Genomic DNA, 134,146 nt, shown 5'->3' with positions numbered 1-134,146 from the left:
AAAAAAAAAAAAAAAAAAAAAAGTGAAAACAAACTACGTCTGAAAAGTGATTGTACTCAAGCGGTGCAGTGGCCTAGCCTTGACAGTAGTAGCTCTCATGAAGGCTGTGGAGGAGAGTTATCAGAGTAATGTTTTCTTTTCCTCCCAATTCATATGCTGAAGGCCTATCCCCCAGTGTGATGGTATTTGGAGGTGAGGCCTTTGGGAGGTAATTAAGGTTAGATGAAGTAAAGAGTGTGGGACCCTCATGATGGGAATAAGAAGACACACCTGAGTGCCTGCCCCCGCCCCCATGCACGCATGCGCTGCACGCACGCACAGAGGGCACGTGAGCAGACAGCTGCAGCCTATATGCCAAAAGAAGAAGCCTTAGAGTGAAGCCTGCCTTACCAGCGCCTCGCTCCTTGACTTCCCAGCCTCTAGAATGGTGAGAAACACGTTTCTGTTTTTCCTTGTCTATAAGCAATGGTATTTTTGTGATGGTAGTCCAAGCTAAGACAGGGAGCAGCCAGGAGGAGGGTTGGTTTTCCTAAACTAGGTAACATTTTAAGATATCTCCTCTCTGAAGCTTTACCTAACTCGTTCTCCCTCTGGCCTCCGGAGGCTTACTGTTCATTCCTCTCTGCTATATCTCTTATCACGATAGATGGCCGTTGTTTAAGAGTTTGCCTTACCCAGCAGACCGAGGTCTTTGGAGGCAGCCACCTGTCTTCTTTATCATTGGACTGCCTGAGGGACGCGTAATATTGCACACCTAATAGGTGCTTAATAAGGCTTCGTCGAATGAATCAATAAGCCATTATAGACAGCTCATCCTCACTGGTCTGGGGGAAACAGAGCATCACCTCTGTCAAGGAAACTATTTAAAGTCCCAGGTCATGTGGCACAGGGCCTCTCTTAAGATGACAGTAAACTATGAATTAAAGTGACCAGCACATTTTCTCCATTGTGGTGAAGTTATCCATATTTTTTGGTTTGTGAGGGCTTGGACTATAAATCATTGAGCTCTGAAATGAGAGCTCCATAAATTAATTGATTCCAGTAGGTTAGTCATAGAACGTATGGTGTATTTCCCAGTCAAAACCATAATTCTAATGCACAGTCTTGGTGATGAATGGACCTATCCTGTAACTTTGCTCTTAATGTGATAAATGGTGGTGGTTGGAGGTTGACTGTCCTAGTCTTGTCTGACAGACCAAACCTTTACACATGTCAAGCCAGGTACAGCTTTAGAAATTTTTATTTAAGAGAAAGTTAAACCTGAGGTCATGCTTCAGACAGCTGTGACTGAGTGCTACACAGAGCAGGGAATTTCTGAATTTCCTTCTGGAAAGTAAATGCAGGTAAGCATGTTGGTGGTTACTGGTTTATCCCCTGCCCCTCCCTTTTACTTTCTCCCAAAAGCATCTCAGCAGGTTTCTGTTGAGCTGATTTACGACATCAGTACCAAGCTGGAGGTAGAAAAACTGCTATCTTTTGAGAAGATTATCTGAAGCTTGGGTGGTTAACAATCGATTATATATCTATTTAGAATTCTTGCTATTTTTTCTAATTTCACTGAGATATAATTGACATACAGCAGTGTATAAGTTTACAGCATAATAATTTGACTTATATATATTGTGAAATAATTACCACAGTAAGTTAACATCCATCATCTCATATAGATACGAAAAGAAAAAGAAAAATACGGTTTTTGTGATGACAGTGCTTAGGGTTTACTCTGTTAACAGCATTCAGATATACCACACAGTGTTAGCCATAGCCATCATGTTGTACATTACATCCCTCATCCTTACTTACCTTATAACTGGAAACTTGTACCTTTGACCGCCTTTAATCCCCACCACCCCCTTTCTTGTAACCACAAATATGATCTCTTGTTCTATGAGTTTTGCTTTTTCTTTCATTTTTGTTTATTGTTTGTTTAGATTCCATATATACATGAGCTTATACAGGGTTTATCTCTCTCTGACTTATTTCACTTAGCATGATGCCCTCAAAGTCCATAATGTTATGACAGGTGGCAGGATTTCCTTCTTTTTTTATGGCTGAATAATATTCCAGTGTGTGTGTATGTGTGTACTGTGACAGTGGGGTTGCAGATATCTCTTTGACACAGTGTTTTTGTTTCCTCTGGATGTATTCCCAGAAGTACGACTGCTAGACCATATGGTAGTTCTATTTTGAATTTTTTGAGGAACTTCCATACTGCTCTCTGTAGTGGCTGCACCAGTTTTCATTCCCACCAACAATGCACCAGGCTTCCCTTTTCTCCTCATCCTCCCCAGCTTTTGTTATTTCTTACCTTTTTGATAATGGCCATTTTTTCCCCTATAAATTTATTTATTTATTTCATTTTTGGCTGTGTTGGGTCTTTGTTGCTGCATGCGGGCTTTCTCTAGTTGCAGTGAGCAGGGGCTACTGCTCATTGTGGTGTGTGGGCTTCTCATTCCGGTTGCTTCTCTTGTTGTGGAGCATGGGCTGTAGGCGCACAGGCTTCAGTAGTTGTGGCACGTGGGCTCAGTAGTTGTGGCTCGCGGGCTCTAGAGCGCAGGCTCAGTAGTTGTGGCGCACCGCAGCATGTGGGATCTTCCCAGACCAGGGCTCGAACCCATGTCCCCTGAATTGGTAGGCAGATTCTTAACCACTGTACCACCAGGGAAGCTCAGTAATGGCCATTCTTTTTTCCCCCCAGTTTCATCAAGATGTAACAGACATACCTCACTGTATAAGTTTAAAGTGTACAGCATAATGGCCTGACTTACATATAATGTGAAATGATTACTGCAATAAGTTTAGTTAGTATCCATCATCACATATAGATAAAATAAAAAGGAAATGAAAAAAAATTTTTTTCCCAGGTGATGAGAACTCTTGGGATTTATGCTCTTAACTTTCATACATATCTTACAGCAGTGTCAACTATAGTCATCATGTTGTACGTTAATCATCTTATTCATCTATTACTGGAAGTTTTGACCACCTTCCTCCAATTCTGCCTCCCCCTACCCTTCACCTCTGGTAACCACAAATCTGATCTTTTTCTGTGAGTTTGTTTTTTTCTTTTTTTACTATTAGATTCCACATACAAGTGAGATCATACAGGATTTGTCTCTCTCTGTCTGACTTGCTTCACTTAGTATAATGCCCTCCAGGTCCATCCCTGTTGTCACAAATGCCAGGATTTCCTTTTTCTTTTTTTTTTTTTAGTGGATGAAAATATTCCATTGTGTGTGTGTGTGTGCAACTTCTTTATCCATTCATCCGTCAATGCCATCAATGGACACAGGTGGTTTCTCTGTCTTGGCTATTGTGAATAATGCTGCTATGACGTGTGGGTGCAGATATCTTTTTGAGTTCGTGTTTTCATTTAGTTTGGATATATTCCCAGAACTGGAATTGCTGGATCATATGGTAGTTCTAGTTTTAATTTTTTGAGGATCCTACATCCTGTTTTCCATAGTGGCTGCACCAGTTTATAATCCCACCAACAGTGCACGTTCTTGACAGCATTTGTTCTCACTTTTCTTTGTGAGGATGGCTGTTCTAATAGGTACGAAGTGATATCTCATTTGTGTTTTTTAAATTTCCTATGGAAGTATAGTTGATTTACAATGCTGTGTTAGTTTCAGGTATACAGCAAAGTGATTCAATTATACATACATATATATCCATTTTTTTCAGATTCCTTTCCCTTAAGTTATTAAAAAATATTGAGTAGAGTTCCCTGTGCTATATGGTAGGTCCTTGTTGGTTATCTATTTTATATATAGTAGTGTGTATGTGTTAATCCCAAACTCCTAATTTAGCCCCCACCCCTTTCCTCTTTGGTAGCAATAAGTTTTTTTTCTATGTCTATGGGTCTATTTCTGTTTTGTAGATAAGTTCATTTGTATAATTTTTTTAGATTCCACATATAAGCAATGTCATATGATATTTTTCTTTCCTGTCTGGCTTACTTCACTTGGTATGGTAATCAGTAGGTCCATCCATGTTGCTACAAATGGCATTATTTCATTCTTTTTAATGGCTGAAAATATTTCATAGTGTATATGTACCAAATCTTCTTTATCCATTCCTCTGTTGATGGACATCTAGGTTGCTTCCATGTTTTGGCTATTGTAAATAGTGCTGCAATGAACATTGGGGTGCATGTATCCTTTCAAACCCTTGTTTTCTCCAGATATATGCCCAGGAGTGGGATTGTTGGATCATATGGTAGCTCTATTTTTACTTTTTAAGGAACCTCCATACTGTTCTTCACAGTGGTTGTACCAACTTACATTCCCACCAACAGTGCAGGAGGGTTCCCTTTTCTCCACAGCCTCTGCAGCATTTATTGTTTGTAGACTTTTTGATGATGGCCGTCCTGACTGGTGTGAGGTGATACCTCATTGTAGATTTGACTTGCATTTCTCTAATAATTAGTGATGTTGAACATATTTTCATATGTTTTTTGGCCATCTGTATGTCTTCCTTGCAGAAATGTCTATATAGATCTTTTGCCCATATTTTGTTTGGGGTGTTTGTCTCTGACATTGAGCTGCATGAGCTGTTTGTATATTTTGGAGATTAATCCCTTGTTGGTCACTTCAAAACTATGGACTTTCAAAACTATATTGAATAAAAGTGGTGAGAGTGGACATCCTTGTCTTGTTCCTGAACTTAGAGGAAATGCTTTCAGCTTTTCACCGTTGAGTATGATGTTAGCTGTAGGTTTGTCATATGTGGTGTTGAGTTATGTTCCCTCTAGGCCCACTTTCTGGAGAGTTCTTATCATAAATGGGTGTTGAATTTTGTCAAAGCTTTTTCTGCATCTACTGAGGTGATCATATGGTTTTTATTCTTCCATTTGTTAATGTGGTGCATCACACTGATAGATTTGCAGATACTGAAAAATCTTTGCATCCCTTGCTAATATTTTGTTGAGGATTTTTGCATCTATGTTCATCAATGATATTGGCCTGTAATTTTCTTTTTTTGTGGTATCTTTGTCTGGTTTTGGTACCAGGGTGATGGTGGCCTCATAGAATGAGTGGGAGTGTTCCTTTCTCTGCAATGTTTTGGAATAGTTTCAGAAGGATAGGCGTTAACTCTTCTCTAAATGTTTGATAGAATTTGCTTAGGGAGCCATCTGGTCCTGGATTTTGTTTGTTGGGAGTTTTTAAATCACAGTTTCAATTTCAGTACTTGTGATTGGTCTGTTCATATTTTCTATTTCTTCCTGGTTCAGTCTTGGGAGATTGTACCTATCTAAGAATTTGTCCATTTCTTCTAGGTTGTCCATTTTATTGGCATATAGTTGCTTGAAGTAGTCTCTTATGATCCTCTGTATTTCTACAGTGTCAGTTGTAACTTCTTTTTCATTTCTAATTTTATTGATTTGGCTCCTCTCCCTTTTTTTTCTTGATGTGTCTGACCAAAGCTTTATCAATTTTGCTTATCTTTTCAAAGAAACAGCTGTTAGTTTTATTGATCTTTTTATTGTTTTCATCTCTATTTCATTTATTTCTGCTCTGATCTTTATGCTTTCTTTCCTTCTGCTCACTTTGGGTTTTGTTTGTTCTTTCTCTGATTGCTTTAGGTGTAATGTTAGGTTGTTTATTTGAGATTTTTCTTGTTTCCTGAGGTAAGATTGTATTGCTATAAACTTCCCTCTTAGAACTGCTTGTATTAATTTTCTGTCTGCATGGTCTGTTTATTGATGAAAGTAGGGTGTTAAAGTCCCCCACTATTATTGTGTTACTGTTAATTTCTCCTTTTATGGCTGTTGGTATTTACCTTATGTATTGAGGTGCTCCTATGTTGGGTGCATATATATTTACAACTGTCATATCTTCTTATTGGATTGATCCCTTGATCATTATGTAGTGTCCTTCTTTGTCGCATCTAACAGTCTCTATTTTAAAGTCTATTATGTCTGATATAAATATTGCTACTCCAGCTTTCTTTTGATTTCCATTTGCACGGAATGCCTTTTTCCATCCCCTCACTTTCAGTCTGTATGTGTTTCTGGATCTGAAGTGGGTCTCTTGTAGACAGCATACATATGGGTCTTGTTTTTGTATCCATTCAGCCCGTCTATGTCTTTTGGTTGGAGCATTTAGTCCAGTTATATTTAATGTAATTATCGATATGTATGTTCTGATTGCCATTTTGCTAATTGTTTCGGGTTTGTTTTTGTACGTCTTTTTTCTCCCCTTCCTCTTTTGTTCTCTTGTGACTTGACAACTAAATTTAATGTTGGTGTTTGAATTCCTTTTTCTTTTTTGTGTGTGTATATACTGTGGATTTTCTGTTTGCAGTTACCATGAGGTTTTGATATAGCAGTCTGTATATATACAAGATTGTTTTAAGTGGCTGGTTTTTAAATTTCAAATGCATTTCCAATATCCCGAATTTGTACTGTCTTCTCATAATTTCTCATTTTCATATCATATTTGTGTGTGGATGATTTCCTGTGTTTATTGTATGTTTGCCTTTACTGGTGAACTTTTCCATTTGTAATTTTCTTGTTTCTAGTTCTGGCCTTTTCTTTCCCTAGAGAAGTTCCTTTAGCATTTCTTGCAAAGCTGGTCTGGTGGTGCTGAATTCTCTTAGCTTTTGCTTGTCTGTAAAGCTTTTGATTTCCTTGTCAAATCTGAATGAGAGACTTGCTGGGTAGAGTACTGTTGGTTGTCGCTTCTTCCCTTTCATCACTTTAAATATATTGTGCCACTGCCTTCTGGCTTGCAGAGTTTCTGCTGGGAAATCAGGTGATAACCTTATGGGAGCTCCCTTGTATGTTTTTGTTGCTTTTTCCTTGTTGCTTTTTTAAAAATAATTAATTAATTAATTTTTATGGTTGCATTGGGTCTTCATTGCTGCATGCAGGCTTTCTCTAGTTGTGGTGAGTGGGGGCTAGCTGCTCTTCGTCGTGGTGCATGGGCTTCTCATTGCAGTGGCTTCTCTTGTTGTGGAGCATGGGCTCTAGGCGTGAGGGCTTCAGTAGTTGTGGCACATGGGCTCTAGAGCACAGGCTCAGTAGTTGTGGCATACGGGCTTAGTTGCTCTGTGGCATGTGGGATCTTCCCGGACCAGGGCTCAAATCTGTGTCCCCTGCCTTGGCAGGTGGATTCTTAACCACTGCACCACCAGGGAAGTCCCTTCCTTGTTGCTTTTAATATCTTCTCTTTGTCTTTAATTTTTGTCAGTTTAACTACCAGGTGTCTAGGTGTGTTCCTCCTTGGGTTTGTCCTTCCTGGGACTCTTTGTGCTTCCTGGAATTGGGTGACTGTTTTCTTTCCCATGTTAGGAAATTTTTCAGTTATTGTCTCTTCAAATATTTTCTCAGGTCCTTTCTCTTTCTCTTCTCCTTCTGGGACCCCTATAATGTGAATGTTGGTGTATTTAATGTTGTCTCAGGGGTCTCTTAGACTGTCCTCATTTCTTTGGCATTCTGTTTTCTTTATTCTGTTCCTCAGCAGTGATTTCTAACATTCTGTCTTCCAACTCGCTTATCTATTCTTCTGCCTCAGTTGGTCTGTTATTGATTCCTTCTAGTTTGTTTTTCACTTCAGTTTTTTATTGTTCATCTCTGTTCGTTTGTTCTTTAGATCTTCTAGCTCTTTGTTAAATATTTCTTGTTTCTTCTTGGTCTGTGCCTCCATTCTTTTTCTGAGCTCTTGGATCATCTTTATTCTCATTACTCTGAAATCTTTTTTGGGCAGATTGCCTATCTCCACTCCATTTAGTTGTTCTTCTGTGGTTTTATCTTATTCCTTCATCCGAGGCATGTTCCTTTGCCATCTCATTTTGTCTAACTTTCTGTGATTGTGGTTTTCATTCCGCAAGTAGCTGGGTTGTAGTTCTTGCTTCTTCTGTCTACCCCCTGATGGATGAGGCTGGTCTAAGGACTTGTGCAGGCTTCCTGGTGGGAGGGACTGGTTTCTGCCCACTGGTGGGTGGAGCTGGGTCTTGTCCCTCTGGTGGGCAGAGCCATGCTCTGGGGTCTCCTTCTCCTGATGGCAGACCCCTATGCTGGGGAGCCTGATGTGGGGCTCAGAACTTTCACTCCTGTGGGAGAACCTCTGTGATATAATTATTTTCCAGTTTGTGGGTTGCCTACCTGGCGGGTACGGGATTTGATTTTATTGCAATTGCGTCCCTCCTACCATCTCGTTGTGGCTTCCTCTTTGTCTTTGGATGTAGGATATCTTTTTAGTAGGTTCCAGTGTTTTTTGGTCAATGTTTGTTCAGCAGTTAGTTGTGATTTTGGTGTTTTCATGCAAGGAAGTGAGCTCACATCTTTGTACTCTGCCATGTTGTCTCCCAATCCTGTTTTTATGATGTTAATTAGCATTCTTCTATCCACTCAAAGAACTCCCTTTATCATTTCTTGGAAGTCAGGTCTGGTGGTAATGAACTCCCTTAACTTTTGTCTGTTTGGGAAAGTCTTTATTCCTCCTTTGTTTCTGAAGGATGGCTCCACCAGGTGTAGACTTCTTGGTTGACAGTTATTTTCTTTCAGTGTTTTGGATATGTTATCCCATTTTCTCCTGGCCTGAAAAGTTTCTGTTGATAACACTGTTGATAGTCTTATGGGGATTCCCTTTTATGTAATTTCTCTCTTTTCTCTTGCTGCTCATAAAATTCTTTGTCTTTTGATAATTTAATTATAATGTGTCTCTGTGCAGTCCTGTGCAGGTTCAGTGTATTTGGGGTCCTTTGGGCCTTTTGGATCTGGATATCTATTTCTGTTTGGGGAACTTTTCAGTCATTATTGCTTTAGTTTTACTTTGTCCCTTTCTCTTTCTCTTCTCCTTCTGGAATTCCCACAATATGAATATTGTTTCTTTTTATTGTGTCCCATAAGTCCTGTAGGCTTTCTTCTCTGTCATTCTTTTTTTTTTTTTTTTTTTTTTTTTTGTCTTTTTGCTCCTCTGACTGGTTAATTTCAAACATCTTATCTTCTAGGTCACTGATTTTTTCTTCCGTGGGGTTGAGTTTATTTTTGAAGCTCTCTGTTGAATTCTTAGTTCAGTTATTTTATTTTCCAGCTCTAGGATATCTTTTTTTTTTTTTTTTATGGTCTCTGTTTCTTTATTGAACTTCATGTTTTGGTCACGTAGATGTCCTAATTTCATTTAGTTGTTTGGCTTTGTGTTCTTGTATTTCACTAAACTTCTTCAAGAGGATTATTCTGAAATTTTTGACAGTTCATAGATTTCCATTTCTTTAGGGTTAGCTATTAGCCCTTTATTAGTTTCCTTTGGTGGTATGATATTTACCTGATGTTTTTGTGATCCTTGATTCCTTAAATTGGTATCTGTGCATTTGAGTATGTGGTCTCCTCTTCCAGACTTTGCATGTTTACTTTGGCAGAGACAGTTCTTCACCAGTTAGTTCAGTTTGGGTTTCTGGACATGTCTCCTAGTAATGTCCTTGGGCAGGTTGAGCCTGCTATTAGGGTTTATTTTGGGGTGAGGCAGCTGTTCAAGCTGAGGTCAGGGGTGGGGGTGTATGCCACTAGCTGAGAACAGCTGGAAAGGACTGCTGGCTTGGTTCCTTGCCCATGTGAGGCTATAGGATGGGCTCCACAGTTGCCTTGATTCTCTGGTCAGGCTTACTAGATGGCAGGGACTGGGTAATATACTCAAGAGTAGGTGGGGCTATGAATTAGCTTCTCTGCCCTGTTAGGACAGCAGGATGGGACCCAGAGCCTGCACAACTCATTGTTTGGGGACCTGAATCAGGCAACAGTGTGCACTGAATATTCTGGTCAGGTGAGGCCACCAGTTTTGCTCTGCAGACAGGGAAAGCATGGGCTATGCTCTGTTGAAGTTCCAATGTAAGCAGGACTGTTGGATGGGCTGTGCAGCTTCCTGTGTGCTCTGGTTAGGTTCCCTGGTCAGGCAGGCTGAAGGCTGTATTCAGCAATGAGCGGGGCTATGAATTCATTTCCCTGCCTGGGCACGGTGAGAAAAGTAGCTCCAAAACCACTAAGGCTCTTTGTTTGTGATCCTGACTCAAGTAGACCCATGCCCCAAGTTCCCTGGCTGAACAGGGCCACTTGCTTTACTCTGGGGGTGATCAGCTCTGTCCACCTGCCTCTCAGCTGAGGTGTTGCTGGGTTACACAGCTTCCAGATGTTCTCACCAGCCCTTCCTGTCAGATGGGGATGGGAGCCATGTTCTGCAGCTGGTAGGGCTGTGACTCAGCTTTTCTGCCTGGGAGTGGTCAGACCAAGCTCCAGGGCCCCCAAAACTCCTCCACTGGGGACTTGAATCAGATAGACCTGTACCCTGCCAAGTACCCTAGTCAGACTGGGCCATCGACTTGGTTCTACAGATGAGCAAAACTGCTGGTTGGGACTACTACTGAAGCACAGGGGGGTGCTTTCGCCTCACTCCCTTGTTCTAGGATTCTCTTAGTTGTGTCTTGTCCATGAATTGTTGTTAACTGTTTCTCTTGTGCGGGGGAGTGAGTGTTAGCTCATTTTGCATTTCCCTGATAATTAGTGATGTTGAGCATCTTTTTCATGTACCTGTTGGCCTTTTCAGTAGCTTTAAAAAGAAAGCCTATTCAGGTCCTTTGCTCATTTTGGATTATTTGTGTGTTTTTTGCTATTGAGTTTCATTAGTGTTTTATATATTTTAGATATCAACTCCTTATCAAATATGTGGTTTACAAATATTTTTTTCCCATTCTGTTCATTGTATTTTCATTTTGTAGATTGTTTCTTTTGCTGTGCAGAAGCTGTTTAGTTTGATTCAGTCCCTCCTGTTTATTTTTGATTTTGTTGCTTGTGCTTCATGTGTCATATCCAAAAAATCATAGCCAAGACCTATATAAGGAGTTTTTCCCTATGTTTTCTTCTAGGAGTTTCATGGTTTCAGTTCTTACATTTAAGTCTTTACAGGATTCTTATTTTTAGATATATTTTTTTAAGGGACAAGTTCAGAAAAAAATTTTTGAGTTGACACAGTATCAAGAAGTATCACGTCTTTTTTTAATTAATTAATTTATTTTTGGCTGCGTTGGGTCTTTGTTCCTGCACACGGGCTTTCTCTAGTTGCAGCGAGCGGGGACTACTCTTTGTTGCGGTGTGTAGACTTCTAGTTGCGGTGGTTTCTCTTGTTGCGGAGCACGGGCTCTAGGCATGTGGGCTTCAGTAGTTGTGGCACACGGGCTCAGTAGCTGTGGCTTGTAGGCTCTAGAGCGTAGGCTCAGTAGTTGTGGCGCACAGGCTTAGTTTCTCCGTGGCATGTGGGATCTTCCTGGACCAGGGCTGAAACCCGTGTCCCCTGCATTGGCAGGAAGGTTCTTAACCACTGCACCACCAGGGAAGTCCCTAAAGTCTTAACGTACCATACTTACCTCACTCCCACCATGTCCCAGAAGATTTGGAAGGCCAAGTTCTCTGACTCCGTGCCTCGTGCTTTAGATAGGTGGACAAAGTGTCATTTCCAACGTACTCCTCATCACATTATCGAGAACTTGGCTTACCATTTTGATTCGCCTGGAGTGTACCTTTAAGACATCAGCAAGATAAGGGGACTCTAATTTGGCTAATGCTTCTTGACCATTGTCACTGATAAAGGGCCAGTACTACAACTTCAGTGGTCTGTAGTCACAAGTCACGTTGTGGGTTATCATTTTGGTCAAATTAGAAGTGGAGAACTGGGGGATTGAGTTGTTTCATTCAGTACACCAGACCACAGTATATGTTCTAGGAGTCCTGAAGACTTTCTGGACTCATAACCTTACTTCACAGGTATGGAGTTGGAGGTCTAGATAGGTAAACGGAGTTGGTCAAATTCCCATTGCTGGTTAAAGAAAGAGCTAAGACCCAGCTAGGCCTTCCTAAGCTGTAAATGGGTCTATTATCTTTCCTGTGTAGAATCTATACTGTGAGCACAAATTATACCATAAAGTAAAATATATATCACTCATTAATAGTAGTGGCTTTTGGGGGCTTCCCTGGTGGCGTAGTGGTTGAGAGTCCGCCTGCCGATGCAGGGGACACGGGTCCGTGCCCCGGTCCGGGAGGATCCCACATGCCGTGGAGCGGCTGGGCCAGTGGGCCCGTGGGCCATAGCCGCTGAGCCTGCGCGTCCGGAGCCTGTGCTCCGCAACGGGAGAGGCCACAGCAGTGAGAGGCCTGCGTACCGCAAAAAAAAAAAAAGAAAAAAAATTAGTAGTGGCTTTTAATTAAAATACTAGAAGTACTATTTCAACAATCTGGTGATACTAGTGATTCTCAAATCTTAGCATACATTTAAAATCGCCCAGGGAACTTGCTGCTACAGATGGCCTCACTCTGAGTTAGTAGACGGGGCCCTCGAGCAGGCCTTTAGAGCAGCTTTCCAAGTGGTCCTGATGGTAATGCTGCTAGCCTGGAGGCCACACTCGGGAACCTAGGTGGTCTAAAGCAAGCCCATGCCATTTCCTGCTATTTGTTATGTGCCACTTGTATACTGTCCACCAATTGAGAGCCACATGGTTAGATCCCCCAGCAGGAAGAGCAACTAGTGAACTTTTCTCTGACCTTCCTAGTGCCTTTTTCAGCGCTTGCTTAGGGGTGGAGAGCTCTGGCCTGAGTCAGACGGCCTAGGTGCTCTATTCTGTGTTCTAATGGCTGCATGATCTTGGATAAGTCGCTTAGCCTCAGTGCTTCAGTTTCCCCATTTGTAGAACAGAGATATTGTCTTCTAACTCATAACTGTGGAAGGATTAAATCAGATAACACATACAAAGAGTTTAAATGAACAATAATCACTTGGTCTATCCAATCAGAGACCAGTCAGGAAAAAAGAAATGACTCTAGCTCTTAAAGAAAGACCTGAATAAAGAGGATTGGTTACTCAGGTGATGGAAGGACTCAGAAACCAAACTGGGGGTGGTGAGAGAAACCAGAGGTTTAGCAACAACAGAAAGCTGCAACTACCCCTTGGCTTAGAATAAAAATGGGAGGAGGCACTGTTGCCAGAGGAACAGAGAGGGAGAGAGGAGCATAGTAGGGCAGCTCAGATTCCAAAGAGTCTTTCTGGCAGGAACTGGAGCCACAGGGGAGATTCACTACCTAGAGGCCAGAGGGCAAGAGACCCTGAGTATATAGTTCTCTGGGATACAGAACAGAGCAGGGGAAAAGCAGGAAATGAATCTCAAGAGTTACTCCTCTACACAGTATATTAGTCATTGTTGCCATGACTGTAATTACTTATGTGCCCCTCTCATCGCCATCACTAGACCATGCCTCCATGTCTAGGACCCTCACCGTGCTTAGGTGTTGAGTGCCATGTACATGCAAAGTGGCCTCATTATAAATTCATTCAGCAATCAAAACAAGTGGGGAAAGTTATTTTAGATTAAGAATGGTTTGCATATATTGACTAGATACTAGAGTGTGAAACCAGCATCTGTAGTGAATCTTTGTTCCCTGTCTAGAACCCCATGTCACACCTCTGCCTGCTGCACAGTGCCTCACAGTGTCCCTGCACTGGGCCTGTTTCAAAGACGCAGCCTGTAGAACAGAGAGACAAATCCAGATACCTTCACTAACCATAGTTTGTAGAGAACCATTCTGAAGGTTTGGGGGTGGATGGTGAAGGGGAGGGATTGAGGGACAGTAGAGATCACATTTTTTGGACCAAGAACATGCCTTGCAATGACATCACCTAGAGCTACTTCTTTTCATCATTAAGGATATAGTGAACTGATGTAAATGACACTGAGCCATCATTCATGTGTTCTTCTCACTTGACAAAAATGAGGTAATGTAATGACAGTGAAAGGGGGTGGGTGGGAGACTACAGGGGAAGCAACATTATTAACCGAAAGAGCAAGAGAACATATGTCTTTGGTGATCACTGAAATTTCAAACCATAACCTAAGTTTCAAAACAAACTTTATTCTGTTTGAAGACCTAATACAATGCATTAAAGCAACTTAAAACAACAAGACACAGCTCCATTGAATCTATAGCTTGAACAAATGTCAAGGAGGCACAGTCCCCCCGCCCCCCGCCCCAGGTGCCTTGTAAAGGCAAAATTACAACTGACCATGACATCCTCCCTCTTGTCAAAAGACCAACTTTATTTTAACAATGTCATAGAAACAGATTTGTAAGAACATCGAAGAGATCGTAGCTTTAAAAAATACACACATATAAATGAGATTTTTTTGTTTGTTTCGCCTTTTTTTTTTTTTTTTTTCTGTTTTTAAATAGCAGCATCCTGGGCAGCTAATGCTATCTCACGGTGACAAGTTCCAAGTGAAGTCGGTTAGTGTTTCCAATGAACCCAATTTTGTTCATAATACTAGTAATTTATACTAGTAACTTATATAACTAGATTTCTAAAAAATAAGAATTTGGCATTTCAGAACTTTGTCCCATGTGAGGCATTATGCTATAAACTGCCCCTTTCTTAAATGACCCTGAACTCCAATTTCAGGGTCTGCTCTCCAACTGACTTGGGATACCATGCATAGCAAAAGCACAGTTGTTAGAACCAGCAGAATTTTTCTCCCAAAAAGGAACATCAGTAGGACTTCCCAAACACGTTACTAGCTCATAACCAGCTATATGACAAAGCAATTGGTTCCCCACAGTGACAGCTCACATAAACACATTCTGACTTGACACACTGAAAACGAGGATTTCCGAGTTCAGCGAGTCACGTAGACCAGCTACCCAAGAGGAGTAACTTTTAAACAACAGAAACAAGCCAAAGAATTATGAACTTCTTCTCACTTCACTTGCAAACACTTTTCACCTTTATAAGACAAAACAAAGCAACTTCAAAGGAAAAAAAAAAACCCCATACACACATACAAGAATTGTACTAGACATTGGCTTGTTATGTACTTGAACTCAACGACTGTGGATCTGTTTTGGCTGAAAGGTGTACTGGAAACACAGTCCATGCACATATACATATATACATATATCGAGGGCCGTGAAGTCGTCCGGTGTTGCAGACGCAGGCTTTTTGCCTTTTCAACATGGTTATGATTTTTCCCTCATGTATTATATCAGATCCCAATGCTCCCAATTCTAAAGCCCCATCACAGCCTCTCTTCAGCTTAGCTTCTGGCTCGTATCTTCAGGATGCTGCGCTGGGTGGGGAAAATCAATGCGTGGATGTAAGCATGTGTCAGGAGGGCCTCTGCTGTCTCCACCCCTAATCATAAGCCGCTCAGTGTGGTTAGGAGATGAATGATTGGACTCAGAGCCCTGCTGGTCAAACATCTACAAGGACAGATGTGATGGCATGCCACACGCTGCCAGAAGGGTACCGGGCACAGGCGTAGCATCATAGGTAAGTTGTGACTCACGGTGACAGGAAACAATGAATCCTGCCTTTGCTGGTCAAAGAAAAACCTATTGCATTTCTGCTCGTGAGAGGCAGAAATAAGGCAAGTGCCTAAATACCATGCCATCTTGTGAAGTGGTGAAGCAAAAACGTGGACAGAATGGTAGCTTTTTAACGCAGTATTCCATCTCAGATCTTATATTTTAGAAATTAAAGTTCCTTAATAGCATACACGGATGTGCTACTAAAAAAAACCCACCAAACCTAGTTGATAAGCTACTATTAACTAATGGTTGGGCTTCTGTATGACATGGAAGGATAGTTGTAAAGGAGACACTCAGAGAATAAAACCAGGGGAATCGTCAATTGTCTGGAGATGCGAGGGAGATGGTCAGGTCAGTACAGTCAAGTTTGAGGGCTGACAGTCTGGCTGTAAGACTGACTATTGCTATCGATATGAGTAGCTTCATGTAAAAAGGAAAAAAAAATACATTCTACAGTTGATTGAGTCAGCCACTAGACTGATTCTTTCAAAAGAAAGAATTTTAAAAGGAACAACATTAAAGAACAAAACAAAACCCCCTTACCCCCAGTAGTTGAAGGAAAGAGAAATAAAGCTGTGGTGACTCTAAATAGGAAAGGAAAACTGAAGTTAAGATTCCATTTTCATCTCCCCATTATTCCTCCCAGCACAGGTACAGTTCCCACTGAACCCAAAGGCTTTTGCATATGTAAATTGGGGAGAGAGATCTCTTGCTGTTGCCTTCAGTTGGAAAGAATACTCTAACAAGTCCTTCCTTTTCCCCACAGTGAAGTGTAACACATACAATTATTTGGGTGAATGAGGACTGTTACTATGATTCCTACAATGGCCATGACTTGAACAAGCTCCCCACAATCGGGGCAGGAACGATTATGACCATGTCTATTTGCTTTCTGATCTAAGTTGAGTGGAAAGCTAGGAAAAGAGCAGATATCCAGATAAAAATATCTTTTCAGATCATGCTTTTTCTACAGTGGATGTTGGCTGGTTGTTAACGGGTAGTCTAATGTTAAAGAGAGACAGGTTTTCTAAATGCAGCAATGATACTTTAAAATCAGTGTTTCCAACAAGGGTGAACACTGCTCCAGGACCCTGCCTGCCTTCCTTCCTTCCTAAGACCTAGCATTCCCATAGGTTTGTATTTGTCATGAGGGTATAGTAAGTAGCAGATCAAAGTGGGAAAAGACTTCACTTTGCAGTGATCCACTTCTCTGTAATCACAAGAAAGAGAAAGTGCATGCCATCCTGCCACCCTCCCCCCCCACCTGTACATCCCTTTGCTACATTCCCCTCCCTAGATTCAAGAAGTTCACAATTCTTTATGAAACAAACATTGCCAGGTACCGTATCTTAAGTCTTGAAACAACATTGTTGAACTCAGCCATACTTTGTCATATTCATATATCTATCTTTCTCTTTTTTTATTGAATAAAGCAGCTTTGAAGCTTATCAGGCACTGCCCAACAAAACATTTAGTCCAAAAAAATCTGTTATGAACTTTTTAACCTTGGGCTAACAGCCAAGTACTCTGTACAAGAAAAACTGTAAAATATTTCATAGTTTTAAATCTGAAGCCATTTTTTTTTTTTTAAAACTGGCATCCTGTACATTTCTTCTTTTTAAAAAAAAGGTAACAAGTAACAAAATGAATATTAACAAAAAAAAATCAGGGACAGTGTTTTCAAGCAACAAAAATTGGGGCAGGGGAAGCTTATTCTGAAGGTACGTTTAAAACAGGTAACAATGATGAAAATTAAGAATTGCATAGCACTGTGAATTTAGCCTTCAGCACAACAAAACAGAAGCTATTTGGTATTGATACAAATCCGTCTATTTGATAGTTAGTCATTCAATATTATGTACATATTTTATATACTAAGTGTCATTTTGAAGTCCTATTTTCCAAGCTCCATTTTTCTGTTGGTGGGTTTTCTTGGTTTGTAGAGTTCTAATGAAACACTTTCTGGCACTTTGCTCCAACAGAATTTCCTCTGAACGTACGTGAGCGGACGTTCCCCAAAGTGTCCCCTGTGAGCGGAAGTGCCTTTCTGCTACATATCGGTTCATTTCGTTAGAAAATGAAATAATCCACAGTGCGATGTGTCTGGGGCCACCGTGCACGGCAACACCCAGGCTGGACTGAGCGACCCCAGGCCAGGGCTCGTCAGCCCGTCCCCGCTCCGGTCTCCAAGGTCCCAACTCTTGAGCTGGTAAAGCTTCTGAAAGCACGAACAAGCACCATGGTTAAAGGCCTCTTTGTCCCTGCACGCAGAGATTTTTGCATTTCTTCTCTTGGTGTCGTGTGTGGTTGTGACTTTAAATTAATCCAAAAAACAAAACCAAAAAGAAAGGAAGAGGAAAGGAAGGAAGGCTAATTAAGCACTCCAGACGAGGAACGGTGGTCGTCGCCCAGTGCGAGCCTGCCGTGTATGTGTCTTCCCCTACTGCCGTGTGATCGAAAGCTCGAGTCACATCTGAAGACAGGCGGCTGGCTGTCCGCAGCTCAGTTCCCAGGTCGGGCTGCAGGGGAGCCCTGTGCTTGCTGGAGGCCTCGGGGAGCTGAAGGTGAGAAGCAGGCAGGAGGGCGGCCCTTCATCGCCGCTGCTGCGCGTACACCGGGTAGGCTAGCGTGACGTTGAGGGAGTCGTTGTGCTGCACGAGGGACGTGTGTTGGTAGTGGAGCACCAGTTCCTTCAGGGAGCTGTACAGGTTGTAGGGCTCGGCGAAGCCGTAGCCCGTGGCCGTCTTGTTGATGACGCAGTGCTTGACCTCACCGTCCACCCTGCACATGGAGAGAGAGCACAAGGGCCTGGGTGAGCTGGGCCAGGATGAGGCGTTTTGGGTAAAAGTAAAGTATCGTGAAAATCCCGATGCAGGCCAGCCTCCACCTGGGGACCAGTCCTGGGGGAGCCCTAGACTCGTGGAGTTGTCCCTTGTCACTTACTTACTGGCTGAGTAACTTCGGGAGGTAACCCAGCTTCACTGAGCCACTGGATTGTCATCTTTAGCATGGATTAAAAGGGAGACAGTAGTAATCTATCTGTAAGAGGGGAGCTTTGAGAAATGAGGCGGTGTACGGGAGGGGCTTGCTGGATGCCTAGAACGTGGTGAGCAGGCAACGGGTGGTGACTTTAGCCGTTACTATGAGCGCTGCCGCCCAACCAGAGTGGTACCATTACAATCATTAACAGGATTCCTCCTTTCAGGCAGGCCTGGAATCGTCCACATACCTCTCCATCTATTCTCCTACTCCCTTGTCCTCACTCAAAGTTCTCACTTCTTTCCTGTAGCAATATTTCTCTGCTTTTTAAGTGGAGGGAGGTGATGGGCTATAAAATACTCGGAGACCCTTTCTCTCCTAGAGGACATTCACGTCAGTGATCCAACCTCACTCTTCAAAGTACCCCCAAACTAGTACATAAACAAAGAAAAATAGGCCATAGGACGGAAATGTCTTCTCTTGGGTGTACTTAGGGACAGTGACCAGGGTCCTTTCTCTTACTGTTTTAACCTGTCCCTGATGGGGACTTTACCTGTGGGTGGTGCTTCCATGTGGATCACCTCAGATTCTAACTAACTATACGGAAGCCCCCCAAAAAGCAGCAAGTGTGGCTATTTCCATTTGAAAGACGAAAAAGGAAAACAGGACTTCTCCCAAGCCCTAGTCTCCCACCTAAACAGCAGGTTTCTTTCTACTCGACAGCTATTCCCGCCTAGACCTGAAAATAGTAGGTCTTAGTTCCTCTTCTCCACCGTTGTACTACTGGAACACTCTTAAAGGCTAGAACCTTTCCAAATCCTTGCCCGCACGGTTGGCTGGCTGAATGAATGAAACACCTCCTTGAGATGTCTGACGAGACAAATAATTGGCTGGGGGTACATACACTACGGAGCACGCGTAGCAGCCCTGTTTACTGCTTTCCCGGACAAGAAAAGTGCCATCTCGTTTCCCTCGCAACAGGTTTTCAGCTTTGTTTCGGTTGCTGCTGCCAACATTCCACGTCTTCTCGTCGTGGTGGGGCAAATCCTCGTCATCTTCCACCAGCGAATACTGGCTACAAAGGTAGAAGAGAAGGTTTCTAAATGAGGTACATGGCAGCCAGCAGCCCGGCCCTCTGAGAAAGGGCCCTCTCCTCGCGTCGATCTAGTTCCTGCCCCTCCTTCAAGCAAGTCAGGCCAGCGATTGCGGGTCTGACTCAACCAGCTTCTCTGGCCTGAGTTTCCTCATTGAGTTTAGCCTTCAACCCCCACCCCCGAACAAAGAGTTTTAGTAGCACTAAGTGATACTCTTCCTGTTTTCAAGTCAGTCAGTAGCTACCTGCGGCAGACAGCAAGGTATTAAACAATCTAAACAATCCCGTTTGTCCAGTTTAGATCAGGAAATTGACTGACTAGGAGGAACACCAGTTTTCAAATAATTGAAACAAAACGTATACTTAAGCTTTGAAAATATGCTAAACAGGGTTGTCTCCCCCCAACACCACCCCCACCCCCACCCACATTGGCCCCAAAATATGTTCGGATTTTCTAGACGGTTCCAGGACATCATCACGGACACAATGTCACTTCAAAGCCCCATGGGGGAAAAGGAAATCAATCTGCATTCTCCTTTGCTAAACTTTCCTTTTTTAAAATTCTGGGTAATGAGACTGATAATATTTTCTCCTACGAGACGTTCCATTCCTCACTTGCTCTGCAAACGAAGCAAGTTGTGCATTTTCCTTAAATGAAAAAAACACCCTTGCTACCTCCCATCTGTGCTAACTACTTACTCTTCGGTGTTTTCATTGCCCAGCCACTCGTTCAGCTTCTTCTGCCGAACACCTTTCTGAGTCAACCACCTGGAAAAGAGGTTTAAAAGGAAAATGCATTAAGAACCTATCCTTGATTTTTTGCAATGACCAATCATGCACGTGCAGGGTTCCACTTCCAGTACATACATCAGGTATTGGTCTCTTGTCTTTCTCAGTTGAATGAGGTCTGGTTTAATGCTGTTCATCCGTTTGTCAATCTCACGATACTCGGCAGCCTGCTTCTTCAAGTCCTCCTCCAATCTCCTTCTGCTGTCGACAATTTCACTGATGCGAGACTTTAACTTTTCATAGTTATGCATAATCCTGTAGGCAAGAGCAATGCATCCATAATTACCTGGAGCATGATGAAAGTTCCCCCAAGGTTGCAGTATTGATTCCCAGCAGTTTTCCTCAGGTAAAGAATGCTTTCTCTCCCTGTCGTTTCACAGAAAGCGAGGTCACCTTTAAACAGTTTAAGAGAATCGTGGTGCTCTAGCACATGGGCAGTGGAAACCCTCCTGGGTCACCAACCTTTGGATTTCTTTCTCATTGCCTTCGCGTTTAAACTTTTCTATGTATTCTTTGCTGTACCGCTCCTGGGTTTGGCACTGTTCTTCAAATATTTTTATGGTTTCATTAAATGCTTCAATAGCTGTTCTTTTCATTTGGATTTCCTGCAACCCAATTTTAATAAGACAAGGTCATTCCTTTCACAGAAAAGACAATTTCTTACGGCAAGACACTACCAGGACATTTGACCGGCGCTACTGTCTGGCACGCAAGTATTTTGTTAGCAAGGTGGGACGCAAATTCCTAAAAGCCCTTAAAATAGTATCACAGAAGCACACATTTCCTTTGGAGAATTTTCCCAGTCTCTGGAAGATGACTGTTTGACAGTTTTCTACAGTTTTCATCGTCTTTAAAAACCATTCCACTTTATCAGCAGCTTATGCCATCCTTTTGCTCCCTCTGGCGGTCCCAGATACGTGACGGTCTAGAGGAGATTAAAGCCTCTAGGAAAACAAGGCAGTAAATGTAGCCTCAACCCTTTCATAGTAAGGACATCTCACGGTTAAATCCCCATTTCAGAGGTTAGACAAGTCTGTGGCACTTCCAGTATTATTAGCTTTCACTCTAAAAAGAATTCTTCAATCTGCAGTTATGCCAATCCAGCTTAATTTATTCTGATACTTACAGGCTCGATTTAAAAGGTTTATAGTAAGTAATTATTAGAATAATCAACGATTCACAAATAAATGATCTCCCCACTTTCTTACTGGCAAAAACTCAACCTTTTAAATTCTTTTTCTGAAGCTGAATATAACATGCATTAGCTTCTAGTAACTAAGAGCTCTACAATTTTAATGTGATTTTCACAGAAAACTCACCTGGGAAGTACGGGTATAATCTTCATATAATCTATCATATTCCCGACTTTTTTCTTGAAATTGAGTGTTATATTCATGTAATTTTTTCCCTACAGCTTCAATATTATCTTCTTTGACAACTTGATCCTGGAAGGATTAGAAGAAAATGGACAAAATAGAAATTCAGTTGATAAGGTACTTATCTGACATGGGAAAAATCCTCAAACAATGGTCCTTTATTTTGTGAAAGTATTTTATTGAGCCACTACACACTCGTGATCACAAAATTACAGTTTGAACGTTTTTCGAGCTTGATTACATGCAATTCACCTGCTTCAAAATACTTTCTAAACATTAAAAGTATCTTTTTAAAATATTAACGTGAGCATGTGATTACCTGTTGGTATTTGGATACTGGATAAAGTAATTTCACATCCAGTTTGGGATTATACTGAGCTAGAGATTCATTCCGGTAGTGGTTTATTAGTTCAACCACAGAGTTGAAGGTTAATGGGTCAGAGAAGCCATATTTCCCATCTCGGTGAAATATTTTGATTAATTTGTTATTTCCTCCTTTCCTGCAAATGCAATATATAAATAACGGCATTAGAATTCTCTTAAAAAAAAAAAAAAAAAAAGCGTGTTCTCCCATCACCTTTAACACGCCAATTTTAGAATTTTAGCCACATGCCCTAACTCACCTTAGTGTAAGAGTATAATCACCATGCATTTTAGTAGATGCATCTCGTACCAAAAAGGTCCCATCAGCTGTATCTCGAAGTTTTTCATTCACTTCTTCCCTGAAGTGAAAAGAACATGAGACAATGCTCACCTAGTGGATTTGGTGATTCTCGTGTTACATTTTCTTAACTGTATTTTCAGAGCTTAAGAATTAACACACAAGTCATTCTGACAAATCAGCACAGAAAGTCGTGATCCCCAAAAGGTTTCCTCCCAACTCTTCATTCCCCTCAAAAAAAAAAAAAAAAAAAAAAAAAAGGTTTAGACTAGAAATGCCACTTTAAGCTGATAACATTAATTCTTAGAGTTTTGGTCTAATAAAGAGAGTGACTTTACGCTCTGCCTTGAGGCAGTGCCACTTCACCCTGCTGCCCCCCTGACAGCTCTGTCAGTAATGAAACTTCTCGGGTATTTAATTTCCTGTGGCATCCAGCACCCACAATTCCCCAGAGCTCAGTGACTTCTGTGGTCGTCTTTGGAAGGGAACCAACTGTGCTTCATGCTTATGTTGGATGATAGCCTAAAAATGGAACTTAGCAAGCTGGTGCGTTTTGCTTTTCTTTCTCTTCATCTAAAACTCCCTAGCTCTGGTGAGAAACTCAAAGAAAGAGTCTCCGTAGCCTTACCTCGAAATATCTCCCCAGTACCATTCAGCATCTTGTAAGGACATATTGTTATTCATACCGTTGTTCGCTACAGTAGTGGGTTTTGGTGGTTTAGGAGGCAGTGCTGTAGATGAAGGAGAAAGAAAAAGTTTTTGCAGTCCCAACTACAAATAAACGTTTAAAAGGCGACCCAAGTTCCTTTAAGTAACATTTTCAACTGTGAAACACAGCAATAATGCACGAGTCCATGAACCTTTTCTTAAAAAAAAAAAAAAAAAAAAATCAGAAATCTTTTTGACTATAGACCATAATGGAAAAAAAGAGAAGAGCTTAGAGACCAACAGATAAAATGGGCTGGCCATGTGAATGAATTTCAAAGTAAACCCAGAGTCAGTCACGACATTTTCTACTTTCAGGTTTGAGTTGAATTAAAGTTTCATATCTGGTCAAATCTATCTAAAGTAAGAGACCACAAAGAGAATAGCAGAAGGAATCACATGGCTTGGTTTTAATTTCCTCCTCTTATTTAATTATAAAAGACAAATTTGGTTTCTGTCCTCCACAAATGCTGCTGTGGTCATAAAAAAGCTCATCTACAGGAATATGTTTTAAGAGGCGGAATTGGGTTTCTCTAATCTCAGTATTTCAGGCACTGTTCTGCCAAAAGCCACTTTAAGAAACTCCTCTGTGACCTCAATCTCTTTAGTATTCATGATAATATTCTATTGGATAACTGTGCTCTATATTATGCCAAGAGTGATTAAAAACCATATCCCTCTTCCTCAATGTCAAATCAGTATTCATGTACCAACTGGTGACAAATAAAGAAAGACTGCAGTGTTTGTTTCTGAATTTCTTAATTGGGAGGAAGGCGAAAATAATTGAGAAGGCAAAAATAAGTCTAGGATAAATTCTAGCTAAATTCTAAGTCATAAGTTTTAAAGCACTGTTATTAGTTTAAGCAAAAAATTTCAGGAGTCCAGCAGGTATATTTTATAAAGACCGAGACTCAGTAATGGGAAGCCAACTTCTCTCATTGCAGTATCTTAACAGAAGAGAGAGCAGACAAAGTCTCAACATTTGATTCAGAATAGTTTCAGGGCACGTAGAACTGAGTTGCAATCACTGCTACATTTGATAGCAGCACTGGTACATGCTTTCTAAAGTACCGAGTGTTATCACTGCAAAGTGCCACACTGTCAACAGAGAAAGCAGCACCAAGGGTGCATCCTTTTAATTAAAGGAACGACATACAACAATATAACCCAAACAGCAAATGAGCTCGAGTAACAAAAGACACCAGTGAAAAACTGGAATCCAATTTATATCCATTCAACTAAGAATAAGCATTTACCCCACACAGCCTGACTTGCTTCCACAGGCAGTCAAACCATTTGTTTCATTTTCAAGCTATGAGCAAACTCATTAAATTAGAACAAATGAATAAAAACAGACATCCAAAGAGGAGCTGTTAACCGTAGTTGTCAAAAAGATTAAATGCCACAACATCAACCAGCTTTCTACAAGAATACTGCAGTATTACCTGGTGGATCCATTTCTATATAAAACATCAAGTCTGTGCCACAATTTATATCTGGCTTAGCATATTCTAAATCCAGGTCTTCCATATTCCAAACAGTGTTGTACATTTGTGCGAGAGTTTCCTTGGCTGAGCTCAGTTATAAGAAAAGAGTCCGGCTTTCTTTGTAATGGTGTCTTGGAATTCATTTCAAAACCTATAAGGGGCTGCACTGTAACCTATGACATCACACACCCCAGCCAATCAAGTCAGAAAAATGTCACCAGACCACTCCTGCTTCATCATTTCTCTTCTCTACCAGCCTTAACACAGCCCCAAATCTCACGAAGATCCTACATTTAACAGCACTGCAATGTATACACGCTCTTCGTTTCAAAAAGGTGTTTAACCTGACTGTTCTTCTCTAGCCGTGAGTTTTCTAATTCCTTTTTTATTGCTCCGTGCAGCATGGTACGCTCCGCTCTTGGCAGGTTGACAAAAGCTGATACGCTGCGGCACGTAGCTCCCCCCCCCCCACCCCCAGTGCATCTGGGTTTATAGATAGCCCGGTCATTTCTTGGTTTAAAAATCTTACAAAGGCATCCAAATAGTATACTCAAGATATATTTTAAAGTCCTAAAATGCCTCCGATATATATTAAAAGCAGGAAGGATCAAGAACTCTGGATATTTAATTTCAGTCCTCCATAATTCACTGCAAACTCAACTTATACACTGTCACAAACGTGCTACATTACGGGCAGCACAATGAAGAAAAGGTAGAGGCAAAAATCTCTATTAAACACTGCAGTTAAAACTATAGAATATGGAATGAAAATCCAAAAAAAAGAGAGGCCATATATCAGAATGTAGAGTACAGGCAGAGCTATCTTTGCTAAGTATTTCTCACTGATGAGCCCGTCCTCAGATTTACTGGGCTAAGTACTGCTTGAGGGGGGGGGGGGGGGGGGGGGGTTAATCATTTTGGGGGGGGGGGGGGTGTGTGTGTGTGTGTGTGTGTGTGCGCGCGCGCGGGGGGGGCGGCTTTTGTCCCCTCCATCTCAAATGCCTCACTTTGGGAAGAAATGTTATTATTCCTTCTTAGCAGTATTTAATGTGAAGAAACCAATTCCCCTATAAATCTAAATTAATGTTAGTTCTCCTACAGTGAGAGGGGAGGAAGGGAGAAAAGGTTCCCCCCACCCATATAAATGTAGTTAATTTAAAAAACTAGAGTGGGCTGTGTGATCTACGTACATGTGCATGTCACATATTTCTGTGACAATTTAAAGAACACAGAAGCCCTGGAAATTTATTCTTAGACGTTCTGTCAAATTTGGAATCATAAAACATATAGAAATAGAGCAAAGGCAAGACAGCCTCTGAGCACTGTTCACGTGTCTCTCCTCCAGTTTAATTCAGTTTCCCACTAAGGAGGCAGGCAGATTCAACCTATACCCTCCCACCGTCTCCCACTCACAGGCTCTCTTTGCCTAAAAGTTGAAGTAACCCTAAATGCAAAGAAAAATGGTAGTGGTGGGGATATGTCCTCAGAAAAAAAAAAAATCTTAATAAAAATGTTGACCCAAGTCCTCCCAGCAGCTGTGGAGGACAGCGCGACAGCCCGGAGGGGACCTGTCCCCCATGCCTTTGGGAGCACTTGGTGCAAACCGGTCCTGCTGCTGGAACCCATGTGGTAGACCCCGGGAGGAGGGCAGGGAGACAGGTGACTTTCCACGTCTCTCCCAGGCCTGGCCAGGCCCCAACTTCCAGACCAGCACTTGGTAATTTCCTCCTTCCCCATTTCCAACCGAAGCCCCATCTCTCCCTCACATTGTGCCCCTCGAGGAAATGGGGGAGTGTCTCCCCTAATCTCTCATCTGCCCTCCCCAGGCAGCGCTTACTATCTCTCCCGCTCTCTCTCTCTCTCTCTCTCTCTCTCTCTCTCACACACACAGACACACACACACACGAAGACAAACTGCAGAAATGAACCTTTCAGAGAAGTCCCCCAAAACAGTGAAACAGCCAAGGGGCAGAGCTGTGCCCAAACGAAAGGCAACTTACTTTGCAGGTTATGCATTTCAACGGTTTCCCTTAGAAATGCCTGTATCCGACAACGGGAAAAAAAAAAAAAATCCGAAAAGAGATTCCTCCAGCCTGTGCGGCGCAGGACCCCGAGGCTCGCACGCGCCGCCGGCAGCAGCGCAGCTCAGCGCCCGCCGCCCGTGCAGAAGCCGAAGCCGGCTGCGCACCGGGGCCGAGGCTGCGCCGGGGAGGGAAGGAGCCCGGGCGCTCGCACGTCCCTCTCAGATAACGATCGCGGCTTCATGATTAACTTGGGCAGGTTCAAATATTTGCTGAGCTAGGGATTTCGGGTGGGGGAGGGGAGCCCAAGTCCAAGTCGAAGTTGTCATCATCGTTAACAAGTGGCCAGTGCCAGCCCAGGTCCTCCTCCTCCTCCTCCTCCTCGCCGAGGAAGTGAGAAGGCCATTGTCAGGGGACCTAAAATAGGCTCTCGAACCGGCTGCGGCGGCGCGCGGCTCGCAGGCTCGCGGGGCTCAAGTGGCCACAGTGCAGCGAGGCACTAGGCGCTGCCAAACACAGGAAGTGGCTGAGCTAGTTCAGCAAAAAATAGAATCAAAGCCTTGCTTGTAAAGGCCTGAACCTCTCAGAGCTGCCCAGAACACCGTGCCTTGCTCCCGTCCACCTCCTCCCACATACCAGCACAGACAGCCCCGCAGGTGTCACAGGAGAGCCCGGCGGAGCCGCCCTGCAGGGAACAGGTTTCCAAACGTTTCCCAGGAGGAGGCTCCTCGGGAAGAGTATTGCGCCTCGGCATGGGTACACTAAGCTCCGTTGTATTAAAAATACACTCCAAGATAAAAACTCCACTCGGCAGCTGTTTGTATGAAGTCAATTTCAACTCCTGTTAAAAGGGCCATAAAAGGTCTGCCTGCGTGAGGTTGGTGCAGATGCTACATGGAGCAAAGGACGGGAGGGCAAGGAGAATGGCACACCTTTCTAGAGGATTTTTTTTTTTTCCCCTTTATTCGAAAAAGTTGCAAGGAACCAAACTTAGGACTGTTGGCTACTATTTAAAGAACTAAAATTTGGCCAAAGAAAATTTCCACTCACATCAGCATAGACGGCTTTACTGTTATCCCAAGAACCTTAACCCAATGTAAAATCACAAAATCACTAGCTTTAAAACCAGAAAAAAAATTTAGAGATCACTTCAATTCCCTCATGCTACACACACACACACACACACACACACACACACACACACACACACACGTGTATGCTTCTCACCCAGAATGACGTGGTTTGCAATAACATTATAGCACTAGGACCAGAACCCAGACTTCCGATGTTTGGTCCTCAACTCCTTTTTCTCCACTCACTTGCCCTGCTCTTTACTTCCCTCTGCCAGAGAAAGTAAAAATTAACAAGTGAAACTGAAGTTAATTTCTCTTAAGCCCCATGCAAAAAATTTCACACCTACAACAAAACTTTTGTTTTCTATTTTTAGTTTAATTTTAAAAAAAAGCTGCTTTCTAATTATCTTTGAAGAAACACGGGTTCTGTCTATAATACCCTCAGACTCCGTATGACAAGGTGACCCAAAGGTCACATGAAGTGACAAAGGAAGATCTAGGTGCTGACACAAGAGTCCACACAGGCAGGAACCAGCTTCAGAATTACTTGCAATATCTGGGAAGTGCTGCTACACTCACAATGAAAGTGATTTTACAAGCTCTCCTTTGGTGCAATTGAGGTCATACGAAACACCTACTTTTCCAATTGGGAAAAAATTAGTCTATAAGTGAATAGACACAGCTCCTGCCAGCTGATCACAGACACAGGGTTAGTTCACAGAATACCCTTGCCTCCTGAGCTGCATAATCTTGCCCTACTTTAAAAAATAGTCTTTCTAAAGCTGGGAACCTTGGAAACATCAGTCACTTAAGCATACCTGTCTAGATTCACAGGATATGTCATGTCAAAACCTTCTAAGATTAAAGTGTTCTCTAGTCTGACAGTCTATTTCCCGTTTCAGAAGAAAATTATCTACTGGGAAGTGGCACACTCTCTACTTAGAGAAAGTCTTAAAATAGATTTGAAAACTTTGCTTCAAATTTCTCACAATATGTACAATCATTTACCCTAGAAGTTCTATTATATTACTCAAAGTGTGAGCTGAGTCTTTTCCCAATTTTAGTCAATTTAGTGATCTGCAAGAAAACATGCTCTTCATTAGCTTAAAAAGGGAGCCCTCTGCTGGTAGAACAGAATCAGTAACTTCTGCTCCAGAGAAAACAGTCAACTTTCTGTGTATTTCATTCATCTCCCACTATGTCCAGAAGTTCACACAAAATATAATTGCCCAACTGTCACTTAAATCTATATGATTCACTAAGAAATCACTAATAAATCAAATGCACAGATGTCATAACCTTGGAAATATTTTTCACACGCCTGCTAATAAGCTCTTGTAAGAAAACTTGTATTTTAACTTCTGAAACTCAAAGCCTAGTCTACCACACTGGAAAACTTACATAATTGAAAAACTATCTTTACCTTCTAGATTCCTCAAAACACTAAGTCTTACTACTTTCCTCTCTCTCAAAGTTTTGCAAAACTCATTTCAGAAGCAAAATGAGGCCATGTGTCACTTCTCAGCAGGTGTGATCTAGTCAGGAAAATGTCCCTTAATCATTAAAATAGTGCGAAAGTTACAGACTGAACACTGTATCTCATACGTGCCAATCACCATCAAGTGGCAAATGCTCCATGAGCAGCTTTCATCCTGCACAGCTTCTTAAATGGCTTTTTGTCAAGGGCCACGATTTATGAACAAAAGCCCATTTGAAAAAAAACCCATTTGAGAAAAAAATAAATGAGCCAAAATCTTCTTTTAGGGGTTAAATTAATGCCTCCTTTCATAATTTTAACTTAAGACAACTTAGGCCAGAAGGGCCCTTCAGGATGATGTCAATTCTTTAGTCCACATCCAGGGCTCTGAATGACCCTGCACTAAGAAAAATGTCCATTTGAATTTATAAATAAACTCAGGTTTACAGATGCGTAAAAGTGATACATTCTACAAAGTATCTGAAAAGGTGCGCCCATTGCTTAGTAGAAAAAAAGACCCCTTCTCCACAATTGCCCTCTCAGATGTCCCTTGAGAGAAAGAGAAGGCTGCACCGTGAAAACAAAAGTAAAACTGAACTATACCCTCCAATACATCTCCTGTTCAGAGCACGAATAAAACTTCCTATTTTTTGACAAAACCTAGCACACGCCTTGCCTGCTTACTCCTGCCCCTCTAAACACGTGCAGCTTTTTCAAACTTTCACTTCTCACCTTTGAAACAACCTTCTAATGTCAGACCACATTTTAAACCCAATAAAAAATAAATCAGAGAAAAGTAAAACTCTTTGAAAGTCATTTCCTTCTACCTTAGTGCTTGCTTTAGTCTTGGTTGCAAACCAAGCCCAGAGCATTTAAAACAAGATTCATGAATCGGGCTCTTCAGGATGAATGTTTTGCAAATGCACCAGCGGTTAAAAATTAACTCTGACAGGTGTAGAAGGGCAGGGGGGAGAAAGAGTCATTTGTTTTCCCTCTGGGCTTGAGGGTGCAATATTAAACTTCAATTATGCTACATTAATATTTCTGAATATATCCATGAAATCTGAAATACGTAAATACACTTATAATGGGTTTCATTCAAAGGCACTCAGTGTTAAATGGTCCGTTTTTACCTTAGTTGCCCTATAGAAATCTACTTTAGCGACCTAAGGATCAGTAGGGTGAACGTAACACGAAGTGATTCAAGAAAACCCGCTGTTCAGCTTTAACCCTTTTTAAGACTTTTGGTAACAGAGAACAGCAAACTGTCAACCAAGTTCGGAGAACTTACTCTGTGCTTAGCCTTTCAAACCTTAGTTTCCCTCCCTACAGGGGGAGAAGCCTTCCTTCACAGGTATGCTGGATGCATTAAATGAGCTGGTGTGTTAGAGTTCTTTGAGATTTCATTTGGATGATTATTATGCTGTGTCCAGTTCTACGCTAAGAAGAGCTGAAAAGGAGAAGCCTTTGTCCTTGAGAAATGTAGCTAAGCTGATGAAACTACCAGAACAACTGGTACAGTTTACGTATAAGAGGACAAGGGGCTTAAGGACATAAATGTAGTGAATGGGTCAAAACCCTGCACATCAAGCAGGGGAGGAGCTCCCTGGGTGCAGATGAAGAGGATGGCACTGTTCGGGGCCACTGGGGACGGCTGTGCACTGCGTGCACTGCGTAAAGGCACCTGGGCAAGGTGCGGTGGCGGGGGGGGGGGGGGGGGGCGGGCGGCGGCGCTGGGGCTGGTGCTGAGATCCAGGCGCCTCCACTCCCTGAGTCGCACATGGAGCAAAGGGCGTCAGACAAAGGCATCCTCCTCCCTCCAAGCAATGCGCCCACGGGGCAGCAACTGCCCACTGAGTGTCCTTTTCAGATCTGCGTTTAAGTCCCCTCCAGGCATCCTGAGGCCAGGCTCCGCTGGTCGGGAACATGGGAATGTGGGACCAGTGGGGAGAGCGGCCTGGTAGGATTCAGACGGCACTAACCAGGAAGGCGGCTTGAGGACAAGGAGCCCTGAACGAGGCCAGCTCCCGCAGGGCCTTAAACGCCAGAGCTGACACAACGACACCAAGGACATACTACAGGGTCGTAAGCTTCAGTACTCCTCACCTCATTTAGTGCTCATAACCATCCCAGGAGAGAGGCGTTATTCCCATTTCACAGACTGGAACACCATCTGGAAAGGCTGAATGACCTGGTGATGAGCTCGGTAAGTAAGCAACAAGAGCTGGGATTCAAACCCAGACGTGACTTGCACTGTTCCTTCCACTGCATGACACACGACGGAGTGACTTTGAGCCTGATCCCCAAAGCTACCAACAGTTGCACTGGGGCTCTTAACTATATGTGACCCATAGGTACAAATATCACCTATTCTTGGTCTATCGCTTGCTGGAAACTTCGGAGGACTTTTTGACTGGACACTACGGGCAGTCCCGTTGCCCACAAAGGTTCCAAAAGCCCAGGTAGCAGACAGAGCAGCAGCCTGGTGTCTGGGCCGGGTGCCCCCACGCCCGGCAGACCCATTCCGGCTCACACTGGTTGGGGTGGCACCAGGTGAAACCGTCAAGCTCTGTGGTCTTCAGTTTCTTCACGTGCAAACGGAGAGCTGGACAATGCATTCAGCTCTCAAGTGATGCTTTTTATGACGCTGTCACCTAAAATATTTACTGCTTTTTCAAATCCGGTAAAAATATCAAGCTGTTATTTTTGTCCTTTCCAATTTATTTTGAAGAAATCTTTGAAACTCCTTGAACTGAGATGCTGTTTCTCCTTCCCCTTTTCAAATTGTACCTATTCTTCGAAGCCCACTTCAAGTCCTTTTTTTTCCTATGAGCTTTTCCTGTCTACTAAAAAAGTCACCAACCACATCTCTCAAATTCTTTTTATACTTACAGTACACACCCTCCTGCCCAGAATTTAATGAGACGCTGTGTGCTAACGGGTCTTATTGCAACTGACACCCTGCCTCACACATCATTAGCCCTGCCTATCATCTCAAGTTCTAACTGATAACAACTAGAAAAGGTGTCTATTTGCCCCATAATAGTCTTGCTTGTCCTCCACCCCCCAAATATCATTCAAGCACTCATTTCTATTCATGACAAAGTTACTGCAAATGGATGACTTACGAGTGTTCCCTGGAGATGCGCCGGTGCTTCCCAGCCCACTGGGACGAGCACATGCAGGGGTAATGATGAAAGACTCCATGAAAACATCCCATTCCTACCAGGCCAAAGAAGTCATTTCTCTAACCCAGGGTGCCCTGCCATTCATCTGCACTGGAGCCATTCCTGAATACAAAGGTGTTAATGAGGACGTTGTCCTGGGGTGGGTAGTCTGTTTTCACCAGTGAGAGACGCTGAAGCAACCTTTTAATTCCCAAAGTCCCATACGATTTGCAGAATAGTTGACAGAGATCACACAAAGGGGGAAACGCCTCCAACTGGGACTTAAAAATTACTTGGACGCAATTTTTTGGAAGAGGCTGCATGTGTTCTGGGATAGTCTAGCAACGTTCAAGGCTTTATGGATCGTTCTTCAACAGAGCTGATGGAACTAATCCATCTGCCTTTGAAACTGATACACCAATTTCTTAGTAGAAGGATGTAGGTAGGGTCTATGACATAGCAAGCAGTCTTAAGTGTGCATTATCAAAACAGATGCAGATGAAGTTTTTCTTGGGTGGAATTAGGCTGAAACTGAGAAAGACGTTTAACCAGTTTACACCAGAAGCAGAAGCATTAAACTCCACCACTGATTCTACTACACCCCGTGTAGCAGAAATTCTCGAAAACTCCATGCGATAAATTCGCTTGTGGGTATGTGTCAAGCCCTGTCTGGCTTTTAGCTTCCATGTCTCCCCCCTCTCCAGAGAGCTGGCCACTGAGAAGACTGGGCACCTCCCCCGCCTTCCCTGCAAGCAGGGCCCAGCTCTCCCTCTCTCTGAGGTGGACCTCCACACGGGTCAGGAGGAAGTGAAAGATCGTAGCTCGATCCTTTGGCCGGGGGTCCTGTTCTGTTCTTGCTGGTCCTCTTTCTTCCCACCCATGTGATCAGTCTAGGAGTGGGTAGTCAATAAACGGCTCCAGCGCCACGTTCACACCTGCCCCTGTCCCCTCCCCACAGGGTACTTCTAATCTATCACTGCATCGTTTCCTACTGAGCCCAAAGGCAGCCTTTGAACACCAACACAGAGCTCCCAAATCCGTTATCGAGTGACCCAAGCAGTCACACGATATGACACCTTTTGGTCACCCTCTGGAACTCCAGTCCTGGGCCGTACCTGTTGACAGATTTCTCTGATGCGGTTTACAATCCAGGGTATCCCTGTTACATATCCTGCTTGCTGGGATTTGGAACACTTGGAATGGACCAGGCTTGCCTTACGTAGTATTTATGCTGCCACTCTTACCTGTGGATCCCGTATTTTGGATCTGTCGACAGAAGCCCTTCCCAATATCTGTATCATGAGTGGTTACCCATCCCACCCTTTATCCCATCCCTACAGGCGGGTTTTAAGTCTAGGCCCTCACCTCTCTGTCTGCCCCTTCCAGATGCAAACAACTAAGCCTAGCTATGGAACACCTTAATAAAAAGCACAACATAGTCCGCCACTGCGTGACTGATATCTGGGTCCCCACGTTTGCTCATACAGAGATAAGTTTGGTAATTTGCATGAGTTACTCATAATAAATAATAAATTCATGATGTTTTAATTAAATTCAAGACATAAATTCAGACTACAAGCAACACCTTCTACTGGTCCTGAAACTCCACTTCACTTCTAGGGCCCTCATCACTTTCTAAATGACCAGCTCACTTTTAACCATATACAGCAAAGTAGGGTTGTTTAGACTTTCCACAGTAGAGGAAAAATATATCAGTTTAAATGAAATCCACCGCTAACTCGGTCTACATTTCCCGCTTTGTTAAACGGCTAACTGAATGCCAGCCTGCTTTCACAGAAGTGTCTGGCTTGCTCGAACTTGTTGCAGTAGACCCCTAGTTTCATACTACTTGCATTATTATAAATGTTTATTTTGACAAGACATTTCTCAGCCTACCTGCTTCCAAAAAACACATTCCAAAATACTTTAAATTATATAGTAATTATAAATCCCCTACTTTGTAAGTACGAGAAAGAAAAACAAAAATGTCAGCAACGAAAATCAACGCCATAATTTATGCAGCAACCAGAAGCATCAAGTTAAGGGGGTTGGGGAGCTCTCCCAGCAACCCTCACCTGAAACCAAGACCATGTAAAAGCCACAAATATCAAAAGCTGGATAATACTGACCCATACGCGCTGCTGCCCAGCTATTTTTCCCTTAAGTCATGAGGTAACACGTTATTATGGATCTCAATTCCACGAGAAACTTATGGCACTTCAGAGGAGACTAAAAACCACCATTTTTCAGGCTCTAAAAAACGAACAGTGAGGGAATTTTAAATGTTCCGAAGGCATTACCTGGTGCAGGCTGGCGTTCATTCCATTCGGTGGAGATTAAAATTTCTGTAACTTTTATGAGGTGTTCAGTATTCTCAGAACTACAAAAAAAAAAAAAAAAAAGAGAGATCCATTAGACACCTTTTTCCCTAAACAACAAACTTATTTTCATTTCTGCATATTCAAATGAATGTGTGTGATGGAACCATGTACAAGCATTTGTAAACTGGTATCTTCAGAAGGAGCTTAATGACCCATAAACTTAGGACCACCCTCATCACCCCAAAATCCAGGTTGCTCTTCTATCACTTACCTGGCTGCTGGGAATCTGAAAAGCAGGGGGCTGAAGAGTTCAGAGAGTACTCTTGCATTCAAAAGATTTTTGCTGGACGTTTGAGAGAGCTTGAAGAAATGTTTTAGCAAATACTGCAGCGTGAGCCAGTACTGATGAGGTATGCTGGGCGACCTAATGAGCTTCTTCAACAGCTGGATGTATTCTTCAGAGCTTTGCACTTCTACAGGTTAAAAAAAGAAAGAAAGAAAGAAAGCAAAAGGAATAAGAGACTGTTTCTAGCTGTTAGTGAATAAACACCTAGAAAATTTCTGTTCTAGCTACCGAGGGATCATTTAAAACCAAGGCATCAGAAACAGCAGACAATACATTTGCTCTTCTCATTAGAAAAGGCATTATGAGAAAGTCAAAATCTCAAGTCAAATGGAAACGCAAGAAACTCTTGGTGTACAAAACCACAAGAAGTTCTCGGTGTACTGCCGTCCATGGAGCGGCTTCGAGTGTGATTGGCTAATTCGGAGGAGCATCAGATAAGTATCACAGGTTTTAACTTTGAAGGTTACGAACCACAGTTTCCTGTCCCCAAAGCACTTTAACTGAGCATTAGCTCCTAAAACGGAGAGTCCTCTTCCCTCAACTCATTTTCTAATGGCCACTGGAGGAAGGTGATGGGAACATCCCCAGTCACTGGGTCCTAGTCCGGTTCCCTGAATCCAGTGATGGCACTTGGCACGCTGAGGCATTCGCTGACGTAGTGAACCTTAAAATACTGATAAAAGGTTAACAATTAGCCATTTCAACATGTGGGCGGCCTTCCTAAGCAAACTAGAATCTGGCTCTTCTATCGGATGCCCTGGTAAGGAAGGGAATTTGTGCTGATGGGGGTGGGGGCAGACCCCTCCTAACATTTTCTAAGAAATCTCTCTTTATCTGCAGCCCTTGAGTTGACAAGTACATCCACATCTCAATACACGTTCAGGGAGGTTCTCAGAAGACACAACACACCTGGGGCTAAAGAAACCATTTCATTGTAAATGGCTACTGGAATGACAGGATTTGGTAAGTCCAGGAGATAGCGTTTGAAAGCGTCTGCTAAAACGTGCACATCGATCATTTCCAAGTCCACGGAGGCAGCATCTATGGTAGAAATATGCAAAAAATTTTTTTTCAGACATTTTATGCATTGGTTGGGCCGATTTTCTGAATGTGCGACTTCAGTGTGACACATGAAAGGAAGCAGTATGAGGACGAATGTAAGATGCTTGCGTATTTATGAGCAGTGTTTCTTGCAGTGGTTGCTCCTGGCATTTCGAATAGAACATTTTTCCCTTGTGTAGGTCTGTCCCCCACCCTGTAAGCATTTAGCATGAAGGCCCCTGCCCACGATGCCAGGAACACATTCCCAGACTTCGGGGGCAACAAAAAACAGGGCTCCTGCCGTGGGCTGAACTGTTTCCCCTACAATTCATATGCTGAAGGCCCAACTCCCAGCACCTCGGAATATGAATATATTTGGAGACAGGGCCTTTAAAGCGGTGTTTAAATTAAAATGGGGCCATTAGAGTGGGCCCTAATCAATTTGACTGGTTTTATAAGAGGAGGAAATTTGGACAAAGAGACACCGAGGGTGCACGTACAGAGAGGACAGGCCATATGAGGACACAGCAAGGAAGCGGCCATCTGTAAGCCAAGGAGAGAGAGGCCTCAGAAGAAACCAAACCTGCCTTGATCTGGGACTTCTAGCCTCCAGAAGTGTGAGAAAATAGATTTCTGTTTTTTTGGTTTTTTGTTTTTTTGCGGTACGCAGGCCTCTCACTGTTGTGGCCTCTCCCGTTGCGGAGCACAGGCTCCGGACACACAGGCTCAGCGGCCATGGTTCACGGGCCCAGCCGCTCCGCGGCATGTGGGATCTTCCCGGACCGGGGCACGAACCCGTGTCCCCTGCATCGGCAGGCGGACTCTCAACCACTGCGCCACCAGGGAAGCCCAGATTTCTGTTTTTTAAGCCACCCAGTCTGTGGAATGTTGTTATGGCAGCCACAGCAAACAAATGCAGCCCCCCACAATGTTTGCAAGTACGTTCTGGACGGTGGTTCTGCCCTGATTGAGAAGGGTTCTGTTCTAGGGATGGTGAATCACACAGTAAATACTTCCTAAAATTGCAACAAGAAAACATGACGTGCAAATCCATAGATTTCCTAAAATTGGAATTGCTCAATACTGCATATCAGAACTAATACAAATTTAACCCAATAAAGTACAGACTGATTGATTAAACAGTAAGCTATTACAGAATTTTAGCAGTCAATCTCGAGAACGGCCATAAAAATGATGTGAACATCTTTAGCATGTTTCTCCCTAGTTCTGACAGTGTATTCTGATTAAGGTATTACTAATATAACTGGTGGGCACTGAACTATCTCAGAAGAAAGGTAAGACATGAAGTCTGTCCAGTAAATCTTTCATCTGGAAAACAGGTCAGGCAATTCAACACTGGGGTAGTATGAATCACAGCCGCTCTCTGAGTACTTGGGGTAGAATGAGGCACACTGCCCGGTGGAAGGAAGGGGTGCTGTGGGCAGGAAGGACCACGGTCACTGCTGAAGGATGCACACTACTGACAGGAAAGATGACTTGAGGGAAATTATCTGGGGACTCGTGCATGTACTCAGCGGAGAACAGGGGCCCTGACGAGCAGAATGCTACATTTCTAAACAGCTTTATTAATCGTGGCATTCAAAATAAGTCGGAAAGGAGCGCTGCTGGACGTGCTGATACCACTCGGGGTAATCTGGATTTCAGGACCGTTAGAAACGTGTGAGACATTACCAAGAAGTAACCTAGGGCTTCCCTGGTGGCGGAGTGGTTGAGAGTCCGCCTGCCGATGCAGGGGACACAGATTCGAGCCCCGGTCCGGGAAGATCCCACATGCCGCAGAGCAACTAGGCCCGGGAGCCACAACTACTGAGCCTGCACGTCTGGAGCCTGTGCTCCGCCACAAGAGAAGCTGCGATAGTGAGAGGCCCGCGCACCGTGATGAAGAGTGGCCCCCGCTTGCCGCAACTGGAGAAAGCCTGCACGCAGCAACGAAGACCCAACACAGCATGCATGCATGCATGCATGCATGCATAAATAAATAAATATTAAAAATGAATATCCGGTAAAAAAAAAAAAAAAAAAAGAAGTAACCTAACTAGGAGATGGACAGGACTGGGTTGTGGCCTAGGAGAGGATGAGAGACAATCGAAGTTTACTCGCAGGTATTCAGCATGAGAAGGAGAAGTGGCATCCTGGATGCCCATGAACCAGGTATGATATTACAAAGCACTCAGGCTGAGTTAACAAAGCTTCTTGGACACATCATCAGCCAAACCTGTCCCACTAACGAGGCAGAACTTGTGAAAGACAATCGCACAACACCATAAAGCTCAGGAAAGCCCCGAGCTGGTAGCAAATGTGGATAGGTCAGTTTGAGGAAAAGAATGAAAAGGTGGAGAAGCAAGGGCTTAAATCACTTAAGTGTCCCACAAAGAACAAACCGGAGGCACATGACATCTCTAATAAGTGTGGGGAAGGGCAAGACTGGGTCTCTGCGTAAAGGGTCCATGTGGAAAGTAATGCAACCACTAGTGTGGCTGTCACACAAAACTGTGTGTGCATCTAAGTTGGAGCATTCCATAGCCACCCACTCTACAGCAAGCTGCTGCCCCTCCCCCCAAATTTGCCCCCTGTATACTTCATTTAATATCACTTTGCCCAGCCAATTCTTATTACTTAGTTTGCTCATCCTAAAACACCATTTGGCGATGAGGTATAAGCATTAAGATGAGAAAGGTTCCACACGTCCCCCTGCAGGAGTCATCTCTCTATGACACCTGACATTTCCCACTATGGTAATTGCGAGTCTCTCTCCTAGACTGACAGTCCCTCCAAGGCACGGACTGTGGCTCTCACCTGCTCTTCTCACATCCCTCAGTGCTCAGCAGAGAATGTGCTTGTTGAATGTTTGTGAGCTGCGCTACACAAAGTCCTGAGAGTGATGTTCATTCACTGAAGCCCTTCTCCAACACATGAGGTGTATTCCAAAGAGCCTTTAAAACCTTTGAATGAAATAACCTTATTTCAAGTCTTTGGATCAGCTCACCTTATGTCAAATTCCACTAGAGCCGATGTAGTATGTTCTATTTATTTATAGACAACTTCTAAAGCTCCTTGGGGTTTCTGACTTCTATTCTAGCAGTCTCCTTTTCTGCATTAAAGCTATGCTAATGTGCTCTTCCAAGAGCTAGACACATCTGTCACGTGATGACAGTGGAAGTTAGTTCAGAGAGAGCCACCCAATCTTTAGGTCTGGGTTGGGGCGTTTACACCCTCTTCTACCCTGCTTTTCTGAGTCTACTCCTGACGGGCAACCAGTCGACTCTCCAACACTTCACCCCTTCTCCCACTGGAATGGAGTCCCCGCCCCGACTGATCTCTATCTAAGTAAAGGGTTCTCAACTAGGGTCCTCAATTTCGCTGCCCCACCTCCACCCTTAGGAGACATCTCTCAACACCTGGAGACATCTCCGATTGTCACGACCGGGGGAACATCCCACCGGCATCTAGTGGGCGGAGACCAGGAGTGCTGCTGAAATCCTACAACGCACAGAACGGCCCCCTGACAACAAAGAATTATCCATCCTAAAATGTCCACAGTGCTCAGGCCGCAGAAGGCTGATTTTTAAAATTGAGGTATCTTGGGGCTTCCCTGGAGGTCCAGTGGTTAAGACTCTGTGCTTCTGGTGCAGAGGGGTGTGGGATCGATCCCTGGTCGGGAAACTAAGATCCCACATGCCGTGTGGCACAGGCAAAAAAAAAAAATCTCTACCGTTTCTTTAAAAAAAATAAAAATAAATTAAAATTGAGGTATCTTGACATAACAGCATTATATCAGTTTCAGGTGTACCACATAATGATTTGATATTTGTATATACCATTGTTAAACCATCACCACAGTAAGTCTAGTGAATATCCATCACCACACAGAGTCACACACATAGGTTTTTCTTGTAATGAGAACTTTTAAAGGAAAAGCCTAATTCAGGTTAAGAGAACCCAAAAGAGAGAGAGAAAGAGAGAAAGAAAATAATTCACACCATTAAAATGAAAAAAAAAAACAAGAAAGAAATATTTTATTTTAGGGCAATATAGTGTGGGAAAAACAAGAATAAGGGCTTTTAGAGTCAGAACCGTTTGGATGCAAGTCATGGCTTTACCATCAGCAGTTACTAATATTATATCACAAGACTGATGTGTGGATGAAATAAAATAACTCAGTAGGTGCTAATAAATGTAGGCTGTTGTCCTCCACCCACGTCTGTCCTTTTCAGACATTGGTAATTCATGGGGTTGGTTAAAAGCCATACTTTTTGCTTTTAGTGTAAGTGACTTATCTTTGAGCTTCCTCCAGGATATTACGATTTTTTTATAGACTGAAAAATCCTCAAGCTGGAGACAGTCCTGGAGGATCCTCACTCCTAAACTGAGATAATGTTTACTCTTTTTGTTTTGCCACAAAATTCACTTTTATAGCACAGAATCCAAGGGAAACCAGTTTTCTATGTGTGTTTTGATCTCAAATGCGCAAAGAAAGCTGTCTGTCAAAATATCTTGTTGAAGTGAATTTGGGTTATTTATTCCATCTTACAGGTGGTGTGAAGATTTTTTTAAAGCCCAACTGCATCATTTTGTTTTTGGTCACATTTAAAAACGTAACCGCTCTTTCACAAATAACTCCCATTTCATCAGTCTCTGAAGTCTAAACACTTCCTGTGACTTTTAACATGTTCGATTTGACCAATTTTCTGACCAAAACATGTATCTCTGTTTCAATTGGCTAGGACAGAACTTGGTGTTTCCTTAACACCCTGGTAAAGCTGTTAGAGATAAAGAAAAACAAGTCTTTTCACCTTGATTTTTCTGCCAGTCAACTTCTAATGACCTACTCTGGATGTATGTAGGAGGATGTACCCTGTGTGTGTGTAAGACTGATTTCCATGTACAAAGGAAAAATGAAAGTTAAAAAAAAAATTTTTTTTTAAGCTTCAAACATTTGGGCGGTGCATTTCAAGTAAAACTATCGACAGATAAAGATCTAATCTCCTTCTTTTTTTCCCAGAAACATCTTTTCTAGAAATTTTCATAAGCTGCCTCGTTTTGAAGCTGCCTCACACTTCAAATTTTTTCGTTTATTAAATGTCATGTGGGCATTCTTTGCATAACTGCACGCCTGAAGGTGCTTCTTCCAAAACTGGGTTTCACTCCTTTTGGTTCAAACACCCAAATTCAGTTAAAATAGTGTGAGGCAAAAAATTATTAATGAAAAGAAAAGTACTGGGAGGGAATGAAGGATCTGAGAGATTCTAGAAGTTGATGTAGAAGATGACTTGCTAGAATGCTGGCCAGGAAATTTACATTTGTACGGTTTTATTCTGTATGGCAAAGGAGGGAAGGGACAAATAATAAAGCCACCACTTGGTTAAATTAATTGACGTCGTTTAACCAATGGTGTGCTTGAGCCGACTTGTACTGGCTCACAATTCTTCCCAAGAGTTCAGTGATAACACATTGGTAGCTTGAAATTAACCACGGTGAGAAGATTTACACCACAGAAGTAGGTAAATGCTACAAACCAGGGCTTTTTTTTCCCACCCCAGAGAGTTGGTTTACCAGCACATTACAGTAGATAACAATATCATGATGTTACTTGACGTAAATATGGCATGAAAAGGCAAGCAAGCAAGGAAGGAAGACAGAAGGAAAGGGAAAAGAAAAGGAAAAAGAGAGAGAAAGGGAAAAAGGGAAAGGTCAGAAGAGACCTTTGTTAAATGACATAGACTTATAAATAATTTTTTAACTGGTCCAGATGAATTAGATGTAGCCAATGGCAGGGTCAGAGAAAGATGGTAGATAAGCAGAGGCAGAGAAATCCCAAGATGCTTCTCTCCTGTGCAGTTTCTACAGCACCCAGAGGCTCATGGCTGTGATGACAGCCAAGTACCTGCAGGCAGGCAGGCACACACACCCCAACTCAGGAGACAAACATCAGAGGTCTGCCCTCTTACCATAACAGGGCAGAGGGAAGTGTGCATATTTCTGAGCTCCCTTCAAACTGAGAATGTTGCACAGTTAAGCTCACATGTTTTGTGCTTTACCTGAAACAGAAAGGTAAGAATCGCCCTTCCCATGTGTATTTCTAGCTCTGTGACACTCACCACAATCAAGAAGCTGTCGTAATTCTGCTGGGTTGCTGGAGCTCTGTGTTCTGTATAGAGTTGAACATTCCAGACCTAGGACACAAAACAGACTGAGTATGCAAAACACAGCTCTCTGGAGAATGTGTGAGCCTGCGGCCAGAGAGACATTCCAGTTTCTATCCAGCGTCTATTCTAGATGTGTACTAAATATTCCTGGAAGTCAACTCCTACTGTTCATCTTATGGCATGTCGATAATTTTGGCAACATCACCTGGCCACTGAGGAGCAAGTTAATTCTCTTTATTAAAATAGGGAGAAGTTAACAGTTTCCATGCAATAACTACGTGTTAGTGTAGAGTCAGAAGTCAGACCAAGATTATCTCCCCACGTCAGTGCGACAAACAGCTTGTGGGTCCAGCACAGGTGGCAAGGAGTGTATTTAATGAACGTCCATGAGACAAATACAAATGCTAACACCCACGAAATCAGGCCATAACCCGTTAACCGACTCCCTCTACCAGCTGGATTACCTTTCTTTTCAATGGCTTCCACTAGCTTGATAAGAAGCGGTGGAGCAACGTCAGGAGGAGTGAACTGCTCTGCAAGGTCTGGAAGAGTCGAAGCTGCAAATAAACACAATTGCGCCGTTACGTTTCATTGGGGGTAATCCAACGCAGTAAACATCAGTGAAGATGACTAGAACACAAAGTCATGTAGTCCTACTGGGATGGCAGCAACCTCAGGCCGGAACGAGAGGGAGCCCGTACTGGGCCCTGTGTTGAGAAGGCTCCTTGCGGGCCTCCCCCCAGCTGTGCCTCTTCCCACAGTGTGATGAGTTTGGGGGGCCAAGGGGACACGCCCACTGCTTCTCTCCTAGGACACACTCAGAACACTTCTCAGAAGCTTGGAATCCCTTGCCCCAGTGGCCTCGCGGGCCTCTTCCCCAGGTCCACCCTCCCCAGGGCAGATCTCCCAGCAGGGGTGCCCCTTTGGACCTGGGGAGTGGGCGAGGGCTGTGGCGAGTGGAGATCAGGATGGAACGGAGTCTGGACATGCAAAGGTCCTGGCAGCGCAGGGCCAAGCCAGGGGTGGGCTGGGAACCAGCTCTCCCCATATCACCACACTCTCAGGCAGAACTGAGAACCCAAGAGCTCTAAATACAAATCTGGCTTGCTGGTCATTGTGAAGAAGTAACTTCCCAGGTAGGAGAATGGAACGTATCTTACTGAACTGTCTGTTAACAATCAATATATGATTTCTAACTTTAAAATATTTAGATACAGGCTTGGCCTTCCTTTTGTATTTTTGCCCCAAGCCCCACAAATGGCAGGGTGGGCTTAATATCAGATCTGAAGCCAGTACAAATGATCCCTGGCCACTTGAGACTCAAATTAAATCCCCATGGACCTGCTCTTGAAAAGCCTTTATTTGCTTACATATGTTTTGGTCAGTTAATATCTTAAGAAATGTGATGCTTTCATGAACTTGTTTCCATGCTTTTATTTACATGTTTTACCAAATGATACAAAGGAAAAAAAAAGTCTAATTGGATGACACAAATAATGCCCTTGATAACAATGATAACTGTATTTTCACTCCAAAAATATAAGAAAGTAAAGTACAAATATTTTTCTCATAATATACCAGAAGAGGGAGCTAAATATACTCATCTCAAATTTCTCAAAGTGCAAAATATAGGTAAAATGACAGCCTTCATGAAAATACCTACATGTGCAGTCTGTTTATCAGCCATCAATAAATAATTTGTAGACACTTAAGGTTCAATGCTGTGTATATACTCTCACCTAGGAATAGTTAATATAATCTAATAAGAAAGACTAAATACTGACAATTTTGTTTCAATGAGATTTTAGTGGTGTGATTTTTATTATAAGCCATATATCATGTTAAATAAGCACATTTCTAATGAAGCCCATCTTTCTAACAGTGAGTCAGAACAGAAGAACAGATTCACAAGACAAGAGTCAAGTAAGATTATGTTAAATCTGGACCTTAGAGAATTAAGTATGATTTACGTCATTTCGGAAACCCAGACCTTGTAGTAGAAGACCCTTTTAGGTGGCACTATTTCCCGAGATAGACAGTAACGTGATCTTGCCACCTAACGCTATTAGCCATTCCAAGTACCCAGGATAAAAGGAGAGAGCTAAGTTATGGAAGAAAATCCTATAGCAGCACTCTCCAGAAGCACCTTCTGTGATGATGGAAATGTTCTATTAGCTGTGCTACCCAGCAAGTGCTCCTGAGCCCTTGAAATGTAGCTATTGCAACGGAGGAAGTGAATTTTTAATTGTCGTCATTTAAAATGAGATAGCTGTATGTAGCTAGTGACCACACTATTGAAGAGCACAGTCCTACAGCCTGAGCAAGGGCGAGTTTTGTCAACAACAGATGAAAGATTCCTGAGTTGACTTCGTGCTGCAAAGACCCCACTAAAAGCTGTCCCAGAGGACATGGCATCTGGACACGGGGCTTATCAACATCTGAACGCAGGGCACACAAAATTTATCACTGAGTTTCCTGGGCCACTTTGTTCTACTGCAACAGCACTTGAACACGTTTCGCACTTCATGAAAGCAGGACAGATATGCCACTGACTTGCCAGACAGTCATGGACACAGCTGAATGGACACTTCATCTCACTGGTGCTTTCCCCACTGGCCTGTGCCTATGGATCATCTGGAGAACTTGCCAGGAAGACAGAATGCTGGGTATGACTACAAACCCCCAGAATCAGAATATCCAGGAATGGAGCTAGTCATCTGTTTTGGGTTAGTAGTAAGTTTTAGGACATGCTATATATGATAAGCAAATCCATGCGGGTGACCCCCACCCCCTGCCTGAAAAAATCCAGCAATGAGGTCGCCCAAATCTATTAAAATATGAGTATATCCGAAAAGCACTTAAAAATACAAATATCTTGGGGTGGGGGGAGGGATAAATTAGGAGGTTGGGATTAACATATACACACTACTATATATAAAATAGATAACCAACAAGGACCTACTGTACAGCACAGGGAGCTAGACTCAATATTTTGTAAAAACCTACAAGGGAAGAGAATCTGAAGAGAGTATATATGAAACTGAATCGCTGTGCTGTATACCTGAAACTAACACAATACTGTAAATCAACTATACTTTAATAAAAAATATCTTGAAAGTTTCATAGTTTTTTTTTAGTTAAAAGCACTGTAAAATAAAAAAAGGAATACTATAAAATGAAAGAGCATAGCATCTCATTCCTCTGATACATTATAAACTACTTCCCTTTGCCTTAGATTATCAGCTCACAAAAATAGCCTCCCTCATAGATGCCTTCTACACTGAGCAAAATGAAATATCATCCTATCAGCACATGTAACAGAAGGAAAACATAAAGGCAGAGATATATTGTAGAGAAATATTATTAATTGGGACTCACTGTAGCTTCTCTTCTTAGCCCTCTCAAACTTACAGATCTCAGCACAGCCAAGTGCAAAGAGCTAAAGATTAAACAGTAAATGCATGAACCCACATATCCACACGACACTCGTCCAACTAACATGCCTCGTTCTTCTTTTCCTTCCCTCATAAATTACACGGGCATTTTTTAAAATGAAAAAATGAAAAAAAAACCCTTAAAGTTGGCAACTAAAAATGGAATTACTTAATAAAGGTTTATCTCTTTCAGAATCTTATCAACACAGTCATTTCTGCAGGCAAATATGAAAGTTAAGTAATAATTAAAGATTTCACCTAATTGTGACTGAAATATGCACCCAAGAGTTGTTATATTACTGGGTTGGCAAATACTATATATAAAATTGTTTCTGCCGCTCTTATTTCTTCACTTCAGCTTGAAGGAGGGAAAAAAAAAGCCTTTCCTTAGTCCTTTCAATGTTTCTTTGGCAAAACACGGTAGTTTACTTTCCATGCAGCATATCCTGAGATGCAAAGTATCATTTGTTTCACTCATACAAGTACTACCTGAAGTTTCTAAAAAGCGTTGTGATGGCTATCAGTAATCTATAACGACATTTTTCTCAAAGTACACCCCAGAATACTTTAAAAAGAAAAAAACTAGACATATACATTAGGAAGTACAGGTACTCCTCTGTAACACATCGAGTGAATTTACCACTGAATTTTGTTAATATTGAAAAAAGCTTATTACCCCAATGTATAAAGCATCATAGCTGATCAAAGTTTTTCAATGGGAGTTTTAAAAGGTAAATTTTACAAAGAGACAAGGTTTTCTAAAATAACAATTCAAGGATTTCCTATTCTCTAGTACAATATCTATGATTCAATCCATTTCCCCTTTAAAATATTTAAACACATGGGATGTGGAAGCTTCACCCAGTAAGCTTTTAAAGTTCACATTTTCTATTTCAGGCAATAGGATCAATTAAGAGTGAAAGTCTAAAAAGCATTCTAAAGCAAAATATTAATTATTTCAATAATCCTAAAATCAACGATTCCTTTACTTTTATTAAATACACAAGGTCAATATTTACACTTCCGTTAGATCCCATTTTAAAAAATTCCAACAGGAAATGACAATTGCTAGGAAGTACCAAATTTGGCAAGTTGTTCTTTGAAAAGTCCATGATAAAGTACCACATCATACAGTTCAATAAACTAAAACATAACGGAACTAAATATATATATATATATATATAGAGAGAGAGAGAGAGAGAGAGAGAGAGAGAGAGAGAGACACACACACACACAAAATGTAGAGATCGTACATGGTGGCTATTAAACAAAACACAAATTAGCAGAGCATGATCCTCCTCAAGTTTACATGTAAATTCTCAATTGATTTCACCTTTCAGACAGATTTTTATATCTGAATGAGGAATGTTTTTTGGGTTTTGAATCCTGCTGTAGCCAGTGTACACGTCTGGAGAGCCAAGTCCAGTCTTAAAACTGGGTGAATTTTAGATTCCTCTACGACAAGCCAACACCAGTTTTTCACTTAGCTGAATCACTTTTCAGCAAAAGAAATCAGTATTACTTAAGGAGAAAGAAGATAAGAAAGAACAGCAAAAGGGTCTAAAAGCAGTGGTGAAGCCAAGACGTGTATTGTTTCAAAAAAAGAGAGGAATCGGCCTTTAACAGGAACACCAATGAAGTAGGTGTCCCAGGTTGTAGAAAGAATTTTTGATGACACATCATAAGTGCTGCATTTTCCACTAGTTCTATTTTCTCCCTTTGCCCTGGTGACAACGAGTCACACAGAAGAGAGCCTTCTCTCCCGACTTAGGCCCTTCCCAAATCACTAACATGGACAGGCCTGAACAGTCCCTGGGCACCAGTGGTGTGTGGGAGATAGTGGCATGCCTCACGTTAAATGGCGCCAACGCCACTACAAAGTGCAAGATTAAACCAGCACACAGCTACACCTTTTGGAGGCCTTCTCCATAAAAAAGGATATTTTAGAGTTAGTGCCTGGAAGGGACGAATGGAAAGTTTAAGCTGAAATTCTGGGACTCCAGAGACTGCCCACGCCAAGTATTCCATTACTGATGGAAGCAGCTTGGACGTACATGAAAAGCTGCCACTTACCTTTTAAAATGTAATACAAATACACAGAAAAGAAAGTATGTGCAAAGTGTGGATCAATATTAAATCAAGATGCTTGTCTGTTAAATTGTAGCTGAATCAAAACTTTAGTCCTGCCTAACACAGTCTCTCTCATTCTTTCAAATGAAAAATGTACATTCTGGTGGGCAAAAATCTAACAAATCCCTATACTTTTCTTAAATAAACCTTATAAGCATGTTCATACTTTATGCTTATAACGGTTAATACTCTGAAGGTTTAAACTTCTTAAGTTCTATGGGCAAAGCCATAACCAATGCTGGCTGAGATAATGCACCTGAAAACTGAAACAAAGCCCCCCCTCAAAAAACACCCCACCACCACCAATTATGAGTTCCTTAATTTTGGAACACACCTGTTTAATCAGCAGTAGAGAAATTATTAAAAACACAGGTTTAAAGCCAAAGAGACCTGGGCTTTAATCTTAGTTTTGCCACTTACTGAGTGTAATCTTGGGTATGCTAATTAACTTGAATCCCAGTTTCTTCATCTGTAAAATGGGAATAATTTTAAGTGTAACAAGGATTAAATGAATACTGTATAAACAAACACGGGTAAGCACAGTGCCTAGAATGTAGCAAGCACAAACTAATGGGTAGCTATTATTAATTGAGACTTATTCATGTACTCTTTTTCATTATTATTTACAGGTTTTTAAAATACCCAATTGCAATGGCAAATTTTAACACCAGAAATTATTATAAGACAGAAAGAATTCTCAATACTTTTTTAAGGTGGCAAACAGGAAACATTTAATTAGGGTAGACATCGGCATTTTGCCTTTCTACATATAAAAACACTCAATATCTTTTCAGAACTCATCTAAATTATCACATGATTTTCAATACATTGCACTTTCTCCTATAAGGACTATCTATTTGAGTTATTATACTCCAGTTTTCTGAATGTAAAGGAAAGATGAAGTTGGAAGGATATTGAACTTGGTGGAAACAAGGATTTTTCTTTTGCAGGAGAAGGAAGGAAAAAAAATAGGGGCAACTGAAAATGGGAGTAGAAAGAGTAGATGTGAAAGTAAATCTTCAGCCATAACTACACTATTTTCAGGGATAACTAGTCAGAGGGAATTAATAAGAGTTGTCAACAGATTTAAACAAGAAGTTTGCAGATCTTTTCAGACACCCTAAACTAATTACTCTTTAATATCTTTAAGATCTTCTCCCATTTATCTCTTCTGCTTCACAGCTTAAAAACAAATGAAAGGGATCTGAGATCCTCTGCCCATTTAATTTATTTCTAGACAAGAGACTATACAGGAAACAAACAGCAGGCAAAGACTTTATTAAACATAAGCAGACATTACAGCTTCGCCTCTGATGGCCTCGCTAAAGCCTCTGCGTGGAGATTGAAATGCAAGATTACACTTAATCTTTGACAGGCTAGCCTAATTGTGATTCTTATCACCTAAATTGGAGTCTGATTTAAAGATTACAATTTACAGCATACAGCAAAGTAAGATTCTGGGCAGGAGATAAATGGGGAAGAGAAGGGAACACCCCCCTCTCCCCACCAGGAAAATAACTTATAGTTGAGTCCCCGGGATTTCGGAGGCTAATGGTTTATAAGGAAGTTGATCCTTTGGTCTGTTGGCTTAGAAAGATTTTGTATGAAGTGTGACTGAGAGGCCCCAAAAAGGAAGGAAAGAAGGGAAAATCATGTGACACATACCCAATGGGCCCTTGAGTTTCTTGGGTGAATGACTATTACTGAACATCAATTAGGACTCACACCTCCACACTCAGTATTTTACAGACATGCTTTCACTTATTTTTCATAGCAGTTCCTTATCACCCTCAATTTAAAGGTGGGGAGACTGAGAGAAATTAAGTCATTTGGTCACAAAGTTCATGAATAGTGTCCCTGAGTTCAGCTTGGACCTGTTTCTCTCCACCAGAGTCTACAAGTCCCAGTCAAGGAGAGAAACCTGTGATAAGTTTCCCCGAATTTCACACCAAGGCTAATTTAAGGGTAACTGTGGCAAGGGTGTCACATGACACACAGATACTGGATGCCCCATCCTACAAGTGGGCAGCCATAGTACTTTCTGGTGTGTTCAAGTAAAATGACCCTAATAACACGAGCTTTTGAGCTTCCCCCCAAATATACAAGTCAGTACATCACCCGTCACTAGAAAACATCTTGAACTGCAGATAATTAAGGTCATAAAGAGAAAACAATGGGAGCCCCATGAACAACAAGAGGGAGGTTGGGGCCCCAGGTGAGCCATGCTCTCTCCCTAGGGGCAGAGCATGGCACTCACTTCTCTCCCACTTTTATCTGACAGCAGATTTCACCGTCAAAGGCAGAAAATGGTAGAAATGCTTAAAAACAATACAGCAGGCTCTTCCAATGTAACTTGAGAAACCCCAATCTCACAAGAATTGAAGGGTCCTCTGATCAGGAGAGGGCGGAGGTAAGAGAGAAACTGGATAGAAGGACACTACTGGGGAAACCAGAGACCAGAAAGAAGCATTTCGGTGGAGGCTGGAACCTCACTAACTAACAGCGAAGAAGCAGGACATTGGCTGACCAAGGAGAGCCGGCAGAGGGGGGCACTGCCGAAGAGGCAAAGCTGTCCAGTGAGGCAGTTTTAAGAAAGCCCGGATGGAAATCAGAGAAAAGAACCACCAGATTCTGTTCTAGTAACTAAAGAAAGAGCAGGGCTTTTTCTCTGACAATTGTGAACATACCAGAAAGAACTGTACAGTGAATGTCCATATATCCTCATCCTAGACTCTATAATTAACATTTACTATATTTAAATATTTACTATATTTATTACATATCTTTCCATCAGCCCATCTTACTTTTTTGGATGCATCTCAAAGTAAGGTGTAGAAATCAGGTGCCGTGGACTGAACTGCATCCCTCCAAATTCACATGTTGAAGCCTTAACTCCCAATGTGAGTGTATTTGGAGATGCGACCTTTGGGAGGTAATTAAGTAGACATCGTGAGGGTGGGGGCCGTCACGATGGGATTAGTGCCCTTATAAGAAGAGACACCAGAGAGCTTCCTCTTTTTCTCTCTGCCACATGAGAACACAAAATGAGGCACTGTCTGCAAGCCAGGTAAGGGCCCCCACCAGAACTCAACCATGCTGGCACCTGGATCTCAGACCTTCCGCCACATGAATGGAACTGAGAAACCAATTTTTGTTGTTTAAGCCACCCAGGATATGGTATTTTGTCACGGCAACCCGAGCTACCTAACACATCAACATGTTATACCCAAAGAGAGGAAAGAAGCTGTAAATCTAGAAAAAAAACTAATGCCAAATACAAATTCTACCAGTGTTTAGTAAACATCCTCTGGGCCAGACAGAATACTCCCAAGAGTGGATGTTTAGGGCAGTGCTTCCTAAACTGTAATGTGGATTAATAACCTGATTCAGTAGATCAGGGTGAGGTTCAGGATTTTGCATTTGCAGCAAGCTCCCAGGTGATGCCCAGGCTGCTGGTCCTCAGACCACACTTTGAGTAGCAAGGATTAAGAGTGAATCCACCAATCAGAGAGAGGAAATCCAGATCTCTGTGGGAGACAGACTCCCAACGATTAACCTCCACACTGATAACTTGTTGCCTAAATGTCCTGGCTTCATGGGCTGATCTTATACCAGATCCCGTGGCCCAACATCTAAACATGTGTCAGGCAAGTGAGGCTGCCTAACTCAGAGGGTCTGGCTATCAACTCTAATTAGATCTGCTGTTATACCCAATTAGATACCAAAAGAGAGAGATTAGCATTTTTCTTCTCTTCCAAGGTTCTGGCTGATGGAAGGCTTCAGTTAAAGATCACCAGCAAAACGCAGACCAAGTAGTGTGACCTACTACTGCTCTGTGCGTCTGTGTACCACTGTGTGGGGTGAGATTGCGTGGGTCACAACCTGCCCAAGGTCCCACAGAGGTTCAGGCCAAGGGCTAGAACTCAGTTCTGATGTCCACATCAGAGCTTTTCCTACCTTGCCACATTCAAGAAAACTCAGCTCTTTAAATTTAGTGGGTAGGGGGATGGTGGCGGGAAGGCAAGGATATATTAGAAAGGCTGACCTAACACATTATTACTAGTACTACTACTACTGATAGTTCCCATCTACTAGTAGTATTCGTTCCCAGTACTACTGATAGTATTGAACAATAAGTGCTGAAAACTGCTCAATGCTTTATGTGCTTTATCTCATTTCGTGTGCAGAACCTTGTGTGGTATTGTAATTGTCCCCATTTTACAGAGGAGAAAACTGCGGCTAAGTTCAGCAAGTTGGTCAAAGACATGCCAGCAGTCAGTGGTAAAGCCAGGGTTTTAAAGAACAGATCAACTTCCAAGCTGGCCATAAAACCACTCCATGAACCTCATTTCCTCCTTAGGCAGACCTGCTGCATGATGCCATTCTGGAGCCATGAGAAGGGGGTGGAAAATCTTTGCAGGATACTGATGGTGAAGCCCTTGGCAACAGGAGACACCCACAGCTACAACCCTTAGTGACAAGAGGTGCGTTTGTTCAACCTGAGCTTGGACTGGAGGGCCAGCTTCTCGCCATCACCTCGGCTTTATCAGGATTAAACTCTTGCCAGTCCCCTCAGCCAGGCTAAATATTTTCAGGACAGCATTTATTAAATATTTTCTCATAAGGCTAAACTAAGCACATTCTTCCCCAAGGATGTAATGGGTTTCGTTAAGCTAAATATAGCTGGCTAACATCACTTTCAGCAAGGTGCCAATGGACTTATTTTCGTTAATTATCAGATGCAGAAAGGGCCCAGCAAAAAATTCACCAAAAAAAGATTTTATATATATATATAGTAACTTATATTTCAAAGACTCCAAAATGAAATATTAATACGATATGCTTAATAAGTATATGAAGGGAGTTAAAATGCTCATGATCAAAGAGGCAGAGAAAAGGAAAAAGATGACGTGTCTATAGGATTGGGAAGAAAAAGAAAATAAAGGCGAGAAAGACAAGGGGCCTGAAAATAACTGAATAGAAAATTCCCTATCAGCTAGCACAGAAAACTAAGAAGGGAAGATAGTATTTAATGCTACTTTTTGACTAAATGTTTTTTTAAACACATATACAATAAAGGGTAGCAACTGTGAGACAAAGGTAAACACAACCATTAACAATCGTGTGAGGGATCAGAGTTTTTAAAAAACAGAGCAATACTTTCACTGCCTCAGACAAATGTGAGTAATTCTTGTGGGCTAATAAAGTCTCTCATCTCACAATGTCCAAAAATCAATAGTGAAATGAACAAGAGACTATTCACCTCTCAGCTAAAGAAATCCATGGACTTGCTCTGGATATGATTTTCTTTTTAAAGATAACAATTTTAGATGGGCCAATTTGGGCAGCAGTTGGATCATATCATTACATTCTCAAAAAAAAGCACAGGGTAATAAATAGTACTATGCTATAAGACTTATTTGTACCAGACTAATCTACCCTTTTTTTTAAAAAAAAACTGTGTTAGACAGGATTTCCTACAGATAGACCAGAAGCAAAATATAAAACATATTGATTTTAGAAAGATATCTGACTATGTTCCCAAAAAGATGATCAGAAGTGAGCTAAAAAATATAGACAGGTGACATCTGAGGAGTGGGTGTATTTTTATAATTGCTTAAAATTCAGCAGGGCTGACTATATCATAGTGGCTATGTCAAATATAACAAGTGGTCAAAGAAAAGGAATGAAGAAAAAAGTTAAGCTTGCCCCAGATACAGAAGTATTCAATCAGTCATTTTCATCGACCCTTCAGATTCTTGATAGAAAATACGTTGGTAACAATCTCTAGGTCGCACCTGTTCAAACTTCCAGTGAAAAGTGGGAATGGTCAGAAAAATGCTGGTTTCCTACAATAGAGATATTGCAATACCTGTGATATTGTTAATGAAAAAAAGGACCCAGTCACCTCTTTCTTAACCACCAGAGCAACCTATGCTTCACTTTGTTGCACCACTTCTGTCTTCAGTTAAAAGGGAAGTGATAGGGCCTGAACCACGGGAGCGAGTTTTGTACATTTTGTTCTGTTAGATTAGGCCTCAGTAACTTTATGAATTATGAGCTGTCAACTACTTTTTCATCTGCTATAGAATATGCTTCTTAGAATCTGTGGCTATAAATAAGTCAACAGATGTTTTTTGCTGGCTTCAACAGGAGCTTGGGTAATTTTTTAAAAGGGGCTAGGCGAAGTTAAGCTAATTAATCCAAAAGGCTGTATTAGCTTTCCCCCCATTGGTCACTTTTTGCATTAGCCTTTTAAAGACTAAAGACTTTAATTTTAGTCTGTAAAATACTTTTTGGCTATTACTTGAACGTAATCTATTGGAGAAACTAAAAATCAGGGTCTTTTAACACATTGCATCCTTTCTGTGACTTCTGTTTAAAAAAAAAAGCGCTGGGCTTCCCTGGTGGCGCAGTTTGAGAGTCCGCCTGCCGATGCAGGGGACACGGGTTCGTGCCCCGGTCCGGGAGGATCCCACATGCCGCGGAGCGGCTGGGCCCGTGAGCCATGGCCGCTGAGCCTGCGCATCCGGAGCCTGTGCTCCACAACGGGAGAGGCCACAACAGTGAAAGGCCCGCATACCGCAAAAAAAAAAAAAAAGCTCTATTAAATGCCATACCTATGCAGGATTATTATTCTATCATATGAAAAACAATTGAAAAGCCACTGTGCCATACTAGAAAAAGAAATAGACGATAGGTAAGGACATGAGTCCTAGATCTGGCAATAACAGATTGGGGAACTTTGGGGAAAACATTTAATATCTCTGGGTCTTCAAGTGGTAAAGTTTAGATAAGAAGTTCTAAAATAATTTCTAGTTCTTAAAATTCCATGATTTGAAGATTAACGTCAAGGAGATCACATGGCCAATATAAAATACTAAATTGCATTTAATCATGAATTACTCTAAAAATAACTCTATATTCCCTTTAGCCACCATATTGTTGCAAAGCTGGCAAGAATCACAGGCACATGGGGGTGGCTGGTGTTGGCATCAAGCAACAACTTACTTCAAATATGGGGAGGGATAAATTCAAAAAATTAAGTAAGTGGGAAAACGGCAAAATTTAGTTATATTTCATTAAGATAGTTTACAATTTCTAACAGGGAAGGGGAAACTTTTTTGAAAGTGTTTTTAAGTGAGATATAAACTTTCACTTTGCCAGAATGAACAGTAAATTCAAAAGAACTAAAACCTTTCTCACATTTCTGTACATGGATCTAACGGAAGACAAGTAACCACATGTTCTTAAATGTACTCCAAAGCCATGGCTGCTACAAGTCAGGGAATGTAACACTAACTGGCTTCTATACACCATGGTTTAGGGGAGCGGGGGGAGGGCAGATCAGGAAATGGAGAGTGAGGGTCAGGCCAAGTGAGGAAGGCGGGAGGGCTGAGCAGTCACTGGCCTAGATACTGCTCTAGTCCCTTAGGCCATTTCCTTGAGTCATGGTAACAGCCTTGCAAAGTCCATCCGTCTCATTGTGTACGTGGGAAAGACTTGGGAGAGGTTAGATGGCTACGGCAAGATCGCTTGACTAGTGTTTGCCAGGGCACATACCACGACCCACATCTGTCTGAATCCAAGGGCCCTGCTCTTTCTACTTCACCTGTGATTTCTCCTACAGGGAGTTTTCTCCTTTTCACCGTCTTCTGAGTTTCTGAATCAAGCTGCTTGTACATGCAGTTCCTTTCAACATCTTGAGATTTCCGCCCAATGACCGGCTGGGTTCTAAGAGATGGGCGGGTCCATGCAAAATGAGCTGGTGATCTATGCTATGCAGTCAGTGAGTACAAATATCAGTGATAAAAGAGGTAAAGGGGTGAATTAAATACTCAGAGGAAACTGCTCTGTTCCCCAAACCCTAGATCTTTGGGTTTGGGGAACAGAGCAGTCCCAAGTCCAGTACAACCTCTGGACTTGGGACTGGGACTGGCCATTCAGTCATTTGAAAAATAATTCATTCTCAAAAATGTGGCAGTAGGAATAATCCCAAATCACACAAGACCAGGAATAAAACATTCAAGACTGCCCTTAGTAGCTGAGGCTCTCATTACCACCATAGTAATAATAATAACGGGTAACATTTGTGATGTGTCAGGTACTGTGCTAAACTGCTTTACTGAAATTATTAGAGTATGAGGAAGGTTCTATCCACATCCCCATTTTACACAGGAGAAAACTGAGGCTCAGAGAGGTTAAGTGCTTTGTCCAGGCTCACACAGCTGCTCCAGTCAGAGCCAGGACTTAACTGAGAGGGGTTTAGAGAACAAGACGGCACCTTCCTTGCAAGGGATCCTTCTGTACTAATCGTGTGTCATTCCCTCTGAGTGCCACAGGGCACATGTTTTCTTTAAAGACTGCACCTTTCCTTGGTGCAGCCCAGTGCACTACTCTGGAAACTGGGATGGCCAAGAGCCAGACCATAGAGTTAGGAAAAAAACAAAGCTGACAAGAGTTCTCCAGTCAAAGGACAGACCTGGAAAGCAGAGAGTTCAACAGCACTCCCTAAGGACTTTCCTGGTGGTCCAGTGGTTAAGACTCTGTGCTCCCAATGCAGGGGACCCAGGTTCAATCCCTAGTGAGAGAATTAGATCCCGCATGCCACAACGAAGACCCAGCATAAATATTAATAATTGATATTAAATATTAAATAAATATTAAAAAATATTTTAAAATAAATAAATATTTAAAAAAGAGAGAGAGAGAACAGCACTCCCTAAGGACTTTCCTGGCGGTCCAGTGGTTAAGACTCTGCACTCCCAATGCAGGGGACCCAGGTTCAATCCCTAGTGAGAGAATCAGATCCCGCGTGCCACAATTAAGACCCAGCATAAATATTAATAATTAATATTAAATAAATATTTAAAAATATTTTTAAATAAATAAATATTTAAAAAAGAGAGAGAGAGAGAACAGCACTCCCTGACTGGCCCATGTCCCTATTAACCACATTTTTTGAATTCTATGATATTCTACAGGATGTTGAGCATATGTGCTCTGTCCCACAAAGGAGAGAACTCCCCAGGCATGGCGAACACTAACGCTCTCCATCGCTGAAAATCACAGTATGAGATGGACCATTTCCAAGGTCCTGTCTTTGACCAGGTAACAGTTCATTTTGGAAGAAAAGACACAGATATACATGAAAAGAAATCCAACAGAATATGCAAAATAGTTGAGTTTATACCAGAAATTCAGAGAAAGATGGCTTTCAGTACCTTTGATGGTGGGGTCCAAATGTAAGCCATATACATTAAAATTTTCTAATAGCCACGTTACCAGCAAAAAGAAACAGAGGAAAGTTTAATCTTTTATTTAATAATATATATCCAAAGTACTATCACTTCAAAATATGATCAGTATAAAAGTTATTAATGAGCTATTTGACATTTTTCATTTCTTTTTTTACACTCACAGCACATCTCAATTTAGACTAGCTGCATTTCCCACATGTGACTGTGACATGTGGCTGGTGGACCCTGCACTGGGCAGCACAGCCCTAGAAGGACAGCCTTCAGTTTGTCTCAGTGTGAATTTGGTTATCTGCAGAAGATGTTAGCTTTGGGATCAACACTAAAAAGATATACAAAAAAGAACCATATTCCTTATATCCCAAAAGATCAATTAAGAGTTCTGAGTTCTTTACTTTTAGTGTGTAATGAGTACAACCAGCTTTAACCATACTGTGAAGGCACTGAGTCCAGGCTGACTGGGAGCTGGGGCACCTGCAGGGTTCATTATACACTAAGAACCTTCTGGAAGACTAGGCAGCAGAGGCCTGGTGTCCATCACAGTGCCTGGCCTAGGGTCAGGACATTAGGCAGACCTGTAAGTCGGTTCTTCAGAAATGCCATGATTAGTAAAACTGCTTCACCTGGTGGCTCTCCATCTGTTACTGGTTACCCTTAAAATTTGCATTCAATGTGTCTGGGTACCTCCTGTTAGAGACAGGCTGCTGACTGCAGCTGACAGAAGCTTCCATTATCAAGGGAAGGCTGCTACAGTCTGGCTATTAAGTCAGAAAATATGAGGTCTGCTTAGGTTCACATCCTGACAGCGTGAGCTGCAATAATTTCATTTATAAAATTTGGGATCATTAACATGCCTGATATTTGCTACAGGATAAATGAACAGAAGTCAGAATGAAAGGGCGGAGGTCAAAATGTCTACCTACTCGCACAGGCACAGGCAGGCACCTTAGGGAGTGTTCTTTCTGATAAGATGGTCCAATGTGGGTATTTTTTAGAGCCCAGCATCTTTATGTTGAAAGTCTCTAATACAACCACTCTTTCCAGAACATATAATTTAATGTATCCATTCTTATGAAACCTTGGAGACTATTTGTCGACTGTGTGGGTTTTAACAGCAAGTGTGTTCTGGACTTCAAACTTCTGCTAAAACACAGGGCTGTGGACAAGGGCGGAGAAACTTAAGAGGAAGCCTGTGCTGTCAAAGGCTGTCTCTCCTGAAGCAGGTGCCCATGCTGCCTGCTTCTAGTCCTAAATCTAGTCCTAAAACTCGACTTTGTCCAAGTACATGGAACACGACACTTCAATCCAGCTCCAGATACTTCTTAAAAACAACAAAAAAAAGTTTCACAGTTCAGATATCTGCTTTCAGTTTGATCCCAGAAGAGAAGCTGTTTCCTTTAAAAACTCAAGCTGCTATTGTTTTCTCCAAATGTGAAATGTTTTATGGGTGGCAGAGGCTGGAAGCGGCAAGCAGCTCCTAACTCAGATGATGTGATAACATTAGAAAGAGCTAAAAGGCACTGAATCAAAACTTCTGATTCAGGAAAGGGGACGAGAAAAGAACAGAAATTTGCAGTGAGCGTCCTGCTGAGACCTCTGGGCTCCTTCTGGGATAAGGCCTCCAGGCCTGAAGGCAGTGAGGGGCACGATGCCTGAACTTCTAAGGAGAGGTTCGCAAGAGTTTGCCCTTTGTAAGGCAGTTGACACAGAGAGTTTATCAGGGTAGCATGGCTTTTGAGGTGTCAATGCGAATGGTTTTAGGGTTTGACTCTGCAGGTGAAACTCTGGTAGAATGTGCTACTTTATGGTGATACCTAGGAAACTGGCTCTCAGGAGGAAGTGTGCGGTTTGTAAAACTGGGTCCATACAGCCAGAGGAGCTTCACTTCAGATGTAAACCCATATTTCAAGGAAGTGGCTAAAGATCACCAAGAGAATATAGGCTTTGGGAGGTCACTCCTGGAATGTGCCCCAAACTCATTGTACCAGGACACAGAGGATGTGATCAACTGACTCAGTGCATTTATAAAGAGGTCCATTTCACCCCAAATGTTCAAGAATTTTTGTTCTAAGAGGACAACTGGAAGATGAAACTTAGGACAGATTACGATCCATTTGAGGTGCTTAATTAAGAGACCTTAGGCAGTTTACTTAATGTCATGAAAGAGCAGTCACTTTAGAATTAGCTTGACTCAGGTTCAAATGACACCTCTGCCTCTTTTCCACTGGGTGGTGTCTCTAGGCAGGGATCTACGGCAAGGATGTCAATCACTCGACCCTGTGATTTGTCAAGTGCCTGACACAAAAAACCTTTTAATGAATGAATGTTGGACTCTTCTAAGTTGACTCTTTCTGGACCTCAGTTCTCTTAGACATAAACTATACGGAGTGGCTAAAGATGTTTTCTAAGATCATTTCTAAGATCTTTTCAAGTGCTCTCTGAACAATGTTACGAACCGAACTTGCTGTTTGAAAATAATTGAGCAACTGTGTTATCTATTTCTGTTAACAATACTGAATATAAACCCTAAAGTAACGTAACACCGCGATTTTAGCAACCATAAGTAACAGATCTTTCCTTACCCAGCACCTGAGGATGGTGTATAAATAACTCAGAGATTACTGATGAACAATAAAAAGATGTTATGGTGTTAGAAAAAATAAAAAACAAACCAAACAAACAAGCAAAACCCTAAGTAACACCATATACAGTGAATGTTTGAAAATGTCAATTAACCTGTTCTGCAAAAACAGTCTAACGAAGGAAGGAGAATACTGTTTTGCAGGATGCAAGTAAAAGTGTCATAACTTCACAGAGCAGTGAAAGCCCCCTTCCCCATCCTACCCGACTGTCAAGACTACATTGCTCCCTTTTAGGGTCTTTCACAGACAGTAAGCCAAAGGCATGAAAGGACCAACATTAAATTACTAAAGGTCAGGCCTGTATTATTGGGTTACTCCGTCATGGTAATGGCTGCATGGTAGATGAGAGGGGGTGAAATGTGCAGGTAGACGGAACTTTGGGGACAGCTTCTACTGTCATCTATCACATTTCCTTGAGTTATGAACCCCTTTACTTGCTCTTATAATTCAAAATACTGAAGAGGAGAAAGATGAGACAGGATGTGGAGGTGAGCCGGGCTTGGCTGAGCCCTGCAGCCCTCATCTCTTTCTGGGGCTCCCAGCTCAGTCTGTGAACTATGCAGTGGCCTATGTACCACATCTGCTTCTCCCTGGTGTAGCCACGCCCTGAGGAGGCCGCTCTCTACCACAGGACAAGTGCAACCCCAACCTGGCTGGGCATCAAGCTACAAGTGGCCTGGTGGATGATGCACTGACCTTCTTCAACAGGGCAAGGCCTCGACACAGTTGAAAACCAGGAGGCTTGTCCTGAATGCCTCCATCTTCCCTTCCTAAACCTTCTTCCCAACTTGGCAATATTTTCCTTCCTCCATTATCCCACTCTCTTGTTAAGCCTCCTCCCCAAGCCATGAGACCACTCAGTGCTCCGTGGTCTCTCTTGTCGTCCACCCACTTCAACCCCCCTTCCCTCCCCCACTCCCCCCCGCCCCTCCCATCCCCGCTCAAAAACCAGTCTCTTATAAGGGAAGGGTCTGATAAACAATCACACTGAAATGGAAATGACAGACAAAACTTCGTGTATCACATCAGAGGGACACGGCTGATTTTAATAAGGTCTGCTTGCAGAATTCTTCTATAGAATTCCAGGCATAATCTTCTCTGAAAACATACACCCACATATATGGTCCTTTAGTACTCTGCTATGAATGGATCATGAGAATGGGTCTAATTAAGATCATTAAAATGCTCCAGTTCATGGTGGATTTTGCAAAGCTGAAACCAGATGATCATTTAAGACGCCCAACCATGCTGGCTGTTAGCACTTCAACAACAATCCACTTCACACCACAACAGTAAAAGAAGTGTGACAATATGCCTTCAATTTCTAGACCCCTTAAAAGATTACAAAATGATTTTATATGTTTTTTCTTTTTCTTTTTTTTTGATTCTCGAGAGAGAAACTAGATAAAGAGAAAAGCAGAGGGGGGTGGTCAAGGGAGGCAGAGAAAGACCGGGTTAATAAATAAGTTCAGGGTGTTATCATTTAAGACCAGAAAAACATCCAGCTGGGGTCATCAAAGTTGTTTTGAATGATGTGCTATATGGAATAAACAGCTACTTGGTTTTAAAGATTTAGTGAATACGTCCCTATGAGTTCAGTGTCCCACTACTTGCAACCAGGTACTTCAGAAAAAAGAATAAAACCACACCACAAAGGCACTCAGTTACCAAGCCTGCAAAGCCCATGTCTTTGTGGTTTTTGAAGATGTTATCTGCATTTTAATGCGAAATGTCTTGTAGATCAAAGTCCCAAGCACCACTCTTGGGAATTGTGCAAAGCATAAATAATGTTCCAGTCGACATAGGAACTCTGATGAACATGTGTATTATAATCTCTCCATTATAAGAGTGATTAAAGACCACAGACACCAATGCTAGAAGGGGAGTAGCTGCTTCACATCGACAGCCAGCATGTTTCTCTCTTGCCCTCAGTTTCCAAGTTATAAGAAGCAGCGCAATGTGGACAAGTCAGGCTGGGATCCTAAAAGGATACTACGAAAGTAGTGAGGCTGAGAATCAAAATGAAGATACATACAATCATTATAAGCAAGCTTAGGTGTTTCCCCCAAACCCTACTATCATTATAAAATCACTAACCCATTTCCCCCAAGGACTATTTCATGGAGCATGGCTTCAAATTAATGCTCGATCCGTTAGGGTCAGGAAGAAGTAGCTAACAAGTGACATTTGTTTACTCCATTGCTGAAGTAGATTATGAGGCTGAATCAGAGGCTGACCCGGATAAAGATGCTATTCGCACATAGCTGGGTCAAGAATGAATACCTCCAAAGACTCTGGAAAAGCCCTGAATTCACTGTTTGTTCCCGTTCAACACTAGCTTCCCTTTATCAGCAAGAGTGGGCTATTCCTTCCACATCTGTGGCACGGAAAAAGCTTTTAGCCGACAAAAATTTTGAGAGTACTATAAAGTGAGTACTTTGCAAATCACAGGCCGATACCATTCTCCTTTGGTAATTTTAGAAAATTAGATGCTGTTGAATTTCAACCCCCTTCAGAAGCTCAGAAGTTAAGCTCTAAAATGCTTCTGGAGCCACCCAGAGACTAACATTCCATTCGAGGTTCATTTCCCTTGAAGGATTTCTCTCCCCAGCAAGTACAGCCTCAGAGCAGCATCATATTCATTCGTGGTACAAATCGTGGCCTGACTCATGTCAACTAGGGACAGAGGCAAGAGAAGGATTTGGAGGTTACCCAGTGGAAAATTTAGGAGTAAGATTCCGGAACCTCAGGAAACCCTGATTTAATTTAAGATACTGCTTCATTTGCCTCTTTGAAAAACAAAGACTGTACTTATGCAATCTACTTTTCTGTATTACATGAAGTTTTAAGACCAAAAAAGAAACATGATTGATTATAGGTATGAACCGTAGCTAAGTACTTCCAAGGGTGTCTTCCCTTAAATCACATTAAAATTGTACAAAGTAAGTTACAGATGGCGACTAACTCCAACAATTATCAGTCTATTCAGACCAGCACCAAGGTAAGAATGACTTAAATATTAAACTCATGTTCAGGAAACATACCCATAACCCTGTCCTTAGAATTCCTGACCCAGGGCCATTTTTTTAACTGAAGACTTCACTAAAGCAAAGTCTTTGTAAAGATACCCTTTTGGATACAGGTCTAAGATGAAAACACCTTACGATGATTCCTACTTTATGAAGAGATTCCAGTATCCCAACACGACATCTTTCATCCTCTTTGGATTTTCTTTCTTTTTTTTTTTTTCCAATTTGGACTAGATGATCCCTATAGTCCTTTTCAAATCTAAATTCCACTCAAAATTCTGTTGAGTAAACTTTCCATTTTCCACCCTAATTAAAAAGGGGAGAGGACAAGAGAAGGGAACTGACCATACCAAACACTGCAACATCTAAACAGTGTACGTTTAGAGTTAGGACGCAGATCATTCTTTTGTCGAGAGCAAATCTCTCCTGGTCCACTTCCTACTTGCTGACGGTGCCAGAAGAAAGGGCATTCATAGAACCATCCTCAGAAGCTCGCCCCAACGCTGATGGGTCAACTGCTTTATGTCACGTCCAAGTGTACAGGCTCCCATTCACTCGCCACGTTTATGACCAAATGGCAAACGTTTCAAGATTCTAGAAAGGTTACGAAAACAAACCAAAAAAAGGGGTTCGTGGGAAAATAAAAAGAAGACATTAATAGCTCTTTCTTGGAATGGCTATCGATGGGTTTCTACTTCATTGTTTTCAGTCATTCCTCTGACTAAATAAACCTTCCACCTGCTTAGTCAACTGCTGACAGAATCTGACTACAAGTAAGTATGAAGCATGCGCTTCATTTACCATAAAGAGCTCGGACAAGGCAAAGGCGTGCAGTTGGAGCTAACTTCTGCCACATTTCGTCCATTCCCCGACTCCTGAAGATCTCTGAAAACACCTCCGTAAGTCCCAGCTGTCTTCAGTGAAGAGCTCATGTTGAGAGCATCTCACCTAATTCACTGAACTATCATTTTATTTAAGACAGGATTCTGTATCTTTTTTTTTTTTTTTTTTTTTAGTAAGGACTAGATCCATTTATTTTCAAGTCAGATAAATGACCCAAAGATAAATTTAACTCTTTTAAAAACAGTAATATTTCACATTGAATGTGCTCCTGAGGCCAGGAGAAATATTCTTTCCTTTCCGAAAATTTCTCTCCAAGTACTAACAAACCCAGTTTCTTCCCAAGAATATTTGTTTTCTATCTCTCTGAGTCGCGTTTTAAAAGGGCTGGAACCTTTCACAAGACAGAATAATTCCATTTGCTAGTTGGCTCTTTCTCCGAGTCCAGCTCGAATCCTATGGGACACATAAAACTTTGTCTGAAATGTAGGATAAGTGTCATGAAACATACTTGGGAACTGGGAAACTACAGCTCAAAGCATAAACACAAAGATATAAGTGAAGACCCACTTTGAATTAAAACAATAACAGTTATAGCGGAAACACCACCAGCCATAATTCTTCAGCCAAGGAAACAAAAACATTCAAGGAAGAAGTATGCACATTATCAGTAATTTGGGGAGGAAAAACAGCAATATGCAGATAAATAATTAGTATTGCTAGGAAGAAGGGACAAGGTCAGTAAATGCACATTCACCCTGAATAACTGAAGCAAGACATATAGTCAAGTTTTCCCATCAAATACTGTGTCGGGTACTATCTGGGGGAAAGACCCCAAACCAGAAGCAGCAGAAAGATGGACGCTCAGGAAGGGAGAGCAAAACGAGGTAGATTTTACAGCTACCATGCTGTCTGGCAGCTGCCACTGGATGGCAGCGGGATGTCACATAGGTAAGAACCTCTAAGAGTTAGGATGGGTCATTCAACACTCCTAACACGCTCTGCCCCATAACCCAAGGCTTCAGGAAATAAAAAGTAGCTCCTCTCCACAAAAAGGCTGGGGACCTCCATCCTAGGAATTGCTAACCTTTGTTCTCAGCATCAGCAAGTCCTGCAAAAAATACTGATTTACTACAGTATAGAATTGGGGACTGAAACAAATTGAGCCTTCTAAATAACTTCTAGGATTTTGAAATTCAGAAAACACTCTGTCTCTCTCTCTCTCCCCCTACAGTTTACTATTGAAACATTATCATCCCAAGCCCAGTACAACAAATTGAAACCACATTTTATTCTACTTTTTCTTGTTAACTTGATGGCTTCACCACACTTTTAAATGCTACACACTCCCCTCCCTCTCCCTTGGCATTTGATCCTTTTTTTTTTCGTGAAGTCAGTAATCTCACCAGCGACAAGCTTTGCTTTCAATAAGTCTATCTGCCAACTTAAACACCATCTCCTAAGGCAACGGAATAATGAAAGACACATGTAGGTACTTGCCTGTCATCAGACACCAACTCCTCAAGTCGGCCTGAAATTGGGCCTGTAATTCTGAGGATCCTCAGGTTCAGGACAGTGTGCCAAGAGTGGTCTAACAAGGTCTACGTCTTAGGCTAAACAACAAATGAGAGATGCAAGGGGCCGACCTTTTTCATCTCTGCTGGATTTACTGTGGGACAAGGCACAGCTCTTCCCATCCACGGGAGATGTGAGGCATTGCTCAAACACTTGGCTAACTTTAAGGTCTTAAGACACCACATCGCAAATTCTGCCTCATTCCTGCCGATGAACTTGAGGCAGGGCTTTCCAAGCCCAAACGCATGATCCAACCGGAACATCTCCATGGTCAGCCATTCCTTCTGCACACAGCCAAGGCTCCACCAAACCCCCAGCAGGGTGGGCCCCTGCAGACCTCCGGATCTCAGGCTCTCCTTGGAGGACACCGAGTTTCCTCCTCTCTCTATCAACGCTGTCAACTTTGTGCCTTTCTCTGGATAGAAAAGGCTTGATTTTCAAACTTGCAAAGTCTGAAAAATGGACTAATGAAAAGGCTGGAAGATTTGAAAGAAAGTTGTTCTAGCCCATAAGAAAGGCCTCCTACTTTTGGCAGCTGGTTCTCCCATCCAAAATCGGCGAATGGATGAATCCGGGGCTCCCGGAACTTGCCTTTCCACACACCCCAACCTCAACCTACAGACTGACTCTGATGCACTTCCTGTGAGTGTCAGTCAACGGCTCACAAATATCCAGCCCGCTAAGTTCAGCCAAGTAAGTAAAAACCTCGAGGACCAGTAGGGCTCAGAAAGACATACTCATTATAAAAAAAATTTTTTTAAACATAGCAGGGGACATTGAAAAATCAACTCAGAAACACTGTTTATGCCTTTCATCTGCTGAACCAGGAACCCCTGGGTCATCTCATGCACAGCAGGGCTACCAAAAAGGTTTTATCAAGAATACTTTTCCACCATACATTATGAAATAGCTATTTTAAAATCAAATCTAGAATCCAGGAATTTTAACCTACCTTAAAGAATCACCTACCTTAAAGAACCTCCCTGGCAAAAAACCTAACCAAACAAACAATACAAACCCTAGTATAGTTTAAATGGGATCCTTATCTGAAAGCAATAGCAGTAGCCCATTGTATGCCGAGAGGTTCTGAAGATAAACCTTTAATACCCAAGAGGTGATTATTGTGTCAGGAAATTAATCATTCCCCTTGCTTCCCTAGTCCCTTGGAGAGTCACAGGGCAACAAGCTGATGGAGCAGCAGGTATATACATAAAAGGTAAATACACACACTTCTGTTTAAAGGACCTTTTCGGATATGAATTAGGTTTCCTTTAGCTCGGTGGCACTGGTAAGCAGGTTTTGAATTGTGTAACCTCAAGAATCCCAGAGAGTCAATTCAAAATCCCCAGCAGCATTGCTTTTAGGAACAGAAGGCTGGGGACACACAAGCACTAGCAAAACCAAACTCTCCCAGCGCGGCTGAATGTCAATACAGGAAGTCTCTGACTTACATATGGATTGTGTTTCCCAAGCTCATTTGTAAGTTGGTTGTGCAAAACTTGGAACACATTTTCCCCCAGAAGTGTTATAAAAGGTGGTTAGGTCCCCAGATTAGACCACCAAAGTCTACTTCACAAGTTATTTTCAATAGCTACATTGGTGATAACTACAAATGAGCATACTTCAGTGGCATCATGGGTAACTGAAATTTTAGTAAATAAACATGGAAACCTAACCCACTTATAATAATTTCTGTATCTAAGTATTTCAAGAGCAATAGGAATAATCCAGTCCTCCCCTCTTGGTCAATGTTGTTAGAGGCGCAGGCGCAGGCGCAGGCGGAGACGGAGCTGGGGGAATTACAACGGGTGGAAAGCAAGGGTCAGAGGAGACCTGGCAATGCCAGGAAGCAACACGTGGGTTCTTCCCATGCTGGGGACCGTCACTGAGACCCCAGACTCTGTGAGAGGCTACCCACTCACTTCTCTTGCTTGTACAATCTGAGAAGGGGGCACTGCAGCCCAAGCAACCTGTATCCCAGAGAGAAGGGCAGTGATGCAAGAGAGGAGCTTGTGGCAGAGGTGAGGGAAGGCACCTCCTTCCATTTCTGAGGTTCACTGTTCACACAGCGGGGGTGGCACTAAGCTCATGCTTTTTGCTTCCCTCTACTAGGTTTTGGAGCTTCACTGCAGGCGGTGAGGTTGCTTCATTCATTATGGCGACCACAGCATTCAGCCCAGTACACGGCATAAAGTAAGCGCATAATAAATGACTGTGAACAGAGGCACCCAGGGAATCCCCTCCAGCTCTCTGAGGGAACAACTGAAAGTCACTGGCCTGAGCTGGGTATTCATTTACCCATCTGAATAATAAATATTATTAATTGGTAAACAAATACCACCTGAATATAAATGACTATATTCATTTACTCACCAAATCGTCTACCAACTGCCTTCTATGTAGAATGGTCAAATGGTGGCCTGATTGAGAAAGTATCTGTGTTAACTTTTTTTCCCCAGCAGTTTCTATTCAAAGAATACTTGAAACGCTTGGTAAGTGATGCCTATAAACACCTATTAAAATGCAGCTTTATGGGAGGTTAAATCATTATCATAGTAGTTCAGTAACAGGAGCTATAGGGGAAGCAGAATTCCTAGAATGGCCTGTTGGACTAACATGTCCTTTGGAGAAAGAAACTTTAGTCATGAAGTCCAACTGCCTAATACAATATTCTTTATAAATGAATTTGAATTTAATTAGTTTGATTGTGTGTGCTTAAGTACTGGATTCTGTGACAGGACCTCTTACTGCCAAGGCAGATCATTTGGGCAGCATTGAAAAAGCCCAGTACATCTGCTTTTATGGGAATAAACTACAAAAAAGACCAAGGAGAGGTAACCACTATACAGAATTGATGGTTGAAAGAGTAGAATTTTAAAAGGGATAAAAGCTGGATAGTTGGAAAGAGCACAAGTTAAGGAGGGAAGAGTTTCACGTGTGCCTAATTCCACTCTTCTTTAATGGTAGGAACCCCACCAAATGGAACAGGAAAATGACTCTGAATTTTAAATAATGAGTAAGCATATATTCCTTTTCCTAAAGGAAGGGACAAAAATAGAAGAGAAAGAAGGTATCATTACTGGTAAATGGGCAGGTCTTTACAGAAGGAAATTACACAAACTGACTGTAACAATGCATTTCAACTTTCCTACATAAAAACACTCAGGTCTTAAATTCTTTGACAATGTTCACAAAGCTACCTTTTTCTCCTCTATCTCAGCTTTTCAAATTATACAGCAACACCAGGTATATGCCTACTATTGATGTCCACAGGAATCAGCTGGAAAATATAAATATGTTTTACCTCCTTCAAAAAACATTCCTTGATTTATTATGGCCTCACTCCAACCACTCTTCTGTTTGCTTTTTGTTTTTATTGTGCCTACTCATTTAAATTCATCAATATGTTGCTTTATAACAGTTTATATATATATATTTCACACATATATAGGTGTACTGTGTACAAATTAAAGCAAATAACATATGGTTCTTCCAATTTTCCTTGTACCGCCTCTTCTTTAGCTGTTAGAGTACTTAGTTCCCAGGCGTGTTGGGGGGGAGGTGGGAGGGCGGTGTTGGTGGTAAACAGGCTTTGTCAAATTAATTAACCAAATATATAATGCCAACAGAGGGCATCAAATGATTATTTGGGAAGTACCTAAGATAAAAACGCTTAAAATTTCAAATACAAACAGACACATGAGCAAAAAATAAAGAGAGAACACAGGAGCAGTGATGGCCTTAATCCTGAATTTGTTAGGATATATACCTACATATACATATGTACACACACAACCACTGATGAAACACTTACCTATGTAAATTTTAATAATCTCAAGATGTGAAGGATCTGTAGATATTGAGGACACACAGAGGGAAGGCGGATTTAAGATGGTATAATACTATTAACAATAAAAAATTGCTGCACTGCTGTTTTATAATTAAATACAAGTATTCCTAAAAATTGAATTTATATACACATAATATTGGGAAAAATTATTAAAACGAACATTTTCCCAGTGTACAACCACTTGAGACTTTTCAACATCAAAATATGAACTTTTTAAAAATTATTATCAAAGGTACCTTAAAAGGATGTTTGATGACACTGGAGAGAGCATCGTCTACATAGCGCTCATCATCTGGGAAAAACAGATCCTGGCACCAAGAGGCATGAAAGGCCCATGTCACCAAGCCCATCCCATTTTGGTTGGACAGGAAATGCTGGATTTCAAAGCCTGGACTGAAGGGAAGTCCAAACTAACAATAGAGTTAGAAAAATGTTTTCAAAATCAAGCTTCCAACATTTGTCCAATTAAAAATGCACTTAAAAAAATTAAAAAAAATAAAAATGCACTTATCCACTTAATATTCTATTACAATGGAATTCTGACAGTCTCAAAAAATATGCTTTCAAAAGGGATCCTGAGAGCAGCATACCTCCTCTCCTGAAATATCTGCTATAATTTAATGCTATTGGTGATACGAAGTTCAAAGCACAGAATAAAGATTCTCATCAAATCACACATTTTCAAATACCTCAACCCAGAGCACCACCGAAATAATTCTGTTTTGATCACACTCATTACCTGTAAGAGTGGCAAACCTTTTTTTGGTTTTAGTTCTTTTCTTTAACCAATAGGTGGCAATCTTTATTGCTAAGACTATTTAGGCAAGATTCAGTTGAGGAAGATTTGTTTTCCCTTCCTCCTGTCAAGGCTCAGAATTTTTTTTGTTTTTTGTTTTTTTAACTAATGAGCTATTTGTTAAATGATCAGCAATTATAAAAGTGAAAGAGTTGTAATTTACTAAGGTACTGTAAGTTTGGCTTCGTAAGAGAAAAAGACGACCTGAAAACCTCCTCACAAAGAAACAGACCAAAAACACGACTTTTTCCTTTTTTTTTTTTTGACCCAGCATGGTTTTGGCAGTGTTATTACCTCCAAGTACAGCAAAGAGAAAGTACACAGATGGCATATTAGAGACTCTGAAACAGCTCTCAACCAAATGGTACAGGTAATGAAGACACACAAATGTAGAAAGAATGCAGGAATTAACTAGAAAATGTCTTCAAAGCACTATTCCAGTGTTTTTGTGGTTTTTTTTTTTTTTTGCTTTTTGAGGCAACACGTACACAGCTCTCTGGCAAGTTCACTGCCCTTTTCATTGAAACTGAAGTGAGTTCAAGTTTTTGTCTTACAAAGAATTGGTAGCACTACTGTTGCTATCTAACTTATGTAACTCTGCTGTAATTGAACCTCATTTCTTCTTTGAATAGCCTCAGAGAAGCTAAAAAAAAGTTCATTACTATGGAGACAAAACACTTCTTCAAATAATTTTCAACTGTTTAAATCGGCCCCAGGTCTTTATTTCCTGCAGCTAAACAATCTCAATTCCTTTCATTTCCTTCAGGTCTAAACATATCACTTAAGTCTAAGAAACAATTTTGTATGTGCGTGTGGCAAACGTGTTTTTTATGTTTTTGATCTGGCATCAATGAGTATTTGGTTTTCACCGAGAATATTTCCTTTTTAATACTCTAATTAGTATTTTAGGGGCTTGCTTGTGATGACGATGCCTCACTGAAATCCTTGGCTTGGTAGAGTGTCATTAATTCTGTTTTACAGATGATAAAACCAAAGTTAAGTATGTTACTGTCTTTAGGTCACACAGCAAATTAGTCACAGCAATTAGGACTAACGGTTGGCCAAGGGCATTGTTCAAAGCCCCGAGATGCCCAGCCTGTGCACAAGGGCTCCACGTAAGCAAGAACAATGAAAAAGGACACTGAACAAAAGTGTGATGGTTGCTTTGGTGCTCCTGTAACATCACTAACTCATTCTCCTGTGCATCTTACACACGCCCACAAAGGCCAAAACTTAGCATATGCAAAATTCAACCATCTTAAAATTTTAAAAAAAAGAAAAATGATTAGAATTCCTAAACTTACCAAGAATTCCTAAACTAGCACTGTTAAATACATTCATTTACAACACAATAAATAATGATGAAATATAATAAGGATTTGCACTACAGTAGTACAAAATTTTCCTCCAACCCAGAGGCTACTTTGATCAGAAAACAAGAGATAGTTAACAAGACCCGTCACATATTGCACGCTATGTTCTTTTCGGATGCTGTGATGTATTTCTTCCTTTTGAAGACAGCAGCTGAGTCTCTGAGAATCAACCCGAAGCAGAGTGACTTGGATGCCTGATTTAATCCGGCAATTAACTGTGAGTCACTTCACCCCTGTTTTGTCCGCTCAATAACAAAAATAATTCCTTGTGCTACAGGGATGCAGGGTGGTTAATAAAACTGCACACTACTTTGAATTCTTAGAAATTGTAAGACACATGGGATGTGTCATGCAATGGAATATTACAGAATTTTAGATGATGTTCAGTTAAAGCTATTATTTCTTACCTCTAGTCCCACTGATTGCCAGGTTAGATCTGAGAAGTTCTGAACAAGCGCATTTTTCTAAAACATACAGTCTTAAGACTATTCTTAGAAAACAAGAAAGAAAACTTAAAATTAACAATGGATCCGGCCAGTCAACTACTCAGTGAAAAGTAGCATTGATATATTCAGCATGGGCTACAATACGGTTACAGCAAAAAACTCTTCTTTGTACCACAGAAATTTAACTTATGATTTGACATAAAATATGCAGTTAGAAGAAAAGTTTTCATAAGGACCGCTGAGTGAGCTTCATGTTCTAATTCAAAAAAATAAATCCTAAAGTCTGTAATTATGACCCGTTTAGGTGAGAAACTTTCAACACATGCTTCCTGCTGAGTCCCATTGCCTGAAGAACAGAATTTTCCTCCCTCAGTCCTGCACCCATGCAAACACTCCTCACAACTGTGTTCCGTGCCGATTCTTTTGTTTTTCTACCTAACTATTAGAAAAAAAAATCTAGGCGAATTATTCCAGTGTTACAGGTTTTTATGTAGAAATAAAAGACCATCAAGGCTCAGTGGTTAACAGGATCTGGGTTTGCCCTGGATAAGCCACACTGCTGCTTATACGCTTCTGCCAAATCCACAGGAATGCAACCTTAGTAAAGATATAATTAATGCAGCCACAGAACACTCCAAATTAATGCTTTAAGTTAAGCTACAGCTGTTTAATCTTCTCATTGTAAGAGATCAGAATACCTTCTAGAAGAGCAGGAAGTAAACAAGAGTAAAGAGAGGAAACTGAAGTTACTCAATTGTCCATGAAGTTTAAGGAACCATTTTATGAAGCTTCAATTAAACAGTCTCTTGTCACCGGTCTATGAGGTTGTTCAATGGCAGACTCTTTAGAATCTGGATCCCCAAACTAACTTGCTTCTCTCCCTGAGCCACCGAAATTAATTGAGCACTTGCTAAAGCCCTGGGCTGGGAGCTAGTCTTAATGTCGCTTCTTTTTGGTCAGTAGATCAAACTGCCCCTAAAGCAAAAGAAAGGCTGCACAATGGGATACATGTGTTTACCACAGTTGGTTGTAGAGTCCCACTGAATAAAAGAACAGAATTTTCCATCCCTCAGTCCTGCACCCAAGCAAATACACACTTTTTAATTGTGCTTTGAGCTGATTCATTTATCTTCTACCTGACTAAAAGAAAAAATCAAGTTGACCTATTTCCATTTTAAAAGGTTTTTATGTAGAAATAAAAGATCACTGAGGATCAGTGGTTAACAGAATGTTCTCCAGTGAACATTCTGGGGAAGAAGGAAAGGTACAACTATTAATATGAATTCCTAGTGGGGCCCCAGACCACCTCTCTCCTCCATGATGAACTGCAATCAGTGACCTCTGTTGACAATTAGCTATAAATTACAAAATTGCCCAGGCTCCAGAGTGAAATGATTTATTTAGCTACAGCTATGGTAGAACAGAACTTTCTGCTTCCTAACCCCGCCCTCTTTTAATTCACTGAAACTTCCCTTCAAAAATGTTCTAGGTTACGACCTTCGTGGATGGTGTTCCCAGAGCTGAATTTTCTCTAAGGAAAATCCTCTCATCTAGTTGGAGTTCATAAGAGAGGATACATTTTTTTTAAAAAAACACAGGAAACAGAACATCAAAACCTTTCAACGTTTTATGTGTCTAGTTAGAGCAGAGGGACAAATCTTTTCTTAATCAAAATTATACTTTACGAGTTAAGAGGACCTAGTAGGTTTACAAGCCTATCAGAGAAGTTCAAAAATAACAATTCTTCTGATACCAAGAACAGAAATAAAAGTTACGTTTCACATAACACAGAGGCAAAGGGCTCAAATGGGCCTTCCTCTTTCATCGTGGCCTTTTGTAAATATTGCGACAGTGGACCAGTGGGAATTCTGGCAGGAAAAAAAGTCCCATCAGAGACTGGCTTTTTGTTTAAAAAAAAAAAAAAAAGCCTTGCTCATGCAGAAAATTCTTGCTTTTTCCATTATGTGGTGTCTGGAGGAGGGTGGGAAGAGGAAGGCTTCTTTCTATATCTGTAGAGCACTGTAATTTAAAATGAGTCATGTAAAACATAAATGAAAATGTTAACCTCTGAGAACAGGGGTCAGTAAATTTTATTCCCGCTTAGATCCAGTTTTCTCTGGCAAGCTTGACTAAACCCAAACCAGGGGCTTTCCCTACAGATGTATTGCAACTTACCCAGAAACTGAGGGTTAAGTCTGAAAGAAGACAAGCTCAAGAAAGAAGCCTTGTGAGCTTGAGAAATCCTTGGCTATGGCTCAGCTTTGGGCTATCTGGCCAACCCAGCATACCTCCCATTTCATGGGAGTGAATTTTCCCCAATCACAGCTACAGAGCATACCCTCACTTCTAAGAGAGGAGCATTTTTCTGCCTTAGGGCTAAGCCATATTGCAGTAGTGGACACTGGGAAAGCATTTGAGGGCCTGTCTACCATTGGAAGACCTCTCTTTCTGAGTCCCCAGCTGTGGTTCACTGGAAGTAATTATTCAAATAAAATCATTAAATCCATCCTGATGACTTAAGAAAACCACCTAGAACCAAGGACTTTTCCTTTGGCTTCCTACACCATGACTGACATGAACTGAAGTTTGACTGCTGTGTTCCCTGAGCAAGACTCAACCAGAGGCCAAATGGAAACATTCAGCCCCCTGATCCATGTTCTAGCTTCAAATGCTCTCAGTCAGAGCTGCTCTCTTCTCTGAGTAAAGATTAAACTTTCATTTAAATGATCCACTAAAACACACACATTCTTCTGGACTGGCACTGCTATCGAGGAGTCCAACTCTAGGTTCAAACACTGATACTGCTCTGCTAGCACAATACTTTTGCATGAATGGTATGAGGTCATTGTTTTAACTCATACATTACATATTCTTCCCTCTTTATTGCAAGAAAACTGTTAGAGAGGTTGATGATTTCATACAAATTGTCTAATATAAGTCTCTGGTTTGACATATGGTTCAAGCACATGATCTTAACAGAAACAAAATATTGGTCAATCAAGCATTTTTAATATCTCTAAGATTTTTCAATTAGTTTGAGGGTAACTGAATTATGGGGCAAAAATTACAAAGATGTGAGACTGTATTTAAAAAGCCTACAATTTACAGGCCACTATTTCCTAATATTTATTTAATTGCTTTCAGAACCTGTGGTGGCTTTAATATGACATGACCTCTGGAGAAGTTAATCCTAACTAGAGGTTCCGTCCTCCCCCATTTCACTTTGAGGGTGGTACAGTGTGGTGTTGGCAAGCACACGTCCTCAAGTCAGAGAGTCTGCATGCAAGTCTCAGCTGTCCACCATCTACTAGTATTTGCCCCTGGGCAGGTTGCTTTTTCTAAGCCTCAACCTATAAATAGCACTAAATAAGATAATGGAGGTAAAGCACAGAGCAAATGCTCATGCATGCCAGCAAACATATCAATAAAGAATAAACTTCAAAATTTTCATCTCAGAGGTAAAACATTTCATCTGACACGTATTTAAGAAAAGAAAAAGGCAGCGTTCAGATGCAATGAACTAAAAACAGTTATATTTTAAAAATTGCAAATACAACCTTTTTAGCAATCAAAAATTCATGTAATCATTCAGCTACATGCCCATAAATAAAAGGTCCAGAATAAGGTAACAAAGTTCATCAGAGCCTACACCACCTTTGCCTAAAACACTCAATATCAACTCCGTGAGACGGATTTCTGGGAAAAGGCTAACATCAATCAGTAATGGTCTCTTCACCTCCTATAAACAAAAGATTTTTTCCCCCTTCATTTTAAAAAGGTTTAATTACTCTAACTATTAACCCCCACCCTCTCCATTTCCTTTTCTTAGGAAATTATACATGAATGTGAGACAACATAATCTGAAGACTACTATATTTGCTAGGATATAAAATTTAGAACATTTCAAAATGCAAAATAAACACAGCATCTGACACTGGCAAAAGATGGTCCCTTAGGGATCCAGTGAATCAAGAGACGCTGAAGCTAAAGCGTTGGCTATATTTTAAATTGTCCTAGAAAATAGATGGAGCAGGGGTTGCCTGAGAGGTGGGAGTGACAGTGGTCTTGTATTTTGGAAAAAGATCATTGTGAAACTGACCCCATCCTTCTCTTCTAGAGTATATGAAAGGCAACTAGCCTCACAGCTAGACTATAACTAATCACCCCCCACCCCCCGCAAAATAAACTCACAAATATTTTCACTCTTATAGTTAAAGAATATAAATTACTGAAAATATTAAAGGGACGTAATAACTAGGCTGGAATTCACCAAAAGCAGTTCAGGGGATGAAAACAGTTAACTGGTGACAATTGGCTTATGTGACCACACTGCCTTTAGATAAGAAGAGGTCTCAGTCCGCTGCACAGGCTCAGGAAGCTGGTAAAGAAAACAAGAGTAAATATTTTGTGCATCTTGTGAAACTCTTCCTTAATTCAGGCCAAAGTTAGATGATTCTAATCACAGAAGAGCTGGATAGATGTGGTCTGACAAGAAACAGAGTTTTAACCTAAACAACTGTAAATTTTATGTTCCAATATGTTTAAACTTCCTCTAAATGTTAAAGCCAACCAGGTTTCTCAAGTTTCCCTTCAGGGGAAGATTAGACCACAAATGACAGTTACCATGTAACTGTGCATGTAACTACAAACAATGATGGCTAGTAAAGGAGCAAGTTAGAGCTAGCTTTCAATCCTTTCAAGCCTCCTTTAGTGAAGTAGCAAATCAATTACATTTCCACAATTAACTCAATGATGACTTTTCTATATTGCCTTATATACTGTACTAGCAGATAGATGTTTACATAAACATTATCTATATAAACGTTATTATATATAAACATATTTATATAAATTATATAACTTTATATAATAATGTATTTAATATATAATCATTTATATAACTTATATAAATGATTTTATATTAATGTCTTACCATGTTATAAAGTCATGTTTTCATATATATATGAAAGCACTAGCCAAGTGAGGGCTAACTCGAAGGTTAATATTTTAACCACTTAATAAGCCCCATAGCTTCCAACCTGCCGAGGGAAGGAACTGTCCCTTAAAACTAATCACCTCTTCCCAGCCTGTTCTGATGAGGTTCTTTAGCTGGAAGCAAGAGTAACTCATGCATCTGTCTAGCTCTCTTTAGATTTTCTTGGGTCTATTGCCTGAGAGTGAGAAAATCTGCTTGTTTAACTCATTTTTTTGCATATCAGTCTGCTTCACAGGTCACTGGCAAGCCAGGGGATGACTTGCCCTCCTGGCTAACAGACTGTGGCCAGAAATACAGTAGTGTCGCACAGCACGAACATGACCACCCAAGGGCCCTTCCACTGTATCACACTGCTGCTTAAGAATTCTGGGTCAAAAGTCACATGGTTGGAGGTCAAACCCCAACTCCTGCCTGAGCTGTGTGACCATGGGCCATCATCTAATTAAGCTTTAATCTCTTTATCTTTACAACAGGTATAATAATAGTAAGGCCAATGTCATACAGTTCTAATGAAAAGTAACAAGTTAATGTAGCAAAATGTTAGCATAGCATCTGACACAAAACTAGTATCTGTTGAACGCACAAATATAGGTAGGTATAAATTCAGCTTTATATTTATGTATGTAGATATATGTTAATACATGTATTTCTGTAAATTTTCATACATAGTAATAGTATTGACATTCCCCACGTCAATAATAATTTTATGCTTTGTTGTCTGTTTTTTGGAATATGCCTTGTATTTCTAGGTATTTGGAAAATATATAACTTACAGTTTTATTCTTCTGGCAATTATTCTTTAGGTTAATCAAAATGAATTCATTTTTAAACTATGCCTTTCTAATTATAAAGCTTAACAATGAAATGGCAATTTTGAAGTTCGCCCTTGTGACATGAGAAGTTGAACATATCTCACTGAGCTCTTGCTTATCAGAGAACGCCTCTCAATTCCTTCCACATGATATATAAGGAAGCAACACATTAAGGTCTTGAGTCACCTTCTTTCTTCCTCAAAACTCTGCATCCACCATCTTTTGGCATTTACTGCTACAAAAGACAAGGAAGCCTGAATTTTGCTCCTTGATAGTTAACCAGATATTCTGGAAAGACGTTTAACAGCATTCTTATAATTAAAAAAAAAATTGCCAAAACATATCTAGAGGTGGCCTGTCATTGATTTCATCTAAACAATGTGGACCACGCTTTCAAATCTGCACAAAATGCATGCATGCTTATTTTTATAATGTTTGTTCTTTTTCATTTGATATGACTTATTACTCATTTATCAACACTGAAAATCCCCATGTTATACCTTCTTACTATGTATCTACAATCTTCTCTTTCATTTTCATCTCTTTTCTCTTTCGATTCTGGAAGGGCTCTGAGTTTCTCCTCCACAACATTAATTTTCTTTTCAGCTGTGTTAATTCTACTCTCTATTGCCTCTCCTATGGATTTTAATGTGCTATACTGCATTCTTAATTTCTTTACAATTTTTATTTTTTTAATGGTTTCACTCCCATTTCATCCCATCCAGTTCTTTTCAGCTCATAATCATCTACTTTCTGCCCCTCTTTCATTTGGGCCATTGTTGGAGGTCTATTCTTCCTTCAAATCTTTGATACAATCTCCTTTCCTTTACAGAGCAATGTTTTTCAGTAGGCTCAGCTATTTTTTTTTTTTCCCCTGTTTATTGATCACCATACAGGGAGATATCTGCCCGGACCTGGTGTTTGCTCTGAGCTACTCTTTTTTTTTTTTTTTTTGCTGTACGCGGGCCTCTCACTGTTATGGCCTCTCCCATTGCGGAGCACAGGCTCCAGACGTGCAGGCCCAGCGGCCATGGCTCACGGGCCCAGCCGCTCCGCGGCATGTGGGATCCTCCCGGACCGGGGCACGAACCCGTGTCGTCTGCATCGGCAGGCGGACTCTCAACCACTGCGCCACCAGGGAAGCCCTGCTCTGAGCTACTCTTGATCCACGTGGGTGCTGGCTTCAGACCAAGAGTTGGTAGGCAGGTTGAGATGAACAGTTCCCAGGCCAATTTCCAATGTGATTTTCATTTCAATACAGTTTTGCTGAAAGCAAACCTTCTCCTACCTTTACTGCCAGGCTTTCTGAGGCCCTGAATGATGGAGGACTCAAACAATATTGAAACCCTCAGGAAACACGGGTCTAACTCTACCCCACCTCCAACACTTTACTTTTGTGGAGTAAGATTCTCAAGAGGTAACAGTATTAATAAAGCCCCTACCCCACCCTCCCAGCTCTGCCTGGTTATTTTCTGAGTTATGACCTTCCACTGAATAAAAAGGCACTGTTGGGGAGATTAGAAAGAGGAAAGGAAGAGCATTCTGGGGACAGCTGCTAGGCTCTTTCTGAATTACAGGCAGAGTTGGGGAGGACATGTCTCTGCCTACCTATTTTTAGGTGGTCAAAACTTATTCTGCCTGTGTTTTTAAACCCAGTTCCATTTGGTTTACAGTAGACACTTCTCCTGATAGTTCTAGTTTTTATAACTGTTTAGAATATAAGGACTTTTCTCTACCTTCTTAGAGACTCTAGTGAGAAGTGTGTCAGGCCTACCAGGCAAAGACCTTTTTAAATCAGGAAACTTTTAAATAAGTTTCTTTTTTAACTGGGGGGAAAAACAATAAAAGCATCCAAGAATTTTTACGGGCACTCGTGTCCTTGGAGAGACTCTCTCTGTGCAATGTCACAGTGTCCTTTTACGTTAAACACCTAGGATTAAATTCACCTGTGCCTTTCACTTGCCCTCATCTACCCTCTTGTCCTTGGAATTCAGGTAACAGAAACATGATGTTTATGTTATAAACTTGGCAGTGACTAACTTTCCTGAGAAATAAAGTTTGACATTCAAAGGAATTTAGTCATTTAGCCAAACTTTAAAAATGGCGTTTACCGCTAATTTTGACAGAACTCAGGTACAGGACTTCAGATTCATGTGAGTCCATTTCAGATCTCTTATACTTAGGGACTTTAAGCTGCTGCTGTTCACATGCCAAAACACATAATCTTTATGCTGGATATCCTCAGCTTTTGGCTTTTAAGAAGCAAGTAATAACCTGCTCAACTTTAACCAAAATGATTTAATTATGAATCAGAAGTAAGAAAATGTGAAGCTCAGGGGAACATTTGAAGCAGACATTTAACTTCTTCAAAAATAAGAGAAATGGAAGGAAAATCACTTATCAATGGCACATAACTTTTGAGTATCTGATCAAGGTGTATTTGAGAAAAACTGCACATACACACATATAACCCCGAACTTTGTCTCAGGTTCATGGCCTTATCAGTCTCTTTGTAACTCAACTCTTTCATATATTTAGCAGACGTAAGAAAATGCTGTAAGTTGTAGGTAAAACAAGATAATTTGTGTGATGGTACGAATGTAACAGCCAATGAAACTTAACAGATAAAACACATAATTACAGACCACCCAAAAAGCAGAAAATAGCCGGTTCCTTCAGTTACTGATAACTTCACAAAGGACTGCTGAACAAGACCCACACGACTGCCTTCTGGAGTGCTCCTGAACCCTCTGAATGCTCCTCCTAGGGAGCCCCCTCCTTTTTAAATATTTACACAATCATTTGAGCTTTAGTTCCTTAATCTGGAAAATGGTTCTAATGCCATATTTGCAGGGTGGCTGTAGGGATCAAATGAAAAATGTCTTTAAAATGCTGAGCAGAATGCTTGGCAAATAGTAAGTCAGCAAATTTTTAGGGTATATTTGGAAAAAGCCATTTTCAACATTTAAATAGACCCATGGGGAAACATGGGAGAATGACTCTAATATATACTTTGATATGTTCTAACCAAATTCATTACATCTCGTTCCTTGGTACTTTGTAGATAATCACGATTATTTAGCAAAAAGTCACATCTTGCTCAAACTTCTTTGAACCTGTCTCCTTTGAAAATGGAAAATTTACTTTTTGCTCCCTGAAAAAACATGGTAAGACCTAAGTAAGCAATGTTGTAAAATACTCGGAAATTATAAATTAATAATGATATAAATATTCAACTACATTTCTATAGTTAAGAACAGGAACAGAAAGATATTTCAAGTGAACTATTTACTGATAAAGAAGCAACATTCTTAAACATTAGAAAATTTTTAAACAGGATAAAAAATAAAGCCAGCGGTGTCTAATGCGGATTCACAATAGATTATCTTATGAACAACCTCAAGTCATTTTGAAAATTGCATTTTCCAAAACCCAGTAGCAAGTTGGAACCAACGCTGACTGTCTCTCGCTGTGACGGTGGTACCTCGTGCAGTCTGAAGGCACTATGGCAGTTTCGCTCCTTAGGGTAAAGTGTGGAATATAACACTGACCACCCAACAGTCCCTCTGGCTTTACAGTGAAGACTCACATAATGCCTATGCTAATGTGTTATCTCTTGGGTACGTATTTTAACACTGCTATCACATAAATTTGAAGAGGTCTGAATAAACAAATCTTTATAACCTGAATAGGCAAATGTTAAAAACATCACCTTCTATCTGCCTTGGAAAATTTAACAAAAAACCCACTAGAAAAATCCCTAGGAACTCTGAGCACATATCATGTCAACAAGTGTAGCTATGCCACACAGACACAGTCCAAGGGAGGCATTCCATCAATGTCTTTGAATGCGCTGATAAACTGCAATGTGTAAAACGGGAAGAATCTCAAATCAATTTTGATGTCAGTAACTGCTGAGTGCCCACCAACAGAGTTAGAGCATGAATTCTCACACTTGGTGAAACGGATCTTAAAATCATACAGTATGTAGATTTGCACAAACTTGGTACCAATTTGGCGCTTTCACTAGCAACAATCCTATATCATCCCAAGGACCAACCTCCAATCAGATCTTACACTGAGGTCATGTGAGCACATCTGCCCAACCATCTTTGCTTATTTCTCTGAGTTCCTTCATTATTTTCCCTTCTAGCTTCTGGGTTGCACTACTGGGGAAACACTACTAGTGAGAACTTACACTTTCTGCGTTTTGTTTCTCCAACAATTCTTATGAGTAGGAATGGAGAAACTTTTACTGATCAAGTGTCAGTAAGAGGTTAAAATAAAAATACAGCCAGAATTCAGAAGACATGGCGTCTACTTCTTGTTTTAAAAGTAGAGAACACTGGGATTAGAAGGGTTATGGAATTTACAGAAAGCAAAGCAGAGTGGAATTTCTGATTCAAATAATATACCACAGGGATTTATATTTCACTTATGGCTACATCTTTACCATCTTGGATATCAGATTTGATCATCAAATTACAAAGAGTCTTCTACAACACAGTGTAATAAACTCACAGTGGGAACTTCAATATGCATCAAATTGTGATAGGACAGGAGAATCTATAAGCATTGCACAATACAAGCTACCAACTGAGAAGAGATAAACAGATGAATACAAACACCCCCAAGCAAGAAACAGAACAGAGAAGGTATTCCTGAAAATGACAGCCATACTTTAGGTGGCATAAAGCCACTAGGACAAAGTTCTCCATGCAAAATTAAACAGAAAGATCTGCTGCTGTTTTTTTTGTCTTTAATTGCAAAGTTATATTTCATCAGAACATTTTTTAAATGTACAGTGTATGGAATTATTGTAGCAGAAGCAAAATATCACGGTCTTTTACATAAATTAGTAAGTAGGAATGATGCATTTATAAAGTATTCTGACAACATTCCGTTAAACTTGATATTTTAGGGAAACTGTACCCAAGTAATTAAAATACAGTCAATTTCTAATTTGCTTTGACCTCCTCTATTTAGACTATTTTATTGAAACTGAAAACACTGTTTTGATACTGAATGCTATAAACTCAATCAAGACCTCAAAAATTAAGATATAATCCATCATGCAATTATCCTTCTCATTTCTAGTTAAAATACCAAGTTATTTTCTCCTATTTTAGCCTTCAAACCAATTTTACGTCCTTCCTCATGGAAATTTGTTAGCAACAAAGACACAAATATGCAACAGCCAGCTGTACTGCTAACATCTGCTTTCTTTTACTGAGAAAAACATGGATATGTAAATGGCATCTAATACTTGGTATTCTTATTTGCCAGAGGTACCAGATTCTCCCCTTTTTGGAAGCTACTTAGCATATAAGGTGCCATTTGTTGTTGGATTTCAGAATTTTGAACATTTATTTTCTCAAACTCTGACTTAGTGGAGAAGTGTTTGTTAATCAGAATTTTGCCTGTTTTAGACAAAGATGCTTTCACCTACAAACAAGGGAAGACCGACTTCAAAGTTATCAAAGGATCTATTGACAACTAAGCTAAAAAGTTAAAAATAGAAACACTTTTAACATACAGAATTCTACTTTCATGACAAAGAAAACTGTTATTAGAAATCTCTAGAGCCAGCAGCCTTAATGAAAGCCTCTGAACATATATCTCACTTAAGTAAAAAAATATATATAATTTGCATACTACAGCTGTGATTCTAAATGACACATGCCATGGTAGCCTGGCAGAAAAGCTTTTCCTCAAATAATGTCTTATCTGTAACCCTGAACTTAGCTGTCACCGCAGCTCCAGGAAAGCGAGAATCAAATCCTTCCTGTCTAATAACAGACTGGAGGAGGGAGGGAGGAGTCCTCTCCTCTCTGGGAGATAAGGGGACCTTCCTGCCCATCCCACCTCTGGGAGCCCTGTTAATTTCTAACATGGCTGGGCCAGCTCGGGGCAGAACCTTTCTGCTAAAAAGCAGCAAAGGTGAGAACACTTTCTCTTCTTCTCAATTTCCTTTTCGAATAACTGTGGATATGGAAATTGTTTATTAGGGTTACTTTCTCCTTCACATTTCTGGGGAAACAAAAGAATTAAATTTAAAATTAACAGGGAAAACGTCTTCAAAATCAAGAATTTAGTAAGAAGAATAGAAACGCTGGTGCTCCTGAGAGGGAGAACTGTTATAATATGTAACTAAATGCCTGAGTGATACAGTCTGTCATAAGAGAATTGGTTAGGCTCACCTGATTTTATCAAAAATGATCACATTTGTTTTTTTCAGGCCTGCTCTTTAATCAATTATATTGATGACATCTTTCAGATGTCACTTCCTACTAAAACACGAAGGGCAAACACTTACATGTTGGGAATTTCCTGGCGGTCCAGTGGTTAGGACTCAGCTCTTTCACTGCCGGGGCCCGGGTTCAATCCCTGGTCGGGGAACTAAGACCCTGAAAGCCTCGCTGTGTGGTCAAAAAGAAAAACAAACAAACAAACAAAAACCCAAAACAAACAAACAAAAAACAGGTACATGTTTACATCTGGGTAAAAATCTCTACTGTTCTGATTAACTTTTCTGGTGGGTCAGAAATTAAAGACAGGACTCCAAGGCCCTGATCTTCAAATATCCTGCAACCAGGCCTGCTTGCTTCCCAAAACACAGTGATCAATGAAAAACAGGGAGTCAGCACCAAAGTCAGAGGTCTCACCCCATCACTGGGGGCGGTTAACCACAGTCCTCCCGCTTCACAGCAAAGTCTCGCTTAAGCAGGAGAAAAGGTGAGGAAAGTTAAGACAAGGCAGCTTCTGAACTAAGACAGAATTCATAAAGGCAGGAATTCGTGAAGCAAAGCAAACTACTTTCACAGGTACTATTTCTGTGAGTAACAGCAGTACGTTCCGACCGGGGGCTCAGCAAAGGTGTATAATTTGGGATCGGGCCACCATCCTCTGCGACCTCTGTACAGTGTAGTCAATTTATGTGATGTATTACAGCCTTGCTTTCTAGACAGGGGGCGACAACCGTGGAGGGACACTCAAACGCTGAGTGTGAAAAATGGAAAAATCACGTGGCTGGGGAGACCATGAAAGCAAACACAAGCTGCAGGCTTTTCTCTTCTTCTGTTTAGAAGGAATTTTGATCAAAGTTTAAAACAGCCCACACCAAATGTGTGCTTTATGTTTTATATGTAGGACCAGCTGGGACCCACTGTCAGAGTCCAGAGTGGGAGCGGGGGGAGGGGTGTGCAGATGGGGGATGGAAGTGGGGATGAACTCAGATTCCTAAGTGATCTCTCAAGCTAGCAGATTTCAACATCCTATACAAACTGATGTGGTCATGGAATCTCACTAGTCTAAATATTCTGGATTAGTGTGACTTTAATCAAAGGATCTCAAAATACTGTCTCAAGAAATAGCCCCACTGGACAGCTTACTTATGAAAGGAATACAGTTTGATTCTCTTATCCCTAAATCCCCACTTCCATCAACTCATTTTCTTGTGTCAGGGGAAATATGGAAGCACCGCTGAACGCAGAAAGAGCAGGAAGATGGCCTTTCAAGAGCTCCCCTAAGGAGCCTCCCCTAAGGAGCATGTACCACCCATTGTGCACCCCCATCACACAGTTCACCTGCACCAGACGGGGAAGAGGTTCTCTCCAAAGGAGGTAAAACGAGGCTTTACTGGGTTGTGGGAAAATGAAATGTGATGCTCCTATCTGTGATTTTAGCTTCCATGCAAAGAGGAGATAAAAGAGGGGGAGGGACAGCATAAAATCTGTGCCTGAGGACACTTGCTGATCTTGACATGTGTTCTATTAACTTTGCTTAAGTGGCTGACAGAGTACACTCTCAGCTCAACATGCTTTCCCACCCGCAGAACTACCCGTCCTAGGAAATGGGGTAAAAAATAACAGCTTTGGAGACACAGCATGCAATGGTCAAGGCCAGGTCAAGATTCCTCAGATGTGAATGATGTGACTAACAATAAACCGTGATGTTTAAAAACAGAATGGGCTATTACAGCCGTGTGCCTGCACGAGACATACCAAGCACGTGGCTCACTTCCAGAGTCACGTGGGATGTGAAACAGCTGGATGATGCGTTTCCACAGCAAGCATCTGTCCACTTGCTAGGCACCTATGATGCTGTTCTAGGTAACTGGGATAATGGAGAGACATCCAAGACCCCTGCCCTCACAGGGCTTAACAATCTACCAGCGCGAACAGATAATAAACGAACAATGTGGTAAGTAAATTCTAGAGTAGGTTAGATGACAAATGCTTTGCAAAAGCAGAAGGGCAGATTGTATGTGAAACAAGATGAGCAGAGCCAGCCTCCTTGAGAAGAAAGCTTTAAGCAAAGAGTGGAGAGTGGGTCAGCTAAGAGGACGGCTGAGGAAGAGCTGTCCAAGCAGAGGCCCAAGGTGGGAGAAGAACCGGAAAGGGCATCAGAGGGCACGCCGTCTCTCTCGGGTCCGACTTCATCTCTCATCCCTGCTTTCTAGCACAAGATAGGGGCTCAGTTCATATTTACTGAATGATTTAAACTCCAAGAAATACAAGATTATCCAATATACAAATTCAATCCAAACTAGGCCAGGGCTTCATAAGAAAACTGTATGCAAACCGGATGGGTGGAAGGTACATTCTCCTGAGAGGAGCTGGGGATCAGATCTTCAAATGGGTTTTTGACTCTCTTTTCCCCAAAATGTGAGACATCACAGCCTTCTTTCCAGGAACATGCAAGAAAAGCAAAAAGTGGGTTCTGTCATCAGGGGGAACTCCTCACACAGATGCTACTTGTGGGCAGAGTTTAAAGACAACGTTCTTTTAAATACAAAGAGGGAAGCTGGTGAGAGGGGCATAAAGGTAGGTTTATCCCACGCTCATCTCGGGGGCGTGCCCACTGTCCCCATAACACTCCCTCCGCAAAAGAGACCTGCATGTCACCGGGGTAACCTTCTCAATAAAATACAGTCAAACATGAAAAACAGGCTAAGTAAGGTGAGGGAGTAAAAAGGAAAAAAAGGCGAAAGAATTCAATTACAGTAAGAGAAAAGTACTATCATTTCTCACCTTCATATAATTTGTCCCTGCAAACACTTTTCAAATAAACACACCCTCAGGCAAAAGAAATTAAAGCCCCACAGGTTCCAACAAATAAGTCTGTCCTTACAACTACTTTCCATATCAATTTGACATGCAACTAGCAGGAGCTGTGGAATCCTCATTTCATAGGAATCAAATTTAAATGAGAATGCAAGAGTAACATTTCTAGAAAATCTAATATTTAGTACCTCAACTCCCCACCCAACACCCCCATACTGTCTTTTCAACCTTTCAATTGCTCCTAATTTCTCATTTATATTCAGGCCTGCTCTAATACTTTAATGCACATTACCGTGGGTCTCTTTCTTAAACTCTGCTAAAATATTTCATTTTACTCTTTCTATGTATTAAAAAAAAAAAAAGAAAAAGCTGTTAAAAATCTCAGTTGTTACCACATTACGTGAGAAAGAAAGTGTTATAAAATAGTTTAGATCCTACAAAGAGAAAATCATTTTTAAGGAAAGACCTGCTTTTCCGTATACTATATCCAAATGAAAATATCAAATGCAATTTTTGTTTAGAAGCTATTTTTACAAAATCTTTTTGTCCCTAATCTTGACAAGGTACCCCTTTTAAATAATCTTTTCTGACCTGACTCAGATATTTTTATAAGTCTGTAATCTTTTGTATGCCAGGAGAAATTATATCATTTTTCCTTTTGAATTAGGCTACATATTAGGAAGTGTATCTAACTTAAAAAATCAAAAGTCAAATTAAAAATATGTAGTTTGGTAGGAAAAAACAATTATGTATATACCTCCCCTCAGCTAAGTGAAACTATGCAAGAAACACAATGGTTGACAAAATTATATATAATTATATATATATATATATATATATATATATATATACACACATATATATATAAAATGACAAAATCGTATATATATTACATATATACAAAAAACTTTCAGAGTCAAGTTTTTTTGATTCATCTAGAAAAAAACCTAACTTTTGCTTTTGAACTGTCAAGTAAAACATATCATTTGAATATTATTTCTAAAGTACAGTATAATGTTTATGAAACAAGTATCCCTTTTGGGTTGGGATGGGAAGAGAAAAGCTCTTCCCTTCAAGTATCCTTAGTGAGTTCTTCGACATTTATAAAATATTCCCAATTCCATTTACCCTTGCATTCTGCTTCTTCACTCCCGGTACCTCATTCACTTGCGCTAAAATAAGCCAACATTAAAGAAGACACAATAGGAACAGGATCTCTTCCAGAAATACACTGTGATGCCCACAGTCAGTTTTACTTGACACATAACCACCGCAGTTGAGTCCACCCATTTGAAACACATCTTTCCACGCCTTTCTCATTCTCTGGGAAAAAGATTATACAGGGGGAACAATGCTTGAGATTTACCAGTGAAGAAATGAATGATTTGACAATGCTGTTAACAGCAAAGCGGAGTAAAAGGCTTGTCTCTGTGTGAAACTGAACAGAAGAAATACCTTAAGGAACAGCTGTGCTCAGAGCTGAAGTGGGGACCATCTCCAATGAACAATGAGTGGGCTTTGGATCAAGGTGTTTTCCACTTGAGAAAAATATTCAGTGATTTTTTTTTTTTTCTCATGAAGGCCAAGCACACTATTGGCATTAATGCTACAGATGACACTACCCAGGCAGGAAGAGGACTCTCTGTGCGCCTACACTAACTACAGGATAGAGTTTCAGCTTCAGCCGGTATTCCTGGAGAGGAAACCAAGAGGTAGGCACCAGGTTACAAAAGCAATGGTTTCTTCTCTGTTGAGTTCTGTGGTCATTTTATTACTCTCTCCATTTTCCATGCAGATCAAATTAATGTTAAATATACTTACATTAGACTTACCCTCTACTTTCCCAAAATGATTATTTAGGTATATAATACCAGTTACAAGAATAAGAATGCAAAAGGTGTTTAATTCCATGGCAACTCTAATAATAGTGTTTTGAGACGCTAACTGAAAAGGTTCTCAGATATCACCACCCTAGTTTTATAACAACTCTCCACCCCACAAACACAAATTTCTAGCCATGTAATGATTGACCAAACTTTTATGCACCATACACAAATTCAGGTAAAGTTGCCAAAACAACTTTTGCCCAGACCGTTTCAGCCCAGCTCAACCAACGTGAGACTTTTCCTTTAAAAAAAAAAAAAAAAAAGCAGTCATGAAGCGATCACTCATCAATACTGACCTTGCTGCTCACTGTCTGCTTCAGTTTTTGAAGAACCTGGTGCAACAGGAAGGGGTCGAGGTGGCCGGGGCTTTGGTGTGGGCGGTGAGATCTTTTTCCTTCCAATGTATTCTACGTAAGTTCCCGGAAAGTCCCCCCTCTCCCCAGTGGTCTCGTTATAGCCATTTAACCAGCCGATTTCTTCAGGCCTGGCTTCTTGTCCATCACTGAATCCAAGAGCTACTAAGGACCCTTTATTCACAGTCAGTACGTCCCCCAAGTGCAAGTCAATGTCTTCTTCCCGCTCCTTTTTATAGTCGTACAGCGCCCTGTACTGGTACCCCTCGGCACTCATGGCTGCAGACCTGCGACCATGCGACAGCTGAGGCTGGCTGCACACTGCAGTCTAACCTGACGTTTCTATGGAAAGTGAATTCAGAGAGTGTGTTAGGATTCCTAATACACGTCCAGCAGGGGATAAAGGATAACTCTCCAAAGGTTTAAGAGGAGAGGTGATTGGCCATCCGGCCGTCCATCTGTCCTCCATCAAGGGTGTGACTGAAGTCAGGGCTCACTTCCTCTGTGGCCGCAGTCTTCCCACCGGCTTCCTTTTCAGCAACTCGTCAACACATTGACTCGGGGCTGACTCTCCCTTCGAGGCCCGATCCTTTCTGACACTCTTGTCACACTGTCCATCTGTCATCTGATTTGACTATGGCACACACCACATGCGAGCTGCACCTAGCAAAGGGAAAACAAGACTTATGAATCAACGGCACACTTGGCCATCTGTGTGAATCTGAATTTCGACTTCCATTCAACAAGTACTTAATCAACCTGGCAGACATACACAGGCCAGTATGCTTTTGCTTGACATGGTATACACAACAAAGATTAGTGAGGCAGGCAGTCCCAGCCTTCTAAGAACACTCGGCAGGGTGGGAGGGATGCTGGAATGTGGCAACATCTCAGAGATAAGACAGGACACAAGGATCTATAACACTAGGTAAATGTCATAAGAGAGCAGAGACTGAACGCTAGGGAGTTCAAACAAGGGAGAGACCACACCTCACTGCAGGCATCTGAAGACAGAAGAGAACGTGTGGCATGATCTTAGGTACAGATGTGATGAAGCACTTGTCATACTCTGGGAAGAGCTAGAACAGGCAGACCGGTATGTGTGAAGCCAAAGAGGGAACATCACGTCCGGGTTAGAAAGATAAGCAGGGGTTGTATAACAAACATCACACACGCCCGTGTTGAGTTTATGAGTGATGCAATCTACAATGGGGAGCTGGAAAGAGGCTTGGAGAGAGGGGAACAACAAGACCAGAGCGGCACTTGAAGAACCTCAGTCTAATCCTGGTGCGTGGAAGGGACTGGCGTAGGGACAGAAGAGGAAAGCCATGAAAGGTGTTTTGCAGCCATCTGGGCAAGTGGCCATGAAGGCATGAGCCAAAGTGGGAGGACTGAAGTAAGGGAGAAAGAAGCATGTGTGGGACGTGGCAATGCTGAAAAATGGATCAAGAAAGAGAGAAGCACACGGTACTGGGTACTGGATCCTGGTTGGGGAGACGGACAGACTGCAGCATATGAGAAACAGAGGATGGCAGAGAAGCCAAGAGGCAGGGGCTCTTCCCAGGCTGGAGGGCCGAGCCAAGGTTCAAGGTACTAGCTGACTGCTGGACCTTAAAGATGATCCACTCTGCCAGCTATTTTAGAATTCATTTCTGCATGACATGAGATAATCAGAGAGATACACTGACCTGTGTGTCTGTTTAGCAACATATTAGTATTTTTAAGCCAAAGAAATAAAGACACAAAACTTAGTACATAATAGCAGAGCATAGGTCATTCTGTTGGTACCTTCCTAGCAAAAAAGTAAAATAGAAAGTATAAATTGTACAGAAAATACAAGTACAAAATAAAAAGGAAAAACAAAATAAAAAGGAAAAACTTCTCTCTCTCGCACGTTCTCTTTTATCCCAACGTTGATTACTGTTTTAATTTTACGTTGATTCCTTTCTTAAAAAGCAATGAAAATGATATATATTTTTTACAAAAGAAGAAGAAAAAGAAAGGGAGAAGCAAAAGGTGCCTGATCCTGAGCTCACAAGAAGAATGTAGCTACCAGTAGCAGGCAAAGGGAAGCCAGGAGGCCTGATGCGCTAACGGTGATGCTGGGCATCCAAATGGAAGCGTGGATCGTTGAAGACCTGGTCTGTGATTCAGGAGAGGAAACACACCTGAGGTTTGGTAATCAGCCGCATATAAGGCAAGGCCAAGCTCAATGGAATGAAGGGACTCAGAGGGAAAATATTAAAAGTAAAAAAAAAAAAAAAAAGATCCAAGGACCCAACATCAAGGTTCAATGAATGCCATTGAGGAGGGAAAGTCAAGGTCTGAAGACAATGCGACGTCCTGGAAACAAGGGATAAGAGGGTTCAGGTAGGAAAAGGTGATCTCTAAGACTAAATCCTGCAGGGGCCTCTGGAAGTGGGAAACAGGCAGGGCTAGGTCATCTGGGGCTTTTGTCCACAGTGGAATCATCACGGACTTGAGAAAGCCCACTCTAGTCTAGTAGTATTGAGGAGAGTAACCAGAGTTTAAGGAGTTAAGGAATAAAAAGAAAGTAGAGATGGCTGCAGATCACACTATGAAGATAAGCTCAGTGGAGGGGGGAAACGGAAATGCAAGTTTTTTCTTTTTTTTTTTTTTAAACTAGTAGAGGCAGAGGGCTTAGAGAGTCAGAGGCTCTTTAAGTTAGAGAGGCAGTAAGGCAGCTTGGATAGCTGCTAGAACAGTAGAGAACAATGTGCACACGGACACACTATGTGCTCCGTTCATTTCTCCACGTTATCTTTGTTAGAAAGAGGAAAAGCAAACTCAAGGTTTCAGTTAAGCTGGCTGAACAATAAAGCAATAAAAACAATAGCCTCACAATTTCGGTGCGCTATGTCAAAGAGAGCTTTTATAAGTTTTCAAGAATGGAGCCCTTTAGAAGTTTATTATGATAGGCACTCTGCGGCGTAGGCATCTTAAGAAGCAAATCTAATCACAGATTAATTGTTATGCTGGCATTCAGAAGTGTAAAGTATTCAACTTTACATGGCTAAAGCCTCTTAGCTGTAATACAATAACGCTCTTAGGAGAGTTACATATTAAAAGAAGGAAAAACAAACACTGGAGATCTTTGTGTAGCAAGAATATTAATTTGCAGTAGTATTCTACTTTGTATTTCAGTTGGCAGAGAAAAAAAATTAAAGCAGCCAGCAGAGCATATGAGAAAAATAAACTATGTTATGTTTGAAGACAGCCTCTCCTTTTGCTAGATCCAGAATCAAATTAAATATTCGCTGCATAAATTCACAAGAAAATGTAGAACTAGCAAATCCCATTTTTAGTACTAATGTACTCTGTTACAAATGAGACACAGAACATGAAAATTTACATATCCCTAAATGCCTGGAAACCAGGCAATATGCCTGAGAATAATTTAATTCCTCCAAATCTGCCTTGAAATTTTTGTTAGCTTTTCCTGGCAATGTATGTTTTTTTGAAAAAAAAAAAAAAAATCCTCAACTAGTAGGCTGGGTAGATCTTTCCGCCAGCTGCTGCCTATGTCTTCCTCTATTTCAACAGCCCAGGAGGCCAGTTTGGTGAGATTCTTAACAGAATGGGGAGTATAATAATTCCCCTACTCTGTCCACCTCAATTCCTCCTCTCCCAGCTACACGGCTCTCAGCAATCGCCAAGCCCTGCTCACGGCGCACCTATGTAGCTATGCATGTCCCTCACCAGGGGACACTGCAGTAAGAAAAGATCCAGTTCTGCGCAAGGTATTACAAACCTAAAAACTGTGTTTACATTGGCCTGAGGCTAAATCCCTGCAAGGAGATAAAGAACCCTGAGGAACCCAAAGACTTCAGCAAGACCAGACTTTAGAGTAACAATTCCCGCCATAGATGCCAGAGATCTACCTGTCTCTACAAAGTCCCCCTCCCTCACCGTCTGTAAGAACCACCTTACTTTCTGTGCAGAAGAATCCTATGCAGAACTCTGGGCCCTCAGCTGACCAAGAGAAGCCCAGATCTTCTATGACTCTTGGACCATAGGCAGCACACACAACTCATTTTCCGCGACTCCACCGTCAAGGCCAGGAAGACCAATCCAAACAGTCCAAGGTCAGCCATGATGCAGTGCCAATTAAGAGGGAGCGCTGGGCTTCCCTGGTGGCGCAGTGGTTGAGAGTCCGCCTGCCGATGCAGGGGACACGGCTTCGTGCCCCGGTCCGGGAAGATGCCGGACACATGCCGCGGAGCGGCTGGGCCCGTGAGCCATGGCCGCTGAGCCTGCGCGTCCGGAGCCTGTGCTCCGCAACGGGAGAGGCCACAACAGTGAGAGGCCCGCGTACCGCGCAAAAAAAAAAAAAAAAAAAGGGAGCGCTGGCTAGCCATGGGGTGGTGAGTGGAGCGCATCCCATGGGGAGGTGCAGAGAGGCCTTGGCTAGAGGGGGGCGGCCCTCCCCTGCTGCACAGTGTACACTTTCTCCTGACGGCCATGCCCATTTTAATGGCTGCCGCTGTCGTCGTCACTAAACACTGGAAGCTATAGGTGTATTAACCCATTCAATCATCACCATCGAATATTCAGTGGGAGCTATAAGTGTATTAACATGTTCAATACTCAAGGTAACCATGAGATGGGTACTATCAACATTCTCATTTTACATAGGAGGAAAACGAGGTGCGGAGAGTTTAGTGTCTTGGCTGTGATATCTTGGCCATGATAGCACTCACCAAGGGCGAGGTGTAACTAGAGTTCAAATCCAGGCAGTCTGGCTCCAGAGCCACCACTTTTAACACCTTAAAACCTACTGCCCAGGGCTTCCCTGGTGGCGCAGTGGTTGGGAGTCTGCCTGCCGATGCAGGGGACGCGGGTTCGTACCCCGGTCCGGGAGGATCCCACATGCCGCGGAGCAGCTGGGCCCGTGAGCCATGGCTGCTGAGTCTGCGCCTCCGGAGCCTGTGCTCCGCAATGGGAGAGGCCACAGCAGTGAGAGGCCCGCGTACCGCAAAAAAAAAAAAAAAAAAACCTACTGCCCAAACTCAGCTTGCTCGGATGCCCCAGGACGGCCCAGATATATACATGGGGTCAATGGCGCAGATTCCTTGCTTGCACACTCTGACCTCTCAGATTTATCTTGAAGGTCTGCTTGTTGCTCTCTGTGACGGTGGCCTTACCGATAGTGTTTGTGACTCTTTCACAAAAACACCTGCACAAAAAGAAGCCATTATAACTCAGCAGGAGTGCCCTCAGTCTGAGACTCAGCAACTTGGACCACACAGATTTTCTTCCAAAGAGACTTCATTAAGATGCATCCTTGCCAAAGAAGTCCATGAACTAGTGAATCAAAGAATACTGGGCACATCACTTCTGGAAGGCTGCCCTCTTCTGGAATCCTGCCCATTTCTGCTCTACAAGCTTCAGCTTCTGTCACCTACATGCTTCTTGGCATCTATGCCCCCTGCTGCTACCCCAGGCCCCTCACTGCACAATTTCTAACAGCTCAGCTCCTCCTTGGGGGGGGGGGGTATGTGAAGCATCGTCCACAGTCACCAGGGCTATCACATTTAGAGGACTGGCAGGTTCTCTTTTCTCTCACCCTCAAATTTCTCTCTCACCCACAGAGCAGCAGACTGGGGCACTGGTAGTGCCTAGATCACTCTCCTGTGATCAGTGTGGAGCTGAAACTACATGGTGCCCAGATTCACAAGCTTACCCCTCCAACCTCTTTGGCTACATACACCTGTTCATTGAAATGTTTCCAGCCAGCTTCAACAGAATTATTTCCCCAGTTAAGATTTTTATATGTGGATAATCTAATGTTTTCAAATAACCAAGGCAGTTTTATGACATATGCTCCAAGACAGTGCATAACCTAAGTTACTGTAACAAAAGGTATAAAGGAGTCCTAGGAACAAATAACAAATTAACTTACTCATACAGAACATCATAGGCAGCAGTTCAAAAGGTCCTTCACGGGAAAAATGTTGCTCCTGTTTTTCAAGCCTTTTACAGACTGCCTGCAATACCATTACTCGGAAGACAGATTTTTCTCTCTCTGCTAAAACACCAACCAATTCCCATTCTGTTCCTCAGAATAAAGTTGTTTCTGATGCCCGACAAGGAGCAATCCATGACTTTTTAATGTACAACTGCTTGAAAGTAAATTTTCAATTTAAACCCTCTAACCCGCAGGCATTTGGGCAAAGAACCAAACAAAATTCTTTGAAAAGTCCTCTGACTTTGTTGACTTACTCATTCCCCTTTCACAAAGGACGGGGATTTAGCAAACTTGGTGGGGAGGCAGGAATAAAGGATATTTTCAAATCGCTTTAAATAAATCAAGAATATAGCCTGATCGTGTGATTCTATCCTGCCCTGAAATCAGCAGTTTGGCCCTGGGTCCCAGCACAGAATGGACTTTCAATCCAGCTGCAAAGCTGCAGAGAGGTTCCTGGGCCCCCAGACCTATAATTCACCTCTCCATCCTCAGTGTGGTAGCTCTGAGTAGGGCAAGCTCCCTAACTAAATCCACACAGCCTTTTTAAAAAACACAAGGCACAATTCATTATTTAAAACTCTTTTTACCTTTCAATTAGTGTCCTGGAAATCATGAAAATCAAGCTGAACAGTTAAAATTTCCTACTAACATAATGAATTTCAAGCTAAAATGATGGGCTCAGGGTAAAATTTTATGGGATGTAAATGTTACCTCAGTTAAAACAAAATAAAATGATGGGCTCGGAGGAAGCCCCAAGCCACAGTCCTCAAGTATCTCCATTCATTTTTCAAACCAACCAGAATGTGTCCCAGGCTGCCGCGCTCAGGGCTGGGTCTGCACTGTGGGGGGAAGCAGGGCACCTAGGGCACAACTCCTGCCCGCAAGCCCTCTGGGGGTTGGGGGTATGGGGGTGGGGGGACAGGACAAGCCCCGGTCAAACAACAAGGACACAGGGCTCTGCAGAAACCAAAGTGATGGGATAGCGGAGCACTGCCGAGCGGCAGAGACACAGGCCCAGCTGGAGGCAGTTCTGAGGCTCAGTGGTCACCACAGGGAGGCTGTGGCTTCCAGAGCCTGAGAAACATATCCCATCACCCAGAAAAGGCCATGGGATGGACCATTCTAGTTCTCTGCATGATCCCGGGGAAGAAGCCCTGAGGAGATGGCCATGGAATGGGAGGACTAAAGCAGACAAGCAGACAATCTAGAGTCCCCCCTCTTGTGAAAATACAACGCTACTGTGTAAAATCCTTAGCAAGAAGGTGAGTATAAGCACTGGCTTTCACCCTCAAAGATGCTTGTCCCCATTGTTGCCTAAATTTTTAAACTTGGGCAGGTTACTTAAAGCTCTCCGTGCCCCTATTTATTATGAAGAGTAAAGGAAATTATTTATACAAAGACTGCACTCCATGCTTGATAATCAGAGCTTGCTTAAGACCAACACAGTGCTTATTGGGGGCCAGGCGCGCTTCTTGCGGTTCTGCATATGTCAACTCATTTAATTACAACCATCGTGGGTGTGATTACCATCTCCATTTTACAGATGGGAAAATAAGCACAGAGAAGTAAAATAATTTGCTTTAAGTCACATGGCTAGTAAACCACAGCTATAGTAGTAGTATTGTTACTACTGTCATTACTATTAATATTGATTGCCACTTACTACCACTTATACAATTCATTTTAAAACCAGAACATTTGCCAAGAATTTTCTTTTGCCCTGCCTCTAAATGCTGCAAAGTCTACTGAAAGAATCCTCAAGCTAGCCAAAATAAACCTCTCCACTGTTTCTTTAACTTCTTTTCAGAGTAAATAGATAGACAGATAAGGGCTGCTTGTGGACTTTGCCCATCTAGTCCTGAGGCAGAGGGTGGCTCTATAGAGGTCAGGGCAAAGGAGACCTGGGAGGGGCCAGGGCTGTGTGAGAGGGTGGTATGAGGCAGGGGGTGGAGTTAGGGGACAACACTCCTCTCCAGCAGGGTTTGGTGGCTGCTCCCTAGCTGCCCTCAAAGAGGAAAGGTGACAGCACTCACGCAGTCCTCCAGGGACTGAAGGCAGCAGCGTCCTCCTGTTACAGCCCTAGATCCTGGGGCTGAGCGCCGGGGCTAGACCACTGGGGGTCCAGCCAAAAAGGAGAGGGGCAAAGCACTCCAGCCCGACCCAGGCACCTTGCTTTCTTCACTCTCTCCACACACTGCTGGAGTCTCCTCACTTTTGCTAGGCTCCCGTGATCGCAGTACTGGCAGTACTCTCTGGGTGATCGTTAAGGTGAAAACTATTTTGATTACAGGTGCCTGGGGGTACCTATTGGATTCACTTTAAGGAAAACAATGTTGGAAGGATACAATCTCCAAAGATGTTTTTATAGTAGATTTTTTTTTAAAGCAAAAGGTACACTACACTCATTCTATCCTTTCAAATAAATAAACAGGCAAAACCCTTAATATCACCCAAACAGACAAGTTTAGGAGTAATTACATAGTCTATTTTCAGCTGCTTTGGCATAACGTACATGAAATGGCCTTTAATTGCCACTCTCTTAAGCAAGTAATTCCAATAAGAGGGTTGGCAGAACCATGGCAGGTAATCACATTAGGGTGTAGGTGGAGGAGACGGGGGACAAAAACAATAAATAGGATGAATATTTTTAAAATCGATGACAACATAAGTTCTTTTTATTAAAAGCTGTTATATAATTGATATTATGCCTTCTAAGGTAAAAACGAAGTGATAATCTCTTCCTTCCATTGATAAGTAACTTCTTGTTTTCTGAGGGCTTCAGTAAGATGCTCCATTCTCTTGCCTTCACTGGCAAATCCCTGTATCCTCCAAAAGACAGAAGAGCTGTGGGGAGCCCATCTAAATGTATAATATACTGAAAAAGGCACTTCCCTTTTTCTTCTGCATTGTGTATACCCCAGTTGTGGGAGAATTAAAAGCAAAACACCAAATGCAAACATGATCTCAGCTTTCTATATTCTACCTGACCATGAAATCATTTTATTTTCAATGTGCTCACTGACCATCTCTTTATTCACTAAAACTCATTTTGCATATGACAAAATGCAAACACAGTGAGAGCTGAACTAGAATTGTTTCTGTTTTAATGAGTGTGTGGACAATCTTTCAGAGTGGATGCCTTTTTAGCATACTCCCTTGAACTACCTAAGAAAAAAAAGGAGATTCTGACGAACATATTAGCCTAAGAATTACGGGGCATTCATGGAAAATTTTAATTAAATATATGGGCAACACTCTTAATAACACAAAATTTGAGCAAGTGGAGCAGGCTTGCACTGAAGATACCAAAGCCCTTCAAAAACCAGCTTAGACGCATTTAACATTTCCAGCAAATAAATGCGTACTACCATCATCCCTGTCCATAACCAAAATACGTATCACCTATGACTTATTGTACCACTTCTGTTTCCCAAAACCAACTTAATGTTGTGGGGATTTACTGTTCTTAATAAAGTGAAATTTAAAGAAACAGCTATGGAAAGACAATATAATTAATCAATGGGAAGTGAAATGCTTTTTCACATTGGCTATCAGCATCACAGAGGTGAAAAGACACAGTGATACCGTCATTTTACAAAAACAGATAAAACAGCAGACAGTAGTGTGTACAATGCGAATTATCTGCTATGCAACTGACAAGGTCCCAAATCAAGATGAAAGTTATAAAGCAAATGCACATCACACTTTGAAAGCCAGTATCAGATATATAAAACTTTCTTCCAACCACAACAATCTATACACTTCTATGGAAAAAGTACAACTCTCTAGTTGCAATTGTCATATAAAAGCTGAAGAGGCCAGCAGTGACATAACCCAACACTTCTGCAAGGCAGGGAGCCTCCTCCACCAGCCTTTCCAGTTTAAGCCTGATTCTGAACCAAACACACCTTCCCAACCTGAAGAGGGATCCCCCCACAAAATCACTAAGGCTATTTTCTTTGTAATGACCAAAACATTCCCAAAGTTTAAGAACTTTTGTTTCTAAGAAGACTATCATCTATGCTTTTAAAAAGCTGTTTATTTCAAGACAGTGTAATCTATCAAAAAATTATGGCTACGAGGGTGCTTTTTTTTCTCTTACAACGATAAAAGATGTTTGTGGCCTTCTGTGCAGAAGTCACCCAATTCCTGATGATCTGCCCCATTACTGATAGCCTGTCTCAGAAATAAACTTGTCTTCCTACTCTGACCTTTTCTAGCTTATACCTAACCATCTTTAAAGCTGCCAAACGCAAGACAAGCTAATGAAATATTAAAAAACAAACAAACAAACAAAAACCATTCCACATAACCCCTGGGTCACTTACTTTGTGAATGTCCCGCCTAACAACTAAAACTCCAGCCCCATCACACTGAAATGACAATCTTATGCTGTATTCAAAACCCGGAACTGCTTTATCCATTCGTACTTCGCACTGACAAAGAGGAAAAGAACTGAAAAAAAAAAAAAAAAAAAGCCCCCCAAACCCCTATCACTTCTAAAGTCGCAAAACCCCCAAACAGAGCAAACTCATACTCAGATACTAACAGTGCTGCAGCTCCAACCAGGGATTAACGGTGTAAGTGAGACCTTTCTGATCTTAATTGCGCCCAGAGAAGCAGAAGAATTTCCCCAAATCCAGTCCACACACATTCTGCATTCAACATGTAACAGCCATTCCGCTCACACCCTTACATTTCATGATCGAATTCTGGTTACCAAAGTACATTTCTGCACTGGAGCGGTTGGCCTGAGCTTTCCTGTTCTCTTTGTCTTGTGATCTGCGGGGCAGTTTCTGCCCTTGGGAAGTGAGTGTGAGAACTGTGGATTCCAGACAATTCCCCACGATCTTTCAGCTCGGGTTTGCACGCTCTCTCGCTCTCTCTAGCCGGCTCCATATTGCTGGGCCGGTCCCTCCAGCCTCGCCCCGCGTTACAAAAAACCTGGATTTCCGGGCTGTTCCAAGACCCCATTAAGTCTGCCTCCAACAACCTGCCCAGGCCCGGTCGGCACCACACGCCGAGTTAGGGTCCCAGCGACCGGCCGCCCCGAGGCGCACTTCCCCCACCCCGGAAGAGGAGGGAGGCGAACTTCGGAGGGCGGGGGCTGGGGGGTAGCTCCGGGGACCCCCGCCGCCCCGCTCGCCCCGGGGAAGGGCCCGGGCAGCAACCCGGGTGCAGCCGGAGGGCGCGGGGGAAGGCATAGCTCCTTCCCGCTAACGCAAAGGCAGCGGTCAGGGCGCTCTCCTCTGCTGAAAGGCGCCGGAAAACTGCAGCAAGGCGACAGTGGGGACCCACAGAAGCGTGAGGTGACGGAGGGGTGGCGGAAGCCCGACTTCGCCTGCAACTCCAGGGACGAATGCGCCCGGCGGCACGCACAACCCGCTCGGAAGAGGACTAGGGAAACGGGAGCCGCGAGGTGGCCGGGAGCACGCAGGACGCTGGCCGCGAGTAGGGCCCGCGGCTGCACGGCGGGCGGGAGATGCCGGCGGCAGGGTGGACGGCGGCCGGCTCGCTTCCCCCGGCTCGGCTCTGCAGAAGGAGAAGCGGCTGCTGGTGACAGGAAGAGAGCGGCGGTAGCCGCGCGCGCACGCACCGCCTCCCCCTCCCGAGCACACACCCGGACCCGCTGCTGCCGCCTACCTCCCCCGCCGGCCGGCTTCCTTCCTCTGCGGGGCCCAGGCTGCAGCGGCAGCCTCTTGCGCGCACGGCTCCGATGCGCCCCTGACCAGGCTCCGACCCGCCAGCCGTTCCCGACCCAAGCTCGCCGTCTCCCGACCCGCTCCCCGCCGCCCCGGCCGCGGCCGCCGCTTCCTCCAACTCCGCTCCAGCTGCTCGCGACTCCCTTCCGTGCGCCGGCAGCTCCAGCGCCCGGCGGCCGGCCCCGCCTCCGGCCCCGCCCCGCGCGCCCCGCCCCCGAGCCCGCGCCAACCGGCGCCCGCGTCGCCGCCCCTCTCCGCTGGCCCCGCGCCCTCCGCCGCCGCCGTTCACTTTGCGGGCCCCCGAGCCCGGCGGCCAGCCGGGTGGAGCTCCGGCCCTGCGAACCTTTCCTGCTGCCGGGCTCGCCTTCCGCCCCCAGCCGCGGGGATGCCCTGGGCTGCCGGGCCGAGCGCTCTGGCTTTGCGCCCTCCAGGCCGGCCAGGCTGCTGCCCGCCTGCGACCGAGCCGGCTGCCGGGCGTCTTCGAGACCAGAGGCGGCGGGTCTGGGGAAGATCGAGGACAAATTCAGACTTAGAAGCTGCGTCTCTAATCGCAGTGTCTTGAAACAAACCCCAGCCTCTTTCGAGCCCCCAGCGCCCCAGCGGAGTGGCCGGGACGGGGAGGACTCGGATTCCAGGCTCGCCAAAGCCGGGAGGCCCTGCAATTCATGGCCTCGCCAGCGCGGCCGCGGGAGTGGGCGGAAAATCCTCGCCACCCCGCGTAGCGCCTGGGGGTGAAGGAGGGGTGAAAGGGTGAAGCGGAGGGACGAGCGCCCGCAGCCTGCCTAGAACTCCAGGAGCCTGGCTGGCACTGCCGCCACCGGGAGCCGGCCCGGCCCGCCAGCAGGGCAGAGTTTTATGAGGAGGGCGCACGCTGGCTGATCCCTCGCAGTCCTGAGATGACAGAGCAAATGTAGGTCGCTCAGGCAGACCGTGGCCCCTTGGTTGCTCATGGGGTCGGTGGAGGAAGCTCATGTGACTTGTACGGTTCCTTAAATTTGTTAATTTTCAAATGCACACTCTTCAGCTAGTCGTCATTATTTTAGTTGCTCAAGAAAAATCTGACGTTGATTCGAACCTTCCTCTGACAGTAGGATGGGATGCCAGCACCCTCTGTTCCTCTTTTGCCCGTGAAAACATGTTGAGTCCGCTTTTTAAAAAGCTCTTCCCAGATTCCTCTTTTGCGGTTTTGAGACCTGCACCCGCCCAGCCTACTTGCCCTAGAGCCCTTTTCCCAATTTCCTTGCAAGAATATTACTTTTTTTTTTTTTTTTTAAACCAAGCACTTAGACTTTTGTCAAGCTTTGAATTTGGTGCTTTATTCCTCTGGGCGTTGGAAGTAAAGAATATCCTGAAATTTATTGACTGTCCTAAGGAAATATAATCATTCTTAAAGGTGACTCACATTCTAACGGACAAGTTAGTTCTACTTGAGGGTCTTCAGGCCCTTGCATTTTTGTTATTACAGCATATTTCTTGAAGTGCAGATACAAAAGCAGACAGATACTTGTCTTGTTTAAGAATCCACTTCATCTAAAAGTAAATATGAAGTTTACTAAACTACATGATTCCCACCCATCCTGTGAAATGAAGGACCTCATATATTGTTTGCCTGAGCTTTATAAATGAAATGAGGTGTCTCACCCTGTGAGAGAGTTTCTTTGATCCGGTCCAATAAGCTGAGATGTAACTGCTGTGACGTTTGCTGTATTTCCTTTAGGCTTGCGTCTGAAGAAACCTCACCAGCTGTCTCCTTTTATACGCGATGAATTCCTGGAAAGACATTTATATACTGCTATAATGGGGTTCTATTCCCCCCAAACCTAAAAATAGCATGAAATCCTTAATCAAGCTTCCTTTTCTAGATAGACTTCAACAACTTATTTCCAGTATATGTTGTTTTTTCTTTAATGTTTTTCTGTCATATTTGAACACATAGTATAAGTCCAAAGAGTGTTCCATGATAGGACAGTATGGTTCTCTTTCCATAATTGAATAAGTTTAGTCTTTGTTTCATCTTTATTAAATTGATACCTCCCCGCCATATCACTAATATTCAAATTTTTATTTATTTTTATTTTCTATTAATTTCTATGAAATAATTAAAGCAAAAGTCACCAAAACAGCAGTATTCAAAATTTTTTAAAAAATAACCTTTTCCTTTAATCAAATCTTATCTGGACTCCAAAAATGTAACTGTTATGAGAAGCCATGTGGTGAGACCAAGGGTGCCTCTAGGTCTTTGGACCAGCCATGGCATTACCTCTTGGGAATTTGTTGGAAATGCAAATTCTCTCCTCAGTGAGTCAGACATACTGGGGATGGAGCCTATGGATCTGTTTTAATACACCTTCCAAGTGGCATGCTAGGGTTTGAGAACCATTGCTCCAGGCCTAAGGCATCTGGGAACACAAACTGAAACCACTGCAATAAAATGCTCAAATAAACGCACAAACACTACCATGCAATCAGTAACAGCGGAACTGGTGGATGAGAGCGGTGCCACCATCAAAGAGCTCAAAATGTCAAAGGAGGTACAGTTTGCCAAAGGGAGAGAGGGTTGTCATGTATCATTGGTGACAGCAAAGGTGGTTTGGAAGGCAGACCTATGGGAGTTAAGGACCCCTAACACCGAAAGGTTTTCAGTGGCCACAGCAAGCTGAGATGTACCCTCCCAAAGAGGACCAGTAGTACATTCTCATTTGCCACCATCAGTCCAGCTACTTCAATAATGTGAGTGCTAGAATAAGCTTCCATTAGACTTGAAACCCAAGTCTGTAGTTTAGGGTTCAAAATCAAAATAAAACAAAGGACTTTCCTGGTGGCGCAGTGGTTGAGAGTCCGCCTGCCGATGCAGGGGACACGGGTTTGTGCCCCGGTCCGGGAAGATCCCACATGCCGCGGAGCGGCTGGGCCCGTGAGTCATGGCCACTGAGCCTGTGCGTCCGGAGGCTGTGCTCCGCAACGGGAGAGGCCACAACAGTGAGAGGCCCGCGTACCGCAAACAAAACAAAACAAAACAAAACAAAACAAAGACAAATGCCTTCAAGCCTTACTTCTCATAGACCAGCAGCACTGACACCATCTAGGAGCTTGCTAGATATGCAGAATCCCAGACATGCATGCTGAATCACGATCTGCAGTTTAATAAGGTCCCCAGGTGATTCATATGCAAGCTAAACTTTGAGATGCTCTTAGACAGGGGTCCTCAATTTTGGAATTGCCTGGGGAGCTTATAAAAATCCCAGTGCCTGGATTACACAACAGATGGATTATATCAAAATCTTTGGGGATTGCAACACAGGCATCAGTAGCTTTTAAAGTTCCTCACGTGATTCCTGACAGTTTGAAGCCAGGTTCAAGAACCACCATCTTGAAGAATCCAGGTAGGAAAGGTGCCATCAGGAAAGCCAGCCGGGGAGAGACTGGAGCCCAAATGGCTGGTCTTAAAGGGAGCAGCTGGTACTAGAGTTTAGCTGACTGTGGCCACACAGGAATGTGAGCCCAGATTTGCCAGGCCTCCCAATTCTCAGAGAGAAGCTGGAAATCCAGATTTTTAATGGGCAGTTTCCCAATTATTAAATGATGGCAATTCATTCAACATTCATTCAACATAAGCGTTATGACAACCAGTAGTTTATAGTTTTAGGATGCTGTACATCATAAAATTAAGTGGTCCAAAAAAAAAAAAAAAAAAAAAAAAAGGAAGCACACCCAGGAAGAGAACGGGCTTGTTCGAAGGTCAAACTGTTGATCTCAAGGATCATGTATTTTGAGTCTTCTGTTCTCTACAACACCAAACATTGCAGGCCTTCAATGGCTGAGGGTTGGTAATGGGTGAGATACCAGTGCTAGCAACCCTGGGGCAAAATACTCTAGAATTTTGTCCAATATTTTTATTTTCCCTATCTCCTGCCCTGATAACTGAAATGGGAGAAAAATCAATCTTTGTATTACTTAGCTTAAAATTTTCCCCTCTTTGTGAGCTAACCAGGTTAAACACATATTAAGAGAAGCGTGAACAAAATTATTGGCTGGAATAGTGCTTCCTAGCAGAGGGAGAATTCAGAAGGCCAACAGTTTTAGAATTCTCATTCTGTTATTTCTGAGCTTGTACATGCTGTTAACCACGTTGAGGTATTAGAAGGAGAGGCAACTTCCTGACTGTACCCCCAGAGAACACGTAAGATCATAATCACCTGTACTCAGAGTTCCCTGGTCATAATCTGTGGTCTGGGCATTCTTGTCTCTTTCAGCTCTTCAGTCCTCTATACTTTGGGAATAAAACTAAATAAATCAACCAGCAAGCAATGGAAGTAAATGAACCACCTTAGTGATAGTTTCAGTTAATTCTACTCTGTATCTGCTCTCAAAATCCCCTGTAATAAGAAGCTGGATTTAAAAAAAAAAATTACAACACAGTAATCTCAGTTGATAAAATATGAGACACACAAACAAAATTCTGTGTAGTTATTTTCTTGAATGCCAGGGCCACCTTTATTTTTGTATAACTCCGGCAAATAATAGGCTTCCTGGTACACAGTGGGCACTCAGTAAAGGAGAATGGTCTGGAGGTTTAAAGGAAACTCAACATGAAATTCTTATATGTGCAACTGTTAAAGGAATAGAATGCAAGTGTTGTTCAGATAGAACCTCTGAGGGCCTAAGTCAGAGCCAGACTTGAGGACGGAGCAACAGGGTCACAAATGCTGCCAGTCTACGAGTGCTGCTAAAACATCACCAGGCTGGGAGCAACTGGAAAGCTATGTGCAAGGAAAAATGAACCTTGATCCTGGTATCCTACCATATAAAAAATTTGACTGGAAATGGATCATAGACCTACATTTAAAAGCTGAAACTATAAAACTTCTAAAAGAGAATATAGGTTTAGAAAAGATTTCTTAGATATTAGGACACAAAAAGCATGAACTATAAAAAGAAGAAAACCAGTAAATTGAATTTCATCAAAATCAGAAATGTTTGCTCCTCAAAAGCCACTGTTATGAAAATAAAAAGCCACATCTTAGAGAGAATATTTGCAAAATATATATCCAACAAAGGACTTGTATTTAGAATACGTCAGGAACCCTCACAACACAATATTTTCTTAAAAAGCAAACAAAACAGTTTTTAAAAATAGACAAAAGATCTGAACACTTTACCCAAGAAAATAAACGGATGGCAAATAAGCTCATGTATACAAGAAGCTCAACAACTTTAGTTATTAGGGAAATGCAAATTAAAACCGCAATAAGAAGGGATTCAAATAGATGCTTGTATGCAATGTTCAGAACAGCATTGTTCACAATAGCCAAAAGGAGGAAACTACACAAGTATTCATGAACAGATGAATGGATGAACAAAATGTGGTACCGACATGCGATGGAATATTATTTGGCCTTAAAAAGGAATGGAGTTCTGACACGTGGAGTTCTAACCTCAGAAACATCCAGAGTACATGGTGGTGGGGAGGCTTGAGGGATGTTTCATCCTGGCTTTGGAAAACCTTACTGAAGTGTCCCAGGCACCCGCTGGAATGTGCCCCCCCCCGTGGGCACAGTGTTTACAAGTCCCACATCACAAACGTTGCGCCTGGTTCTATTTCACGCTTACTCTCTGACTCCCCTTTGTGTAGGCTCCGTGAAGCTTCCTCATTTTGATTAAAAATCTTTTACAAAGCTTATAGTATATGCTTAGTTAGTTCTCAGCTTCCTGAGCTAACATCATATTCCAGTCCTTCCAGTTTTAGAGGCTAAACTTTAATCACCTCATTTAGACTTGGGTGATACAAGATTTTCTCCGTCACCATTGACAGACTCTCCCTCTCAGACTGGTTTATCATATGTTCATTGTTAATATGGATTTCTCTTTCAGAGGGTCACCTTTTCCCAGAGTTCTGGAGCCACCTTTCTCCAACAAAATCAACCCACTTAGATCCATAAGCATGTATCAGTTAAGCTAAGGAAGCAATTCTGAAACATTCTACTACTTTTTTTAAAATTTAAAATGGGCTCGCATTTAAAAAATGACCAAAAGTGTAAATATGATGAAAAGCAAGCTGATAAATTATATTTCTTGGTGAGTCAACTAATTGGAAATTTCGCCCGTAGTTGATTATATTCTACACCCAAGCTTTGAGCACTGGCACAAATTGTTAGGGTGCTGTTACAGCTGTCTGGGTAAAAGGATTGGCTTAAATATGCTCATGTTGGCACTGCCAACATAAAAATTAAGGGCAAAGTCACACCGATAGATAATGAGCCCTTTATCAAGGAAACTGTGTTGGACAATCTCACTGCTCAGAAAGAATTTTTCAAAAGAAACCCCAGCCTTTGTTCCCTCCACTGGAGGGGATCCAGAACTGTCAGTGTTTCTGACAGAACTGAGCCCCGAGTATTCAGACAGCCTCGCAGAATAAAGGAAACCCATTACCATCAACCTCTCCAGACTAGCCCCTACCACACTGCCTTTTCTCTGGGTCTTGCCAAGCTGTGTATGCAAAGAAAACGCTTTAGATCAGGTAAGGTTATCTTCTGACAGTACCAATTTTCTAAGATTCTTAGAATCTTTTGTTGGGTGACTGTATCACAATGTTAACAAGGATTTCCTTTCTTCAGTTATGAACAAAATGCATTGTGAAGGAATGACTACTCCTCACTTACGATATTTTGTAGGGCATGAGTTTCTTTAACCATGAATATGTCTGAAAAATACATCTTAGGTTTTCTGTTGTAAGAAGGGAGCCGTGCTTATGATGATGGCTTTTGTATCAGATTTTAATGCTTCAAGAGGACTTGAACATGAATTCTTTTATTTGATGCATCATCCCTGGGTCATAGGCAGAGCCTGCATCCTGATTTCCATTTTACAGATGAAGAAACAGACTCGGGAAGACTATGCGATTTGACCCGGGTTTCATAGACTGAGAGCAGTGGAATAAAATCTCTGCTGGGGCTTTCCGACTCTAGGACTGCAGCAAGTGCTGCCTCATTGTTCAGTGATGCCTCCCTTCCGGTTAATGCGCTCCTTACCCTGAATCTGTGATCAGCCACTTCTAGGCAACTTTCGATCTAACTATTGTAATTATCAGCTAATCTAGCATCACTACCAATCCAGGAGAAACTTCCAAAGGGCCCAAAAGGATCTAGGCTGATCAACAGAGAACTTCAGACCTCTGAGACCACCTCCTCTCCCTCCTTGGGTAACCCTAAATCACAGAGTTGGCAAGTGCCTGCCTCATCTAGTTTAACTCTCTCTTTTTCAGAGAAGGAAACGGAGTCTCAGAGAAGTTAGATAACTGTCTCTATGACACAGAGTTAGGTGATGCTCCAAGTCACACGGCCAGTTAGTGACAGAATCATGAAAAGAACCTATGTCTCCTAAAGCTGGCCGTAGGCCTCGCTGGTCTAGCCCGTGGCATCACAGTACGATTCTGGTTTAGCTAGTGCCTGGCAAGCCTTTGCCAAATATAACAGGTACTGCTGACTTATGGAAGACAAGATCCATGACGTGTATACATGATTATGGGTCTGTCAACAACGGCCATGTAAAAGATTCATAATCTTGTACGTAATTTGGGCACTGTGCCACATGAAAAACGGGAGGGACCATGCAGGCTGATGATGTACTCTAAGGACAAAACCTCTTTAAACCTGAAATGCTATAAAAGACTCTTAACGCCCAGTTCCATGGCAAAGACATGGCAATTCCCGCTGTTTTCTCAGTCACTGAATTCGAGGGGAAAAAAGAATATGTACCTGTTTCCCAAACCATCTACTTGGCCATGAATGTCGGCACACAACCCCCCCACCACCACCACCAACACCACCTCCTTTCTGCAAGCCATGTTGGACCGCATTAAAAGCATGCCCTGATATTCCCCTCATGTGGGGAACGTTCCCTCACCAATCCCTGTGTGATACTAAAAACCTAGTATTCTACCCATCATGAGGCTCAGTACTTTGACAGAGGTGGCTTTACCAAGCTTTTCCTTATTCATCCTCTCTTGGAAGGGGGTTCAGAAACTTCTTGGCTTACCAAGAGCTACCCCGCAGAAGGCTACAAGACCATTTGTTTTAGAGTCAAAGTAGTATCCGACAAAGGAGCACAAGAGCCATTAGTTTGAGGCAGGCCAAGTTCCTATGCTTTTGCTCTAGTAAAAGAAGCTTTGGAGAGACTGATGACTGTTCACCAGTAGAAAGTTCAGAAGACAGAAGTTTCTCTACGGGGACATGTCCTCACCTGGCAGGCGAGTGCCTCTTGCCTTAGTACCATCTCCCTGCAGAAAAAGTTGTTGCGCCATACTCATGAACAGAAAAAAAGTGTGCAGAAACACAAAATGAAGTTGAAAAGAGGCAGAAGAATAATAGTTAACCACACTAATTACCTAATCAAGCACTGGTCCAAGTGCTGCACATATATGAATTCATTTAGTCTCCATAGTGCCATTCCTCGCACTTTACAGATAAGGAAACTGGCACCAAAAGGCTAGGTAGCTGGTAGAGCTGAGCTTTGAACTGAAGCAACTTGGTCCCAGACAGCATCTTCTAAACCAGGGGCTTACAAACTCTACCTTAGAGGCCAACTCTGGCCCATTACCTATTTTCATAAATAACTCCCATTATCTGTGTGGCTTTCACACTCGCTTGGCAGAGTTAGTAGTTGCAACAGGGACAGCATGGCCCACAGAGCCTAAAATATTTACTGGCTCTGTACAGAAAGAGTTTGCTGACCCTTGCCCTGAACTATACTGGGGAAGGAGCGAGATTGTCCCTCTCACACCTTTTAGAAGTACAAACACATCTGAAGGCTGTGGTTATGTACACTAACAATTTAATATCTGGGAGATAGTTTAGCATCTATCAAATTCTTTCCCATTTGTCTTAAAGGAGAGGAAACTGAGGTCTGGGGACATGAGAAAAATGATCCCTAGATGACACTGATAACAGCAGACGCAGGTCCAGAATACAAATCCCCAACCCACTGTCCTGCTGTGTTTGAGACAGCCCCTCAATTTTCAGTTAGCGCCTTAGCAGGAATTAGTTGAAGATGAGTTGAGAACAAGACTGGAACAAATCAGAGGGACCATCCAGCAGATGCAGAAGGAAGTTAAAGGTAAGTACAGAGAGGCCAACAGGGAGAAAACGCAGTCTGTGCTGATAAAGGTGTACAGAGGCAGCTACTTCAGAATTTTGTTGAGGGCCAGCCAGGGCAGGGCCACTCAAGCCTGCCTGGATTCCCAGCCCTTGACTTCTCTCTAAACTAGTGTAGACTGTCTACCGGACACTCAAAAATAGATGATTTTATAAACATTATTAACCATGTATTCATTTAGTCCTAACTGGATTGTAAATGGCTTGAGGGAAATTCCAAAGGTCATGAATACGTGAGGTATAGAGTCTGCAAAGAGGGCCCCACCCTGAGAAGTCAGAATGGAAATATCGACCTGATTATTTCCTAGTATTTTTCAAGGCCCACACATAAGAAAGCTCAGCTGAGATCTTTATTTCTGTTCATTTTCATCACCAGTCATTTGCAAAGCCCTCATTTTATCTTAGAGCTTCAAAAGAATACTGTCAAAACCAGCTTCTTCATGACTTGTCACTTAACATGTTCTCCTTCATTTCCAAGGGAACAAAGTACATATTTTCCCAAAAGCAATTGAAATCACAACCCCTGCTTCTTCTTTTAGGGCTTTGGGGAGTCAGTGTTAATCAAATACTAATGAGCATCAAAAGAGCTAGAAATCGTTATATAATTTTCTATCTACAGAAATGCAAATGACAATTAAAATCAGCATAATTTCACGACTAGTGTGTTGCTTTGTTGAATCCGTTCAAAACTTCATGGTCCAAATCATATACAAATGCAAATTTATTGGCGTACATCACTATCTAATATGAAATTCTAGAAATTTTGGAAACTTCAGGTGCCATAGTAACACCAGGCCAGAGAGAGGAAATATTTTGTAAAATTATCAACCTTCTTGGGACTGTTTTCAGTTAGAGCTGATGGCTCACACATGTTAATTTACTCATTGGGACGTATTGGTAAACTTGCACTATTTGCCTAGCCCCTGCTTCTCCAGGATTTGCAACCCGGTCCCAATGCAATTCCCAAGGGTGATCACAGGAGCATCCATTTCGGCCACAGTTCAGTGGGGTATATGAATCAATGTGGGATGACCATCCCTTTTTCGTCAAGTCTTACTTTCTGGCCATGGCTGATTGGTCCAAAGGAGGACATGTGGCTCAGCTGAGCCAATGAGTTCCTTCCTCAGGATTTTGGATTTTTCTGTTGAAAGAGTTAGTCTGAGCTCTAACACTTAAACTTCAGAAGCTGTCAGTTGCCATGTTTCCTTTTATATTGACAAGAAACGTCACGAGGAGAGAGAAAGAAGAACAAAGCAGATGTGCAGAGAGAGGAACTGAGGAGAGCTACCATGAAGTCCTGAGTTCCTGATTTCAGCTTTTCCTGCACATTCACCTTTGTATCCACGAGATACCTTTATATCCTTATAATGAAATGTTCTTTCTGCTTAAGCTTATTGGAGTGGGGCTTCTGTCACTTGGCAGGCACTAAACATCTTAAGAAATACACAGCATTAAAAATTTTTAAGAAGATGAAATCGAATTTTGCTAGGAAAATATGTGTATTTACTAGGAAAGCTTATTTACTCATTAGTAAGCTTCTTCGAGTGACACTTGAAAGCAGATTAATCAGACCAATGACTTGAACTTTGTTAGCGCTCAACAGTTTTGTTGTTGTTGTTTCTGTTGTTTGTTTTAATGAATAATAAAGAGCAAGGACTAGTGAGTGACATATTGCTGACCTGGAGAAAAGAGAAATAAAGCATGCGATGAAGGAAAGCATACTCCACAGGCTAAAACTGAAGCCCCACCCTCACTCTAACCTTGTCTCAACAAATAGCCAATTATCCAGTCTGTTGTGTAAGCCAAACCCAGGTAATCACCCTCTCTCTTTTCTCCTGTACCAAGTCCATCATTTCACCATTCCACCAGTCCCAGTGGTTTAACCAAGTAGAAATCTCTCATCTTTATCCATTTCATTTCCATTGCTGCTACCCGAATCCAAAGTTGCATCATTTAGCTGTCACTTAATTGGTCTCCTTTCTGAAACCTCTTAACTCCTAGCATCCCTAACTCCACAGTTCTAGACAAAGGATGCTTTTAGAAATGTGAATTTGATGATGACATCCATCTCCCCCCAAACACACACAATACACATATCCTCTTTTAAACATTTTATGGTTTCCTCATTGCTGTTAGGCAATGATTCTCATTCCTGGCTTCACAGTAAAATCACCTGGAAGCTTTACAACAAACCAACATACAAACAAATAAACAAACTTATGCCTGGATCTCACTTCCAGAAATCCGGATTTAATTGTTCTGGAGTGGGATCCTCTTATCAGCATGTCTAAAATGCTCCCCAGGTGAGTCTAATGAAAAGCCAGAGCTGGTCAAGGTATATAAGCCAAAATCCTTCACAGGGGCCGGCCATGGTCTTGTCTCTGCTTCCTTCTCTGCCCTCATCATCTACCACATCCCCATCCTCGGTTCTCCAGGCATGCTGGTCTTTTCTTGGTTCCTCAAAATCCCCACACTCCTTCCTGCCCGGGCCTAGGGCCTCTGAGCAGCTTCTACCCGTGACACACTCTCCTTTTTCTCCAGATCTGCACTTTGTATCACCTTCTTAGGGAAGACTTGCTTGACCTCCCCAAGTAGGTCAACTTCCCATTCTGGGCCCATCGAACTCTGAACCCTTCCTTGACGGCACTCGTCACAGTAGGCTTTACCTTTATGTGTAATTCTTTGAATCATGTTTGTGTTCCCCATTAGGCTATAAACTCTGTGAGCAGGGGCCATGTTTGCTTTGCTCACCACTGCATCTCCAGTCCCCAGTCTACCCCTGGAATAGAACTCCCTCCTTCTTTGTTATGAGGACCAAGGGAGGAGAGGGTGATATTTCCTGAGGGCAGCCCTACTGCTACAGAAGTTAAAATTCAGCACCAAGATTTTTGTTACAAAACTAACAAAAACTTCAGAGGGAAACCCAAGTCTTGAGTGGAATGGGCAGTACAAAACTTTAAGGGGCATATGGTTGATGGCAGATGGAGGGAGTGGGGTGTAAAAGACTCAGGACAGGTGAAGGGTCTGGAGGAAAGGTCTCTGACCCCACCGGGTCTGGTCTTCCATTTCATCCCCATAAACTTCGGCCTGTGGCTTAAGTGGCATGGCCTGAAAGCAAAAAAGGAGAACGTGTGCCCAATAATTCCTGTGCGGTTTGGCAGGACAAGGCAGCAACCATGTGGGGTCACTAGGGCAGACTGTGGGTTTGTTTGACTTACAAGGAGAGGACCCATCCAACCACAGGACATCTAGTTTGGTGATTAGACTTGGAGCCAGACTCTTTCTTTTCAAACCCCTACAGGGAGCTCTGCTACTTACTTGCTATGGGACCTTAGGACAAGTTACTTATGTTCTCTATGTTTCTGTTTTCAGACTGTACCATGGGGAGGATGAGAGTGTGTCCCTCACAACAGGTATATAACATTATATAGATATAATCTCTTTAGAGATTCATTACAAAGACAACAGATTCTAGCTAACACAAGCCTTCTTCAGCTATCATTTTTATAATTTTATTCCTACTCTAAAACTCTGCAAGGTTCCCCATTTTTGCTTCTGTGTTGGTGGATCTGCAGTAGGTGTCCCGGTAGTTGCATGCTCTGAACCACTGCAACCCACACCCCCAGATGCTACAGTGCAAACTTTCTGCTCTCCAATGAGAAAAGCCTTCTGGTTTCTGAATAAGACCAAAGTGAAGCACGTTTACAACGTCTGAATCTTAGATCACTCATAATTGTGCAGATGGTTTGCCTTCCAACTACGTGCACTAAAATGTCCTTTCTGTCCACGAATGTCCGTGAAGTGTGCTATAATCTCCATGTCCTGTAACACCTCTAAAGGCAAGTCTCTCACCTTCTGAAGGGAGGATGGAGAGCTTGCATCAGCATCCCTTCCTGGGGTAGTGATAGAGGCAACCCTTTGCATAGGACATCCTCCTCCGTCTGGCCTTGCATTATCCCTGTAAATATGTTCGCAGGGACAGGGATGGGGGGCATCCCATTTATTCACATGCCCTAGAATGAAATGTTCTGAGCACACAGTAACACCTGACGGCACAGAGAATTGGATACAATACACATCCTTGGCAACACATCCATTTTAACTGGAAAGTCATTTGTGTTACAACCATACAAATTTCATCTCTAAGTTCAGTTTGGCCAGCACTCCTTGGAAGAGGAATGTAAAGGTTCATTTCATGTGTCACCTGGACTGGGCCATGGGGTACCCAGACATTTGGTCAAACATTATTTTGGATGTGTCAGTGAGGGTGTTTCTAGATGAGATTAACATGTGTGTAGGTAGACTCAGTAAAGCAGATTGCCCTCCCTAATGTGGGTGAACCTCATACAATCATCTGAGGACCTGAATAGAATAAAAAGGCTGACCCACCCACAGATGAGAGGGTATTTCCTCCTTGAGCTGGGACTTCTTCTCCTCCCTTGGGACTCAGACTAAAACATTAGCTCTTCCTGAGTCGAAAGCTCGCTGGCCTTTAGACTGGAACTACCCTATTGGTTCTCCTGCTCTTAGGCTTTTGGATTCAGATTGGAACTAAACCATCGGCTTTCCTGGGTCTCCAGCTTGTTGACTGCAGATCTTGGGACTTGTCAGCCTCCATAATCACCAGTTCTTTCCCTATGTACATATATATATATATATTTTTTTTTTTTTTTTTTTTCTATTGGTTCTCTGGGGAACCCAAATACAAGGAGCTCAGAAGATTTTTCTGCCTTAGTAAGGTCAGAAGGCCAAATATTATTGACATTTCATTGCTAACAAAGATTCAGAAGATTTTAGAGAAACACTAACACTGTGAACATGAGTCAGTCACTGTTCGGTCCTGAGGGGGTGGAAAAGGGGAGTTAACATGTACTGAGTGCTTGCTATGAGTCAGTCTCTTTCACAAAGATCAATGTAATGAATTAAAGGAATATTGACTGACCCATGAAATTAGTTTAAGAACAAGTCTGAGACACCAGCTGTATTGCTTGCCTTTCCCTATAACTATGGAATTTATTAAATTGAACAAGCCTCAAACATGGCCCTGACAGAGGCTACGGCAGGAGCCTTCTCCTGCTAAGGGGAGCTGTAGACGCTTCAAAGGAGAAGATGTGATTTCCTTACTTGTGTGAATTAACTGGGTGGTCATTCTAAAAATACTGTTCTTCCTGACAAAACTGCATCTTTGTGATGCAAAATAAGTGGCTTGACTTTCTACCTCCAAAGACCCCAAAGAGCTAGGATGGTGTCGCACACGATCACAGTATGCTGCGTGGTCACTACCTAGAAATACAGCCAGTCCCTGGTTTTAGGCAGTCTCAGGGACATCTCAGTTACCTCACAGCTTTTTGTAAATTGTAGGAAGCCTTCCAGACTCAGCACTTCCCCAGATATAGAAACTACACGATTTTATTGCAAGACAGGAGGAAAGCGTCAGGAAGTTAGGTTTTCTGACCTACGTCTGAAGAGAGTCACTTGGAGTCCTGGGGCCTCCCGGTGAAATCTTTCTGGGACTTTTCTGTATCTGCCCGATGGAATGGATAGAAAGGTTCAGAAGGAAAGGGACTCAGGCTGAGGTCAACAGGTGGCCAGAGTCTCAGTCTCATTCACCTTCATATGTAAAAAAGATCTAAACCTCAGGGACCCTACAGTCTGATAAAGTCATAACCCCAAACAGTGACTGACAAAAAGTATTACAATGGAAAAGAAGCAATGACTAGAATTTGTGGCTAGAGACTCAGTCTCTCTCAGTTACGTCACTTAACTTCCCTGGGCTTCAGCTGGAAAAAACTGCGGTGGGGTGAGGAGGGCTGGGAGGGAGGAGGATGGGACCACGGGATCTCTGAGACTCCTTTACCTTTAAAACCCCCAGCTTTTCTGTTATCTCCATATAGAGTGGCTTTATCAGCATGATAAGCCTTGCAGCTTTACCAAAGGTAAAAATTTGGCAGCCATGAAGTCCTTGGTTTGGATTGGAGGGTCTTTAGCTTGTCAGTCTTACGTTTAGCTTAACAAGTACTTTGGAGCTTTCACTACAACACAGTGCCTGAGCTAGGACCCAGAAGTACAAAATGAACTCACAGACTTGTGGGGTCTTCAGGAGGATCCAGGTTGCTAGTTTAAGATAATACACTCTAAGTTGTTATTTTTAAAGAAAAACACAAAAACACACATCTGGCGGTTTAAGAAGGTGTCTTTGATATTCCTCCCAACAGGAGGGGCCCAATCTTAGTGTCTCTCTTGTAACCAGCTGAGTCTTGTGACAGTGATGCTGTGTGATGTCGGAGGTTAGGTTGGCAAAGGCTACTGCCTGGTTCTCTTGGGACGCTGGCTGTGGGGAAAGTTGTACACCATCTAGGAAGTCTGAGTACCCCAGGACTGCCATGCTGGTGTAGGTGCTCTGTTAACTAACCATGCTGAGCTCCCAGGGGGATGCTGCAACCACGGACTCAGGAGACAGCACAGTGGAGCCTTTGATGGTAGGAGCCCCAGCCAACACCTGACTGCAACAGAATGAAAAATCCACAGCAAGATGTGCCTAGGCTGAGCTCTTTCTGAATTCCCAACCCACAAAACTGTGACCAAAATCAAATGGTGGTTTTAAGCTACCGATTTCAGGGTAATGTGTTAATGCAGCAATAGCAACCACAACAACATCATCACCAAAATTAGTCTTAATTCCTCCAGAATCAGTTAACATAGAAACATTTATATTCCAAGAATTTTTCCAATCAGTATATAGTGCATACTCAAGGAGAGAAAGATAAGCGTGGTACAAGTGACCTAAAACCCACATAACACAATCATGCAATGTTCTACAATGTCTTATTTTTTTAAAGTATAGCCTTGAAAAGTAGTTTGTTTCCTCAAACTAGAAACGTATCCATGGAACCTTATATTGTGAACAACAAAAATTCAATTTAAGAAAAATGAAACCAAGATGATACCTTAAATAACAACCACAGTTGTCCTCTTTTATATTATCAGGGCTCTTCTTCAGGACAAATAATTTTTTGTGTGTGTGGGAAAAAAAAAGTCACCTCCTGAGTATTTACTCTGACTGCAGTGAAACACACTCTGGCCTGGGGATCAGAGGAAAAACACAGGCAGATGGGGACAGACTCCTATCTCCTCTCGCTTCAGCTAGTTCGTGGGGCAATTGACCATCCCACCAGAAACTCATAGCTATTTTCAGTACCATCAAGATTTGAGGGCTCTGATTAACGTACAGGGCATGATCCATCTCCTGAAAATGACTGCGTCATAACTCAGCGGACCTAGAGCTTATCTGAGGATGCATCCTCCCGTCACTGCAGAAAATACCTCTATTTAATGGGTGACAATCTAAAGGCCTACCTGGGAGAGCAGCTAACAGCCAACCTGGTCTCTTCATTTTGGTTTCTCTACTTGCCAAGTTGTAATTCTAGTCCTGACCTACCTTAACTGTCACTGCGTAGGTTGGGGGAGGTGGCAAACTGACTGAAAAAAAAAAAAGAAAAAAAGCCTGAGAATTAAAAATACCACATCAGCTTTGCAAATGCAGTAGTTTTCAAAATCAACTCAATTTGTTTTTTTCAAAAGAGGTTAATCTTTAAAACTTGCATTCACCCTGGCCACGTTTGCCTGTGCTGTTACCTGCCTCTTGTCATCTGAATTTTAATATGCACTATATAAGTTGAGTAAGAAAATGGGTACGTATATGTGGGAGAAGGGGCGTCAGAAAATAAACATAAAATTCATTCAAGGTCCTTTTGGGTTTGGAACTAATGAATGAAACAAGTGGGGAGACATCTATCTTCACGATTGCACTAACTGCAGGTGGTATGTAAGACCCCATATTAAAAAAAACCCAGACAAATAAGGGGTTATCTAGATAAACAAATTCAGTAGGGTTTCTTTAAATGGCTGTCCCTTTGTTTATTTGGAATATGCTTAAAATTATCAAAGTTTGTCCTGTGCAAAACTTTTCAGGAATACTTCAGAATATTTATCATTTATTTATTCTGTACATATGTTACAGAAAAAAAGGGCAAGTCTTTATCAAATAACACTGGGTCCCAAGCCTGTGACAAAAAGACATTTTAAAATAGAGTTTTTTTCTTTGCTAACTCGACTGTTCCCCTATGATTTTTCCTTTCCTCCTAGGTTTGTAAGGTCTCATTCTTCTCAGCTTGGCTCCAAGGTTGCATCTTCTCTGAGACCTTCTGATCGCACGTGCATCCTCATCCCTCTGCTCCCGGGCTCCCCCTGGGCTGCCTTAATTTTCCGTCCGTGCAATTCTCATGTGGAGCTGAAATGACTTGTTTATATCCTGTCTTCCCCATTAGGGTGGGAGCTCCACGGGGCCAAAGACTGTGGCTTATTCTTTCATATTCGTATCCAATGTATGGCTCTATGTGTAGCAGGTGCTCAGACAATGCTGGAAAGCCAGTCCCTGGATCTGCCTACCGTCACTTCATTTGCTCTGCATTTCTAATAAGTAATATGTCTTTTTCTCTTAATCTTTGTTATTTTCACTGGATCCTTTTGAGTTTTGATTCCAAAGTTCATAAGAGACAGACGTCCCATCAGCTGGTGCACGGTCTGCAGAAGTCGTGTGCGTGTGTGTGTGTGTGAGCTGAGTGTCACCGTCTCCCATTTCTGGCTTCACTTCTCACATCCACAACCCGCTCTTGTGCTCTATTTCCATTCCTTTTTCTCATTTCCCTTTTGGAGCACATCTGAAGGTGAGAAAACTTCATCTTACTATTATATTTGTACTTGCCAAATACTATGCTGAATCCAGCTGCTATTCTTAAATTATTCTGGAGAAAGTGGTATATATCTAGTGCAAAATAAATTTCCTTATAACCTCTAGCTATAAAAATCCTGTTCTATTTTTTTAAAGTATGGTATGGTATAAATAAAACTCTGTTTTGAACATTTTCTGGCATTGAGAAACATAGGGTGAAAACATTCCAAAATAATTACGAGTCATTCTTTTAAAAATAACTAATGGTATGGAGAACGGTCATTAGAAGTAAAAAAAAAAAAAAAAAAAAAAAGCACAGTATAAAGCTAAATAGAATTGGATTCCATTAAGTGTGTTAAAAATTACTTTTTTCTCTTTCTCTCTTTCCCTCTCTCTCTGTGTGTATAAAGATTGAAAGGAAATACTAACAAGTTCTAATTCAAAGATATGGGGCTTATATTTCCTTCTTTATACTTCTTTTCTGCATTTCTCAATTTACCACAATGATAATGTACTTTTTTATAACCAGAAAAAAACAAAATCCTGACATGTTATTTAAAGAAAAAAAAAAACCTGAAAAAGTTAGAAACACAGAATAAACTGGGACATTTAGAAGAAAATCTATGTTTTGTATTGTAGCCTGGATAAAGGAGAGAGGCAAAGCGGTTTTTTTATCGTAGCATTTTTTTAATGAATAAAATGTCTAACTTCTCGAGAGTAGAGAACAGTGTTATGAGGTCCTAAACTTCCATCCTGCAGCTAACCCCATTAACCACACTGCCATCCTTCTTTCCTCTCATTTCCCCTCCCCACTTTTTTTTCAAAGCAGTCTTTCAAAGGATCCCAGTTATCCTTTCATTTGTTTGGATATATTTTATTTTATATAGCTTGGGTCTTCTCTTTGGGGATGGCTTCCAAAGCCTCAAAGCTTCTGAACGCCCACTCACGTGAGACAGCATCTTGATTCCGCAAGTATGTGCCCTTCAACCCCGCCTGGAGACGAATCCCATTGAAGTCCTTGAGAGCAAACATCTATGAAAAGCAAAGCGATCTGGTATTTACTCAACTCTACTGCTGTCGGGTGGGTCAGAGAGCAGACTCCAGTGTCCAGGATAAAGCCGGGCCTCGCCGGGCCTTGGCAGCTCAAGCCGTCCCATTGTGATTCAAGATTCGGGGTGTAAACACATGCCGTGTTTAACCATCGCCAGTTTGCTTTGAATGTTTGATAGCCGTGACTGGGGCTCAGGAAGAACACAGTAGTGACTTCTTCGCCGGAGCTGAAGTTGAGGCTTTATGCAGTATTTGGGCAACCGGCACCGGCAGCTGCAAGCCCTCAATGGGCGCTTTCTAGTCGCTGAGTGAGCTGGGCGGCGTTGCTGGGAGCCGAGGGGCTGGAGCTGCCGCCGGGGCTGGGCCACCCTGTCTCACTGACAGGTGCTGAGGAAGAGGAGAAGGAGGGGCCCCTCCTCACCGGCTCCCAAGCCTGGGCTCAGTGTCTGCCACTAGCTGCCATTTTTATTGCGTTTTTGTTTCGGGAACACAGGACCTTGGCAGGCAGAGATGTACCCTGTGGCTTGGTCTTTCTCTGCTCAGTAGCGGTGATGAAAACAATAACAAAGGCCCTGACTTTGCTAAGTGACCAAGACTCACTTAGATAACAAACCACTGCAGCTGCTGCCAGAGAGCCTTCTAGATGCTCGATGCAGAGTGACCTGCTGGGGTGTGAAGGAGGATTGCAAGGGAAAAACTCTGAGTTATATCTCCGTACAACCAAAGGCGATGCTCGCCTCTTGATGTGGATTGATGACCCTGTTTATTATTAACTGTCGTTTACTGAGAACTTCTATGTGCTGGGTACTGAATTAAGTACTGCATGTTGTTTTGCTCGCCATAATCCTGCAAGGTCTTGCTGGGTTTTTTTAACAAAGGAGAAAACTAAGTTTCAGAAAGGTTAAGTGATTTGTTCAATATTCTTACACAGCTTATAAATGGTACAGCCAGGAATCCAATCTTGGTATGACTATAAAATAACTTTTACTCTTTCTGGGGGAAAGATATAGCTTATGCCTTGTAAATTTTAAATTCAAGGTGCCAGGTGGCTGTGACCTAGGAAAGGCAAGTTGGCCATGGGAATACAGGGTAAGTCAATAATTTATATACTCTTTTCATCACAGAGAATTTCAGGAAAATTCAGATGAGGTAGAAATCATTAGGCAGAAGGATCCCTTCTCAGTACTGAAAGAATAAGACCCTCCCCTCCTCCCCCCACCCCACTATGGGCTTTTGGTGAGCCTGTAAAGAAAAAATTTAATGCCATTGTCCTTATTTTAAATAACTGCTCCTGAATTTTTTAATAAAAAAATAGATATCAGTTTTTAGAACAATTTAAGATTTGCAGAAGAAATTGAGAAGATAGTACAGAGAGAGTTCCCCTATACCCTGCACCCAGTTTTCACTATTATTAACATCTAATAATTAATGCACCTTTGTTATAATCAATGAGCTAATATCGAAACATTATTAACTAAAGTCCATAGTTTATTCAGATTTCCTTGGTTTTCACCTAACGTCCTTTTCCAATGTCAGGATCCCTCCAGGACACCATATCACATTTAGTTGTCATGTCTCCTAAAGCTCCCCTTGGCTGTGAGAGTTTCTCAGGCTTTTGTTGGTTTTGATGACCTTGCCAGTTTTGAGATGTACCAATAAGAGGTAAGAGAATGCCCCTCTTTGGGGATAGGTCTGATGTTTTTCTCATGATTAGACTAATTTAATGCGTTTGGGGGTAGAGGAGCTCAGATGTAAGGTGCCATTTTCATCACACCATATCAAGGGTATATACTATCAACATGACCTATGACTGTTGATGCTGACCTTGATCACCTGGCTGAGGGAGTGCTTGTCAGATTTCCTCACTGGAAAGTTACCTTTTTTCCCCCCTTCCATAGTGTGTTCCTTCAAAGTCACTATACACAGCCCACACCTAAGTGGGGTGCTCGTTGACTTTTAAAACAGTCTTACTCGTTTTTCCCCATTGCTCAAAGTGATTTCTTCTTGCTTAGCCTGATTTGTTACCATTTATGTTAATTAATCTCTTCACCTCTGCTCCCACTCTCCAAATTTTAACTATCGAATTATAGACTTTCAGAGCTCAGAGAGTATAAAGTGCACTAGCTCTTTTGTGATTGAGTTATCAGACAGCCAGAGGAAGCAGAAATACATACACGTCTTGAAAGAATTCCAGATTTAATATTTCCTGAAAGCAAGGAAGCAGTCATCATGGGATATTTAGAAATTTGTTGGGTGTCCTGACATTTATTTTAGGGACCAATGTTGTTTTTATTTTGAATAACATAAATATGGCAGAGTGTTTTCAGGATCAATGTCCTAAGCGCCACAGCCCCCCCGCCCCCATCTTTCACAGAGGAGTTAGTGAGGTGAAGCACATTTTACCGGGTCTCAGGGCGGTGTTTCAACTCAAGGAAACAAAGTCTGCTCGCTGCACGTAGGAACAGATAGCTACTCTAAACATGGATTTCCCAACAAAACACAAAGGGCAGCTGATTCTTTGATGCTGCTGAGGAGGACAAAGGTGATGAAGGAGGATAGAAGTTTGAGATGGAGGAAACATCACTTCTTCAATGTTATATACACAAGCATTTGTTTGGATGTCGACAGTATATATAAAAGAAAAGAAAATATAAACAGCCATAAAATAACCTCAGATGTAAGCACAATCATTATCATTCCAAAGCATTTCAAATTTTAATCACCTCTGTCTGGACTAATGAGAACACTCTTTGTACACTTCTGTCTTGTTTAAATGTTTTACAGTATATTTTTGTAAATTAAACAACTTTGAAACAGTTAAACTTTATGTTAGAAATATAACTAAAAATTGTCTGAAAGTCAACTTACTTTAGTAGAAAGGAAACTGAACAAAGTTAGCGGGATGCCTTTCACCTTGAACTGTCATTTGACTAGTAATCTTAGTAGCAAGCTTTTTAACATGTTATCAAGGTCCCAGATTACTTTGGTATATCTTGCCTGTAGGTCACATTTGCCTACATTTGTGTGTGTGTGTGTGTGTGTGTGTGTGTGTGTGAGCAGGAAGATTCAGAAAGCAGAGTTCAATTTTCTCTAGAAGAATCTGCCCCCAAATCTATATAAGGAGCTTGTAGGCAGGATGGATTAAGCAAATTCACCCTAAAAAAGAACAGAAATGACAATCCTCAATGAAAAGACACTGAGTGATATATTAAAGGAAGTTTTTAACAGACATATTGGTTTGATTTACTTTATACAGTATTCAGAAGAGGACACCAAATACACACTCTCTGGTGGTAAAGGTGGTGGGCAAAGGTATTATATTCATAAACCTACGATTGAAGCACATGGCAGTGGCAATGAAAAGGCAATGATGTAACCCAGTGTTTCCAACCTTTTCAAGAACAAGAATCTCTTTTGAGAGTCAAAATAATTTCATGGGCCCCCATATGAGAGTAGTTGTATTTTACTATCTATTCATTGCAAAGTAAATAATTATAAATTAGGGATGATATTAATCACATTACCACACTATAGCTTCCATATGCATTTGAAAAACCAATGGCATACATATGTGAAAACACGTTATCTGCTAAGTCTGTAGTTAGTGCTTGCTGCATAAGGCCTTGTAATAACCCCTGGGACCCCTAATCAGGAAAGCATGCACTTCTGCTGTTCCCCACCCCACCACCACCCCCCCGCCCACTCCCATGCCCATCACTAGGTACCTGACCTAGTTCTTCTCTTCTAGTAGATGAACAGGTCCACCTGGACTTCCAGTTTCTATGGATCCACTTCCTCCTCTCATCTCCAGAGAACTTTGTGAGAAGGAAGTGCAGAAGGGAACGCCACATGGGCTGATGGATTGACCTGGCTGGAATTCTGGTGCTTTTCCAGAGACCAAGTAACTCTTGGTCACATTGGTCAGTGGCTTCCTTCATCCACAACTCTTTGGACAGTGTACCAACGCTGAGAGCAGCAAGAGTGGGCAGCAATGAGTGTCTGTGTCTTGGGGTCTTGAATCTGTTCCTGCCCCATGACACAGAGCCAACACAGATTAAAAAAGGGTGTGACTTCTGGGCTCAGACTCATTTCTGAGGTTATTTGTGGGTCACTCTGTCCTATTCTGGCTTCTTAGATATGATGCATGCTTTTTGTTCTCAGTAAAGGCCCTGTTTCTTGGTGGAGCCACCCTCCACCACCACTCTTTGGTTCCCCTGAAGGCAATTCTGATTTTCTACCCTAGCTGGGCTACCTCAGAAAGTCCTAGAAAAAATGCAATACTTCTTCCCCATCTGCCCACCTGGTTAGCTCACTCCCAGTCTGGAGGGTGGAATCCAGATTTATGGGAAAGACATGGGTTTCCCCCCAATCCCATACCAGCAACACAAAACCAAAGTGTAAACCTGTCCCACTCCTGACTGATACCAAAACCCTAACATTAGAGATCCTTTGGTTTAGGCTTTAACCTGTTGTAAAACTGCAAAATGTCCCTAAAAGCAGAGGTTACTGGTTAAGCCTTATCAGTATGTTACTAAAGAATAAGCTTATCAGATCCTTTCCTGGTGGCAGATTTCAAAAGTGAGAGGGTGGGAAGAGGAGAACACCGAGCCTTCCTCCTTCTATTTCCACCAACATTCAGGAAACTTCCTCCTTCTATTTCCACCAACATTCAGGAAAAGCAAAAAGGGAAAACTAAAGGTTAGATGGATTAAGACCAAAATTATGGGTCTTGTCCTACTGTCCCCCTTGCCTCATAGTGCAGTGATCAAAAGTTCTTTTCTAAAGCAGATGTAGGCAGATGACTGAAAGACTGTAAGTCAGTTCACAGTGAAGGTAACCAGAGTATAACAAGGCTCCTGAGAGGTGCTCAAGATGAGGCCAGGATGGGAAAAGAATCAGTGCCACTGAGACCATGTGCTGTGAGCTGGTCAATGATAAGAAACACAGAGCACTCACTATGTTCTTGACACTGTTTTATGTTATTTATATCCAAGAGAGAGGTGCTGTTATTTTGCCCCATTTAACAGGTGAGGGAATAACTTGCCCAACCCACTCAGTAAGTGGCAGGGCCAAGCACTGAACCCAGGCAGTATGGCTCCAATATTTGAAATCTGAAATAACACTATGCTATGGACCAGAGAGGTGGAGCTAAAAGCACACTCTGTTTCTAGTTCAAGCACCGTCTCTAGCTGTGTGACTTTAGGGAGGGTCATTTCAGCTCCCTGGATCAGCTTCATCAACTGTAAAAGGAAAAGATCAGAGTAGATGACACAAGTTTCTCTTACTGCTCCAACATTCAGTGATTCTGCACGGAACGCATATGGCCATGAGACTTGACAGCCTGTACAACCAACAGAGTGAAGCTGAGGGTAAATCTTGTGCCCCCAATCCCACCCTCAGGGCTTTATGTGCCCAGAGTTGCTTTTATGCCTTCCTTCCCTTATCCTCACTGATAATTATGCATAATGGTGGTGATAACAGAACTGATATGAAAGGGTGACTCTGGGATTGATCAAAGGAGAGGGGAAGAGAAAGAGCTTTGGAGCCAGATGGAGGACCTGCCTGATACTTAGCGATGTGAGCACGATGTTTGCCAAGTTAGTTACCTTCTCTGAGCTGCCCCTTCTACATCTGCAGTGTTAAGAGTAGCTACTCAAAAGGTTTTTGTGAAGATTCAGTAAGATATGTAAAGAACCAAGGCAAGTGTCTGGCACATAGTAGGGGCTCAGTAAGTTTTAGTTTTAATTACTTTTTCTATCATTCTCCCTTCCTAACAGGTGACACACAGAAGCCAGAGTTGTGATGGAAATAGGGATACCATGTGACCTCATATCCTCCTCTATTGTCCCAAATTTCTGTGCTTATGAGATAGCTCTTGATCTAAGTGAAAGGGAGTCACATTCCTTTTTGTAGATACCTCTTGAGGTATTTGCCTAGCTCATGAAAATTCTCTCTTGTTTGGTAATGGCCCTGATACAAAGATCATTTCAGACATAACTAATAGAAAACACAACTTATAAAGGTTTAAGTAATAAAAGAAATTTACTATCTGTATATGTCTGTTAAGTCCATCTGGTTCAATAGGATGTAAGCTTCAGGTGAGGCTTACTCCAACAGCTGAGTGATAGTACTGAGTGCATGGTGGTCAGGGCTCCCCATATAAAAATACCTTCTTAAGGTTTAGGGCCCAAACTATTACAATATCCTGTCTGTTGCATTCTGTTAATTGAAAACAGTCACAGAAAAAAGAGTCTACAGAAAATCATTGAATCACAAAGGAAGAGAACAAGAGAAGAAGAAGGAACAAAGGCATTACAAAACTGCCAGAATACAATGAACAAAATGGCAATAAGTCCATACCCATCAGTAATTACTTTAAATGTAAAAGGACCAAATTCTTCAATCAAAAGACACAGAGTTGCTGAATGGATTAAATAAAAAACACAACCCATCTATATGCTGCCTAAAAGAGATGCACTTCATCTGTAAGAATACACACAGACTGAAAGTAAAGGAATGAAAAAGATACTTCACACAAATGGGAACCAAAAGAAAAGTAGGGTAGCTATACTTGTATCAGACAAAATAGGCTTTAAAACAAAAACTATAATAAGAGATACAGAAGTCATTATAAAAGGGGTCAATCCAACAAGAGTATATAATATTTGTAAATATTTGTGCACCCAACTAGGAGCACCAAAATATTTAAAGCAAATATGGAAAGACCTAAAGGGAGAAATACATAACAATACAGTAATACTAGGGGACTTTAATAGCCCACTTTGGTCAATGGATACAGCATCCAGACAGAAATTCTATAAGGAAACATTGGCCTTAAATAACATTAGATTGGATGGACTTAACAGACATATACAGAACATTCAATCCAAAACAATAGAATATACATTCTTCTCAAGCTCACACAAAACATACTCCAGGATAGGTCATATGTTAGGCCACAAAACAAATCTTAATAAATTTAATGAGTTTGAAATCATATCACACATCTTTTCTAACCACAATGATATGAAACTAGATATCAATTCAAAGAAGAAAACTGGAACATTCACAAATATGTGGAGATAAACAACATGCTTCTAAATGACCAGTGGGTCAGCAAAGAAATCAAAAGAAAAATCAGAAAATATCTTGAAACAAATGAAGATGGAAATACAACATACCAAAACTTGTGGATTATAGAAAGAACAGTTCTAAGAGGAAAGTTCATAATGGTAAACACACTAAGAAACAAGAAAGTTCTCAAATAAACAACCTAACTTTACACCTCAGGAAATAGAAAAAGAAAAAACAAACTAAGCCTAAATCACAAAGAATTAAAACTGTCACTATTTGCAGATGACATCCTATCATATATTGAAAGCCCTAAAGACTCCACCAAAAAACTGTTGGAACTAATAAACAAATTCAATTAAGTTCCAAGATACAAAATCAATATACAAAAATCAGTTGCATTTCTATATACTAATAACGAACTATGAGAAAGAGAAATTAAGAAAACAGTCCCATTTACAATTGCATCAAAAAGAATAAAATACCTAGGTATAAATTTAACCAAGGAGGTAAAAGACCTGTATATTGAAACCTTTAAGACACTGATGAAAGAAATCGAAGAAGGCACAAATAAATGAAAAGATCTTCCATGCTCATGGGTTGGAAGAATTAATATTTTTAAAATGTCCATACTACCCTAAGCGATCTACAGAGTCAATACAATCCTTATTCAAATTCACACGGCATTTTCACAGAACTAGAACAAACAATCCTAAAATTTGTATGGAACCAGACAAGACCCTGAATAGCCAAAGCATTCTTGAGAAAAAAGAACAAAGCTGGAGGCATCACACTTCCTGATTTCAAACTATGCTTAAAAGCTACAGTAGTCAAAACAGTATAGTACTGACATAAAAACAGACACATAGATGAATGGAACAGACTAGAGAGCCCAGAAATAAACCCCCACATATACAGTCTATTAATTTACAATGAAGGAACCAAGAATACATAATTGGGAAAGGACAGTCTCTTCAACAAATGGTGTTGGGAAAACTGGACAGCCACATGCAAAAGAATAAAAGTGGACCACCATGGTCCACATGGTGGATGACATCCACATGGTAGATGTCAATATGGTGTTGACAGCCATTCAACACCATATTTAAAATTCAACTCAAGGGCTTCCCTGGTGGCACAGTGGTTGAGAGTCCGCCTGCCGATGCAGGGGACACGGGTTCGTGCCCTGGTCCGGGAAGATCCCACATGCCGTGGAGCGGCTGGGCCCGTGAGCCATGACCACTGGGCCTGTGCGTCCGGAGCCTGTGCTCCACAACGGGAGAGGCCACAACAATGAGAGGCCCGCGTACTGCCAAAAAAAAAAAAAACAACTCAAAATGGATTAAAGATTTGAACATAAGACCTGAAATCATAAAATTCCTAGAAGAAAACATAGGTTCCATGACATAGGTCTTGGCAATGATTTTTTTTTTTTTTGGATTTGACACTAAAAGCAAAGGCAATAAAAGCAAAAGTAAACAAATATGACTACACCAAACTAAACAGCTTCTGCACAGCAAAGGAAACCACCAACAAAATGAAAACAGAATGGGAAAAAATAGTTGCAAATCATATATCTGATAAGGGGTTAATATCCAAAATACATAAGAAATGCACACAACTCAATAGGGAAAAAACAAAAACAAGCAATCTGATTTAAAAAAAATGGGCAGAGAATCTAAATAGACATTTCTCTAAAGAAGACATACAAATGGCCAACAGGTACATGAAAAGATGCTCAACATCACTAATCATCAGGGAAACGTAAATCAAAACCACAATGAAATAACACCTCACACCTATTAGAGTGGCTATTATACAAAAGACAAGAAATAACAAGAGTTGGTAAGAATGTGGAGCAAAGGGAACACATGTGCACTGTTGGTGGGAATGTAACTTGGTGTAGCTACTATGGAAAACATTATGGAGGGTTCTCAAAATATTAAAAATAAAACTACCATTTAATACTGCAATTTCACTTCTGGGAATAAATATAGCCAAAGAAAATGAAAATACTAACTCAAAAAGTATATGCATCCCCATGTTCATTGAAGCATTATTTACAATAGCCAAGATGTAGAAACAATTTGTGTCCATTGAAGAATGAATGGATAAAGAAAACAGGATATATATATATATATATATATATATATATATATATATATGTAGTATGTATTTCAGTCATAAAAAAGGAAATCCTCTCATTTGTGACAACATGGGTAGACATTGAGGGCATTATGCTAAGTGAAATAAGTCAGACAGAGAGAAACAAATGCCGTATGTTTGACCCACTTACGTGTGGAATCTAAAAACAAGCAAACAAAACCCAAAATCATAGATACAGAGAATAGATTGGTGGTTGCCAGAGATGGGTGACTGGGGCAGGCAGAATGGGTAAAGGTGGTCAAAAGATACAAGCTTCCAATTATAAAAGAAATAAATCCTGGGGATGTAATGTATGGTGACTATAGTTAATAGCACTGTATTGCATATTTGAAAGTTGCTATGAGAGCAAATCTTAAAAGTTTTCATCATAAGAAAATAGTTTGTAACTGTGTGTATTGATGGATGTTAACTAGAGTTATTTTCGTGATCATATTACAATAACATACATACATCAAATCTTTATATTGTACACCCTAAACCAATATAATGTTAAATGTCAATTATATCTCAATTTTTTTAAAAAGGAAAAAAAGAAATTGTGGTATGTATACACAATGGAATACTACTGAGCCATAAAAAGGACAACCTGCCATTTTTGACGCCATGGATGAAACTCGAGGGCATTATGCTAAGTGAAACAAGTTTGACAGAGAAAGATAAATACTGTATGATCTCACTTATATGTGGATTCTAACAAAAACCAAACTCATAGAAACAGAGAACAGATTGCTGGTTGCCAGAGGCGGGGTTGGGGGTTCAGGGACATTAGTTGAAAGTGGTCAAAATGTACAAACTTCCAGTTATAGGATAAATAAGTTCTGGGGGTGTAATGTATAGCATGGTGAGTATATTTAATAATACTGTATTGTATATTTGAAAGTTGTTAAAAGAGTAGATCTTAAAAGTTTTCATCACAAGGAAAAATTGTAACTACATAAGGTGATGGATTTTAACTAATCTTATTGTAGTAATCATTTTACAATCTACACATACATCATTATTTTGTATACCTTAAACTTATACAATATTAAATGTCAATTATATCTTAATAAAACAAGACAAAACAATACAAACAAACAACAACAACAACAAAAAGAGTGACAGCACCAGCCCAGATTCAGTGTGGACCTATGTAAGGTCACAAACTCTGGGAAGTGTGGTTCATTGTGGGCCATCTTTAGAGACTAGCTACTGCAATTGGACAACCAGTCTTCTTCTAGTAATTTCCCCTTTTAATTCCCTTGAATTAAGTAGAGTCAGATTCTGTTGCTTAAATCCAAAATCTCTTTAATTAATAAGTGCCTGAACATTCCTAGTATAAAACGGTAGGATAAGCAAAACAGAAAAATATGGGAGAAGTTAATAGAAGTCAGTCACCAAGAAGCAGGTGTATATTTCTCTGTGTGTGCATGTGTGTGTATGCACACATGCCTATCTCCAAAAATCTTAAAACCTTTTGCAAAATAAGTTTACTACTATTTTTATTTTTTTAAGACATTGTATCATTTTATTTATAAATGTGTCCATATGTATTTCTGATATAAAGATTCTTTTTAAAAATCCATGATACCATTGACACTTAAAAATAATTCTTTAATATCATTTAATATCACATCAGCATTCCGATTTCCCCAACTGTTTAATAAATGACTTTAAATTTTATATTTTTAAAATCTCTGATGGGTAAGAAAAAGGTAGGTGAGAGGTTCCAGATTATACAATGCTCATAAATTAGATAGTCTACCAATCAAAATATTTCTTAAACCTTATTTATGAATCCATGAGCAGACTTGGTGTGTTGAGGGTGAGAGGAGGGAGTCCCCAGAGGTGGCATGCTCTGTGAACTCAAGGAAGAAATAAAACACACACACACACACACACACACACACACACACACACACACACACACACACACGAGACTGCCTTTTATCTATCTGTTGCACTCCTATTCATTCTCCATGATCAGCTTAAACTTTACCTTTTCTCTTACCTTAACTCTATCCATTTCACTAGGCAGAGCTATTTGTTCACTCCTCTGGGTTCTCATAGCTCTTTGTAGCTAGTTTCAACATATCATTCACCTTGGTGGATTGTAACCTTTTGTTATGTTCAGTAGGCAGAATTCTAAGATGATCCCCCAGTGAGCTCCCTGTATAATTCCCTCCCATTGCATGTGAGGAGGACCTGTGAATGTGAGATGTTACTCCCATGATTATGTAACACCATATGGCAAAAGGGATTTTATCGATGTGCCAGATCGGTTGACCTTAAGATAGTAAGATTATCCTTTGTGGGACTGACCTACCTGATCAGGTCAGCTTTGAAAAGAGGTGAGGCTGTTCAAAAGAGACTTAAAATGTGAGAGGGATTTGATACCAGGGAGATAATCCAGTATCGCTTGGAAATGGAGGAGGCCACAGGGCAAGGAATGCAGGCAGCCTCTAGGATCTGAGGACAGCCCCTGGCTGATAGCCAGCAAAGAACTTCAATCCTACAACCTCAAGAAACTGACTTCTATCACAAGCACACGAGCCTGGAGTAGGATCCCAGCTCCAGATGAGAATGTAGGCTACCTGACACCTTGATTTTAGCCCTGTGAGACCCTGAGCAGAGAACCCACTTGTGCTCTACCCAGATTTCTGACCTATAGAACTGTGAGCTAATAAATGGGTGTTGCTTTAAGCTGCTAAATTTGTAATTTCTTACACAGCCATAGAAACTAATACATTATGCATCTGTCTTCACTGAACAGTGATCTCCTGGAAGGCAGGGCTCATGTCTTAATTATCAACACAGGCCCCTGTGAGCAAAGTGCATGACTTAGAGTAGTGGTTTAATAGGTGTTTGTTGAATAAATTTTCACAGTATTGTATAGGCAATTAGAAACAAGAATTCAGTGTATTCAACTTACTTCAGTAAGTGTTTTTCAAATGCTCACTAGGTGCTCAGCACCATGCCAATGTCAATTTCCTCCAAGGCAGCATCTCTGATTCACTTGGTTTCCCAGTGCGCCTTATAAAACATTGGGTTTTCAAACATTACGGATGCAGAGACAGTTAACTGGGGTTATGGTATTAGAGATAAGAGCTGATGGGGAAATGAATATAAAAGATAAGAAAAGTTCCAAAACTTATTTTGAGGAATAGCTTTATTATGCTGCCCTTATAGAACTTCTGATTAATGCCAGTCATGACTATAACTTTGGGCAATTCATTTAACACTTCTGAGCAGCAGTTTCTTCACTAATAAAGAGGTAGAATACATGAGGTCACTCGTCACCATGAGACTCTCTGTCTTCTACGAGTTTCATGCGTTCTTTTTGTCACTACTCACTCTCTGGATAATGATATGGCTACATTGTGACTTGCAGGCTTCAGAAATGAAAAGGTCACAAAAATCCCCACATTAAACATGATGACTCTGTTATTTTCTCCCCACAGGTCAAAAGGAACACCCCAGAATCCTCAAGAAACAAGAAGAAAACATGTTCATATTTTTTAAAAATCTCTCGATATTTTAACTACATTTTTTTTTTAAAGGGTAAACAGCTTTTTCACTCTGAAAAAGTTCAGGGCATTATAGCATAACTGGAAGAATCCCAGTCGAAAAGGCTTGACATTTGACTATCTGGGCAGCAATAGAGCACGTACTCAAAATGAAAAGAAAATGACATGTTGCTTAAACTATGCATTAAAGTTCCCCCCTGCCACCCATTTGGTGGGAGGAGCTTGGGTGATGTAAGAAAGAGTATCTCAAGGGTGGATGAAGACATTAAAAGTGAGCAATACCCAGTGGCTTCCAGTTGGCTGGCCTGTTGTAACCCAGGAAAATAAAAGGCATTTGTAACTAATTTTGGTCCTCTCTGTAAACGGAAAAATATTCAGAAAAAAAGACTTCTCATTCATTTTGCAAATATTTACTGAGCTCCAACTTATGTGCTAGGTACTGTTCTAAATGATAAGGATACAGCTGTGAACCTGCCTGTGGACCCTACAATTTTAAGTATATTAAGTTAGGGGTCACTTTGGCCAGGGAATTCAGTGTTATTTTCAGTTACATGAACGCCCACTGTATACTGAGCTACAGAGTTAGATTCTCAGTAAAACTAATGAACTTTAAGCTTCATGGCTGTGTGCTTTCATGGGCCCCTTCTAAGGTTCTGTGTGTCCTCCTCAGGGATTTGGACTCATGGATACACAGACCCTTCCCCAGCAAGGGGGTTGCCTCTATATCCTGATCTGTAGGTGAGGTCAGTGGGCTGCCAGTAACCCCTTCATTTTGGTTGGCCCCCAATGACATTCTACATTATGTGGGACCTCCCCAATATCCTGAACCCAACTCTGGCATCAGGAAGATTCTGAATAAGATGCTGCTCCCCTCTCTACTGAGGGCCTGCCAGACTAGGGCTCCACCATGAGCACCACTGCACCTGCAGTCCCCTTCCCCCTGCCCAGGACCACTAACCAGACGCCGGAACTGGCTGAGTTGGACCAGCCACTGAGGCAATGGCCGAACGTCCAGCTGAAGCCCACTCCAGTGATATCAAAGGCCTGCAGCCTCTGAGGGCTTTTCCTAGGACGCAAGGCACCTCCACGGCAAGAAATTGTTTGAGCTGTGGCATGACCAACAAGTTCTGAAGCTTAAGGAAACTTTTCTAAACCATCAATAACAAAAAACATATTTCTATCTACTATGCCAGAAGAAAGGCAAAATTATCTTTCTCTTCTCTCTGCACAAAACGGTACTATAAAATTTTTACCATGTGAAGAAAGATCAAAGAGTATAAAGCCAAAAATATAGGGAAAAGATGTATTGTATAGGCGGGTCAAGCAGTTAAGTTGCAACAGTAACAATAATGGTTAATTAATAATAGTGATAATAATGGTATTTTCCTGCATGCTTTTTAGAATTTGTAATTTGTTATGGTTTCTTTTTTTTATTCAAAATAGATCTATACCTTGAGCCTAGTTTCATATTCTCTTTCATAAAGAGGGCTCCATATTTGAGAAGTTTCAGGCCTTGTAAGTTTCTGGATCTACTCTGACAGAGCTCTTTTTCCTGAAGAAGTGGGCAGGAGAAAGCACATAAGAAATCACTAAAATCATGAGAAACCAATTCACACAGCTTTTCTTTACTCCATTAAATCCTCACCTTCTCCTATTTGGTCTTGCATCTATTTAAAAAGCCTAGAAGGGTCCAATGAAGGAGTATTCAAAATATCTAAATACAAAAGACCTGCCTGACCCAACCTCACTGAAAAATCAAGAACCCAACTCCGTCTTCCTAATTTGGAAGAAGACAAACTTGCCTGAATTGGTTTTTGGAATGGGAATTACTTTAGAAGTGCAGAGTTCCAGAAAATGAAGAGCGTATCATTTTGTTAGTACATTTCTTTTAAAATGAGTTATTAATACAGAGGCAGCCGCTATCAAATGTCTTCCTACAACACATCAACCGCTATTTTCCATCTATTCAGGAGGGAATGGCAAGGCTGAGAGCCAATGAAGGGAAGAGAAATGACTGCCCATTTTGTTGCAACGAAACCAAAGGACTCTTGATTTATCAGTACATTTGGCACACTCTTTTCAGGGGTGGGAGGGAGGAATGGGGTGGTGGAAATTAAGGGTTGTAAATTTTATAAATCAAGCCCTCTAAAGTAGGCCAATTGGTCAGCTGCAAACTTGGCAGCATCGTGAAGCATGTGTGCTGGGGCAGCTTCAGAACACAGTGTTCTGGTTCACTCTGCGAGCAAAGGAAA

At 41.8% G+C, this 134,146-nt stretch overlaps 1 protein-coding gene across 5 annotated transcripts; it reads right to left on the bottom strand.

Annotated features, from left to right (window-relative positions):
• Positions 1 to 14,180: 14,180 nt before the first annotated feature.
• Positions 14,181 to 101,952, bottom strand: PIK3R1 (phosphoinositide-3-kinase regulatory subunit 1). Of its 5 annotated transcripts, none has more exons than XM_029218613.1 (16): positions 101,863 to 101,952; positions 88,474 to 89,193; positions 42,511 to 42,603; positions 41,999 to 42,073; positions 35,748 to 35,879; positions 34,764 to 34,965; positions 34,472 to 34,551; positions 22,870 to 22,972; positions 22,204 to 22,302; positions 21,900 to 22,080; positions 21,524 to 21,649; positions 20,667 to 20,809; positions 20,283 to 20,459; positions 20,115 to 20,183; positions 19,227 to 19,397; positions 14,181 to 18,124 (listed from the first exon to the last, which is right to left on the bottom strand). In XM_029218613.1, exons 2-16 carry the CDS (start codon positions 88,805 to 88,807, stop codon positions 17,935 to 17,937), a joined length of 2,175 nt encoding a protein of 724 aa, XP_029074446.1. In that variant the 5' UTR covers positions 88,808 to 89,193; positions 101,863 to 101,952; the 3' UTR covers positions 14,181 to 17,934. The 5 variants fall into 5 exon arrangements, with proteins under 5 accessions (XP_029074446.1, XP_029074445.1, XP_029074448.1 ...); XM_029218612.1 differs by lacking the exon at positions 101,863 to 101,952 and adding an exon at positions 100,163 to 100,386; XM_029218615.1 differs by lacking the exon at positions 101,863 to 101,952 and adding an exon at positions 99,818 to 99,995.
• Positions 101,953 to 134,146: the final 32,194 nt, after the last annotated feature.

Source organism: Monodon monoceros, unplaced genomic scaffold (assembly GCF_005190385.1).
Source record: "Monodon monoceros isolate NGI ecotype Baffin Bay Population unplaced genomic scaffold, NGI_Narwhal_1 Super_Scaffold_12, whole genome shotgun sequence".
Classification (NCBI taxonomy): Eukaryota; Metazoa; Chordata; class Mammalia; order Artiodactyla; family Monodontidae; genus Monodon; species Monodon monoceros.
Note: the sequence above shows the minus strand (reverse complement) of the source record. Positions and strands in the feature narration are given on the sequence as shown.

Excerpts from the sequence above, each read along its gene's own strand:
- PIK3R1 (XM_029218613.1), bottom strand. The coding sequence starts at position 88,807 with ATGAGTGCCGAGGGGTACCAGTACAGGGCGCTGTACGACTATAAAAAG. Across the intron at positions 34,966-35,747 it reads AATGGTTTCTTTAGCCCCAG|AAGTGCAAAGCTCTGAAGAA; the intron begins GTGTGTTGTGTC and ends TTTAACCTGTAG. Across the intron at positions 19,398-20,114 it reads GGCAATGAAAACACCGAAGA|CCAGTATTCGCTGGTGGAAG; the intron begins GTAAGTAGTTAG and ends CTACCTTTGTAG.